The sequence below is a fragment of the Ursus arctos genome, unplaced genomic scaffold, assembly GCF_023065955.2.
Source record: "Ursus arctos isolate Adak ecotype North America unplaced genomic scaffold, UrsArc2.0 scaffold_9, whole genome shotgun sequence".
Classification (NCBI taxonomy): Eukaryota; Metazoa; Chordata; class Mammalia; order Carnivora; family Ursidae; genus Ursus; species Ursus arctos.
In genome coordinates this window covers 533,997-650,817 of record NW_026623111.1, presented here as the reverse complement: position 1 = coordinate 650,817, position 116,821 = coordinate 533,997, and the positions used below count along the sequence as shown (strand labels likewise).

Here is a 116,821-nt window from a genome sequence, read left to right as displayed (position 1 = left end):
AGCCCCGCATGCCATGCAGGTGATGAGAGAACCATACTGGGGTGACAATCAGCTTCCTGTCCTGGATCAGGCCAAGTTCCTTGTACCCAGTTGCATCAGCATGAGTGAATTCAACAGGATAATTAGAAGGTGCTTACAGCTCAATACTAACCAAGCCTTCTCCCCGTTGGTGAATAGACGCAACGTGTCCATGCCGATTTCTGAAGTGTGAAAGTGAGGAGGAGGAAGCTAGATTCCTGGGTATGGTGCATGCCTCTCAGGAAACATTGGGAATGAAATTGGTGTAAGGAACTACGGGTGCCTGGCTGGCTCAGTCCGTTAAGTGCGGGACTCTTGGTTTCGGCTCAGGTCCTGATCTCAGGATTGTGGCATTTAGCCCTGCATGGGGCTCTGGGCTCTGCACTCAGCAGGGAGTCTGCTTGGGATTCTTTCTCTCCCTCCGCCCCTTCCCCAACTTGCACAAAAGTGCGCACACTCTCTTTCTCTCTCTCAAACAAATAAATCTTTTTTAAAAAAAGAAATTGGTGTAAGAGTAGAAAAATGCACCATTCTATGGGAGAAGATATTGCAAATGTCTTATCAGATAAAGGGCTAACATCCCAAATCTGTAAAGAACTTATCAAACTCAACACCCAAAGAACAAATAATCCAGTCAAGAAATGGGGAGAAGGGGCACCTGGGTGGCTCAGTCGTTAAGCTTTTGCCTTTAGCTCAGGGCATGATCCTGGGATCCTGGGATGGAGCCCCACATTGGGCTCCTCTGCTGGGAGCCTGCTTCTTCCTCTCCCACTCCCCCTTCTTGTGTTCCCTCTCTCACTGGCTGTCTCTCTGTGTCAAATAAATAAATAAATAAAATCTTAAAAAAAAAATGGGGAGAAGACATGAGCAGACATTTCTCCAAAGAAGATGCACAAACGGCTGACACATGAAAAAATGCTCCATATCACTCGGCATCAGGGAAATACAAATCAGAACCACAGTGAGATCCCACTTTACACTGGACAGAGTGGCTAAAATTAACAAGTCGGGAACCGACAGATGCTGGTAAAGATGTGGAGAAAGGGGAACCCTCTTACACTGCTGGTGGGAATGCAAGCTGGTGCAGCCACTCTGGAAAACAGTGTGGAGCTTCCTCAAAAAGTTAAAAATACAGCTACCCTACGACCCAGCAATTGCACTACTGGGTATTTACCCCAAAGATACAAATGTAGTGATCCGAAGGGGCACTTGCACCCCAATGTTTTAGCAGCAATGACCATAACAGCCCAAATATGGAAAAGCCCTGATGTCCATTGACAGATGAATGGATAAAGATGTGGTGTATATATATACACAATGGACTATTACTCAGCCATCAAAAGATATGAAATCTTGCCATTTGCAATGACATGGATGGAACTAGAGGGTATTAACGCTAAACAAGTCAATCAGAGAAAGACAATTATCATATGATTTCAGTCATGTGGAATTTAAGAATCAAAACAGAGGAATATAGGGGCAGAGAGTGAAAAATAAAACGACGAAATCAGAGAAGGAGACAAACCATAAGAGACTCTTCATCATAGGAAACAAACTGAGGGTTGCTGAAGGGGTGGGGGGTGGGGGTGGGATAACTGGGTGATAGACATTAAAGAGGGCCCGTGATGGAGTGAGCACTGGTGTTATATGCAACTGATGAATCACTGACCTCTACCTCTGAAACTAATACACTATATGTGAATTAATTGAATTAAAATAATCTTTTTTTAAAAAACCTCAGGGAATACTGAACAGTAGGGAGCTTAGTGGGAAATAAAAAGGCAGTAATTTGAAGAAAAAAGAAAGAAAAATGCACCACCCTAGAATTTTTTAAAACCCTTTTTAAACCCTTTAAAGGTTAAAAAGGGTTGTGACCAGCTGTGATTGATCACAGATCTAATCACAGATCACCAGAGTAGTAGTGCTCCTATCTAGTTTCAGGAAGTTGTTTTTGTATTTCAAGGAGAAAAAACTGAGCTTGAAATTAGCATGTGCAATTTTGGAAAACTGTATTATTTAACCTAGGTTGTCTTGTTTTCAATTTTCAGGAATTTAAAAATAAAATCCTGTGGAAAATGAAACCAAAGGTTGTTTAGGACGGAGTCTGGAGGCAGGCAGGCAGAGCTCCCGCCCTACCATACCTGGTTGGCTGCAGACCCAAAAGGAACAAAGTCACCTTGCACCTGGATATTACCTTAGCTGGGACTTCACTATCCCAGAAGCAGGAAGGAAGGAAGGTTTCCTCCTCCCCCAGCAACGGTTCAGCCAATGAGAGACAGGTACAGCCTAGCCAATGAGAAGCCACTACACTTAAACTTGCAGTTGACCACAATGGACTTTCCGGTTACTACAGCCCTCCCAGTCCCCCTTTCCTCTATAAATGGGCCTCCTCTGCCTTATTCTCCGGACTTGTCTATGGTTTTGCTCTAGGGTTTTGGACCTGCCCTGCAGTCCTCTGCTATTCCCGAGTAAACCCAGTTTTGCTGGGAAAATAGCCAGGAAAAATAGTCCTATTTTTAAGGTTAATACTTTGTATTCTAGGTTGTCAATGAAATAGATACTATCTTTATGCTCTTTCCTGAAAGGAAATGCCATTTGATCATTCCAAGAGACATTGTCTTCTCTAGAATAACAGAACCTGCCAAGTTTTTTTTTTTAATGGAGACATATTCTACAAACAACATCTGTGCAAGTCTAAGGTATACAATGTATTGATTTGATCCATTCGTATTACAACATAATTGCTATCGTAGAGTCGGGAATGCCACCGTGGGTCACATAGCTGTCATTTCATCTAGTGTTGAAATCAATTCAGATCTGATCACCCAGCAAGTTTAATGCTCATGATACATTTTGTTGTCTGTAACCACTGTACTGTGTATTAGGTCTCCAGGGCTGACTGACTTACTAGTCCCAGTACCCTTAAACCATATATTCCCCATCCCCCCACCGTGAAACCCGTGGTAACCATCATTTTACTTGCTGGTTATGATTTCAGCTTTTTAAGGCTCCACATAAAAGAGATATGAATCATGAAGTATTTGTCTTTGTCTGACTTACATTACTCAGCATAATGTCCTCAAGGTCCATCAATTGTTGCAAATGGCAGAATTTCCTCTTTTCTCATTGCTGAATAGTCCATTGTATATATATACACATCTTCTTTATCCATTCATCCATTGATGGACACAGGTTAGTTCATACTTTGACTATGGTGAATAATGCTGCCCTAAACACAGGAGTGTATATGTCTCTTTGGTTTCCTGTTTTCATTTCCTTTGAACGTATACCCACAATTGGGATTGCTGAATCATATAGTTTCATTTTTAACTTTTTGAGGAAACTTCATATTGTTCTCGATGGTGGTTGAACCTGTTTACATTCCCACCAATAGTGCAAAGGGCTCCCTAGTCCCACATCCTCACCAACACTTGTTATAACTTGTCTTTTTGATACTAGCCATTCTTACAGGTGTAAGGCAATATTTCATGATGCTTTTGATTTGCATTTCCCTGGTGATTAGTGATATTGAGCACCTGCTCGTGGCCCTGTTGGTTATTTGGGTGTCTTCTGGAAAAATTCAGTTTTGGTCTATTTAGTTTCTCTGCCCATTTTTAAGCTGGATTGTTGGGGGGGGGTTGTTGATTTTGAATTTAAGAGTTCTTCATAGATTTTGGAAATTAACCTCAAATATACTGTTTTCAAAAATTTTCTTCCATTTTGTAGATTGCCTTTTCATTTTGTTGCTGGCTTATTTTGCTGAGCAGAAGCTTTTAAGTTTGGTGTAGTCCCACTTGTTGATTTTTTTCTTTTGTTGTTTGTGTTTTTGGTGTCACAAAAAATCATTGACAAGACCAATATTGAGCAGTTTCTTCCCTCTTTCCTTTTAGGAATTTTAGGGTTTCAGGTCTTAAGTTTAAGACTGATGCATTTTGAGTTAATTTTTGTGAGTGGTGGGAGAAGGGGGTCCAATTTCATTCTTCTGCGTGAGGTTCTCTTGTTTTCCCAGCACCACTTGTTGAAGAGACATCCCTACTGGATGTTCTTGGCTCCTTTACAAAACATTAGTTGACCATATGTGTGAGGTTTATTTCTGGTCTCTTTATTCTGTTCCATTGGACTATGTGTCTATTTTTTATTTCAGTAATACACTGTTTTAATTACTATAGTTTTATAGTATAGCTTCAAATCACAGTCAACTTTTTATAGAAGGATTTCTACTCAACTAGAGAACTCTCTATAAAAGGATATTTAAGCCTCAGTTGTCAAGCATGGCCCCCCAAAATACATTGGCCATAATAGTTGGCAAAAAGCAGGGCAAATAGGGGTGTATAAGAAAACTCTGAAATGCTATTCAAGGTTCCCGCTTTCTAATAGAACTGTACCAAGTTAATGCTCGTGTAGTAACAGGGAATTCTTCTTTGGTTTGTTTTCTAGACAGTTATACACAGAGAAACATCATTGCTCAATAGGAAATTTGAAAAATTTATAATTTTGGTCTGGTTCCTAAAAGGCCCAGAGAAAAAACGAGTGACATTTCTTCTGTTTTGGATTTTCTCTAATCTAAGAGTTCAAATTAGTGTCCGGTTTGGAAAAGAAACAAGGAGTTAAATCAGTTTCATGTCTTAGGATAGTGCTAGAAGCTACAGAATACTGAAACTCAAAGCATTAAAATTCAGATGGACTCCATCTACCTTCTGTCTTAAAGCTATAGATTATCTATGTTTTATGTAAACTGTGTGACTAGAATGTTATTAAAGTTATTGTATGTTTTATTTATTTGAGACAGAGTACTAGTGGGGGGGCAGTGGGAGAAGGAAATGCAGACCCCTTGCTGAGCACAGAGACCAACTTGGGGCTCAATCCCAGGACCCATGAGATCATGACCTGAGCTGAAACCAGAGTCAGATGCTTAACCAACTATGCCAACCAGGCATAAAGTTCTTGTATTTTTAAGAGTATTTCAGTAATCACTTTGAGGTCAAAAGACTGTGAATATTTTTAAGGGACCTCCACACTGTTTTCCAGAGTGGCTGTACCAACTTGCATTCCCACCAACAATGTAGGAAGGATCCCCTTTCTCCACATCCTCTCCAATATTTGTCGTTTCTTGCTTTGTCCATTTTTGCCATTCTAACTGGCGTAAGGTGGTATCTCAATGTGGTTTTGATTTGAATTTCCCTGATGGCTAAGGATTTTGAACATTTTTTTCATGTGTCTGTTAGCCATTTGTATGTCTTCGTTGGAAAAGGGGCGCCTGGGTGGCGCAGTCGTTAAGCGTCTGCCTTTGGCACAGGGCGTGATCCCAGCGTTCGGGGATCGAGCCCCATATCGGGCTCCTCCGCTAGGAGCCTGCTTCTTCCTCTCCCACTCCCCCGGCTTGTGTTCCCTTGCTCGCTGGCTGTCTCTCTCTCTGTCAAATAAATAAATAAAATCTTAAAAAAAAAAGAAAAGGGTCTGTTCATATCTTCTGCCCATTTTTTGATTTGATTATTTGTTTCCCATGTATTGAGAAGTTCTTTGAAGATTTTGGATACTAATCTTTTATCTGTAGTGTTATTTGCAAATATCTTCTCCCATTCCATGGGCTGCCTCTTAGTTTTTTGACTGTTTCCTTGGCTGTGCAGAAGCTTTTTATCTTGATGAAGTCCCACAAGTTCATTTTTTCTTTTGTTTCTCTTGCCTTTGGAGATGTGTCATGAAAGAGTTTGCTTTGGCCGATGTCGTAGAGGTTGCTGCCTATGTTCTCCTCTAGGATTTTGATGGATTCCTGTCTCACATCGAGGTTTTTCATCCATTTGGAGTTTATCTTTGTGTATGGTGTGAGATAGTGGTCAAGTTTCATTCTTTTGCATGTAGCTGTCTGATTTTCCCAGCACCATTTATTGAAGAGACTGTCTTTTTTCCACTGGATGTTTTTTCCTGCTTTGTCAAAGATTAGTTGCCCAAAGAGCCGAGGGTCCATTTCTGGGGTCTCTCTTCTGTTCCATTGGTCTATGTATCGGTTTTTGTGCCAGTACCATGCTGTCTTTGTGATCACAGCTTTGTAGTACAGCTCGAAATCCAGCATTGTGATGCCCCCAGCTTTGTTTTTCCTTTTCGAGCTACCCTATGATCCAGACATTGCACTACTGGGTATTTACCCCAAAGATACAGACGTAGTGAAGAGAAGGGCCATATGCACCTCAATGTTCATAGCAGCATTGTCCACAATAGCTAAATCATGGAAGGAGCCGAGATGTCCTTCAACAGATGACTGGATTAAGAAGATGTGGTCCATATATACAATGGAATATTAGCCATCAGAAAGAACGATTACCCAACATTTGCAGCAACATGGACGGGACTGGAGGAGATTATGCTAAGTGAAATACAAGCAGAGAAAGACAATTATCATATGGTTTCACTCATTTATGGAACATAAGAAGTAGGAAGATCGGTAGGAGAAGAAAGGGAAGAATGAAGGGGGGGTAAAGAGAAGGGGGAATGAAGCATGAGAGACTATGGACTCTGGGAAACAAACTGAGGGCTTCGGGGGGGGCTGGGATAGGATGGTGATGGGTATTAAGGAGGGCACGTATTGCATGGTGCACTGGGTGTTATACGCAAGTAATGAATCATGGAACTTTACATCAAAAACTAGGGATGTACTGTATGGTGACTAACATAATAAAAAAAAAAAGACTGTGAATATTAATAAAGGGAAACAACTAAAACAAATCAGGAGGCCAGAGATGACAAGTCTCACACCTGCCAGTCCGCATCAATCCCAGGAAACACCATCAGTTAAAGGCCCCACAGACGAACCTTCCCCAGGAAAGACTCACCAGCTACAGGCTCTCCTACAAGAAACCCGCCACCCTGCAGCTCAGTCAGCAAAAAGCTTCATCACCCTGAACTCCTGCTTCTCTCCAGCAGACCTTCCTTCGAACAGCCCCTCCCAACAGCCTCCTTCTCCAAGAAATAATGCTGCTTTCCTTTGTTTCTTGGGCATGCCTATGGTTTTGTTGTAGCTTGTTTGTCCTGGATTGCAATTGTCTGCTATTCCCAAATAAACCTATTTTTCTGGTAAAATAACTGCATGTTTTATTATTAATGTTAATATAACCATCAAAATTGTCCAGTCTAAGTGCATGTCAACTGTGAATTAAACATAGCAAAAGATGACATTGCCTATTTATAAATATTAATGTCAAGTTAAATATGTTCCAAGTCCAACCTAGGATAGACAATTGGTGCTTCTCAGTACTTCATGGGGTTCACAGTTTGCTATTTTTGTGGAAGTACCACAGAAAGATCACGATGAGACCACTTTAGACCACATGTGTCACAGGTCGTGATTTACCCTTGTGTATTTTCATGTGTGTGCAGTATCTGTTAGGGGAAGTTATTTTCTGCACTGGAGGGGAAAGCAGTATTACTTCATACGATCTCTCGACCCCCAGCTTCCCATCAACTACTCCTCTTGCTGCATGCATCTGTCCACACAGTTAACTTTTAATATGTGTATTTTTACACTATGTGAATTCTTAATCAGCCTGTCTTGTTTAGATTGTATATGTCATTATAGCTGACATTCTTGGAACTACTGTGTGATCAGTATGGTCCTATAAGAAATACTGCTTTAAAAAAAAGATTTTGTGTATTTATTTATTTAGAGAGCCTGTGCGAGTGGGGGGAGGGCCTGAGGGAGAGGGAGACTCCCAGGCAGACTCCCTGCTGAGCATGGAGCTCAAAACAGGGCCAATCCCACGACCCTGAGATGATGACCTGAGTCAAAATCAAGAGTTGGATGCTCAAGTGACTGAGCCACCCAGGTGCCCCAGAAATACTGCTTTAAACACAAAAATACCACACTGAGAGGGGAAACATATCCCACATTTCAGTGGGTGATCCATTTATTAGGGTCTTTAAAAGGAGTATTATTTTTAGGAGAGCGTTCTGGGAAGATGGCAGAGTAGGAAACACCTGTTGGTGAGAAACAGCCTCCCACCTGGACCACAGTGGCAGGGGCAGAAACCATCGGATGCAATAGCCATTTTGAATGGAGGAGTCTGTTGAAGGCTTGCAACTTCCAGGCTTGGAAGGTAAACTGCAGCTACTTTTGGTCCATTTCAGCTCTTAGCACAGTAGCATTGACCCATCCCCATCTTCCACCCCCAGCCACACAGCAGGCAATCATCCACCTGTTTCTGGAACAGTGTGCAGAAGCCAGGGTGTGCAAAAAACCCCAGTCCTCCAAATAGTGGGGATCTGGGCTCTGACTGCTAATTTTAATAACACAGGTACAGACAAATAGGCAGGCAGTCATTGTTGTTGCCCCTCCTCACATTGTTGTAAGACCCTCTCCCTCCAGCTGAACAGACTTTCAGGGCAATTAAAGGGCCAGCACCCTTCTCACTACTTTACTTTTTTTTTTCTTTCATTTTTTGGGAACCAAAAACAACTGCATATGAGGGGAAAAATAGAAAGTGACCATATATGTCCAGGAAAGGGCTCAAAAAAGACCTGAGAAGACCTTAAGTTACACCTCAGGCTGATCCTCAGCCCAATAATCAAAGCAAAAGAAAAACAACAACAGAAAACAGCAAACCTTAGGGCAGGAGGAGAATTTGATTTCCAGAGAAACCAAGTTATTAAAAACAAACGTTCAGGGTTCAGCGTTCAACAGGAAATCACAAGGCATACAAAGAAATTGGAAAGCATAGCCCATTCAGAGGAAAAACTATATCAACAGAAACTTTATGAAAAAGACCAACAGAGCCTAAGACCTGTGGGACACCATCAAGCAGGTCAGCATACCCATCGTGGGCATCACAGACAAAGACGCAGAGAATCTCAAAAGCTGCAGGAGACAAGCAACACATCACACACAATGGCTCTTGAATAAGGTGATCAGCAGATTTTTCATCAGAAATTTTGAAGGCCAGAAGATAGTGGGTCAACATATTCAAAGTGCTAAGAGAAAAAAACCTGTCAACTAAGAATCATATATCCAACAAAACATTCCCACATAGACCTGCCCTGGAAGAAATGCTCAAGGGAGTCCTGCAGGGTGAAATGAAAAAACACTAGACAGTAACTTGAAGCCATATGGAGAAATAAAGATCTCAATAAAAGTAAATACATGAACAATTATAAAAGTGTTGTAACATCAGTCTGAAACTGCACTTTTTGTTTCCTACATGATTTAAAAGACTAATTCATTTTTTTAAAGTTATTAGTTTAGGGGCGCCTGGGTGGCACAGCAGTTGGGCGTCTGCCTTCGGCTCAGGGCATGATCCCGGAGTTATGGGATCGAGCCCCACATCAGGCTCCTCCGCTGTGAGCCTGCTTCTTCCTCTCCCACTCCCCCTGCTTGTGTTCCCTCTCTCGCTGGCTGTCTCTATCTGTGTCGAATAAATAAAATCTTAAAAAAAAAACTTAAAAAAAAAAGTTATTAGTTTAAAAGCTAGTATTGTAACTTTGGTTTGTAATTCCAAATCTTGTTTTCTGCATAATTTAAGAGAATGATGGATTTAAAAGAATTTTAAAATGCACATAATGTACATAGGTGTAATTTTGTGACATTAACAGTTGAAAGGGGAGGGGACAGAGCTATAAAGGAGCAGAGGTTTTATTGTTCTTCAAGTTAATCTGATATAAATTATATAAATTCAAGCTAGACTATTATACGTTTGGTATTTTAAATACAATCTCCATGGTAACCACAAATAAAACAGCTTTGGAATAGACACAAAAGGAAAAGAGAAAGGAATTTAAATATTTCACTACAAAAAATCAACTAAGCACAAAAGAAGACAGTAATTCAGGAAATGAGGGACAAAAAATTATAACACACATAAAAAACAGCACAATGATGGAACTAAATCCTTCCTTATCACCAAAATCATAAACGTAAATGAACCAAACTCTCCAATCAAAAACAGAGATTGGCAGAATGAGAAAAACACATAATCCAACCATAGGTTGTCTCTAAGAGACTCACTTGAGATCTAAAGACACAAATAGATTGAAAGTGAAAGGACAGAAAAACATACTCCGTGAAAATAGTGACCAGAGGAAGCAGGGGTGGCCACACTAGCATCAGACAAAATCGACTTTAAATTAATAAGGACATTATATATTAATAACAAGTTCAATACAGCAAAAAATAAGTTCAATACAATAAGAAATATAAACATTTGCACACCTGACCATCAAAATATATGAGGCAAAAACTGACAAAATTGAAGGAAGAAGCAGCCAGTCTTACAATAATAGTTGGAGATTTGATGATCCCACCCACAATAATAGGTAGAAGAACCAGAAAAAAGATAAATAAGGAAACAGAGGACTTAACACGATAAACCAACCAGATCGAACAGACACACAGAACACCCAACCACCAACAACCGCGCACACATTTTTCACAAGTGCACACCAGATATTTTCCCGGATGGACCGTATGTGAAGTTATTAGTTAAGTCTCAGTGGATTTTAAAAGGTATTGGGGCGCCCAGGTGGCTCAGTCAGTTGGGTGTCCAACTCTTAATCTTGCCTCAGGTCTTGGTCTCAGGGTCATGAGTTCAGGCCCCACATTGGGCTCCACACTGGGCATGGAGCCTAGTTTAAAAAAAAAAAAGATATACAAAGTATCTTCTCTGATCACAAAGGGATGAGGCTAGAAATTAATAATGGAAGGAAAAGCAGAAAATTCACAAAATTGTGGAGATCAAACAATGCACTTTTTTTATTGTTTTATATATTTAATTTTAATACAAACTCAGATTTTAGAAGTTGTACAAAGAAAGCTCAAACACTTCACATATTCGTGTAGCTTTACTATTTAGTCTTTCTTTTTACTGTACTGACACAAAATGTTTACTTTTAGTGGAGGGCCAAGTGTGACCATTATCGTCTGAGCTTGCAGGGGGTTGTGATTTCTTCCGTGTTCTCTCTCTTAGAAATCAACTGTTTTAAGTCTTGAAGCTGTTCTGCTTCTCACAGGTGTTTCTGGAATAAAAGGAATGCTTACAAAAGAATTCTTCTGTTTATATTTTCAATATTCATTTTATGTTTAGAAGCTGTAAGTTTGTAGAGACTATAGTTATGGTCAACAACTTTGGACCTACTTTGAACATCAGAGGCTCCATACGTTGCCCAAATAGCGCACTTTTAAACAACCCATGAATCAAAGAATAAATTATGGAGAAAATTAGAAAATAATTAGAGATGAATGAAAAAGAAAACACAACTTACCAAAACTAATGAATTCATTGACAGTGGTGCTGAGAGGAAATTTATAGCTGTAAACACATTTAAAAACAAGAGCGATGTCAAGTCAATGACCTAACTTCACAACTTGAGGCACTAGAGGAAGAACAGACTAAACCCAAAGCTAGCAGTAGGAAGAAGATAATAAGATGAGAGCAGAGAAAAACAAAATAGATGATAGAAAAACAGTAGAGAAAATCAATGAAAGATCCACACTGGTTCCAAAAAGAACCAAATTGGTTCTTTGAAAAGATCAACATAAGTGACAAAACTTTAGCTGGACGGACTAAGACAAAAAGACAAGTCACTAAAATCAGAAATGAAAGTGGAAATGTTCAAACAAATGTGACAGAAATAAAAAGGATTATAAGACAGTACTATGAATAAATGTACACCAAAAAAATTGAATAACCTAGATGAAATGGACAGATCCTTAGAAACATAAAACCCACCAAGACGAAATCATGAAGAAACAGGAAATCTGAATAGACCTATAACTAGTAAGTAAATTGAATAAATAATAAAAAATCTCTTGGCAAAGAAAAGTCCCAGAACTGATGCCTTCACCTAGAACTGTAGGAAACAACAAAAATGTTCTACCAAACATCTAAAGAACTACCACTAATTATTTTCAAACTTTTTCAAAAAATTGAAAATGAGTGAACACTTACTAACTCATTCTATGAGGTCAGCATTACCCTGAGCGAAGGCCAGGCAAAGACTACAAGAAAAGAAACTATGAGTAGTTATCACCTATGAACGTTGATGCAAAAATCCTCAACAAAATACAAGCAAAGAGAATTCAGCAGCATATTTAAGGGATTATATACCATGACCAAGTGGGATTTATCTCTGGTGTGCAAAGATGTTTCAACATATGAAAATCAATGTAATACACCACATTAACAGCATGAAGGGGAAAAAAACCCACATGGTCATTTCAATTGATAACAGAAAAAGTATTTAAAAGAATTCAACACTTTCATGATTAAAAAAAAAACACTTAAAAAGAGTAAAAATACCTCAACATAATAAAAGCCATATATGATAAGACCCATGGTGCCCATCAAACTCAATGGTCAAAGACTTAAAGCTTTTCTTCTACAATCAAGAATAAGGTAAGTATGCCCACGTTTACCACTTCTATTAAACATAGTACTGGAAATTCTAGCCAGGACAACTAGACAAGTTGGGGCACCTGGCTGGGTCAGTCAGTAGAGCATGTGACTCTTGATCTCAGGGTCATGAGTTCAAGCCCCATGGAAGCCTATTTAAAAAGAATAATTATTGGGGTGCCTGGATGGCTCAGTCAGTTAAACATCTGCCCTCGGCTCAGGTCAAGGTCCTAGCATCCTGAAGTTGAGCCCTGCATTGGGCTCCTTGCACAGCAGGGAGCCTGCTTTTCCCTCTCTCTCCATCTGCCACTCCCCCTGCTTGCGTGCGCGTGCACTCTCTCTCTGTCAAATAAATAAATAAAATCTTTTTAAAAATAATAATAATAAAAGAAGTAGGCAAGAATAATAAATGGCATCAAAATTAGTTAGAACTAAAACTGTCTGTTTGCAGATGATATAATCTTATATTAGAAAACCCTAAAGGATACACAAAATACCTGTTAGAACTAATATGATTTCGGCAAAGTGGCAGGATACAAAGCCAACAAAACATTAGTTGCATTTCTATACCTGAACAATGTACAATATGAAAAGGAAATTGAAAAAAAAAATTCCACTTACAATAGCATAAAAAAGAATCAAATACTTAGGGATTAACTTAACCAAGGAAGTGAAAGACTTGTACAATGAAAACTACAAAATGTTGCTGAAAAAATTAAAGAAGTCATAAATAAATGGAAAAACATTCCATGTTTGTGGATTTGAAGTCTCAATATTGTGAAAATGCCCATAGTTCCCAAAGCAATCTATAGATTCAATATAATCCCTATAAAAATCCCAATGTCATTTTTGGCAGAAATTGGAAAACCCATTCTAAATTTCATATGGAATCTCAAGGGACCCTGAACAGCCAAAATAATCTTGAAAAAGAAGGCCAAAACTGGAGGAATCACAGTTTCTGATTTCAAAACTTACTACAGGGGTACCTGGGTGGCTCAGTCGTTAAGCATCTGCCTTCTGCTCAGGGCATGATCCCAGGGTCCTGGGATCAAGCCCCACATCAGGTCCCTGCTCAGCAAGAAGCCTGCTTCTCCCTCTCCCACTCCCCCTGCTTGTGTTCCCTCTCTCGCTGTCTCTATCTGTCAAATAAATAAATAAAATCTTTAAAAAAAAACTTACTACAAAGGGAAAACACAGGACAAAAGCTTCACAACATTTGGATAGGACAGCAAAGGCACAGGAAACAAAAGAAAAAATAGACAAATTCTACTTCATGAAAATTTTAAAATTTTGTGCATCAAAAGACACTCTCAACAGAATAAAAAGGCAGCCCTCAGGATGGGAGAAAATAGTTGCAAAGCACATGTCTCACAAGGGATTGTTATGCAGGATATGTAGAGAACCTCTAAAACTCAAGAACAAAAAACCAAACAACCCAACTCAAAAATGGGCAAAGAACTTGAATAGGCATTCTTCCACAGACGTTATGTATATGGCCAAGAAGCCATGAAAAGGTGCTTAACATCACGAAGCCTCGGGAAAACACAAGTCAAAACCACAGTGAGATCCCCCCTCTCACCCAGTGGGATGGCCATGAGACGACAAGGGCAAGTAACAGTTGTTGACAGCGATGTGGGGAACCTGGAGAGCTGCATGCTATTGCCGGGAACACAGGACGGAGGTCACTCAAAGAATTAAAACAGAATAGTCGCATGATGCAGCAATTCCACTCCCAGGTATGTTCCAGAAGCATCGAGGGCAGGGTCTTGCAGAGATATTTGCATGACCATGTTCACCGCAACACTACTCACAATAGCTGAAGAAGTTGGAGCAACCCAAGTGTCCGTGGACAGAGGGGGATTACCAAAATGTGGTCCGTCCACACGATGCCACATTATTCAGCCTTAAAAATGAAGAAAGTTCTGACGCCTGCCACAGCACGGATGGACCTCGAGGACACGACGCTCAGCGAAACAAGCCAGACGCACGGACAAACCTTGTCTGAGGGGCCCTTCGCGGAGTCCGAGCACAGACACAGAGAGCAGAATGGTGGGAGAGCGTGCGATGGGGACAGTTCCGGAGATGGAGGGTGGAGACGGTTTCAGAACATTATGAATGTATTACATACCACTGAACCGTATAAAAATGGTTCAGATGGGGGTGCCTGGGTGGCTTAGTTCATAAAGCGTCTGCCTTTGGCTCAGGTCATGGTCCCAGGGTCCTGGGATCGAGTCCCACATCGGGCTCCCTGATCAATGGGGAGCCTGCTTCTCCCTCTCCCTCTGCCACTCCCCCTGCTTGTGCTCTCTCTCTGTCAAATAAAATCTTTTTTAAAAAGGTTAAGATGGTTAGGTTTCATGTGGTTTGTAATATACATTAAAATTTAAAAATTGGGGGAGGAGAAGAGGCGGGCAAAATGGGTGAAGGGGCGTGGGAGGTCCAGGCTTCCAGCTTTGGAATGAGTAAGTCAGGGGGATGAAAGGTGGACGGTACAGCGTACGGAATATGGTAGCGTTGTACAGACAGTCGCTACCCTCTGAGCACAGGGCCCGACCACCGTGCTGTGCCCCGGAAACCAGCGTCACGTTGTGTGTCACCGACGCCTCAATTTTACATAAACGAGGGATGGAAAGGAGCCTCTGACTTCCTGGGATCTGCGCTCTGGCGAGACTTTGCAGGTCTCTGGGCTTTACAGCTGACCAACAGTTTTCTGACCGCTGGGATCTTTCTCTGCCTGACAGCCCAGCTGCCCCCTGTTTGGACAGCACGCCTATCCCGCCCCACTCTCCATGTCAGGAGGTGTCTCTCTGCCCTTTGTGCTGTCTCCAACTTCACAAGCTGCTGCCGGCACACAGGAAAGGTCCATGTCTGGGAGGGCATCCCCTGGGCCTCTGCTCTGCTCTGCGTGTTCCACAAGCCCTGAGGGTGAGCAGGGAGGGGCGCAGACCCCACTTGGGGGACAGGCTCCCTCCACGAGAATCACCACACCAGCCACACACCGTCCTGACCGGTCCACTGGAGGCTCGGCCAGTGTCTTCCTGCCCCTGACCCCGCGTGGCGTTGTCCTCACCTACCACACTGCAGGAGGGAAAGCCAGGGTGGCTCTCCTCTCCCAGGACAGGCCTGCTACCCTGGAATGGACCTTATCCTGACATTCTCAGCTTTCTCGTGAAGTTCAAAACGAACAATCCGCGAGCTCCCAATGGCAGGGGCGGAGTGGGGGCCTGGTGTCCATGCACACCTTACGTGGAGATGGCCGTCCTCTCTGAAGGTCGGTGTCAGTGCCCAGGGAGAGACGGGGTAACGTGGTCAAAGCTGTGATCTCATCCGCCGGTGCTGTGATGTCATATCTGGTCCCTGCCCAACAGATCGATGAAGAAGAATATTGTGCGGATTCTTTCAGCTCATTGGGATTTACTGACTTTACTACAATAAGAGTACACTTGTCATCATCACCAGCTGAGAGCCCCTTCTGCTTTCTAAGGGTAACGACTCATTCTAGATTTTCCACATTTTACGTGGTCGCTCTCTGAATTCTTTTTTTCTCTTTCCTTTAGAGAAGGAGGAGGTGAAGGGGCGGGGGAGAGGGAGAGAGAAAATCCTAAGCAGACTCCATGCCCAGGGCAGAACCCGACACGGGGCTCGATCCCACGACCCTGAGACCATGACCTGAGCCAAAATCAAGATCGGATGCTTCACGGACTGAGCCCCCAGGCGCCCCCGCACTTTGAATTCTGAGTTTATCTTCGTGCTAACTCACCGAGGTACCTTGGCAGGCTTACTTTATTCACTTAAGCTCAGAGGCAGAAATTTAATTAGGTAACCCTTTTAGAGCACTAATAGTAACTTTAGATTCCTTTGTAGAAAACACATCGAAACAAAGAAGGAAGAGTCAGGTTGACAAGATAGCCTCCCAGGATCCTCTCCCCTGGGGGGGTGTGAACACTCATACATCCGTGGTTAACATTTTCGTGTGTGGAGCCCTTTTCCTGAGGGGGATTAGAGCTGTGGGCGCTGCTTTCCAACGTGGCATCCGTCTGCAGTGCCAAAAGGAGGGGCATCCGAGGCAGGGCCTCCCTGGGTGCCCATCTCAGGTTACGCTCGTCCCCATGGACAGGAATCTTTAGGGCCAGGGGCCCTGCCCATCCATGCACCCTCTCCCCTTCCAGAACCTTCTCCACGTGCTTGCAGCCTCAGAGGGCCCCCACCCGTCTGGAGCCTGCTGCCGGGGCCGTGAGGGCCGGCCCTGACCAGCTCCCCTGGCTTGGACAGCACCGTGAGCGTGCAGACTCCCGTTCGAGAGGGGGCTAAGGGTCAGGCATGGGAGAAGTGCAGGGGTGGCCAAGGTAAGCAGAACTGAGGGAAAAGGTGCACAGGTCCTGGACATCGGGGTGGACGCGGCCACATGGGCGGAGCGCGTAGAGACCAAGGCGCAGCGTCAGACCAGTGACAGGTGAGGCCAGAGAGGCCGGTCCAAACTGCACTCCAGGGATCGAAGCCTCAGTCCGGTAACAGCTTCCTAGATGTGACACCAAAATCACTAGTAACAAAATAAAAAACAGAAGGATTGAATTTCATCAAAATTCAAAACTTTTGTGCATCGAAGGACATTATCGAGAAAGTGAAAAGACAACGAACAGAAGGGGAAAGAATATTTGCAAACCATGTATCTGGTACGGTGACGGAACGAACTCTTACAACTCAGTGACAAAAGGACAGACAACCCCGTTTAGAAGCAGACAAAGCCCTTGCACAGACATTTCTCCGAAGCGGATACGCAGATGGCGGTAAGTACGTGGAAGGACGCACGACCTCGTCAGCGGAGAAGCTCGGAACTGCCGCTCGAAAACACGGCCTGCCGGCATATCGGCTGTTGGCTTGAAAACAGCAGGTGCGAGAAGGGCTCTGACCTCCCAACACCAGCTTTCTTCCTGAAAGCAAAGGCTGGCGCTCCCACGTGGAAGACACCCCCTCTTTACTAAAAGGGAAGAAAGATTCTTGTCACCAGAGACCAGGGGTCGGGCTGAGGGGATTCGGTGCAGACAGACCTCGTTTCAACAGCTTTCCTCCGCCTTCGCCCTCCCTCCCCGTGCACTTTAGTGACGGCTCCTGGTCTCCCCTCCTTGTTCACCTGCCTTATAAACACCTAGGCCCCATCACTCCTTTGGGTCCCACACACAGGTAAAATCTAATTAAATAAAGCTTACATGCTTTCCTCCTGCTGCTCTGGCTTATGCCAGTCGTAGCCTGAAACCCTGAGAGGGTCACGGATAAGTTTTACCTCCCAAACCTTAGTCACGGGGGAAGCGCAAATCAAAACCACAGTAAGATAGCGCTGCGCATGCCCCGGGACAGCCCTGATCTCCAAAAGGCAAGTAAAATAATTCAAAGCCAGAGAACAGCAAGCGTTAGTGCGGGAGTGGAAAGTGGGCCTCTCCTACTTTGCTGGCAGGAATGAGAAATGGTGCAGCTGTTGTGGAAAACAGTCTGCAGGTCCCTCAAAACTTCAGACGTAGAATTACCACATGATCCAGCAGTCCCGCACTTCAGTATAAACCCAAAGGAATTGAAAAAGAGATGTTCACGCAGAAAAATGCACCCACGTGTTCAAAACAGCACTCCTGACAATAGCCAAAAATGGAAGCTATCCAAATGTCATCAGCCGATGGGGAAACAAGATGTGGTCCATTCCTACAACAGGAAATTTTCCAGCCACGAGGAGCTAAGGACCGACACGCCGGGGGTGAAGCTCGAACGCATGCTGAGTGGAAGAGCCCGACACAAAAGGTCCCACACTGTGTGGTTCCACTCCTGGGAAACGTGCAGAATAGGCAATGCCACAGAGACGGACAGTAAGGTACCGGAAAGCACAAGTTTAGGGTTACCGACGTGGACGTTCCCAGAACGCTCCACCAACAACAGCAACGTGCCAGCTGTTTGCCCGCACCCACAGAGCACAGAACAAGATGGGCCATAAATTGGGCCACAAAACAAACCTCAACAAATTTAAAATAATTGAAACCAGACAGAGTATGTTCTCCAGGCACAATGGAATCAAACTACGAGATAATAGAAAGATTACAGGAAAATCTCCAAGCACTCGGAAACTGGACAACACGCTGCTGATAACCCACGGGTCAAAAAGCACGTCTCCGGGGAAATTAAAATTAATGAATTAAATTATAATAAAAGACACGATATTAAGATTTGTGGCACGGAGTTAAAGCGGTGCCGTGAGGACGCTTACAGCATTGAATGCTCGCGCTGAAAAGGAGGGAACGTCGTAAACCAATCATCCACACTTGCACCTTAAGAAACTAGGAAAAAGAAGAGCAAAATAAACCCAGGACAAGCAGAAGGAAACAATAAAAATACATGGAAGTCAATAAAATTGAAAAAAGAAACAGAGAAAATCAATTAGACAGCAGGCCATAAAATTAACAAACCTCCAGCAAAATTGATAAAGAAAAAGAGAAGACACAAATGATCAATTTCGGGGATGAACCCACGGCCATCAGGTCAGACTCTGCAGACAGAGAAGAATGAGGAGGAAACAGTCTTCCTCACAAATCTGACACCTCAGGTGAAATGGACCAAGTTCTCAAAAGCGCACACACTAACACAGGTCCTCCGTTGGAGATCAGTATTCCGAATACCGCTATAAGTACCAAAGAAACTCAATATACAACCTTTACGCTCCAAAAAAAGATATCTCCAGCCTAGGCTGTTTCACTGGAGAATTTTTCCAAACATTGAAAGAAGAATTAACATCAACGTTACATAATATTTTCCAGGAAATAGAGAACAAGGGAGCACTTCCCAATTTCCTTGATGAAGCCAGTATTACCTTGACACTCAACTTGAGAAAGATAGGATAGAAAGAAAACTGCAGACTAACACCCCTCGTTAACAGAGGAGCCAAAATCCACATCAGAACATCGTCAAATAGAACCCATCACTGCGTAAAAACCACCGTACGCCATGACCACACGGGGGTTATTCCAGAGACCGGACACAGGTTTGATACTTGAAAATCAATCCGTACTAATCCATTCTACCAACAGGCTAAAAAAGAAAAGTCCCACAAGCACAACAGTTGTTGCAGAAAGAGTATTTCTTTTGAATCAAAATTCAACACCCACTTATGATAAAAGCTCAGAAAATATCACAATAGAGGGAATTCTCTGTCTTGACGAAGAACCTCTGTAGAAAACCTCCAGCTACAGGAGAGAGAGTAGTGAGGCTGACGCTTTTCTCCTGAGATCAGGAGCGAGGCACGGGCGTCTTCCGTCACCAGCCGCATCCAACGTAGCGCTCCCAGTGCCAGCCAGTGCAGGGGGCAGGCAAGGGGTCGGGGAGGCACGGTTTGGAAAGGGAAAAGAAAACTGTCTCTATTTGTAGATAGCATGACTGTCCATGCAGAAAATTCCAATGACTCTAACAGACAAACAAACAAACAAATCCCAAACCAAAAACCACTTTAGAACTAATCGGTGAGGGGCGCCTGGGTGGCTCAGTCCGTGAAGCGTCTGCCTTCGGCTCAGGTCATGACCCCAGGGTCCTGGGATCGAGTCCCACATCGGGCTCCCTGCTCGGCGGGAAGCCTGCTTCTCCCTCTACCCCTCCCCCCTGCTCGTGCTTTCTCTCTCTGTCAAATAAATAAATAAAATCTTAAAAAAAAAAGAACTAATATGTGGGTTCACCAAGGTTTCAGGATACAAGATAATCATATAAACATCAACTTTATTTCTATACATTAGCAATGAACACACGGAAACCACAATTTAAAAAACACATAATCACAATTTGTAAAATGTTACGATCATTAAAACACCTAGGTATGAATCTAAAAAACGTGCTCCAGACTTGTTTGCTGACGTTGACGCAGCTCTGGTGGAAGAGATCAAACACCCAAATGAACGAGAGACACACGGGCAGGGACTAGAAGATGCAAGAGAGTAATGACGTCGCGTCTCCCCAGATTGATGCACGGGCGTCACAGTTTCCTGGAGAAATTCCAGCAGTATTTGTTCCATAGATATAGACGTGATTATTCTAAAGTTTGCGTGGAAATACAAAGGAACTCGGAGAGCCAAAGAGCTTTCAAAAAGGGATAAAATGGGGGAATCGGGGTGCTCCGTCTCGAGGCAGTACGGTGTTGGCGGAGGAAAAGAGAGGTTCAGTGGAAGAGCTGACCTCGCCAGTGTGACCCACTGAGTGTCTTTTTAAGAGAGAGAGAGCGAGCGCACGTGCAAGCGAGCAGGGGGAGGGGGCAGAGCGAGAGACAGAATCTCAAGCAGACTCTACGCCCAGCGTGGAGCCCGACACGGGGCTCGATCTCACAGCCTGAGATTGTGACCCGAGCTGAAATCAAGAGTTGGACGTTCAACCGACGGAGCCACCGGAACCCCCGACTCACTGATCTTTGACAAAAGTGAAGAGTCTACTTCATGAGAAGGGCCATTGGACATCCACTGGCAAGAAACAAAACCCAAATAAAAACAGCCCGACCTCAGCCTCACTCCTTCTACAGATGCGAGCTCAGACTGAGCACGGCACTGTACAGAGCGAACTGTACCACTTCCAGAAGGAGACGCGGGAGAAAATCCCGGGACCTGCGGATTGGTGGGGCCCACACATGGCCCCAGAAGCAGAATCCGTCACAGAAAACATGTGATACTGGACTGTACCAAAATGAAAACGTTTGCTCTAGTAAAGCTCCGGTTAGGAGGATGGAAGGACAAGCTACAGTCCAGGAGGACATGATTTACAAGCCACGCAGCTGACCAAGGACTTGTATCTACAATGTATACAGAACACTCAGAGTCGACAGGAAAAAGTCCCCAAACCAGGCTAATAGGAAATGGGCAAAGGACACGGATGTTTCACCCAGAGAACACAGAGATGGCAAATAAGCACACAGAAAACGTCCGATGTCACCAGCCAGCAGGGAGATGCAAACGAAACCTGAATGCGGGATCACCACGCACCTGGTCACAGGCGGTCAAACAAGCGAAAGCCTCACACGTCGGGAAGACGTGGCTCTCTCCCACGTTGCTGGCGGGGGCGTAAATGCACGGCCGCTCTGGGAAGACGGCTCGGGAGGCTCTTCAAAGCTCGACAGAAACCCTACACCCAGCAGTCGGGCTCACGGACCTTCATCCCAGGGAATGAGAATTTAAGATCGCACAAAGGGCTGTGCACAGGTGTTCACGGAGGGCTTATCTGTAGCAGTGAGACAGGAAACTCGAAAGCTGACGCAATGCACAAACTGTGGTCCATCCACACGACGGAGCCCCGCTCGCTGATGAAGCAGCCGTAAAGTTGGGAAGGTGCAACCTGGATGGATCTCAGCGGCATTGTGCCGAGTGGAAGTAAAAACCACCAGCCAATCTCAGAAGGTCCCAGCTGTAGGGCCCCTCACGTAACACCCTCCAAGGGGCAAAGCTCCCCAGATGGAGAACGCAGCGGTGATCGCCATGGGCAGCGATACTGGGAGCAGGCGTGAGGGGATGAGGGAGATCTTTGGGCTGAGGGAGCAGGTCCACACCTGGATTGTGCTGGTGGTTCCCTGACAGTACACGATAAGCCAGCGGGACCAGCCGTGCCCATCGTGCCGGTGTTGGTTTTCTGGCTTTCGTACTGATCTGCGGTGATGTAGGATGTTACGCTGGGGCAAAATGGAGGAAGGGAACTTTCTGTGCCACCTGCAGCTTCCCGTGACTTCACAAATACACCAAAATACATACATGCGTGCCATACCTGTGCACACATCCCGGAACAGTTCCCTGAAGCTAGCAGCCCCGTGCCTGCCCCTGGAGCCCCGGACATCCCTGTGGGTCCCGGGCCCAGACCTGTGGGTGCCCAGCAACAAAGAGGAAGCGGGAGAGGTCTGGAGCGGGCTCATGGCCTGAGACTGAGAGGGCAGAGAAGCTGGGTGGAGGGTGCAGGCAGCACCCAGGGTGCTCTCCTCCCAGAGCCGACGCTCTGCCTTCAGGAAGGAAGGGCCAGGACACTCCCTCCGTCCCTCCTTCCTTGGGTCTCCACCTGTGCCCTGGCCCTGCCCGTCCCCTCCCCAGCCCTGCCGTCTCCTGCCTTCCACTCACCCCATCCTGAGTCGTCTGCATTTACAGATGAAGGAATGGGTACTCCAGGGGCGAATGGTCCGGATCACACCCCAAAGTGAGGTGCCGGCCCCTCCAGGAGTCTGCTGTGTCCAGCACCTGGGGTACGGCAAGTGGGGTCTGAGCAGTTGAGCAGAGGCGGTCCCCAGCCGTGGGATCACACAAAGGATCCCTCCCAGGCCCGAGTGACCTGGACCCTGCCAGCCTCCCCACTGGCTCCTGAAACCAGCAGCCCTCAAATAAGCTCAGACGCCGGCCATCTTAGAGATGAACGCTCTCTCCCATGTCCCCCTGAAGTTCGCCTTACGCCAAAGAGCCGGCCTCCTCATGGCCCCCATCAGTTTGCCCCCGGTGTCAGAGCACCCTGCCCTGAGCTCCGTCCAGGGGTCACAGGGCTCGGCTCTCCTCCTCCACCTTGGCTGGAGGCCCAGGCAGGCCCCAGCTCACTGGGACCTGCACCACACTGAGTTCCCACCCCACCTCCCTGGAGCTAAGAGGGACCATCTCCCAGGAGGGGCCGAGCCTGCGACACTACCTCCCCCCCTTCTGTCCAGTTCATCCCAGATCCTTAGCTCTGGATTTGGAAAGGACCACCCATCTCCCACATCCAGATGCCCTCTAGTCTCCACAGCGTGCCTATTCGCGCCTGTCACCTGCTTCGCCTGCTCTGTGCACCCAGCCCTGCACCTGAAGCAGCCAGTGCGAGTCCCAGGGCGTCCCCCAAACCCTGGTCAGAGCAGAGACCAGTCTGGCACTCACTGCAGTCCCTGCCTGCTGCCCGATCCCACAGCACCCCACCCAGAGACAGGAACGGTCCCAAGTCTTCCCATCCCATTTGCTCCTCAAAGGCCCACATCAGGCACGATCCTGCAGTTGAGACCACCTGCTGCTGTGCCCAGGTTGGAGCCGTAAAGTCTGCGTCCAACCCCAAGCTTTGCCACGGTCCGGCTGGGAGGACTTGGGCCAGAAACGGTTCATGCAGAAATACCTGCTTTGCTTTGCTTTTCTATCAGAATGGTGCCGACCTCAGCGGCTGGCCTCGTGTTCTGCAGAGGTCAACGTGGGAGCTGTGGCTGGGACAGAGCGGTGTGCTCAGCATCAGCTCCCGCACACTTTCTCGGGGCCGCAGAGGCCCCTGTCCACCACCTGGAGAGGGACGCACGAGGGGCAGTGCTGACTGCTCCCCGGGGCCGTGCACCACATTCACCCTGGGATTGTTGATCTTAAATTATTTTGAAATGATTATTTATTTAAAACATATAAATCCTGAAACTGTCGCCACCCCCACTCCCAGAGGTGACCCCCACTCGGCCCAGCCCCCACTCGACGCCCTCCCGGGTGGGTGTGTGCAGGGGCAGCACCCCTTTGGAAGGCAGAAGCTTGCAGGAAGCCCCTCGAGTTGCCGAAGCTGCTCTCCAGCTCACGGGCCGGGGCCTGCGTCTGACCCCATGGTCTGGCCTGTTCTTCTAAGGCCCCCGCCTCCCCCTCCAGGAGGGAGCGCCTCTCTCAGCTGAGGAGCTCAGCCAGGACCCCCCTCCGGGCTCAGGGCCTGGGTCTCCCCCACAGCTTGCTCCCAGCACCCTGCTCTCATGCCGTGCCGTGGAGGCTGGAGCTCTGACAAGGCCCTTACACTGTGCCCTCCTCGTGACACCAAGAGACCAAGGAGGCTTCTCAATCTGATTTTCTTCTTCACGCAAGGAGAGCGAAACCTCTAGCTTAGATACTTTCTTAAAGAGATATTTATTCATGGGGCACCTGGGTGGCTCAGTCATTAACTGTCTGCCTTTGGCTCAGGGCGTGATCCCACGGTCCTGGGATCGAGCCCCACATCGGGCTCCCTGCTCTGCTGGGAGCCTGCTTCTTCCTCTCCCACTCCCCCTGCTTGTGTTCCCTCTCTCACCGGCTGTCTCTCTCTCTGTCAAATAAATAAATAGAATCTTAAAAAAAGAGAGAGAGAGAGAGATTTATTCGTTTCCCTGCTTGTATTAAAAGCTGCTTTCATAAATTCAAGCTTTCTGCCAGACTCGGTCAAAGATGAGTTCATTCCCATGGACAGCTTTCCAGCTCCCAGTCTAGCACTTAGCTCAAGGCACGGCGCCCTTCGCTCCCTCTGAAGACAACTCCCCAAGAGACAAAGGCTCCCCAAACGGCATGGCACTGGGACGCCAGGCTGAAGTTGGTCCCAGGCCAGAGGACTGCCAGCCATGTACCCACCAGCATGTCCACACTGGGGCCCAACATGGGGACTGCACTGTGCATGGCTCCAAGCCCTGCCAGCCTTGGTATCCAGCCCCAGCCAGCCTGGGTTTGGGAGCCGCCTCCAGCAGAGGGAGGAATGTCCGCCTTCATGGACAGCCCCTCACTTGGCCCCCGCACTGGAAGACAGATGTGCAGGGACCCCTACGCTGCACTAAGCCGTGTTGAAGGGCTCCTGGCTGGCCCTGGAAATCTCTGGCCCTGTGCTGGGCTGGATGTGCCCCGCAGGCTGGGCTTCCAGGCACTTGCCTGCCCCGTGCTGGCTTGGTTGGACTCGCGGTCAGCCTTGCTGCCACGGCACTCCTTCGAGTCAGCTGAGCTGGGGCAGAAAGCTCCTGGTCAGCTGGAGACCCGTCCGCCTTGGGCTGGAGGGCTCTTGATTGGCTGCATGTCTGCAGGACTCTTTCATTGTGCTGATCTGGGCAGGAAGGCTCCCGCTCCCGGTCAGCAGGGTGTCTGGGGGAGTCACTTCCCTGCGCTGAGCCAGGCTGTGGCCATGCAAGTCTAGGAGGGGCTCTCCCCTGGCTGGGTGAGGGTCCCTCACACTCTGATTCTCAGTGCCCTCCTCCCACCTGCCGGATACAGGCAGCTGAGCAATCTGGCCAGCCCCACGTTGGGCTCACGTCCAAGAGGCGCCAGGTGTAGGCAGGGGGACAGCAAGCAGACGTGAAGGTGGGTGACAACCTTGAGGTGGAGTGCAGAGCATTGGAGAGAGGCCCGGGGGCAGGAGGACAGGATGCAGGCCTTGTCATCTGCAGGGACAGGGCTGGAGAACGTAAGGGGGAATGAGAGGGGCTGCTGCTAAGGCGCCATCTCTCTAGTCAGTGTGGCCTTGCCTCCAGTCCCCAGGGCTCTCTCACCCAGGCCCCCTGACCTCATTACCTGGACACACCCCGGACGCCCTCCCAGCTGGACCAGCGCCCGTGCTGGCCCTTTCTTCCAGGAACCCCACCCCCACCTCCCCAGGGCAGTGCCTTCATTCCACAGGTGAGCAACTGGGGGGTGGGGCAGGGACTTGTCCATGTAAAAATTAATAAGAGGTTTCATTTGGAATGGAGTCTGGAGGCAGGCAGGGGGGCTCCCACCCTACCCTCCCGGTCAGCGGTCAGCGGCAGACCCAACCGGAACAGATGCACCTTGCACCTGGACGCTGCCAGAGCGACCACTTTCCTATCCCAGCAGGAGGAAGGAAGGTTTCCTCCTCCCCCAGCAACAGTCCAGCCAATGAGAGACTGCCACAGCCCAGCCAATGAGAGACCGCCCCAGCCCAGCCAATGAGAGACTGCCACAGCCCAGCCAATGAGAGACTGCCACAGCCCAGCCAATGAGAGACCGCCCCAGCCCAGCCAATGAGAGACTGCCACAGCCCAGCCAATGAGAAGCTACTGCACTCCCCACTGCCAGGTGACCCCAATGGGCTTCGTGTTTAGAGCTGCTTCCCAGCCCCATTCCTGTGTGAGATTCTCGTCCGCTTGGCTCTCCCGACGCACCTGCGCTCGTGTCCGCTGCAGTTACCGGCTCCTGAGTAAACCCGGTTTCGCCGGGAAAACCGCTGGCAGGTCAGTGTTTCCGTCACTGGCACTTGGGGCCGCGAGGCGGGTGCCCGGCGGCGGCCAGGCTGTGGGCGCCCCCGGCGCTGTGGGCCGTGGTCGCTGTGCGCCTGCGCCCTGGCAGGGGGCTTGCAGGATGAAGCCCTGGGAGCTGGTGCAGAGCCTGCCCTTTCCGGCTGGAGGAGTCCATCGCCTGGGCCTTGTCGGCGAGACCGCAGACACCTGCGAGCGGGGGCTCTGTTACCTGGAGTCACCTGGTGGATGCTTTCCGTCCTCGGAACAGCCTACGAATCTAACGTCAGCGTTTCCTGGGCCTCCCTCCTCCTCCTCGAGCCGTGCACGCCTCCCACTAGGAGAGTTTCCCGGCTCCTCGGCCCCGCCGTGTTCCTACGACTGCTCCGAGAACAGGGCTGTGTGTGTCCCCTTGGTCCTCTTCCTACTGACAGCCCCGGAGGTCATCTGTCCTTTCCATCCATGAGCTCCGAGGGGCAGCCAGCTGTCGTCCCAGCGGCACACCCACCTGGTCCAGCCCGCCGGCCCCACGAGGGACGGGCATCCCGTGAGCGCACCTGCATTCCAGCCACTTCTTCCGCCCAAGCGCTCTCATGAAGGCATCCGGGATCTCAAAGTCCTGGGAGCCTGCTTCACACTCCCACCCCCTCCCCCGTCAATCTGCCTCGCTCTGCCGCTCTGCCGGTAATTTGGGGGGAAGAGGTTGTCATAATCCCCACTTCCCATCTACTGATTTCAGCCCCCCAGTCACCCGTGGGAAAGGCACTTCCATACTGTCCCTCCTCTCGGACGCTTGGGGGACACAGAGCACAGTCCACACTTCACATCAACTCTCTCAGGCTCCAGCGACTGGAGCGGGAGGTGCTCCGCCCTCCAGGCTCCATCCCCAGGTGAGGAGGAACAGGTGCAGAGACAGCCCCTGGCCCCCGGCGCACGCTTGAGGGCGCCCCCTGCCCTCGCACTGGGCTCTGGGGCCTGGGCTCTGCCTCCCGGGAGCTCTGCACTCAGGAGAGTGGGTACACCTGTGCTTCCAGACACGCCTAAGGATCATCTGGACAAGAAAGTGGGACGTTGTCTGAGCAAATCTGGGAGCTGGGGTAGGAGCAGAAACGGGAGGTGACTGTTTTAAGGACCTCCCGGTGGCACGAGGACACGCGGAGGACAGAGCGCTCTGAGGATGTCGTCCAGACAGGACACAAGGACATGGGCTCCACTGTGGCCCCCAGGGCTGGCTGCACCCCTCCCCCCCATTGTCACGGTGAAGAAAAGAACCCCCCTGACTGTGCAGGACAAAAGGAAACAGAGTAGAGGGAGCAGGGACAGGTCCCCCCGACACAGGGGTGCCGTGAGCCCTCCCCTGGGCTCCATCCACTTGTGCATGGCCCCGTGCTCACGCCATTTGGGGCTCTCCTCAGAGGACCCTTCCTGTGTCTCCTTCTAGCCCTCCCCTGCGTCTTTCTCCATGGCAGCTGTCGCCGCCCGGCTTTGCCTGGTGGCTGGTTTGGCTCCTTTGCGCCCGTGGCGTGTCAGGCCCGTGAGCAGGGCTTTGCCTGTCCTGTTCACAGCTACATGTGCACCAGCTGGAGACATCCATATGGCGGATGTCAAAAATATACACATTTTTAAAGTAGGTGCTGGAGCCCAACGCGGGACTTGAATGCATGACCCTGAGATCATGACCTGAGCTGAGACCAAGAGTCGGATGCTTGACTGAACCACCCGGGCACCCCACAAAATATTTTGATTCAACCTAAAAAGCTGGACATCGAAGTTCCATGGGCCACAAGTGAACAGTCATCGCACTGACGGTGGACCCCTCCCTCGCAGCGCTGAGCACGGGGGAGCAGTGTTTCTGCACACGGAGGGAAGACCGTCCCTGGGACTCTGCCCAGCCGAAGGGTCCTTCGGACCGGAGGCAAGCAGTTCCCCACATGCACGGATTCCGGGAGCTTGTACTCACGCTCCGAGAGGACCGTGAAAGCGCGCACACAGGAAGAAGAAACCAAATCCGCACAAAACAGTGGCGAGCAAAGAAATCACTCAAGTTTAAGGCCACAGTAGCGACTAGGAAGGTTTTAAAAATAAGGTTTTTTAAAACCATCTGTAACTTTAATGGTAATGATTTTGATTTTAATAATAATGATTTTACGTGATATCAACACAGAAGGGGCCTTGTGAGCAAAGGTCGTTGGTGGCACCCTCTCCTTTGCATGCCTCACAGTGGCCGCGTGTCCCCTCCCGCGACGCCTGCTGTGGCGAGGGGCCAGAGGGGCCTGGTCAGTGCCCATCTACCAGGGGCCTCCTGCCCTCTCCACCAGCTCTGCCGGCGAGCGCTGGAGGGAGGCTGGCGGGCTGTGGAAGTAGGCGGGGTATCTGGGGTATCTGACCCCAAAGCCGGTGTTGGGGACTGGATTGTGTCCCCACAGTAAGACATGTCAGCATTATAACTCCCAGGATCTCAGACTGTGACCTTAATCAGAGATAAGGTGATGACAGGTGTAATTAGTTAAGATGGGGCCATGCTGGTAGCGGGCGGGCCCTTAGTCCAACATGACTCATGTCCTTGTAAGAGGATGGGCCACAGGGGAGAGAGGCCACGTGAGGACAGATGCTGAGGCTGGAGGCCGACTGGCCCGGGAACACCTGGTCCGCAGAGGGAGCACCACCCTGCCGGCAGCTCAGTCTCAGGCTCCTGTCCCCGTAACTGTGAGACAATCCGTTTCCGATGTCTGAAGCCACCTGGCTTGTTACAGAAACCCTAGGAAACCAACACACCAGGTAAAGGTGGTTTTCTCTCCAGATTCTTGACTCGAAGAAATGTTATGAAATAACACCTACCACAGGGAGAGGGGCTCCCACTGGAGCTCGGCCACGGATGCCGACCCCCCTCTGCTGGGCTGTGCTGCACACCGGCGGCCCCCCACGGTCCCGCTCAACATCTTCAAATCTGCTAAAACAGCACTGTTTTTATAAAAATGTGCAATCTCATGGTAACAACCCAAGAAGTACAGAGAAGTGCAAACAACTGTAAAAGCAGGAAAGCATTCACATTCCCGCATCTGTCCCAGGCCAAGCTGGTGACCATCCTGTGGGACGCGCTCCAGGCACACACTCAGGGAGAGACCGGTGTTGAGGGAGGCAGAGGAGTGAGGAGATACGCGGTGGGCATGTTGAATGAATTTTCCATAATTTTAACAGAAGAGAGATGAGTGACCTGGGAAGGACAGAAGGCAGGCATTTGCAGGGGTGCTTGCTCCCGAGAAGTCCCTCCACGTGAAAGTTATGATGGCCAGTAGGACATCATGGTCCATATTCACTCCCGTGGCCGCCGGAGCTGAGCACCAGCCCCGGGCTGGCTTCAAACCGCAGAAACCTTCCCTCTCCATCCCGGACGCCAGAAGTCCGAGGTCCAGGTGTCCAGGGCTCTGCTCCCGCCAAGACTCCCGGGGACGGTCCTCCCAGCCTCTTCCAGCTGCTGGAGTCGCGGAAGGTGCCTGGCGGTCCTGGGCTTGGGCGCGTCACTCCTCTCTCTGCCTCCCTGGTCGCGCGGCCTCCGCCCTGTGTCTGTGCCAGAAGGTCCCTCCTCCGTGTGGGGTTCGGGCTCACCCTAACAACCTGAACAAGGTCGTGTTCACAGGCTCTGGAGTTAGGACCTGACCGAGTGTCCCGGGGACACGGTTGAATCCAGCGCAGCGTCATTCTGGGGTTCTCTGAGTTTCTGTGATGGACAGCTGTGAGTGAGCGCCTTCCACGCCCTCATGGGGTTTGCTCCTTCTCCTGCGTCAGCTCTCGTGGCATCTGCGCTCCACGCCGCAGCCACGACTTTGTGGCTCTTTGGCTTGGGTTCTGATCTGGAGACGTGGTTGTGCCGCTGTCTGTTCTCCATGACTCCGGGACCCTGGAGACCCTGACCCGGCTGGGGCCTCGGATCCAGGCCTGGGGGTTTTCTGTGTTCTGCGGGTCTGAGGGGATTCTGGGGTGCGTGCAGTGGGGAGAGGACTTCTGGGGGGTGCGCTGTGAAAGGCTGAGCACCTGAGCACCCAGACTCTGCTGGCTGTGAGAAGGGGAGCCTTCCCATCTCAGGCGGCCACAGCCGATTTCCTGCAAATGCAGGTTTCCTTTCATAGTTTGCCCAAAATATCTTTGCAGAGCTGTTTTGATTTGTCCACTGGCGAAGGCAGTGAATTGTTGCCGTGGTGATGGTTCTCTTTCCCCGTTCACGGTTTGTCCGCCCCCCCCCCCGGGTTTGCTGCACTTTGACCTCTACCCTGCAGGCAGAGCCCGTTGAGGAGTTTGCTGGATTGTGTTTCCAGAGACAGGTGCTGGGGAGGTCTTACACCCCAAACTCCTGCCGCAGGGGGAGTGGAGGGGAGGCAGGGGAGGGGGAGCAAGGGGCTGTTAGGGTTTTCAGCCCTGGGGGCTTGGCTCCAGCTTCCATCCGTTTTCTTTTCGGTGCTGGGCTGTTTGTCCTGGACTCGAGTGGCTTCGTGGGTCAAGATTTGGCATCGAATGACTGAGGAGGTGCACCAGATGTCCCCCTTCCTCCCCTTCCCCACCTGTCCGTGGCCCCAGAGGACCTCTGACTGAGCTGGACCCACAGGACCCTCACAGGCCCGAGCTGAGGTGGTCCTGCCAGGTCCCCTTGGGCTGGCTGGTCCTCGTCCTCCAACAAGGGCCCGAGCCTCTGCTCTGTCCAGGCAGCTCCCCCTCCAGCTGCGGGAACTGCTCCCTGCTTCCCCCAATCCCTCACCGGCCCCGTACATGGCTCATGGGTTGAAGGTCATTTTCCAGGTTAAATGATCATCATGAGGCCAGGTTCTATGGTGGTCACCAAAGCCCCAAACAGCAGCGGCTCCAAACCCCAGCACGACCTTGCTGCTGCTCTTGCAGGCGTAGCGCACACCACGGGGCACCGCGGCCAGCATCCGTCGGCCACCAGGGCCTGTGGCTGCGGCTGTGGGACAACGTTGCTGCACACTCAGTGACTTAAAACAGCATGTGTTTTGGCACATGATTCTTTTTTTTTTTTTAAGATTTTATTTATTTATCTGACAGAGAGAGACAGCCAGCGAGAGAGGGAACACAGGCAGGGGGAGTGGGAGAGGAAGAAGCAGGCTCACAGCGGAGGAGCCCGATATGGGGCTCGATCCCCGAATGCTGGGATCACTCCCTGAGCCGAAGGCAGATGCTTAACGGCTGTGCCACCCAGGCACCCCTTGGCACATGATTCTGACTGTTCCGTGGGTCAGGAATCGACCTGGCTGCGTTCTCTTCCGAGGCCAGCCCAGAAAGGATCCATTTCCAAGCCTAGGGGCAGTGGCAGTGCTCTGCTCCTTGCAGGGGGCGGGACTGAGGGCCTCACTTTCTTGCTGGTTGTCGGCTGGAAGCCACCCTGGGCAACTCGCCACACGGATCTTCCCCACGCCAGCAAGGGGAGAGTCGCTTGGCCAGATGGGCATTAAAATCTCATCAACATGATGATTGTGGAAGTGACATCCCGTCACGTTTGCATCTTCTACTGGTTAAAACATATTGCAAGGTCCCAATTGTGCTCAGAGGGGACCCCACAGGGCGTGAGCACGGGGACAGGAGGTGGGGACATGGAGTTGGCGGCCACAAGACAGTGGCCCCATGACTAACTCGGTGGAAGAGAGTACTGGAGGGTTTTGCCCCAGCAGTTCCATGTTTTGCCTCAGGAGTGATGTGATCCTCCCGTCCAGTTGTCTGGCCTGGCCTCATCTCTTGGGCTGACCCCAGTGCATGCGGTCTGTGGAAGTGAACTCCGTGTGGTAGAAAGGGGGGCAGAACCAGACACAGGTCCTTATAGAAGTCTGCCTGCTGTATCTCTTGTCAAAAGATTACTTTTTCTAATTGTTCTATTGTCTTACATTTTGATTTTTAAAGATGTTTTATTGGGGGCGCCTGGGTAGCGCAGTCGTTAACGTCTGCCTTCAGCTCAGGGCGTGATCCCGGCGTTATGGGATCGAGCCCCACATCAGGCTCCTCCACTGGGAGCCTGCTTCTTGCTCTCCCACTCCCCCTGCTTGTGTTCCCTCTCTCGCTGGCTGTCTCTATCTCTGTCAAATAAATAAATAAAATATTTAAAACAATATATAAAGATGTTTTATTGGTGTGATGTTTAGTCCGCAGACTCCTGATTTTCCATTAGGTTTTCCTGCAGCCCGCGGTCAGTTACAAGGGGCCCTCGGCCGCGCTCACAAACCCAGCACGATGTTGCGGTGAAGGCAGGTACACGGTCATTGTTCCTGACAGCAAGTGCTTATGATGCTTTAGTTTTTTTTTTTTTTTAATGGCTACTGGATTCAGATTGTTATATGTGTAGTAAAATACACAAGGTTATCATCTTAACCATTGTCAGTGTACAGCATCGTGTGACCATCACCACCCCATTATTTACGATGCTTACTGCCCACATTTGGCTGATATTCTTTATCAACTTAAGGAATTTTCCTTCTACTTATAGTTTTCTGATAGGGTTTCATCAAAAATGTTTTTTAGACAGTGATGTCAATGAAAATGGTGGAGTAAGGAACTTCAAAAACCAGCAAGTAAACTGGCAAAAAAAAAAAAAAAGTCAGAATCGACCTTATTAAAACTCTGGAAATTGGTCAAAGACTTATAGTAACAGGTTTGTGCTTGATCGAGAAAAGGCAGCTCAATCATGGTCTGAAGGCTCTGGGCATTTATTTGCGCTTGCCCTTGGCCTGCTCCCCACGCCTTGCTTGGTTGGCAGTCATGAAAACCAGGTGTGGGTGCCTGGGGCCAGAGGGGGCAGAGTGGACCCTGTGTCCAAAGAACTGTCATTCTTAGTTCTGACCTTCTGGGGGCTCCCTGAAGGACTGTTGCAAACAAGGTTTGCCTCTGTTTCACCCAACTAGGAACTCTCCAGGATGGAGAATAGCTACCTGGGGCGGGGAGATGATTCCTGTCAAAACATTTAAAGGCAAATCTTTATGTGCATTCCCTGGGCTGGGCACATCCTCAGAAGAGTGCAAGCGGCCTCATCTCTCATCCCAGGGTGACCTTCAGGCTCCATGCAAATGGCAGTGAGGGCGAAGGCAGAGTATTAAACTGCTTGGATGAGTGTTGAAAATGTGCCCCAATCCACGCACATGGCCCATCTGCAAAGACTGGGAGCTTTTATAGTTTGGGAGGGTATTGCTGTTCTAGACTTTAAAGAAGTCTTTGTCAAATCACTAACTGACCAGTAAGCTAGCTCAACAAAGACGTCAATGGCCACATGATGAACAATACAGACTTTGCAAAATTAGTTCAGAAAAGTCACTAAACAACAGCAACCATGAGAAGGTATAACAAATCCTGGGGAAGGAGGAGATCTGATTTCCAAAGATGCCGCACTATAATCTTCAAAATGTTCAGTTTTCAACAACAATAGAGGTTATGGGGCATAGAAGTAAATGAGAGCATGTGGTCCACACATAGAACAGAAAGAACTTTACAGAAACTGCCCCTGAAAATGCCTAGACACTGGATTAATCATACAAGGGTCTTAGATAAACAAATTGAACATGCTCAAAGAGCCAAAGAAATCATGTACAGATAACCAGAGGAAACCATGGAAACATTGTCTAACAAAATGGAGGATAGCAATAAAAATATAGAAATTATTAAAAGGAACCAAATAGGAATTCTGGAGTTGAGAAGTACAATTGAAATGAAAAAATTCAGTAGAGGTGTTTCAACAGAAGATTTGAGCAGACATAAGAAAGACTCGGTGAACTTGAATATAGGTCAATAGGCATTAGACAATCTGAGAAGGAAAAAAGAAGAAAGAAAAATGAACAGAGCCTAAGAGACTTGTGGAATACCACCAAGTGAACCAACACATGCACATTAGGAGGAGGGAACAGGTAGAATATTTGAAGAAATAATGACCAAAAACTTTCCAAATTCAATGAAAATCATGAATGTACCCATCCAAGAAGCTTAACAAACTCCAAGTACAAAAACTCCTCAAAGGGATCCACACCAAGACATGTGATAATCAAACTGCTGAAAACCAAATACAAGGCAAGAATCTGTAAGGGGTCTTGTCTAAGAATGAGAGCTGATTTCTCATCAGAGCTCATGGGCACCAGAGAGCACTGGGGTGATACATGGAAAATGCAGAACAAAGACTGACCAACCAAGAATTCAACATCCAGCAGAACTATCGTTCCAAATTTAAGTAGAAAGTAAGACATCCTCAGATAAACAAAAATTGAGAGAATCTACCACTAGGAGACCTGCCATGCAAGAATGCTAAAGAGAATCCACTAGATGGTAACTCAAATCTGTACAAAGAAATAAAGAACAACGGTAAACATAAAAGCCTGTATTATTGTGCTTTGGTTTCTAAATCCTCTTTCATTTCCTGTTGCTTTAAAAGACAGTTACATAAAACTATAATTATAAACCGTGTTAATGGGCATGCAGTGTACAAAAACGTGATTTGTAACAAAAGCAACATGGGGGAGCAAAGTTTGTATACTTTTGAAACTAAGTTTGTATTTATTCAGACTAGATTATCATAAATTAAGATGTTACTTGTAAGCCACATGGCAGGCACTAATAACAACAGAAATGAGAAGGAAATCAAAATTTTACACCAGAAGATATCTACCTAAGCAAAAGGGGCCGAAATGGAGGAATCTAGGGGAAAAAAAGATCTAAGACAATAGAAAACAAGTATCAAAATGGCAGAAGTAAGTCCTTCCTTATCAATAATTACATGAAATATAAGTAGATTGGACTCTCCAATCAACAGGCAACCCAAACAGTGTCTACGTGTCTATCAGCTGATGAATGGATGGACAAAATGTGTATCTATGTAACGGCATTTCATTCAGCCATAAAAAGGAATGATGCACGGATACATGCTATAACACGGATGAACCTTGAAAACACTGTATCAAGGGAAAGAAATCAGACACACAAACTACACATTATATGATTCAATTTATCTGAAATGTCCAGCATAGGCAAGTTCACAGAGACAGAAAGCAAATGAATGGTTGTCAGGGTCTGAGGGGAGGGGAAACGGGGAGTGGCAGCTATCTGGGTACGGGGGTTCTTTTTGGGGTGATGAAAATGATCTAGAATTATCTAGTGGTGATGGTTGCACAACACTGTGAGTGTATACTGGAAGCCACTGAATTGTACACTTTAAAATGCTTAAATTTTATGTTATGTCAGTTTTACCTCAATGAAAAAAATAGTGTACACCGGATTTTATCAAATAGTTTTTCTTCTATGTGTTGTGATGATTCAGTGGGAAAGTTCCATCGATTTGCTAATGTGTTAAATGTTCATATATTTCCTAATGATAAGTCATTCTCACATACCTGGAATAAACCTGATTTGGCATAATTATTATTTTTGTGCATGTTGAAAGATTCAATTTGCTCGTATTTTATTTTATAATTTTGTATTTCTATTTCTTTTCTTTTTAAAGATTTTATTTATTTATTCGACAGAGATACAGACAGCCAGCGAGAGAGGGAACACAAGCAGGGGGAATAGGAGAGGAAGAAGCAGGCTCATAGCGGAGGAGCCTGATGTGGGGCTCGATCCCACAAGGCGGGGATAATGCCCTGAGCCAAAGGCAGACGCTTAACCGCTATGCCACCCAGGCGCCCCTATTATTGTATTTCTATTTCTAATATGATTAGCCTACACATTTTAAAATTTTCATTTTAACACCATCTGGGTTTGATCCCTCAAGATTACTTGGGTAGCTTTCCTACTTCTTAATCATCTAAAACACTTTTTATAAGATTTGGATGACCTATTCTTGATATACTTGATAGAATTTTTCTTTAAACCATCTGTTTCTTTGGGTGGGGTACTTCTATAAACTACCGACTCATTTCCTTTGTGGTTATCGAGCTGTGTGGGTATTGTATTTTTTCCTTGAGTGATTTTGTTAAGTTTAATTTTTAATAGAATATTGTTTATCTTATTTAAGCTTTGAATTTATTGAAAAAAAATTGTTTATAATCTTTTCTTTTGATTTGAAGATGTCTGTTGTGTCTGTGGTTGTGTGTCCTTGTTGGTTCCTGGTCTGGTTAGGAATGTGCTCTTTCCTCCTTTCTTCTTCAGTCTTGCCACATTACAATCCTAGTTTATGTTGACTACCTACTGTGACACAACACATGACAGCAGAGTTTAGTGGCTGAAAATAGCAAACACGGATTCTCTCACGGTTTCTGTGTGTTAGGAACCAGGTGCAGCCTAATTTGGTGGCTCTTTCTAAGAGTCTTACAGTCTGCAAAGCGCTGGGGCTGCAGCTGTCCCAGGGCTCAGTTGGGGGAGGATCCACTTCCAAGCTCACTCACATGGCCGTTGACTGGAGACATCAGTTTTTCCATGGCTGCCACTTTCCCCAGAGTGGGGACCAGGGGGGCACAGAAGCCACAACCTTCTTGTAGCCTAGTCTTGGAGGGCTTGTCCCATCACTTCTGTATCCTGCTCACTGGAATGGTCGGCCAGCCTCGCCCTGGCTCGGGAAGGGACATCATTGCAAGTGCGTGCCAGGACGTGGGGTCACAAGGGCCATCTTAGAGGTTTTCTACCACTCAGTCTTTTCAAAGGGCCAGTTTGGAGTTTTGTTCATCCTGCCTGATGTTTGCTCTTCTCTCCAGTTTTTGATCCCACAAGTCACTTCTTTAGTCTTCATTGTTTTCTTTGCGTCTCTAACGAGACAGCTCTTTTCCACTTTTGCTACTGGCTTGTGCATGAACTTCCAGGACAGAAATTCCCTCCCAAGGTCCAGGTGGCTGCACTCTAAACAGTTCTGCACGTGGTGTTTGTTTGTGGTTGGGTCTGCCTTTTTACAGGTCCCATTCCGATTCATTCCTTGAACCATGAGTCAAATACTATCTTACAGTTCTACATTTCCAAATGTTTGGTGATTGTTTCTTTGTCCTGTTTTCAGTGCATGTGGTCAGAGAACATGATCAATGTAATATAGATTCTCGGATATCCCACTGAGATTTGGTTTGGTGGCTTTGCAGTGTGTCCCTTGCTGGTAAACATCCCACGTGTGCTTGAAAATTAGGAATTCTTCACTTTGGGTGTGCAGGGTTTTATGTCTACTGAATCTCGCTTGTAATTGTGTTGAGTTTTTGTGACCTTCATAATTCTAGGCCTGGCTTGTCTGTCATGAGAGATGTGCATCTCGGCCTCCTTCCGACTGCGGGGCTGATCGTTTGTTCTTGGACTTCTGCCAGTAGAGTCTGCGTTATAGACTTCCAGGCTGTGTGTTTGGTACGTGTAAGGGCAGTGTTATTAAAGCTCCCTGGCAAATGGTCTCCCGATCTGCGGGGGCCCCTCTCCTCCCACCCATGCCGTTGGTCTTACAGTGTCTTTCATCTGTGTCAAGGACGTCATCACAGCCCCCTGCTGGGGACCAGTTACTTCACACATCTCTTTCCTTACTGCTTCACTGAGGACACAGCTACAGTTCGTGTTCTCCATCCAATTTGATAAGGGATTTTTAAAAAAACTGGCTGGTTTAATCTGTTGAACTTTATTATGATTGGGGTCCTGTTTGAGTTCTCCCCCATTTTATGTTTTCCCTTTACCAGACTTCGCTTTGCCTTTTTATCCCCTTTCTTGACTCCTGCGAGATCCACTTCGGACTCGGAAGCTCTCTGTGTCGTCTCAGTGGCTGACTTCCCTTTGTAAACCCAGTACTTGACTTAAGAGCAAAGGTGGAGGCCGCAGCGCCGGCCTCCTCTCAAACAACAAGGGTCTGGTGCTGCTTGGCTTTCCTGCACCTTACCCTCAGTACCTCAGCTCCACTGCTTCGTGCCTCACACGGCTAGGGCACTGTTCATAGTCTCAGTTGCTTCTTGCCACACACCCTCCCCCTCCGTCGCACTCACCTCCCCCTGAAGCTCTAGGAGAGCCTTCGCACAGACGCGGGCTGGTGAACTCTGAGTCGCGTGCATTTGAAGGTGGCGTTGTTTCAGGCCTCACTGGATGGTGGTCTGACTGTGGGCTTGGGCACGCTGCCCGGCCCGCCTCCTTGTGTGAGCCCCCGGCACCCGCAGGGGAGCTGGACCGATGCCTGCCCCATAGCCAGTAGGACACGCAAAGCCGTTTCACATCCATGATCGGGTTAGAGATGATTGCGCCTTCCGTCTTGCTAGCAGACTCCCTGTTGCCTTCCTGGCCATCGGCCATCTGGGGGAGGCGCACAAGGCCAGGAGGTGAGGCGCCTCCACCTGACAACCAGGGGGATGGAGACCACTGGGTGAGCCTGGAAGCGGGTGTCCCCAGCCGTGCCCTCGGATGAGGCCACAGCCCCCGCCAGCGCCGGGACCGCAGCCATGGGAGAACCTGTCAGGCAGAGGACCCAGCTAAGCCACGGCGGGTTCTGACCCGCAGAAGCTGTGAGGTGCTGGACAGGTTTTGTTCTGAACTGGGCAGTTTTGCGGTAAATTTTTACACCACAATGGATGATGATGGTGTGTGTAATGTCTTACGTGAACAGTTCTTTCATCTTGAGACTTTGGAAGAACAGGGATACAATTATTGTTAGACTTGTATCATCATCACTGATCAGTCTGCTGTCATCACTACTTCTGAGGTAATCAGAGGGTCTTTTTCCTCTTAAATATCATGTGTCTTGTATTCTGTGGTTTCATTCTCAAACATAGGAGGTAGATTCGGGTTTTTTTCTGGCTCAAGACTCATAGTATTCCTGAATGTAAGTGTTCAAATCTTGCACGTGTGGGAAGTCCTCCGTCATTATATCTCACGATCTTTCTGAACGGAGCCCCTATGCTCTGCGCCTTCCATTCTGTCCCCTCATCCACACGCTGCACTGTGTCCTGGGCGTTGCGAGCATGTCGGGCAAGTGCAGCAATCGGCTGCATCCACACCACATTCGAACCCACGTATTGAGTCATTTTGGCCACTGCCACTCCCTTCTCCAAACACCCCAAATCCGCCCATTCTTCCCTTCCCTTGGAATCCCACCCTGTTCATTCGCCTCTCCTCTCGTTCCTCCAGTCCTCTCACCATGTTAACCATGTGAACCGTGTTGACCACGGGGATTCACGGTCTCTTATCCCATGTTCTTTGCTGGGGGTCCTGCTGTTTGCATGTCTGCCGCTCCCCGTGGTGGCTCTTTCTTGGTGAGTTTTTACTTTCTGGTTGTGAGCTCATCTCTTCCTGGCAGGGATCATATGGGGCTGGACCAAGAGCTTCTCCCCACGGCAACTATATGTTTCTTCTGTCCTGGGCCCCATGGGCATCACTGGCTGGGGCCCAGGTTTGTATGCTAATTTGTCTGCTGCAGGGGTGAAAGGGCCTGGACCGTGGCAGCTCTAGAATTCAGGACCTACACTCTGTGAGGCTGCAGGCCCTGGTTACGGGTTCTCCACTGAGACATGTCCCAGCAGGCCGGGCACACAAGCAACCCTGTTGCCCCCATTCCGGCGGTCAAGGTCTCCTGCTCGTCCAGCCCTTGCCTGGTGTGGGCCCCAGAGGCCTCTCTCCTCCCTCATGAGGGTGCTGGAAGTCTCTGGGGCCTCTGCCCTCTGCGGTCCTCATGATAGTCCTGACTTCCTTGGGAGCTCAGCTGTAGCAGAAAAGGTTGCTGTTTCCATCCTGTACTTGCAAGTTCTGCAGGGACAGGGTCCGGACTTCTACCATCACAGGGGACAGCATCATGGAAGGCTGCGTCTGCTTTCCTTCTGGGATCATGTTCTGGTCCTGTTCCCAGAGTGTGTACCGTTCCCCTCACTGTCAGTCTTCTGTGGCTACCATAACAAGCTGGGGGCACATTAGAGCAGAAGCTCCTGTCTCTCGGTTCTTGATGCCAGAAGTCCAAGATCGAGCTGTTGGCAAGGTGCTTCCATCTGAGGGCACCGTGAAGAATCTGTTCCCTGCCTCTCCCCTCACATCTGGGGCTTTGCTGGTGATCTTTGGTTCCTTTGGCTTGTTGATACGTCGATCTACACGTGACATTGTCTGTGTCTCTGTCCCAGTCTTTGAAGTAGGGCCCACCCAAATGACCTCATTTTAACCTGATCGTGTACAAAGACCCTCTTTCTAAATCAGGTCACATTCTAAGATACTGGGGCTCCAACATGTGAGTTTCAGGGGGACACAATTCAACCCATAACATCCTCTCTTACCCGAAGCTCCGGGAACAGCTCGTAAGCACCACGTCTTTGCTAACTCAGCAGTGTGACCCCTCTCGGGAGCAGATCTGGAGTGGCTGGGACCCTTTTCCCCTGAATATCTGAGGTCAGTATCATGCTTGCCAGGGGTGGGCCTGGGTCGGAGGAGCTTGTTGTGGGCAGGACCTCCATGCCTTCCTCAGCCCAACACGCTGGGGAAACAAGCAGCCCCCGTTGCTGTGACTTGTCCCATTGAGACGTAGCAAGCCTTCCAGACAGGTGACTTTGCGTTCTCGCTTGATGAAGGAGGAAGCCCGGGCTTGGAGTGGTAAAGCAGCAAGGCCTCGGGCACCTGCAGCCCTCCCTAACGCTGGGCAGGGGGGCTCGTGTCCTCTCCGTGTCCGGGCAGAAAACCCGTGCCTTGCAGGACTTAGGTCTGTGTGGAGCAGTTTCCGTCTCTGTGGGCCAGATGCTGCAGGGATCTGTCCGCTGTTTCCAGAGCAGCCGGTGGCGGTTCTCTTACCCCACGGTTCCCTCCCGCGCACTGCATTGTCACATCAGCAGACTTTCCAGGCGGCTTTGCGGTGTGTTTGTACACGGGAGATAACGCTCAGGCTTTGGCAGTGGATGAGCACAAAGCCTTGGGTTGCACACCAGGGCCTGGGTGAGACGTGGCTGCCCCCCAGGCTCCTTGCCACCATGAGAAGTGCTGGCGAGAGGAGTAGATGCCCCCCTCTTCCCAGTTACAACTGGTGTGAATGCCTTGAATGGGCTTCTGCCTCCACACATGGCCACAGAGACACACAGATACTTACATGGAATTCAAGGCCATGAACACGGAGTACCATGAAGAATCATCCACATGTTAGTGGCTCTTTGTGGACGTGGTTTCCCCTAATACCAGACTGTCCCACGAGTCTGAGGCTGGTGCTACCAGATCAGAGCCCTGGGCCCTGGCTTCCCACCAAAGGGCTCCTCAACAGCTCCGGGGACAAACGTGTCCTTTGCAGGACGACAGGCACTGGGTACCTGCCATGTGCAGGCCCAGGACAGTCCTGGGCACAGCAGCAGGCAAGAAGGCCCAGACGCTTGTGCCCAGAAGAGGCGGGTGCAGAGGTGGAGGGAAGAGAGTCAGGCAGGGCCTGCACAAAGCTGGGCTACCTCTCTTCTGGGTGGGAATCATTGCAGATCTAGTAACAGTAACAGAAGGTAGCATGTGGGGACAGTGGGTTGGGGGCTGAGGCCACATAGAAGCCATGATAAGACTCTGATAAGGCCTGCACAGGGAGGCTGCGGAGAGTGGTGCTAGGGGAGGTACCAGAACTCTGGGCCACCTTCCTCTCTTTCACTTTCAGATGCACCTATGAACCCCCTGGCATTCTGCTTCAGCTACAAAAAGAAATTATGGGTGACCTGGACCAGAAAAACCTTTAATTCTGGCCCGGGATTGCCTGCTTCTAGGAATCCCCACCTGCAGGAGTCCAAAGTCCCACTCAAAGTTTGCTGGACAGCCCGATCCCGCTCAGCAAGTCCAAGCTGGAGCTGCGGAGGTCTCCCTGGCCGACCCATTTGCCCTCACGGTCCCTGTCGAGACTGCAGCCCCGCCCCAGCTGTGGAGGGTGCTGGGATCAGGACCACCAGTGCCCCAGACCCACATCACCCCTTCCACAGTCAGCAATAGAACCCCAGCCTCCGACCCTCTACCCACGGCAGGACTTTGAGTGTGCTGCTCCTTTTCTCAAATGTTCTTCTCCCAGACCTCTGCAGGGCTGCCCTTTCTGCCGTCAGGGCTCCACCCCTGCCCCCTGCACGACTCCACTCACCTGACACTCCCAGGTCTCCTCTCTTGCAGCCCCAAGACACAGAGCAGCCAGAGACCCTCAGGTGCACCGCGGCCATGGCCTCGTTGGTGGTGGAAGTGGAAAGCCAGCTTGCGTGCCTTCATGTCTGGAGAATCGTCAGAATCACCAGAAGCTGGGTCCCGAGGCCTCCTCCTCTCAATGCCTGTAAGAGAAACAGGGCTCCGGGGGGCCCCCAACGTGCCCTCATGAACCGCTAGTGACCCCCGAGTGAGTTTCCCGCTGCAGCTGATGGGATTTGGAGGCTTTGCTTCATGTCCACACGGACCATTGTTGTATAAATCATGCAGCTATCTGTGCAATGTTTCAGAGTACTTGGAATAACTCAAAGACAAAGGATCTTTTATTGTTTGTGGAGAGAAAAGTAAAATATTAAGTTCTGGCATTAGAGATATTCTGAAACTCCTTAAGAAAAGCAGCACGACTGCAAGGCAACCTGTCCGGTGGCCTGGCGGGGCGGGCCTGGCCTCTTTGCCGAAGGAGAAGCACATGCTGGTGGTCTCGGCTCGGGGCTATCTCCTGCAGTTAGCAAAGTTGGTTTGCTTCAACAGAAGGCGGAACTGAGTTACGAGGGCGTGGTTTGGATGCAAGCCCAGGTCTTGCTGGGGAGCAAAGGGGTGGGGTCCTTCCAGGTGGTGAGTTTTCCGGGGAGAGGGCAGCTTCACTTGGCAGGGACAGTTTCCTGGTCCAGGCAGGGTGGGCAGCATACTGTCCTAAATGTCAGGGTCCACCTGTGGGCTGTGGTGGAGACGGCCAGGGCAGAAATGAGCTTCCCTTGGGGCTTCTCATCTGCCCACCTCAGGCCCTTGTGTGCACGCCAGTCCTCTGATGGTAATTCAGGGTCTTCAGGGTCATGTGCAAAGGTGGGGAGGGAGTGGTGACAGGGAGTGGAGGACATCAGGGTGGCAGGCTCCCAGAGGCAGAAGCCTTTGGCCTTGGTGCCTTGGGCCAGTCCTGAGGAGTACACCAATTCTTCTCACATCTCCATTGAGCAAGTTCCCATCTCAAATACATGGTGGTAGGGGAGCAGAAACCCCTGCCTCCAGGGAGCTGGCAGTATGGCAGGGAGAAGAAAAGGTAACTTCTATACCAGGCATGAGAGTAAGGAGGGAAGAGCAGGGGAAGGCAGCAGAAATAGCATATGCAAAGTTCCTGTGGCCAGTGGGAAGAAGGGCCATGTGGTTAGAACCTGGTAGGCAGGGAGGGACTCCTGGCTGGAGGACGGAAGGGAGGTTAGAGGAAGGTTAGGTGGCCCAGACCTGGGGCTCTCTGTAATAAGAAGTTGGATTTCCTCTTTGGTTCATGAGAAGCCACAGAGGGATTTGAGCAGGGGATGACAGCATCTGGTTTACATTCTAGGGCCCCTTTCAGGGAAGAAGCCATGCCCGGTGGCCCTGGTCTGGGTGAGAGTGAGGCGGACGGGGTAGGCATCAAGGGGCACCACGGGTCTAAGCGCTGGAGGCGCCGTGACAGGAAGGGGGCGCCAGAGGAGCTGGTCCAGACCACGTCGGGGGCTCTGGTCCCCGACACTGTCAAATGAGGAACTGCTGCCTGAGAAATTGAGGGGGGTGTGGGTGAGACATGAGCCCAGGTCTGGGGTTTCGATCTTTTCGTTGTGACTCATGTTGTGCCTCTGTTTATAAACGTTCTCTGAAGCATTTGCTAAACGTGCACTTACACCTTGTTTTCTCATCCCCCCCCCCACGTTCTAATTAATCCAGTTTGGGAGGCATTGTCTTGGGTGAGTATAAGTAAGAGTTTAAAAGCATTTGTTTTGCAAATAGATACCCAGCTCCCTGTCACCCTTGATTGAATCCACCCACACTTCCTCATTGATTATGAACTTTAAAAACGATAGCAGGATTGATAACAGGATTTCAGGGTTGTCCACTGTGTCCAGTGAGTTGTACCGATAGTTCAGTCCTAGCTACGCGGCTGTTGTGCGTGACTGATGTTTTTTCACCTAAAAGGACAGTTATGTTGCCTATCCTCACTGCCACCTGAGAACATTCCAGCTCCCAGGAACAGGGTCTCCCAGGGCTGGCCTCAGTCCCTTTTCCATCACCCCATCATGTCACCCTTGGGGCCTGGCTAGCCCCCACCCTAGGGGAACCCTCATGACCCTCCTGCGGGTGACTCTGGGACTAAACATAGGTTGCTTACGGGGAGGGGGGGGTGGCGCTGGGAATCCCGCTTTAGCCACATCCGACCACCTCTGAGGGACCACCGGGCTCAGGGAAGTCCCTGCCAAGGCTTCTTGATGCTGACTTCTGGCCCCTGTGCTCTCTGCAGGATCAGGGGCCTTCCATCCAGGGCTGCACCTCCTCCTGGTCCCAGGAACCCAAGCATAAGGCCAGGTTTGCACAGAGAAACCCTCTGGGATCCCGGCCGCGGCCTCCTGAGACCCTGTGTGGGCCCAGAGCCCAAAGGCCGGCAGTTGTGCACCTGTAGTGCCTCCCCTTGCAGTGGCCCAGAAACATTTAAATGACCCCTGCCTGGGAGCTCTTGGAGGTGTGGGGTAGGTGTAAGTCACACACCGCTCCAGGGATGTGGGTGTGGGGCAGGTGCGGCCTCGCAGTTATGCCCCAGTGGGTGTGGAGCAGATGGGGCCTGGTGAATGCATGTGCATGGAAAGTGTGTAGATGGGTGCTTGTGTGGGTGTGCTGGTGTGAGGCAGGCACATGTGTAGAACAGGTGTGTGTGTGTATATGTCTGAGCGCGGGCGGGGGGGGGCAGGTCAGGTGGGGCCTGGTAGTTGTAGGGCAGGTGCGTGGCAGGTGCGGGGGCAGGGCAGGTGAGTGTGCGTGGCAGGTGCATGTGCGGGTGCAGGGCAGGTGCGTGTGTGTCTCTCTGTGTGTGCAGGGCAGGTGCGTGTGTGTGTATGTGCACGCGGGTGCGGGCCAGGGGGGCCTGGTGTGTGCGGGGCACGATCGTGTGCGGACTCAGGCAGGTGTGGGCAGGCGCGGCAGGCGGGAGAGCCTCGCTGCCCGGGCGGGGCGGGCGGGCGCGGCCTGCAGCCGCCCGCGTCGTGCTGCGCGGCGCTCGCGCCTGGAAACAGGAGACTGCTGGGCCGGAAGCCCCGCCCGCGCGCGCGCCGCCTGTCCCCGCCCGGTGGAGCGGCTGCTGGCGCGGCGCGGCGCGGCTCGGCACGGCGGCGCCCGGGCGCAGGCGAGCGGGCGGAGCAGCGGACGGCGCCCAGGCCGCCCCACGCGCCGGGCTCGCGGCGGAGCGCGCCGGACTCGTCGGGGCCCGCAGCCGCCCGCGCCTTTCAATGGGCAGCTCGCACTTGCTCAACAAGGGCCTGCCGCTCGGTAAGGCCGCGCGCGCGCATTTCCGGCCGCGGGGGCGGGGCGGCGGGCGGAGCGGGCGGGCGCGCGCGGGCCCCCGGCTTTGTGTGCGAGTGCGCGTGCGCGCCGGCATCCGCGCGCCGCCGGGGGCGGGGCCGGGGCGGGGCCGCGGGGCGCCGTGCGCGTGCGCGAGCCGCAGCGTGCAAGTGCGCGTGCGCCGGCGCCGCCGTCACGCCCGCCCCGCCCGCCCCGCCCGCCCGCCGCCGCCGCCGCCGCCCGCGCAGGTGACACAAAGGGGCGCCGCACTCGGCCCCCTGACCCCCAGTCCAGGCCCCGCCACACCCGCGGCGCGCCCCGGCGTCCAGACCCGGCGGACCCGCGGCTCCCTCCCGGGCCCAGCGCCCTGCCTCCCGGCCCGCGTGCACCCTGCGGGGGCCGGGCCGGCCTCCCGGCGGTCGCGTGGGCTCGCCCCGCCTGGGCCTCGGGGCCCTTTGCCGGCGTCCCCGCTCCCCCGGGCCTCGGCGCGCCGGCGTGCGGAGCCGCCGTGGGGGCCCAGCGTGGGCCGGGAGGACGCGGGCTGCGTGCGGGCCCGAGCCCCGCGTGCACGCCGGGCGCCTCCCGCACCGCTGCGCGTCGGACGGCCCCGCACCGCCGCCTGCATCGCCCGTGTCTCCAGCATGTGTTCACTTAGCACGGCCGGCCGGTGGGGGGGGCCGCCGCGGCCGGCAGCCTGGGGCACACGCATCCGCAGCTTGGCCACCTGCGCGCTCCCTGAGCTCGCCCGTGGCCCCCGGTCTGCTGCTCACAGGGCCGCTGTCCCCCCGTGTTCTGAAGGTTGTCGGAAAGCAGGACCCTGGCTGCCAGGACCACACGGGAGCCTGCGGCCGTGGGGCAGCAGGCCAGCGGGGGACACTTCAGGGTGGGTGCTGGCCTGCTGGCCGGCTCCGAGCTCCGGTGTCCGGGGCCATCTTGCAGTTCCTGGTCCACGTCCAGCCGCCCGGGGTGCGGCAGGGGAGGGGCCAGCCTGGGTGGGCCCCGGGGCCGCTGCCCCTCCCCCCCCCCCCCCCGTGCCATCCTAGCCTGGGGGCCCGGGCTCCCTGAGGCCCGTGCCAGCGAGAAGCTTGCAGCCACACCTGAGCCTACGAGTTGGAGGCTAGATCTTTCTCTGGCTGGGTGCCCTGCCCAGCCCTCTGCCCGCTGATGAGAAATGAGGGCACCACCTCTGGGCATGCCTGGGAGGACAGCCTTTAGGCTGGCAGCATCTTGGAGAAGCCCGGAACCTGGCCAGCAGCCAGACCCCGTTGTAGTGATCATTTTCCCCATGATCGTTTAGGACAGATTAACCTTCTGGTTGGGGGAGAGGGAAACAGTTTGCCATCCAGAGTGGGACGGGATCGGCTTGCTTCCGGTTGGTCTGAATCAAGTACTCAGCCCTGAAACCCTCACCAGCTCCCACCTCTTGAGGTGGCTGGAGAGTCAGGGTTTAAATGGGGAGGTGTTCACATCCCCTGTCCCACCTTTATTCCCTTTTCCAGGCCCCCCCCCTTCAAGAGCAGCGACTTCATTTGTGTAAAAACATACACAGCAGTCAGAGTGCTCAACAGCGGCTGGTCTCCAGCAGTGTGGGCACCTGGAGCCGTGCACACCCACCTGGGGGTCATCGCAGGCCATCCGTCTTGAGTGGGGCGGCACCCCCAAGGTTCTTGGAGGACTGATCAAAGAGGGCCAAAACACAGACCCAAGCCCATCCCTGGGGTATCCCAGCCAAGCCCCTGACCAGGGTCTGTCAGGTGCAGATGGTAGTGTGAGGCCATGTGGGATCATGAGTGAGCATCTGACAAGTGTTGGGGACAAGACTAGGAGATGGGACTGGGGACAGGGCCGGGCGGGGACAGGACTGGGGACAGGGCAGGGATGGGACTGGGGACAGGGGCGGGAACGGGACTGGGGACAGGGCCAGGGTAAGGGGCCAGTGCTTTCTGGCTGTGTGCGTGCTCACCATCATTGTCCTGCTCTCCCTGGACGTCAGTCTGGCCATGCCTGCTCTCTGGGGTTTGCCTTCTCTCTGCCCTCCAGGGCTTTGCCAAATTTGGCCATGGGGGTCATCTCTGGACCCAGGCTTTAGTCTCTTGCCCCTCCTTGCAGCCCCCAGTGGTGCCTGCCTTTCTTCTCACTTGGGTTTTGTCACTATCTTTGAGCACGTGGTTCAGTTTGGGCATCTCTACGGGGTCTTGTGAGGGACACGCACTTGGGGCTTCATCTGTGTGCCCTGTGCAAGCGGGTCCTGTCCAGCCTCCTTGGGGGTGTTTGGGCAGTTCCAGCCTCTTCTGGCTGGACGGGTTGCTGTCCCTGCTTCATCTGAGAAACGGACTCGTGGCTGGAGTGACCTGTCTAGCTCTGGTCCCTCCTCTCCTGGCTGCGTTTCGGGTTTCCCTTCTAGCCTCTTTGCTTCAGCTTGAGGACACATGGGGTGGGGGCCTGGGGGCACAGAGCTGCTGAGGTCCTGCTAAGTGTTCTGTGACGGCCCCTTTCTTGGGGCTCAGCCCTGAGAGCCCCATGCATTGGGAGGCTGGAGCCACCCCTGTCTGTACATCTGTATATGGGGTTTGGCTGTGGGGTGAGCTGTCAGATGTTTACCGGGGGAACCCCAGGGCAGAGATGAACACCTCTCTGTAGGAGAAGGGCCCATGGGGTTCAGAGGTGGGTCTGGCATTGGTGCCCCACCAGCCCGGTGCAAGCTGAGATTGGTGGGGGCTTCCTTTGGGCCAGCAGGCCACGAGCAGATGGCTGGGCCCATGACATGGCCTTTCTCTGCCACCAGCCTCTCACCTGCCCCCAGAGCATCCTGTGCCCTTGGTGTGGCCCAGTCTAAGTGGCTGGAGCGCAGCTTGCTGCCGGCCGCCCACGGCTCCTGGGCGTGGGGGACCCAGTCAGAGGCTTTTTATTCTGTGCCAACTGCCCTTCTAGAAGACTCCTGGTTTCCCTGCACTGGTGGCAGGAAGGAGGACCCATGGCAAGCTCTGGGGGAGGGGGTTGTGTCTGGCCTTGGCACCACCACCTGATGGGTACAGGGCAGTCCACGACACACTTGCCTCCAGTTCCCAAACGGGACTTCACATCCCACGTCACTACTGTGTCCAGAAGCTTAGCTGTGGATTGGCCCCCGGGCCTTGCATGGGCATGGGGCCCTCGCTTGTCGAGCCCCAGGATGTCCTGAGGGGGTGCGCCTCTGTTCTCCCGAGCCAGAGATCTCATGGACGTCTCGTCACGTGCCAGTGCCAGGGGGATGCTCTTCACGCTGAGTTGTTTCTGCCTGTGTCACCCGCAGGGTGGGGGGAGGGTCCTTTCTGTCCCTGCAGCCTGGCTGTAGACCGGGGCTGGGAGGATGGTGACGCCCTGAGAGGACTGGAACTAGAAGAAATCCCAGTGGGTCTGGCGGGCGGGGATGCTTTCTGGACCCTCCCGCGGCGTGGGCTCTGGCCTGTCAGGAGGCCTGCTCGGTGCCCCCAGTGCCCTGGCCAGGCCGCCTGTCTTAGGCTGTGGTGCTGTGCGCTGGTCTTCCTGAGTCTGTGGCGTCTGTGTAGTGTAGTGAGGCCTGGCCTCAGAGGACGCGTCCCCACGTGGGGTCTGCCCACGGCAGCTGTTGAATGTCACACGCAGAAGGGCAGGAAGGTGACTTTCCTTCAGCCACAGGTTCTCGTGCGTGGGATTCTGATGCATCGCAGAGCTAGCGGGACACGTGTGCACCCATGTAACAGCACGAGAGGAGCGTGGGGGAGTCTCGGTGACAGCAGTCTTATTCACGTGTGGGGGAGCGAGCGCCTTTCTGGTTCACAATGAGTTCAGGGGACAGCACGGTGCGTGCTGCTGACAGGATCAGTCCTGCTGGAGTCGATGTGGCCACGGTGCCCACAGCTGTGTACCACCCGATGGAGCACCGGGCCTTCTCTGTGCAGCCTCAGCTCCTGCCAGGCCCAGGCCCTCAGCCAGCAGACCGTGCCCTGGGCGGCGTGGCCAGCCCCGTCTGGCACCTCCGGACCAGGGCAGACCGATGCCTTCCTGCCCCCCAGCTGACCGTGCTGGGGGCCGGGCCAGAGGAGGACACGGGGTGGGGCGGTGAGGTGCTCTCCAGGTGGTCAGCAGCCCCTTCTTGGGAGGAGGTGTTCGGGAGGGTGTGACCGAAGGTGGTAAGCCGAAGCACCGCAAGGGGCCGGGTGTGCCCCGCCTGTGGGAAGCCTGTTGTGGCTGAGGGCCTGGCTTCACGGAGGTCAAGGGAAAGGCTGGCAGGGGACAGCCAGCCATGCTGAGGGTCTCAAGGGGGTGACAGGCCCTGGGTCTTGTTTCTGAAGCCCCTGGCTGTGGTGGGGAGGGGCGCGCTGTCCTGCTGGGAGCACATAGGACTGTGGGGGCTGCTCTGATGTTTGGGAGGCTCCGGGCCATGGCTACTGAGTCTGGGGCACGAGCAGGTGGGAGATGGCCTAGTTTCTGAGTCTGGAGAAGCAGCACGGAGCACTTTGGGAACGAATTCTGGGTGTTGAGTGTGGGATGCTTGTCAGAGTTGCAAGGGGAGGCGTGACCAGCCAGGGACGCGGAATCCCGAGGTCAGGCATGGCTGGGTTCTCGGGCACCCCCTCCACCGGGGTTCCCGCTGGCCTAGGTGCCAGGGAGCTGCTATGATTGGTCTGGGGAGGGCTGAGTGCCTCGGGTGTCCCTGGAGTGTGCCAGCTGCACCCCCAATCCCTCCCAGGACTGGGGCGGGGGGTAGAACAGGAGGGACGGCCTCCTGGTTAGCTGGGTGGGGCTGGACCCAGGAGAGCTCTGCCCAGACCCCCGTAGGTGGGGCCCTGGGGGCTGCGGTCCTTTCCCTTGCTGCACTGTCTTTAAGATGAACTTTCAGACCAGCTTTAGACTCACGGAAAGTGGTGAAGGCAGCACAGAGGTGTCTGCGTGCGCGCGTCCCCTGCAGGCAGCTCCGCCGTGGTGGACAGCGCAGCTTAAGTCCTGCTGCCTCCTCCAGCTGCCACCTGACCGGCACCCGTCCGTCCGACCTGGAGCTGTGCACACACGTTTGGGACAGCAGCCCGTGCTGGCGTTCGTCCACGCCTTTGCGAGGGGCTCATGTGTGTGGCGGCCAGCAGAGGTGTCTCCTGCAGCCCAGTGGGTCCTGCTTCTGCCCCGCACCCCCAGCTCCTGGCGAGGGCCTCCGGTGTCAGTAGCCGTGCTGACCACTGGGTCCCCTCCACCTTGCTGAGCTGCAGGGATGCAGGTGTGTGTGCTTGGTCACCACCCACGGCGGGCACCCAGCCCCCCCAGGGCCACCGCCTCCTGGCGCACAGCTCCTCATATAGGGAATGACGCGGATGTGTGTGTCGAGGTGGTCGTCAGAATCCACTCCCTCCCTCCATGCTTGCGGGGTCCCAAAGCCACGTGCCCCACACCTGCGAGGTGTGGACGTGGCTGCCCACAAGCCTCTCGTCTGGTGACGCTGTTAACAGCTCACATGTCCGTCCAGAGTGGGACATCAGAGTAGGGCGGGAAGTGCCAGGGAGGAACCCAAGGGAGCCTGGGAGTGTTGAGTACCGGGGAGGGCGGGCAGCAGCAGCCTGCAGCCAGTGTGGGGTGTCCACCCCGTGTCCCACCCTCCCAGACCCCCGGCCAGTTTCTGAGCCCCTGCCCTGACGCTCAGCCCCGTCCCTGCCTGAGGGGCTCTCGTACCTGCTGTCTGAGAGCAGGTGGCTCCCAGGAGCCTCGTGTTGGTCATCGTGGGCGGGCACCAGGGGGATGTGGGGTGGAGCAGAGGGACAGGCGCCCCCGGGATGTGTTGGACAGGATCCTGCACGCCTCCCTGGGGTCCGCCCTTCAGCTGTGCCCCTGTAAATGTGGGGCCATGCCCCTGAGGGCAGAGGGCGAGCAGAAGCCCTGGCCTCGCGTAGGTGCCCAGCAGGCATGTTTGGGGAGCTTAGGGCAGTGCTGGTGGTTTCGCCAGAAGCATCTGTACCATGTCACTAACTGTCTGTGAGGCGTTTTGCTGGAAAAGAGTAGGAATAACTGGAGACAGGTTTCCTTGACTGGGTGACAGTTGGATTTCGTTTCTCTGGGGGCAGAGCGCCCCTCCTGATGGTCTCGCCGCGGTGGGCCTCTGAGCTGCCACGGCCGTGGTTCCGGCGGCCTGTGACAGTGCCTGCAGCACAGCGCGGCTTGGGGGCTCGTGAGCCCGCAGCCCGGTGCCCTGTGCAGCACCTGCCGCTCCCCGGCGGGAGGAGGGGCCGCACACAGCCGGCGCTTTGCTGGGACCACCCAGACCTCCTTCTACAGTTGAGACGTGGTCAGATACTGTGCGTTTTGCAGGAACGTCTTTTTAGTTTTGCTTTTTTCAGTTTTTATTACGTTCTTTGTAATGAACGTCTTACTTTTTGTGATTTTATCTTTTATGGCAAAATTGTCTTACAGATAATTAGGTATGCGGTGCAAACGCTTGAGAAAAGATGCTTGCGGTGACAGAGGGCATGCGGCAGCTTACAGGTGGCCTGGTGGCCCTGGGACCCCCGACCCGCAGCCCTGTCCTCACCGCCCACCCTGCCTGCAGGAGCCGCCGTGTCTGCGTAGTGGCCGCCCCGTGTGTTCCCATCGTCCTTCGCCTGTGTCCGTGGGGCTCTCTGTGGTCATTCTGCGCCGTGAGGTCAGCTGAGGGGGCTTCTGTTTGGCATTTTCCAGGAACAAGGTGGAGTTTGGTGTTTGCACACTGTGGACGTCCCCCAGCACTAGCCCAGAAGCTGCTTGCAGTCACACGGTCTCATTCTGTCAAGCACAGTCGGGTGGGCGGTGGACTCCGTGTGTCACACCCTGCTCCTGGGCCTGGCTCAGCCTCCCCGGCCCTGGTAGATGCCGTCATGCTGTCTGTGGGGCCCCGGGCCAGGACGGACAAGAGACGGGTTCGTCTTTGTGTGTGTACAGCCTGGGCCTGAAGCCGCCATGTGTTTGCATGCTGGGTCCTGGGACCCTTGGCCTGACCCAGTCTGGTCTTTGACCCCCACGCCTGCTGGTGCTCCCCTGGGGGGCACACATCACTGCCCTGGTAAGGGAGCCTGGGACGCACCCCGGCCCTTTAGGCTGCTCGCGGGCTTCTGAACCTCGGTCAGCTGTTGGCAAAGCAAAGCTTCCTTTTGAAATCATTTCACAGAAAAGGTGAGCCGGGGGCACAGTGGAGCGCAGGGTGAGAGGCTCCGTGTGCCCGAGGGGTCTGGTTCTCCTTACTTCGGCTGCGCAGAGCCCCGGGCCCTTGGCGTGGAGCGAGTGTGCAGAGAAAAAGAAGGCTGCCATCTGCACACCCACCACTAGCCTGTGCCTTCTGCCGAGGGCCACGCCAGCCACGGAGGGCCCAGCTGGGCACTCTGGCTGCTTTCAGGCACGCCTGGTGCTTCCTTCTCTGGGTTGTAGAAGAAAAGAAAGCCTCGTGACCGCGTGGTTGGCGTGACCCCTTCCTAACTCCCCGCCACCTGCACACACTGAGTATGATTCCGTGGGGCCCTCCAGGCGGGAGGGCAGATGGGCTCACTGCCCTCGGCTCCGTGGAGGTGACCACCGTGGTCTTGCCCAGCATGCTGCCGCTGCCGTTTGTGGCTGTGCTCGGAGTAAGTGTGGGGCCAGCGGTGGGAAGTAGAGGAGCCTGGAGACGCGGCGGGGTAATTGGATTTGGGTTGCAGGTCTTGGGGTTCTGTGGCGCTCCCTCCCGCCTCCGCCTCATCACAGCCACGGGGTACGAGTCCGCCTGCAGCTGGAGCCCCCTCCCTCCCTCGCCGTCTGCAGGTGCCCGGCACCATGGGTTCCTCTGGGTGCTCGCCGCTCGGCGGGTGCAGGAAGCCTGAGGAGGCCGGGCCAGCCGGACCCAAGGGCTTTATCCAGCTGCCGTTGGTAGACACCTGACCTGAGGCCTGCGTCCTTGGGGTGGCCTGCGTCCTTGGCGGCCAGCTTGCTGCCCCTGGCCCAGACGCCTCACGCCCGGTGCTGGCTCCATGCTCATTTGTGAAGGTCAAGGTCGAGGGTGAGGCTTGTCTCCTGGCGGGGAGAGTGTCGGGCCAGCACAGCTGCGCCTCTGGCCTTCCGGGCCTTACCTGCCACCACCCCCTGCACCTGTAGAGGCCGGCGGATAGTCACTGAGGGTCCCTGAAGGTTCTCTGGGGCGTCACCCTGTCACAGAGCAGCCCCTCCCTCTTTATGAGGTGTGAGCGACTTCTCGTTTCCTAATTCATCCGGTATGTTCTTTATGGAACAAAGTTAAATCAAAGGTGGGTCTGTGATCTGCAGTTTCCCACGTTTTGTATTTTCTTGAGCTGTGTGTTGTGAAGCTACACGTTTGTGATGAAGAGAAGTTCACGTGTGTCAGGAGAGTTCAGGCCCTGGGCCTCGAGCCCCTTCCTGGCGCCCGTGCTTGACCTCAGAGCAGCACTGGGGTGGACCTGGCGGGGGGGGGGTGGACCTGGCGGGGGGGGGGGGGTCTGACCTGGGTGGAGATGTCACACTGCCGGGGGCCCACCAACCACCGCCCGTCTGCCCGTGAAGGACTCTTAGCTATGACTGGAGGGACAGGGAGAGAAGGGGCTCTGGTGCCCTCCACTGAGGGAGGGTCCACCCCCCATGGAAGGGGCAGCTCAGCCCCCAGTGGCACAGGACGGTGCCAGTTTGGCCAGGCCCGAGCTGGCCGGCAGTCACTGGCCAGCAACCGGCTATGGTGAGCTGCGGCGGGGGGTGGGGAGCCGGACCCTGTCATGGGCCGTTTGGCCCAGCCCGGGCAAGGGCCTCAGGGCACAGGGTCTCACGGAACTAAGGAGGAGCCACGGCTCTGTGCGGACCCCAGGCCATCTGCCAGGCTCTGGTCCTTGGGACCCCTTCCTCCCACGGTGTGGCTTCAGCGCCCTCTGACCAGGGGCCCGGTGTGGAACCCACCATGGGGACGGGAGCCTGTGAGCCATCCACTTCCTGGCAGAGAGCCAGTCATGAGGGCCCAGTGTGGGTGCTTGAAACCCGCAGAGGGAATCGGGAGAAGCAGTCAGACTGTTCCCGGCATGGGCCTGAGACTCCCAGCATGCACAGCTGCCCTCCTGCGCCCCTTTCACTGCACGTCCTGTCACGGGCCAGTCTGGGTCCTGCGTGGTTGAGCCCAGTCAGCAAAGGACTCAGCTGCCCGCGGGCTGGGTTCTAAAGCACATCCACACTCGGGTGGGGACAGAGGAGATCAGAAATCACGCCTGCAGAAACTGAAGTTGAGCACGGCCGTCTGACCTGGCCCAGGCTCACAGGTCAGGACAGCGGGACGCCTGCCCTTGGTGTGGACGTGGTGGTTGCAGCAGGGGTCTGCCCAGGTTCTGTGGGATGCGGGCCCGTCCTTGCTGGGACTCGTCTGCCCGGTTTCCCTGTGGCGGCAGTGGGGGTGGGGGGAGCGGGTGCATCCAGCCCCTACAGCCGTGCAGCTGCCCACCCATGTGGCTCTCCTGCTCAGTGCGGGGCCTCCCGAGGTGCACGCCACTGGCATTGTGGGTCAAGGTCAGTGTGATGCCTAGCCACGCCTCGGGGGCCAGCCCCAGTGTGGTGTCCTCATGCTGAGAGCAGGGTCAGGTGCTCAGGGTGGGCTCCTGAAATGCCCTCATCCTGTCGCTGACAGGTGTGTGTGACCCGTGCGCGTGCGTGTCCTCCGTGTCTCGTCAGGGGAGCTGTGCCTGAGTCGAGTGCCTCCCTGGGGTGTAGCCTGCAGGGACTGGCGGGGGCCTGTGTGTGGGTGTGGGAAAGTGGCATCTGTGTCCCATTCTGAATCTCCCCCCCCCCCCGGTGGCTTCATCAGAAGTCCACTCAGCCTGTGCTGTTGGCAGCGTGAGATACAAGTTTGCAGAACTGGCCACGGACCAGCACCCGGGGACCCGGCCTCACACTTTGTGGACACTGGAGGCACCCGGGTGGGGTTCCCGAGTACCTGGAGGGACGTTGGGGCCGGACCTTCAGAGGAAGCATCCCACTGCATCTGCATCCCGGCCATGCCCCGCCATCCGCTGCTCTGCTGGGGTTGGCCCCTGCTGGCCGGCAGCTCCCAGCCTGGCCGCTGCAGGCGTGGGGTCAGGGATGCAGGGAGAAGCTTCGCCTTTGTGCCCCTTCTGGCGTCTGTGAGTTCTAGTTGGCCCTGGATGGTATTTTAACGTGTCTCTTGTGTTTAATTTTTAGTCAGACTTTGACCCCGGCGCAGGCTTCAGTGGTCGCCCAGGATCAGGAACCTAGGAGCTTTGGTTCAAGACAATTAAAGACGTGGGATGAGGATCCAGTGACAGGACGCGGTTCTGCCTGGAGATTCTGAAGATAAAACGCTTTGAAAAATCGAATTCATGGTCGTGGAAGCCGAGCCCATATTAAGAAATGTCAGGTTGGTAGGGGCTCTTGGAGTGTGAAGCAGCTCGAAGCCGGGCCCTCCGCGACTGCCCAGAAGAGCCGCGCCTGCTCCCACGCGGCGGTCCTTCCGTTCAGTCCAGGCAGCTGTGCACCGGGAAGGGGCCGGCAGACTGCCGGGTCTTCCCACGGCATGTGCGGTGGGTCAGGACGGGGACGCTCCCCGCGGTGCGCCGGCCTCGGTGAGGCCCGCCAGGCAGCGGAGCACGGGGCCTCCTTGGGGGTCCCGCGTGGAGACCTGAGGTTGCAGGTGGGCCAGGCCACAGGTCGATGCTGGGTCTGCTCTGGTCGTCCTCCCATGAACTCTGTGCTGGGCTAGGGTGTTGCCACGGAAACCCCAGGCCTGATCCGGCGCCGGCTGTGTGGTCGGGAGGCCAGTGCATCCCTGGGGCAAGGGGGTCCTGGCGCCGCATCTCCCCGTGCGCTGCTCACCGGCTCACGGTGCGCTCTAGCGGGAGGTGCCCTCGCGCCTGGCGGGAGCTCCGGGCTACGTGCTGCAACCTGCCTCACGGCCTTGGAAGCTGCGGAGGGCGGAGAGCTCCGCTCACGGGCGTCACATCAGTCTGTGGTTGTTGGGAACTAAAGCTGCGGGATGCCGAGAGTAGGCGTTTTCCAGTTCACTTGAACGTAACGACATTAGCGCATTCCGTGCAAGCAAATAACACTTTTGCATGAAATATCGCCATTCTCCAAGTAAAGTTGGAGACAGGAGGCGCTGTCCACACGCGTGCGCAGGAGACAGCGCGTGTCTGCCTGGCAGCGGATCACCCGTCACCCCGCAGGGGCGGGAAACACGCTGCTCGCCAAGGGACTGAGGGAAGCGACGGAGAAGGGGCTTTGGCCTCGCAGACCCCGCACCGAGCCGCCGGCTGGGGCTGCCGGGTCTTTGCCGCTCACGTGGCAGTGGGTGAGCTGTGCGCCCGTGGGGTGGCTACTAGTAGGCTCTGGGCCACAGGCAGCCAGTTGTCCCCACCCCGGTTCTCACCCTGTGCCAGAGTGCTGCCCACACGCTGGTCGGGTGGGTCTTTGTGAGGCTGTGGGTCTGGGTGGCGTGGACGCGGCCATGGGCGGCTCAGCAGCTGCCACTCTTGTCACCTGGGAGGCCGTCGTGTGTCCTCTTGGCCCAGGATGAGGCATAGTTAACCTTCCGTGTGGAAGGAGCTTTCAGTAATTCTTCATCTTCTCGTCCCGGGAAGGTCAGGGGTTCTGGCTCTGTCTGGTGTTTGAACCCTTCCCTGCCTCTGCACTGTTTCTTCCCTGCAAACCTTCGAATGAGAGGGTGCTGGGCACTGGAGGACGGTCCCGTCAGGGTTTCTGGGTGGCCACGCTGCAGCCATGGGCAGAAAAGGAATAGCGGGTGTTGTGGGTGTGTCGTGAAGCCAGTGACCACGGCCCCTCCGCGCGTGTCTGCAGCCCTGAGTCCTGTGGGGGTGATGCCGGTCGCCTGGGGTCCCGGTTCGCTCGGGGGTCGGTGAGCTGTAGCAAACACCACTTTGCTTTTCGCAGAGGTTTTTTTGCTCAGGTTTGACAAAATCCAGACGCGTGGACACTGAGGGTTCTCAGGGCCTGCCTGCATCAGGCCGGAGGTGGTGGGGGGTCAGGTGTAATGAGGTCTCCGCTGGGACCACCGCCGGAGTTGAGCATGTGCTCCTGTCTCTGCAGGCGTCCGACCCCCGATCATGAACGGGCCCATGCATCCCAGGCCCCTGGTGGCGCTGCTTGACGGCCGGGACTGTACGGTGGAGATGCCCATCCTGAAGGACGTGGCTACCGTGGCCTTCTGTGACGCGCAGTCCACACAGGAGATCCACGAGAAGGTAACTGGGGGGTGCTCGAGGGAGTGAGGAGGGCAGGCAGGTCTCTCAGGTGTGTGCCTCCGTGGCTCCCACGCCACCAAGACCTGCGGTATTGTCACCCCCCCCCGCCGGACGTGGACACAGGGCTATTCCGTGGCTGCTTGAGCCACTGCCATTGTAACCCAGTGTTCCCAGAACCTGGAGCCAGGGGCCATGGATGTGGCTGACAGCAGTGGGGGCCGATGAGCTACACGATCCTGGTCCCACGTCGGTCACCCAGGTCGTCCCGGGCTGGTGGTCAAGCACTTAGGCCTGGGGCGTCTGCTGTTCTGGAACGGTGCTGACCGGCCCTGGGTCTGGGTCTGGGTCCTGGCGACAGGATGCAGCTGTGCCCTCACTCTGCCCACCGTCCATCCTGTTAACTACCGCGTCAGGCCTTGAACGGGGATGCCTGTGACCCTGTGCCACTGTAGCCATGGGTGCCTGGCAGGAGCAACGGACGGTCCTACGGAGGGGAAGGTCCTGTCGGCCGAGCCTCAGGTCATCCCCAGCACTCGTTTCCTGCTGCGTGTCCATCACAGGACCGAGTCCATGGGCAGAGAGAGAAGACTGAGCTCGCGGCCTCACGAAGAGCTGAACTACGGGAGCGGCTTCGGGGAAAGTCTAGAAGACCCAGAGGGTCCCGACGCCGCGGGACAGGACGGGTCAGGAGGGTGGGGGTCCGGGGCTGCAACCGAGGGCCGGGTGCTGCTCACAGAAACCTCAGGACCCGGTGGGGTGGGGTGGGGGGGGGCGCGGGAACACCGTGACGAGGTGTCGCAAGCCAGCAGGCGCCCCTCCTGGAGGAGGCACGTGCCATGACACACCCGCCAGTGGCACTCCTGGTGTTGTGCCAGAGAGGCGAAGCCCACGTGTCCGCCGAATCCTGCTGTTGAGCGTGGAGCAGCCGCGCTCCTGCTATGGGAAGCGGGAAGAACCTGGCGGCCTTTGGCGGTGGTGCGGGGGTGCCCAGGGTCTCCTGGGCCGTGGAAAGGGGCGACGGCCGCGTTGACGTGTGCAGCACGTGGCTAGCGCTCAGGGGCACAGTGCTGGGTGCGCTGGCTCATCTCTGCAGCGCGCTGTGCGCTTGGGCTCCTCTCGGTCACGAGGTCACGGGACGGAGACCGAGTTGCCGGGGTTCCACGGGAAGCGCGAGGCAAGGGGCTGCTCGAGGTGGCTCGGCTAGAGCCACCGCTGTGTGCACGGCACACGTGCAGGAATGGTGGACAGACTGGCTGCAGAGCTGGGGAGGGCAGCTCTTGCAACTTTCTGTGAATTTTAAAATTTTAGTTTCAAACTAAAAAGATATTTGAAAAAACCAACATGGGGCATGAAAGAGACGTACAGGTAGAAATGTCAAAAAATCATGAACGATATTGAAACAAGTTCTGTCAATAAATTTGAAAACTAAGATAAAACGGATGTTTTCCTTTAAGATTGTAACTTATCAAAACGTTCTCAAGTTAGCATGCAACCCAGATAAGCGAGTCAGACCCGTGGGGAGGGGCCGGGACAGCCCCAGCGCGCGGGCGACTCTGCCCCACGCCAGTGCCCGGACGGCGCCCTCGGGCCTCTACGGGAAGCCGCGGCCTCGCCTGTAGGGAGAATGGGTGAGTGCGTGGAAAAGCTGCTCTGAGTGTTGCTCTGGAGGGAGAGACAGCGTGAGGATGCGGCCAGTTAGAGCTCTCGCGAAACCTGATGGAGCATCGCGTCGTGAGCCGGCGGCACGGAAAGGTGCCGTTCGAGAACTTGAAGGCGCTCCTGGAAATTAAACATGCGGGTGGAACATTTAAATTTTAATAGAAAACGTGGAAGACACAGTCAAGGGGAACCTGGGAGAAAGATGGAAGTGAGGAGAGCCTTGTGCACCCAGCAGCTCCACGCCTGGCGCGTCTGTGCAGCCGCGGGCCTCAGGGAGCACCCATGTCCTGGGCAAACGCACTTCCTTTCCCAGGCCTTGCTGCCGGTGTGGCCAAGTGACTGAGTCCGACCAGGAAGAGCCAACAGGCTTTGTGCGCAGAGCCACCTTCTGTCTTTCTGCGGGAAACCAAACGTGATGGTTGGAGCCTGTGCAGCCACCTGGAATGTAAGGGGAACTGTTTGGGAATGGCCGAGCAACAAGACTCTGGAGCCTGCTGGAGCTGACACAGGGCCCCGGGCCACCTATCTGCAGACTTCGGCGTGGAGGGAAACGACACATCAGCGTGGATCAGGGATTTCTGCCCCTTCGTAACTAGCGGTGCCGCAGGTGCTCAGTGTTAAAGAGGACAGACCGAGCCGTTCTCAGCACAGCGTGATGATGAAACCTTCCAGAGCTCCGCGGAGACTCTCGCTCTCCCAGCGTGAAGCCAGGACAAGTGTCAGGGCCACAGGACGCTCTGCTGTGGAAGGAGCACATTCCCCCAGTGCGGGGGTGGGGGTTGTTACCTACAGAGACAAGGATCAGACCAGTCCCTTGCCAGCTGCTTGAAAGCTTCTGGGGAAAACAGCTTCCAACCAGCGCTGCGTGTCCGACCAAACGCAGGGGAAGGCGTGTGCTCTCTACTCTCCTAGAAGGCTCCCGGAAGACCGACAGCCACAAAGGAAGGGGCACTCATGAGAAGGGGCCCATGGGGCGGGAGGGTGCTGTCTGCTGGCCTGGAGCAGGGGGTCCCCTGGGGGCCCGTCTGGGAAAGCGGGACACCTGTAGCCGTGGGACAGTAAGGCAGCACTCTGGGGACACGCCAGGGAAGACCACAAGGAAACAGGAAAAGCATCCGTGAGGTGCCCAGTCCTGGGAGGGAGGTGCTCAAGCTGTGAGAAGTGAGGGGAGCGTCCAGGCAAGTGCAGAAACAGGCTTGGAAGCGAGCGAAGGGTGGTGGAGGGCAGCAAGAGGGCCACAGCGACTCTGGGCAGAGAGTCAGGCTGTTCCAGTGCCCATGAGTGGATGGGACAGACGCCCCGGGGAAGGGGAGAGGATGTGGAAGTGAGCCCTGGCCCGGCCGCACGAGCACACGCGTCGCAGCAGAAGCATTGGGGGAGTTTGTGGAGGGGACGTGCTTCCTGCCTGAGGTCAGGACAGAAGTGAGGCACGTGGGCAGAAAACGGTGGTCTGATGAGGAGGCAATCAGAAACAAGTGGCAAAAGAAAGCACACGTGAGAGGTGGGTGGACGTTGGCGGTACCTGCAGCAGTCGGAGGCTTGATGGCGGATACTCAGACTTCCATTAACGGGAGACAGATCTCAGCAGAAGGTGGGTGACGTGCTTGGGCAAAATCAGAGTGACCACTGGGAAGCATAACACTGTCCCCCCCGAGGGGCTCCCGCACCCCAGGCCGCAGCCTGGCCCCTGCCGCACCGGGGGCTTGAGACGCCGCTCCTGCGCCACGGTGGACATGGCCACGCTGCTTCGTTGGTGCTTTGGCATCCTCCGGCCTACACGGGTTGTTTGTCATGGGAAACGTCTGGGACCACAGAGAAGCGTGTTGGAGGCACCATGCCACACTTTCTGAGCTGAAGCCAACAAAATGACCCAGGAAGCAAGTAAAGTCTGCAGAAGTCACACAAAGCTTGTGAATCGTGCCTCTGTGTGTGAGGGATGCGAGCACGGCCCCCACCTCTGGCACGGGGTGGTGGGCCTGGCTAGGGCCCACCAGCAGGCGCTCTTCTGGCTTTCCTCTGCGTGCTGCCCGATGAGTTCCCCTCAGGCCTGCTGCCATGGGGAGCACCCAGGGGCCTGCGCTCTGAGTTCATTCTGCAAGGTGGGCCCCACGGGACCCTGTGCCGGGGTTAAGGACACAGGTCACAAGCCTGGTCACACAGCTGGTGGAGGGCGATGTGAGTGGGCTCTGCTGGTTTCCAGCTCTCAGAGACAGACTGGGCCCTGGGGATTCCTGCTGACTTCCTCCCTGGGAGGGCCGTGTGATACCTGGGGGTATTCCAGCCACTTGGCCGTCATGACCGGGAACGTGAGGAACCTGCAGGGAGAGTGGGCCTAGGGCCTGGATGGAGCAGTGCAGTGGGGTTTCCCCCTGCAGCTGAGCGGGGCCCCCCCCGGCCCAGGGTCAGCGGTGGGCGGCCTCGGAGCGGGCTGCGGTCCCTCTCTGAGAAGTCTTCTCTAGGTACCACATAATTAAAAATAGCTCAGCAGAAAAAGGACTAGGACATGGAAAAGTAATTTATCAAGAAATGTGTGTGGTGGGCAAGTCACCCTCAGAAACTCAAATTAAGGTGAAAATCACAGATGCCAGTTTGTGTCCATCACAGGTAGCGTTCTAAACTCTGGACTGCCCGGCCTTGTGCAGCTGGTGCTGGCGAGTAGTCCTACCGCCAGGGTGCAGTGGCGGTGGTTCCCAGAGCCTTACGGAGGGTTCTCCAACTGACCCGCTAGTTTCCACCCTAAGGACTCATCTCAAGGAGAGCATGGATTTTTACCGCGGCACAGCCAACAGCGGAAGCAGCCCAGACGCCCCAGCGGTAGGGAATGTCCAGACAAGTCGTGGATGGTCCGTGTTGGGGTGTGGCAGGGGACAGTGAAAGTCAGGGTTCGGACTTGTTTCCTGCTGTGGTTCAGCGCTCAAGATGTAAAGAAGGCTGCCGCCTGCTCACGTACCACCAGCCTGCGCTGGGAGGCTCCCCCTCCCTGCCTGGCCACAGCTGAGCCGCCTCTGCACCGTCATCTCAGGAAGAGGCCCGCACGTGTCCAGCTGTCCAGGCCAGAGACGCAGGCTCCCCTCCGGAGCTCTCCCCTCCACAGTCCCCCTATCCTTGAGTCCAGGGCTGCTGCTCCCAACGCTGCTTGGATGCGCCTTTCTGTTCCCAGTGCATGGCTATGTCTGCCCACTCTCCCCACACTGCTGTGGCCACCCGCCTCTCCAGTCCATGCAGCTCGGCACAGGGTGGCCAGAGGGCTCCTCCTGGGGTCTTGTCAGCCAAGGTCTGCGCTCTCCCCTCCATCCCAGGACCTGCCCTCCCCCCCATGCACTCTGGGTCCTCACCCCACCCACACCAGGTCCAGTCCAGTACCAGGAGTCCAGGGACTGAGATTCCTAGGATTTTCAGTGCAGGAACTGGAGCAGGGGCCAACAGCACCCGGCCATTCCCTTAATGTCCAGGCCCACCAGCACTCCCAGGACGAGGGACCCAGGCCCCCTCTGCCCTGCTATTCAGCTGTCTCTCCCTTGGCCCATTTTGTGTGGTCCCCTAAGGGTACATGCTCCTGGCCACATTGGCCATTGGAAGGGGAACGGAGGTCACGCCACCTCAGGGGGAGCTGTCCGTATTTTGGGTTGCCATCTGTCCGTAGAGGCTCGGCTCTCGTAGAGAAGGGGATGAGAGGGGCAGCGAGCAGCCTCACTGTAGGCCCTGCGCCCCCCACGAGACACCTGTTCCAGGCCACCCACCACATCAGCCGGGGGGAGGGGGTAGTCCCCGTCAGCTCACGCAGGGTGCCTGTGGGCCAGCACCCTGCACGCAGCCCGTCGGAGGCCTCCCTCGCCATCCAGCGACCCGGAGTCCGCACAGGAAGCTCAGTATGGAAGAGGTGGCAGACCCCGCCTTACAGGCTCCCCATGGCCAGAGTACGTCACCGAAGGGGGCGTGTGCTTGACTGTAAGGCCCGCTGTTGTGTCCTGCTAGGAAAGAATGAGGCCGGTCCCTGAACTAGGACAAGTCACGCATGACATCCTGGGCCCCCTGCCCTTGGACGGGGAGACTGAACACTGCAGGACCTCGGCCAGTGCCTGGCTGTTGTCAGAGGTGTCCTGGGAGGATCATGGCAGCCCTTTAAGGCAGTGCTCTCGGCCCTGGGGTGCGGGCCTGCTTGACCTCCTGGACCTGGGACAAGACCCCCAGAAGCCAGGCGCACCCCCTTGCAGAACCAGGCATTCCCCCCCCCCCAGCCTGGCTGTGAGACATACCTGGGGGCTTCGGTGGTCAGGAGACGCCAAGGTGGGGGTGCCGTGCATGCTAGGACCAATGCTGCTGCAGCAGCGTGGGGCGGGGTCTGCACGGGCCTCGCCCTGCGTGGGGTTTGGCGTGGTCTGCAACCCCCCCCCCCCCCCCCCCCCCCGCTCCCGCCTGCGTGGGGCGTGGTTTACACCCGCCTGGCCCGGTGTTGGGCGTGGGGCATGGTCTGCGCGCGCACACACACACACACACACACACACACACACACACACACACACTCCTCCCCCAGCCCTGCGTGGGGCTTGGCGTGGTCAGCACGCAGCTGACCCGGCGTGGGGCGTGGTCTGCGTGGGTCCCGCCCGTGCCATCCTCTAAAGGGCTTGTCCTCAGCATGTACCCGCCCCACTGGTGGAGAGCTCCCGCTCCGGGTCCTGTGGGGCGGGGCCGTGGGTGGAGCCCCAACTTTGGGGAGGGTCGTTCCCGTGGGCGGTTTTGCAAACAGAGTAGCGCCTCAGCGCGTTCATCCAAACCCTGGGGGGGACAGGACACCGATCTGCTCATGGGGCTTCACGCACGACGACCCAGGCCACACAGAGACGCGTGGACACCGTCAGGGCAGGCGTCCAGGGCTGTCGTGGAGGGCGCGCCCGCGTGTGGGAGCCGCAGGGGAGCACGTGGGGAGGGGACCCGAGGCCGGCCCTTTCCGCGGCGGGTCGCCCTCGCGGGACGCCGTGTGCGCTTGAACTGGGGCTGTCACTGTCGGCAGCGTGTGTCCGCGTGGCCCTCGCGGGGTTGCGGGTCTGGGATGCCCTGCGTCTGTTTTACTGTCTGGTGCTCACAGGGAAGATGAGCCCACGACCTACCCCCCTGGGCGTTCCCTCCGGGGCGGGACCCCTCGGCTGCTGGGGGAGTCGGAGCCCAGAGCCGGCAGGGTCCCCCTGCAGTCAGGCCCGATGTCACAGCAGGCGCCCCGCCCTGGGAAGGCCACGGTGCCGCGCACGCGGGGGAGGAGTTCCGTCACCCCCGCCCCGGCTTGGGCGTCTGGGCCGGTTTGGGGCAGCAGGCGGCGGGCAGGCAGCCAGGCTCAGGGCCCCGCGGGGCTGGCCTCTGACCGGGTGTGCCCTCTCCCCGGGCAGGTGCTGAACGAGGCGGTGGGGGCGCTGATGTACCACACCATCACGCTGACCAGGGAGGACCTGGAGAAGTTCAAAGCCCTCCGCATCATCGTGAGGATCGGCAGCGGTTTCGACAACATCGACATCAAGTCGGCTGGGGACTTAGGTAGGGCACGCGGTTCTTCCCTTGGCGCCTCTGTCTTTGCTGGGCCCTGTCTCATCGCGTTGGGTCTCGGAGGTGGGTTTTGCTTTCACCAGGAGTTCCCTCGCAGCCCTTGCTCGGTGGGAGGTGACTTGTAAGCCCACTTCCGGGTGCGGGGCCCCCGCCAGTTCCCTGGTCAACGTGGCTCCCCCAGAAAGCCTTGCAGGGGCCGAGGCCTGGTGAGGCGAGCGCGTGGCCAGCGGGGCCCACAGCTGCGGGTGGTGCCCGCGGTGCCTGGTTTTGCCCGTCCTTTGCCCCAGGATGCAGCTGAAGGACCCGAGTCAGAACGGCCTGGCGTTTGTGCCTACCGGACACTCAGTCTGGTCTGCTGTGTGTGCGCCCACCTGCCCACCACCAGCTCACGTGGCGGAGCCCTCGGTCCTGCTCTCAGCCGTCCCTGGGCGGCATCCCCAGTAAGGCGCCTGCCCCAGTGTGGGACCACGGCCTGCGTGCTTTCTGCCCCCGGGGCTCCTGGGGGCCTTTGTCCCCGTGCACCGAGTCTGCCCTGTTTTGTGATGTCACAGGCTGGGGTTCTTTTCCTCCACCAGGGACAGACCTGGGCAGGTGGGGACTCAGAAGTCCCAGGACCTGGTCTGCCCTCTCCGCCAGCAGTTTTGTCCGAAAATCCAGGGGACGGTGTAGCCTTGTCCTCCTGCTTCCCGCCTGCTCTTGTGGTGGGCTGAGTTTTTCTGGAGGGGAGTAGAGGATCCGCCCTGGGCCCTCTCATGGAGCCCTGTTGGTGTGTTGGGCATTGTCCTGGCATTTGGAATAGCTCAAGGAGCCACACGGCCGCGTCTGGCCAGCAGGTGCCCCCCACTTCAGCAGGGAGGTGACCAGTCCCCAGGCAGAGCAAAGAGATGGCAGGGCAGGACAGGACAGAACGAGGGTGGAAGGGCCAGGCTTGGGAGAGGCGCGCAGAAATGCAGAAGGGCTGTGTCCGCCTCTGGGCCACGAGGCCCTGGAGAGGCGTTGGCTCCCAGTGCTAACCAGCCCGTGTGTGCACAGGACTGGCCACCAAAGCTCAGCATAGAGGAGAAGCCTGGACCAGCTCATTCTCCAGGGCTGCTAAGGGGTTGTTGGGGCCATGGGAGCTGGGAGGACAGGGGGCCACCCTGTCCAAAGCCAGGTCCCAACTGGCCTGGGAGCCAAGGAAGGCAGGAGTGGGGGGGGCCTGTGTGGGTGTGAGTGGCTGTGGAGCGGCTCCGAATGCTGACCTGCACGTGTTCCTGGGGCAGACAGGGGTCAGCCCAGCCTGTGCAGAGCCTCTCAGCCCCACGCAGGCCCTGGGTGGGGGGGACCCGTCCAGTAGCACAGCCAAGCCCCGGCCTCACGGTCAGTGACCCCTTCCTGGAAGATCAGGTGGCCAGCGGTCCAGGAAGGGCAGACCAGGTATTAGCATTTGCCCAGGTAACCTCTCCTGCGTCCTGTCATGTCTACTTGCTGGACCTACAGGCTTCTCCTCCACGTGGCCTGGGGCGTTAGCTGCGTGTGTGTCGTGGGTCCAGCCTTTCACGGGGGTCACGCCGGGACTGGCCTTGGTGACCACCCCTTGTGTCTTGCGTTTCCCAGGCATTGCTGTCTGCAACGTGCCGGCGGCGTCTGTCGAGGAGACCGCCGACTCCACCATGTGCCACATCCTCAACCTGTACCGCAGGACCACGTGGCTGCACCAGGCGCTGCGGGAGGGCACGCGGGTCCAGAGCGTCGAGCAGATCCGGGAAGTAGCATCCGGAGCCGCCAGGATCCGTGGGGAGACCTTGGGCATCATAGGGCTGGGTGAGTTCAGCTCTGTCCTCCCCCTCTCAGGGGCTCAGCAGACCATGAGGCCGGGGCTGGGCCGTGCTGCCGGACGGGTCCCCCCACCCAGGGCTGCATGGGGCTGAGGGCTCCGCACAGGCTGGGCTGACCCCTGTCTGCCCAGGAATGCTGGGTGTGCGTCACACACAGACATGAGACCGGTGCCCCCGGTCCCGTGCCTCTGCGCACAGCCGTCCACGCTCACGGCACTCAGACACGCTCACCCTGCCTCCCCCCGCCCCCACCCCATGGCTGAGGGGACATGGCCTTCGGGTGAGGGCCCGGTGGCCCTTAGCCCTCACCGGCTATGTGGGCAGCTGTCCTGGGTCGGTCACATCCCCCTTCTCTGCCTTGTTTGTGGCCCATCTCTGTCTCTGAACCTGGGCTCCATCCACCTGCTTGGCCCGGGCTGGCCGGGGCGGGAGCTCCCTGCCGGCCCCCGTGTCATGCTGCTTCCCAAACTTCCCCTCGGTTAGGCCCTGTGCCCGCCCCTCCCCTAGGGGCTCCGCCGCAGAGGCAGCGCTTGGGCCGCGTGAGGGAGACCTGACGGGCACGCCTGCGTTAGTGTGAGACCCCTCTGGCCTCCACCCTCCGAGGTGCAGGGGCCTCTGCTCTGACGTGGCAGCCCACACCCCTGCACTCCCTGGGGAGCGCCTCCAGCCCCCGCTCTCCTCTCTGAGTCCCTGTCCACCGCACAGCCGGGCGGGCGTCCTCGGGCCGACGGGGCTTCATGCCCCACGGTGTCATCCCTGGGCACACGAGGACGCCGGCCGTGCGGGGGCCGCTCAGTCCGTGGCCATGGTGACGCCGAGTCTCGCCCCGCCAGGTCGCGTGGGGCAGGCGGTGGCGCTCCGGGCCAAGGCCTTCGGTTTCAACGTGCTCTTCTATGACCCGTACCTGTCAGACGGCACCGAGCGGGCGCTGGGGCTGCAGCGGGTCAGCACTCTGCAGGACCTGCTGTTCCACAGCGACTGCGTGACGCTGCACTGCGGCCTCAACGAGCACAACCACCACCTCATCAACGACTTCACCGTCAAGCAGGTGTGCCCCTGGGCGGGGCCTGGGCCGGGGCGATGGGCGGGGCCTGGGGGTCCGGGGGGCCCGACTGGCCTGCCCCCACCTCCCGGGCTCAGCGGCTGGGGAGCCGTCCGCACGGACGGGCCCATGTTCTGAGTCGTGCGGAGGGTCCTGGCATCCCCACGACCACGGCAGACGCCGTGCCCCGGGTCTCAGGTTTCGCCATGTCGCCCCGGCTTCCGGGGGAGTGCTGACCGCTGCCGGGAGCATGGCACAGCCGCTGTGGGGCACCGCCCTGGGTCAGGCGCCAGGCCTTCGGATGGGTGTGTGTGGGCGTGCCCGGGTGCACACGCGCGGGCGTGGGTACGTGTGTGTGCATGGACTTACGGGTTGGGGTGTGCTTGCATGCTGTCCGCCCCAGGGCCCTGCCGTCCCGTGGCGGACGAGGCACCCGGGGCTCCTCTCTGTCTGCCGTCTGGGTTTGGGCTGGGTTTGGGCTGGGTTTGGGGTGGGCACAGGTGTGGCCCCGGGGTGCTGGCCCCAAGACCAGGTGTGGACGGGAGAGCTGACCAAGGAGGAGCTGCCCTGAGCACAGCCGGCCGCCTGAGCCCCGCGGCGGGGCGACTGAGTTGGTCTCCAGGCATCTGTCACCTCAGTGCAGGCGGGAGCCCCTGTGACCACGAAGCCTGGAGGGGGGCGCCTTCAGGGCAGCTCTGAGGGCATTTAGCAAAAGGAAACGAAGCTCACGGGGCTCTCTGGCAGGGCCGCGGCACCAAAGACCCTGTCTCAGGGGCTTGTGTCTGTCACTGTGGGCCACACCATGCCCTAGACGCGCCGTATCCGTTCCAGGCACCCCCATGCGTTCTGGGGGCCGGCCAGGAGACCCCACGACCCAGCCTGCACCTCACTGCCAGGAGCGGGAGGAGGCAGGCTGTGTGTTGGCGCGTTCGCTCCGGCCAGGGGTCCTCAGGGTGGGGTGGGGTCGGAGCACACACACCCCCGAGCCCTTGTCCCACCTGGGTGCGGAGAGGCCAAGGACAGCGTCCCGCCGCCGCAGGCCCCTGTCTCCTCCGCGTCCCTGCTGGGCTTGGCCCCTGGGTGTCGGGGGCGGCAGATGAAGAGGTCACTATGTTGACGCCCTCTCGGCACTGTGTTTGTGTCCCCCCAGATGCGACAAGGCGCCTTCCTGGTGAACACGGCCCGGGGCGGCTTGGTGGACGAGAAGGCCCTGGCCCAGGCCCTGAAGGAGGGGCGGATCCGGGGCGCTGCCCTCGACGTGCACGAGTCGGAGCCCTTCAGGTGCCTCCTGGCAGCGCCCTGGGTGATTCCTGGGCGCCGCCTCTCCCACACCGGGCCGTGCCCCCAGCTCACACCCCACATTGACCCCTAGCAGGCATGGGGCCGGGCCCGATGCCCACTGGCAGTCTCCAGGCCCCATCCCTGGGCTTCGTGTCCAGCCTGAGATCCTGCTCAGGCAGGCCTGCCCCCAGGGCCCAGCCAGGTCTCCGTGGGCAGGGGGTAGGGGGCTCGGACCTGCGCTTCATGTGGAGTGCCTATGTGGTCACATCTGTAGAGACCCTACATCCGAGAAGCCCATCTGGGGCAGCAGCCAGCCCCTGACGGTGCGTCAGCCCTGTTGTCTGTGAGCCTGTCGCTGTGGGGACTAGCGCCCTCACCTGCAGGGAGGGCTGGGGCCGCGTACCGCCAGCTGAGACTCCTCCCTGCTGCTGTCAGGAGCCCAGGGCCAGGTTTGACCAGCCTAGGGTCTCCTGGTCTGGCGCGGGGGTGGGGTGTGGTTCCAGGCAGGGTCAGACACCCTCCACCCTACCCTGACCTGCTCTGTGCCATCTGTAGCTTTAGCCAGGGCCCGCTGAAGGACGCACCCAACCTGATCTGCACCCCCCACGCGGCCTGGTACAGCGAGCAGGCGTCCATCGAGATGCGGGAGGAGGCAGCCCGGGAAATCCGGAGAGCCATCACAGGTGAGGGTGGCTGGCGGGACCTGAGCCTCCTCCCGAGGCCGCACTGCTGGGCGGCCAAGCTGGCGGGGGCCACACCGTGCCATCCCCCTGATGTGGAGGTCAGCCCCCGGCTCCTGCAGTGCTACTCCCCACTTGGCCCTTGGTCCCGCTCGTGCGTCGCGCTCAGGATGCCTGCTGATGGTCACCTGTGGGGATTCACATGTGTGCTTCCTCACCCCACGTTTAAAAGCCTGGCTGTGCTTGTACACTGGGCTGGGCCTTTGCTGCTCCCCGAAATCCATCGGCCTGGCAGATGTGGGGGCCACTAGGGAGCTGAGGGCACTGCTCGGGCCTGGGGGGGGGGGTCTCTGAGCTGCAAGGTGACCACGTCCACACATAAGGGGAGGAGAGCAAGAGGGAGGGAGGCCCAGCTGTGGGGACCCTGCAGCTCGTGCCCGCCGCTGCTGTGCCCCACTGGGTTCCTGGGCGCAGCCGCGTGACATGGCACTGCCTTTCCTCTCTCTGCTGCACCTGCCAGGCCGCATCCCCGACAGCCTGAAGAACTGTGTCAACAAGGACCACCTGACCGCCGCCACCCACTGGGCTAGCATGGACCCAGCCGTCGTGCACCCTGAGCTCAACGGGGCCGCCTACAGGTGAGCGGGTAGGGGCGGGTGCACTTCGTGATGACTGCAGGCAGGGCAGGGTCCCGGGCGGGGGGCGGGGGGCGGCCAGGCCTGGAGGTGCATGCCGCGTGTGGGCCACATCAGACCTGAGGGTGAAGGGGGCCAAGCGAGGAGTTGGGGCCGGGTTGGGGTCCCGCCAGGCAGGGCCTCTGGGAGCAGCTCCCAGCTGTCCTGGGCCTGAGCTGTGGCCACGGGAGGGACCCTGCCAGCCTCACAAGCCGTCTCCTCCCAGCAGGTACCCACCGGGCGTGGTGGGCGTGGCCCCCAGCGGCATCCCGACTGCCGTCGAAGGCATTGTCCCCAGCGCCATGTCCCTGTCCCACGGCCTGCCCCCCGTGTCCCACCCACCCCACGCCCCTTCTCCCGGCCAAACCGTCAAGCCCGAGGCAGATAGAGACCACGCGAGTGACCAGTTGTAGCCCGGGCGGAGCTCGACGGCCTCGGCGGGCGGGCGGCCGGCGCCCCCGGACAGGCGTGTGCAGAGGCGGCGCCTGTGGGTGGCCACGGCGCTCCAGAGACTGTCCAGGCGCCGGGCAGGCGGGAGGTGGCGCCGGCCTCCCCACGTCAGCTGTAGTTGCCCTGTCCCGAGGGCCAGCCGCTGTCCTGTGTCCTTTGCGTCCTCGTTAAGCAGAGTTAGTAGTTAATTCTATCATGAATGTTCTTGTCCGTGTGCCGTCTGTAGACCACCAAGGATTTGTTTGCTTAGCTGTCGGCAGAGAGGGCCCCGAGGGAGCGCGCGGCAGGTCGGCCTCAGACTGCATCCCTCGAGTGTCGGAGCGCGCCCCAAACGAGGCAGTTGGCAAACTTCTCAGGACAACGAATCCTTCCCGTTTTTCTTTCTACGCCACACAGTGCATTGTTTTTTCTACCTGCTTGTCTTATTTTTAGAATAATTTAGAAAAACAAAACAAAGGCTGTTTTTCCTAATTTTGGCATGAATCCCCTTGTTCCAAACGAAGACGGCATCGCAAAGTGGCTCCAAGAGAAGAGGAGTGCGCCTGGCCCACCGCGCGCTCTGGCCGCCGGCGTCTGTCCTGGGGACGTGAGGGCGCAGCGTCCCGGCCTGCGCGGGTGCCGTCCTGCTGATGTGGTAGGCTAGCAATATTTTGGTTAAAATCATGTTTGTGACTGTAACCATTTGTATGAATTATTTTAAAGAAATAAAAATCCCAGAAAGAGCCGGAAGGCCCAGTGTCTATTTTAGTGGCTTTGCCTGGTGGGGACTGTGGCGGGTCTCAGTCCTGGCTGCAGCGGGCAGCCCTGGGGAACCCCGGCGGGCAGTGGTCCTTGGAGGGGGCAGGGTCCAGGCTCAGAAGCTGCTGCTGAGGGGCAGTGGGCAGTGAGGGTGCAGGTGTGAGCGATGGCATTTGCCAGGACGAGGCCCCCCCCTCCCGAGTGCGCCTCCCTTGGGCCAGCCTGGGGCCTGACGAGAGCAGACGCTGCCCGCCCTGCAGATGGAAGGTCCGGAAGGTCCGGAAGGCTGCAGGGACCTGTGGCTCCACAGCTCACAGAAACACGCGAAGCAGGGTGGTCCTTTCCTCACAGTAGCTGGGGGTAAACAGGGCCATCGTCATCGCAGCCGGCAGTTTTCATGGGTTCCCCGGAAGGCTCATCGGCGCCCTCGGGCCCCGCACCCACAGTCCGAGGTGCACCGGCGAGGCCTGGGCTTGCTCCTTAGCCTCCTGCTGGACAGGGCCCTGGAGGCAGGGACAGGGCGTCCCCGAGCAGGGTGTCCCCCTCCTGGCCTGAGCCACCGCTTGCTCCCAGAGCTCACCCTTCAGCCGTCTTTCCCACACGGTGGTTCCAGGGGAAACACGGTCGACAGGAGCCCGTTCGCGGGGGGCTTCTGGGGAAATGCCTTGGTTTTGGCCACACTTGATCAGGCGTTTGGTGGGACGGGATTCTGGGTTGGGAGCCGCCTTCTGCCCGCACACAACGCCCTTCCGTCGTCTTCGGGCCTCCGTCATCCAGAGCGGGTGTCCCGGTCGGGGCCCCGGACCCTCTGCTCCCCCGGCAGCGCGGGCACCTGCCGCGGGTGTCCTCCCAGAACTCAGCATACTTCCCGAGCCGGGGGCTCTGTGTCTCCACTCCATTCTCGGACGTTCTCAGCCTTTCTGTCTTCAGTTATTTGCCTTTACTCTGTTTCTCCCTGAGGGGCCCTGCGTGGCAGGGATGTGGTGGGGCGACCAACCGAGGGGAAATGCAGACTGAGCCCGCGCGAGCAGCACTAGCGAGCGTGTCCTCAGCAGCCGGACGAAGAACGACGGATAAAATCTGTGGTCGTCGACGGGAGGAGGTAACAAGACGGGAACTCATCAAGTGGGAAAGGACCACAAATTCAACAGTTGGTTCTTCGAAAAAATAATAGAGTTGATCCAAGTCTGCCAGACAGACGAAGACAGGGAGGCCGCCCCCAAGGTCACTGACACCGGCCACCTCGGAGGAATGAAAAGCCCTTGCCAAACCGACAGGAAACGTGTGGGTCTGCGTAGCTCTACGACCTTAAAGAGATCGAACTTAGAAACACTTCCTCAACGGAATTACCGATCGAGACGGCTTCCATCATTCGTCTCCAAGAGTTGGAGATGAAGAAGTCTCCATCTTCCAGCAACGGAAGGGCGTTGTGTGCGGGCAGAAGGCGGCCCCCAACCCAGAATCCCATCCCACCGAACGCCTGATCAAGTGTGGCCAAAACCAAGAAACAACTCGTTTCACACAGACTTCAGAGGACAGGAAGGAGGACACCCTCCCAACGCAGCTCATGAAATTGACTCGGACTCCGAATTCCTGAAAGAAAAAGCACTGTCTAGAATCGTCTCGAAGAGTGTTCCCAAATGGGGTGAACTTGCCCTGCAAAACGAACCCAGTTGGTGCAAGGGGCCGGCCGCCCGGGGCACCTCAGTGGGGTCGCGTCCCCCTGGGGGCAGGGCGGGCCGCCCGGGGCACCTTGGTGCTCTGCCGCGTCTGCTCTGGGACCCAGGTGTCATTCCCCAGCTGCGAGGAGTGTTGTCTGCTGGGTCCATCTGGATGTGGTCCTCAGCTGGGGAGAGCCGCCTCTCCCCTGGGAAGCCCACCTGCTGACATTGTGGTACGGAGATTGGCCATTTTGGCTCAGCTGCAGACAGTTCTGAAGGTCCGCCGGCTCTGATGGCCGGTGGACCCAGCTTCTCCCTCTGCAGCAATGCTCCCGGTGCCGGTAGGGTGCTGCCGAGACAGTCCGGGCACCCACTGTGTGCACATGCCTGTCTGATGTGCCTTTCCTGGGCAGGCGGACTCAGGCACGGCCACAGTCCCCCCGGGGCAAAGCAGATGCAGACCCACGGTGAAGGATGGAGCAGGCGTGTTGGCAGCGGCTTTCCCAAAGACGGTCAGAGACTGGAAACACCGTCTTGTGTTGCTCACGCGGAGGGGCCCGTTACAATGACACGCCCCACAGCATCGGAAACGAAGAGGCAAACCCACCAGCGGCAGGGAGGAAGGGAGTCTAGTCACCGGTCTCCAAAGTGAACTTCCCACCCCGTCCCCTTGCCGCTACCCCTGCCCGTGCTGACCTGGTGCCCTGGTCACAGGAAGGGGCTGCTCCCAGCCCAGGTGCCAGCCCCCAGAGTCCCCCACCTGGCTCCTGGCTCCCAAGTCCTGCGCAGGTCACCGGAGGAGTGGCCAGTGGCCTGTGGCCTTGGGGGCAACCCCATGGGTGGCCCCTGCCTCACTGTGCTTGAGATGGCTGCCCTTGGCCCCACCCAGAAGGTGGGTCCCGCTTCCCTGCTGGATGCCGACTGGTCCGCCTCTGTCCCAGGGGCCATCCGTGAGGCCAGCTGCCTCCTGGAGCCCCCTTGGAAGGCTCCAGGGCCCAAACTAGGAGCCTGAGGTCCCCAGACCCCACGTTCCCCACTCCCCCCACCAAGTCCTGTGGATCCCTTCCACGGGCCCACCCAGTGTCTGCTCAGGGCTCCCACCCTCCCGACGGCCAGAGGAGCCTCTGCCCACCGGCCCCGGGAGCACACAGGCAGCCTAGACCACAGCGGGCAGCCAGTGGAGACTTTGGGAGAAAACAGCTGCCGGCTTTGCTGATGCCGGTGTGTGGGTGTGGCCGGAGGAGCTGGGAAGGTGACTCCCAGGGTCTGGGGGCTGCGGGGGACAGCTGTGGGAGATGCCACGCTCTGCTCTAGTCTTGGGCCCACCCAGCGGCCCTCAGAGCAGGGCCCAGCATGGGGCCGGGAGGCAGAGTGCGCAGGTCCCCACACTTTGTGGGCCTGTGCCTTGGTTTCCCCGTCTGTGCAACGGAGACGGCAGCCACAGCACAAGACAAGAGCATGAGGGAAAGGTTGGAAGGGAAGAGGCAAGCTGCCTACACTCGCCAGCAGGCGTCGGTGTAGAAAACCCCACATCAACCAACCACTGGACCAAACAGACTGGCAGCGCACGCACATCCCACGGGCCCACCCGGGGAGCAAACGGCTGACGCAGCAGGTGCCCCGAGGCGGTTCGCTCCTCGCTCAGTCCCGGTTCCCTGAGTGCAGGCTGTGACCGCCGGCCCCAGGCTCCAGGAGCAGCCCAGGAACTCACGCAGAGGCTCCGGCCTCCACGGCGGACTCGGAGCCATCGGAGCCCCCACAAGGCTATGCTGTGGGTGGGGAAGCCTAACGGTAAAACACGCCTTCTCTCCACCAGCACAGAAGTTCCTTACAAGCCCAGCCAAGTTTCCACCTGTTTATTCTAACAACTTCCACCATCTCATCCCCAAATGTATCTGGAATCTCAGGGGTCTGGGAATTTGGGATTATAAGACTTGAGGGCACAGGTATCCCGGCTTTCCAGAAGTTCGAGTCCGCCCTTTTCTCTTATGAAAGACCCACATTAGTCTGGGGAAGGCTTCCTCACGGACGTGGAGAGTCCTCCAGATGGTTTTGGTTAGCAAGGCCAGGGGCTGATGCAGGACTTTTGTCAGCTGCGCGGTGGAACGCGAACCTTCGGCAAGTGGGCGGTACTTTGCGCCCACCCGAGTTTTCGCGGGATCGCTGTGCCTGCAGAGCCGCGGAGCCGAGACAGACGCGGGGTCCGCAGGGAAGAAAGAACGCGGCGCTGGTGTGCATGTGTGCACGTGCATGTGTGTGTAAACTTGGGACGTCATCCGGAACAGGGACGGACCCTTTCATGGGTGAAACTGTGCAGCTCCTCGTGGCCGGCACAGGGAGGTCAGCTGCTCCCGCGAGAGGACTGCAAAAGACAAGCCGTGCTGCAGAGAATTGGCTCATTTCCGGATCCCGGGACAGGGCCACCCCTCTGGTGGTGAGCGGGGCTGGCCGAGGGTGGACGGGGCTCCGGGGTGGGGAAGGCAGGGGTCCCAGCAGGGATGCCAGCAGGGAGGGGTCAGCTGCCCTCAGCCCCCTGCTCTCTCTGACGGGGCTGGAAGGGGAGGTCTGGGTGCCGCTCCGGGGGCTCAGACAGTGGGTGGGTGCCCGGCAAGGGGTCTGTGAATGCCAGGTGGGCCTTAGGCAGGACATGGGGGGACACTGTCCTGGGGTGGCCTGAGCAGGGACCGGGCAGGGAGGCAGCCTCCCTCCCTGTGACCTCCGCTGTCAGCCCGGCTGGCCCCCTTCTGCTCCTGCCTCCCCCGCCCTGCTCAGGCCTAGAGAGGCTCAGAGAGGGCAGGAAGGGGGCTGTCGGGCCCACATCTGCCGAAGCATCCGCTGCACCACCCCCAGCTGCTCTCAGCCAGCGCCAGCTGGGTTTGCAGAATTGATTTTTCAGCAAAAAGCGTCAGGGAGAAAAACTGAGACAAGGGCCAGCTGTACAGTTCTTCCAGGCTGCTGCCCTGGCGGCCAGCGCGCTCTGCGTAAAGAAAAGCGTCTGGTCCACTGGGCCAGGGGCTGGTGCCAAGCACTTGGAGGGGGGCCTCGGGTTCCCGTGACTAGCACCTCCCTTCATGCTACCCTGCAGACCTCTCCCCTTGGCACAGGGCATTCAGAGAAGCCGGGGTCACGAGCGTCGACTCCTTGCCACCACACCGGGCAGCCGTGGCCCAGCCAGTGGCCACCACCCTGGCCTAACTCTGAGCGCTCGCCGGACAGTGTGACCACCTGCTGCCCCTACGGTCCACCCCCCAGGAGCAGCCAGAGGGGTGCCACGGGCACAAACGACTCGGACTGATATTCAAGAGGCACAGGAAGATGGGGTGACATTACGAGACCCCCAGTGGCTGCTGTCGGCGGCCAGTGGATCCTCGTCTTACGCTTGGGAGCAGTGAGCTTCCGGGGTCCTCCTCTCCCCACGGGCAGCACTGGGTGTCTGTGCAGGATTCCACTGTGGGGATGAGTCACTGCTCACTCCCCCAGGCCCTCCTCATGCCTTCCCATTTTTGGTATTACAAACCGCAGTCCAGCCCATGGCCCGTCCTCGGGTGGTTGTCACGGATGAGCACATTTATCCTCGAGTGGAAGCGCTAATCCAAGACGTGGACATGTGCAGTCTGGGAAGATAGTCCCAAATCGTGTGCTGGATGGATTACCAGTGTACACGCCCACAGCCACCCAGGCACCGCGAGATCAACCACACAAGTCGCGTCGTGTGGCAGGCGAGAAGTGGTGCCTCTATGTGATTTTATTTGCTTTTCTCCTAGTACTAGCGAGATTGCACACTGCCCATGTCTCCGTGTCCTACAAATTACCAGTTTCAAACTCTATTTTCTATTTGGAAAATTATGACTGGCCTTTTTCTTATTGATTTGCAAGCACTCTTTATTTGTTAAGGAAAGTCAGCTTTTATCTATAACATGAGTTGTAAATACAGTTTCCTCATTTGCTGTTTATTTAACTGTTTACACATTTATTATCTCTCTCTGCCACTGGATGGCCAGCCCCAGAAGGGCAAGGAGTGTCTGAGTGCCCAAGCATATTGTCCCCTTCACCCAGGAGCCTGCCCTGGGCTCTCAGCTAATTTTGTGCTTCCCAGGGCCTGAACAGCTCCATGGCAGCAAGGCCAACTCTGGGCTCAGGTCCAGCCCGCATGCCCTCCCCCCATTTTGTACCACCTGGTGGTTGCAGTGTGTCCTCCCAAAACCCACATACACACAGCTCGCCCTGACCCCCCGCCCCATGTGAAAGGGGAAGTTTCCTCCTCCCTCGTGGCTCTGCTCCAAGAGGTGGCTCCTCCCTCCCAGCTCCCCCTCCTCACCGGCCTCGGGCCCAGGGTCGACCATGCATCCAGTGCCCCAGCTCAATGGGAGCCAGACTGGAGCAGGTCCTGCCCCCTCCCACCCTCTTGCCCAGGCACAGGAAGGCCTCCATTATCTCGGGCTCCCCTGACAAGGACCCTGAGGCCTCAGGCCCCAGCTCTGGCAGGGCGGGGGGCCGGGGACCGAATCTTCCAGAAACAGAGTCCTGCTCCCAAGAAAGCCAGTGTCCACAAAGTGGCCTCAGCTGGGGACCTGGCCACCTCTGTCCTGCCAAGGCCATCTGGGGAGTCCGGGGAGCTGAGGGCTACTGCTCCCCTCCTGGGTCTTCCCAGCCAAGCCTGGCTCAGCACACGGACTGTTTTTTTCCTTAGCCATTTCCAGGATCCTCCATTTGCTGAAACACTCACCACTGTTATTGGAAGGCTGCCCCCAGCCCCGTGCATGGCTGCTGCTAATGGGCCTCCCCCTACCCAGCTGCCAGGCCCCCAGGGCAGCTACAGGGGTTGGTGCACTGAGCAGATGGCAATGGCCCTGGGGGCAGTGACTGCCCCCCTGCTCAATGGGGACATTGAGGCTGGAAGCCAGGAAACTTGTAGGGAGCAGGGGCAGAACCCTTGATCCCACCAACAGGAGGGAGGGCATCTCTCCCTCCTCAAGGGCTCCGGCGGGCCGCCACACGGGACCCCCTCTGCTTGCCCCCAGCCCCCACTCAGGCCAGGGCGGCTGCTGCAGCCTTCCTCCCCTGCCCCAGCAGCGGTTCCACACACCCACCCTCACCCCCTTACACACACCCGCGGTCGGGCTTGGGTGGGTTTGTGCGCCTGGAGTGGGGGGGCTGGCTCTTCCACCCCCTGACTGATACTCCCCCAGGCAAGGCTTGTTCCCCCTCGGGGAACCCCTCCCTTTAGTTCCCCCAGAGCTGGGCCAAGCCCTGGGTCGGGGGGTTCTTTTCCGAGGGCACCGTGAACTCTTGCTGGCCTTGTTGATGCTACTGGGGGTCCATCTCAAGGGAGACCCCTCTTGCTTGGGGATTCTGTTATCCCCAGGGCACCTTCTCCACGAGGAGGCTTGCTGGGTCCCCGTGTCCTGGCTGAGCCCACTGCCCTGTGTCGGGCAGACCCGTAGAGAGCGGCGTGGGGGCTTGCCTGGGGCTGGGGGTGTCTGCTGTGAGTCAGCCCCCGTGCTCTGCCCCCCACCCCCTTCCCTTCACAGCAGCTGTCACCTCCAGCCCTCTTGGGCGTATCTCTGTCCCTGAGGGTTCCCACGGCAGGGCCAGGGCCGGGGGCAGGTGGGGGCAGCTCTGTGTGGTCGCAGCTGCAGTCACTCTTGGTGGCAAAAGTGGATGGGCGAGTGGGGCCAGCAGTCAGTGGGGGTGGGGATGGCCACGTGACCCGTGGCCAGGGTGGCACACAAGCCAGGTGACCTTGCCTGCTGGCCTCCCCCTGCCGTGGCAGAGCCGTGGCAGCCCTGTGTGGACCCAGTAGTCAGACCAGGGATGCGGGAGCCTAGGTGGCATGGACACCCTGGGGGTCTGTAGCGGGGGCCCTCCGCGGGAGAGTGGGAGGGCAGTGCTGGTCCACCCTGTGCTAGGCTCTTTCTAGCTCCAGAGGCAGGGCTGGGCCGAACCCCAGCCCAAGACACCCTGCGAGGTGGCCCAAGCTGGGCTGCTGCCCATGGCTCATGTGGTGAGGCTCGGGGACACGGACTGAGGCATCCTCCTGCTCGGGGCCCTGTGCCAGCCCCAGGCAGGGCAGGGTCACCCTGGTGAGCCCTGGCCCGGGGGATGGAGGAGGAAGAATCCAGCGGGAGGAGCCATCACACCCAAAATGAGAACCGCATGCTGAGGCCTGGCCACTCCCCAGGCCTGGGCTAGTCCTCAGGGCAGGGCCTGGCCCCAGCTCCCTCTCTCTGCTCTTGCTCCCAGCCCTTCCCCGGCTGGGCTGTCCCTGGGAGAGCTCAAGGTAGGAGGTCAGGGACCAGGTCGCTTTCCACTGCCCTGCCCCACCACGGCCCAGAACCTCGGGGACCGCAAAACCGGCTGGTCACTGACCCCTGAGCCTCCCCACCCCCACCCCATCAAAGCCTGCGCAGCGTCAGAGCCAGGGGCCTGCTGGGTGGGGGGAGCCTGGGGGGTGTAGCGGTGGGGTGTCCGGTGAGTGAGGACAGGCGTGCCTAGGGTGGGGGCCTGGACAACACTGGCTAGTGTTCAGACCCTCTGTGGCCACCGCCCCCCTGGACACCATAGCGGCAGGGGCCGCTGGTAAATGTGTCAGGACACTCTCCGGGCAGGGCGAACCCACAGGCACCCAGTGCGGGCTGTCAGGGACAGGCGGTGCTGGACTGTGGCCTGGCAGCCCTGAGGGCACAGTAGGGGCCGGCCACGTCTCCTGCCTCAGCTGCTTCCCAGAAGAGATGGTGGAAGTCGTGTTCACAGCAGCAATCATGGGCCGTCCAGGCGCCATCCGTGCCTGCGTCCTGTCTTCACGGGACGGTCCTGCCTGAGCCTCACGTGGTGTCGCCGCAGCCTGAGCGAGTCTGAACGTGACGCGGGCCTGGGAGCGTCTCAGCTGGGTACGCTGACTGTACGGGTAACATTCGGCAGCAAACACGGACCAGTAACTAAGGAAATTCTGGAGGAAAAAGCAATAAGGAAAGTACGCTGAAGCTACGAACATCCTCGGGCTGCAAACAGTAGGCGCCACATGGCGCGGGTGTGTGCGTGTACCGGCCGCGGTCATCAGAGGGCGCGATGCGGATCTCCGCGCACCAGGGACGGACGTCACGGGGTCCCCGTCCTACAGACTCGCACCTGCCAGGAGCGTCGAAGCCAGCTGTTGGCACAAACGCTCACGGCAGCCTTGTCCACATCAGCGCAAACATCGTCGACGGATGACCCATGAACACACGCGGTCTGCTCGAACGACGGAATAATGTGCAGCTGTGGGCGGGAACCAAGCTCCTGCATGTGCGTGAACATGGATGAAGCTTGAAAACATCACGTGAAGGAAAGAAGCAAACACACGGGCCACCTATTGCGTGACTCTGCTTACAGACACGTCTGGGGTGGGGAAATCCCCGGGCACAGAAGGCAGCCGAGTGGTGGCCAGGGGCTGGGAGGGGCCGCTAAGGGGACAGGACCTCTTTGGGAGTGATGGAATGTTCTGGAATTAGACATGATGGTTGCACAGCCTCGTGAATAAACTAAAAACCACTGAATTAAACACTTTAAAATGTGTTAATGAGATACATGTGAGTTGTATCTCAATAAAGATTTTTCTTTTTAAGCCAATGCTCTTCCTCCATCTGTTCTTCCTCCAACCATGGCAGCTATGGTGAGACGGCGGCATGAGCCAAGGCCCTGCCCCAGTGACAGCTGCGGTGGAGAGCAATTTCCCCGGGAGTATAAGTTTCTCTCTGACCTCCCTCCCATAGGGGACTCCGACCTCCCATGCAGCTTTGCAGGGCTGCCCCCAAAAACATTCTGTCCACGCACACCCCTGGACTGCTGGGCACAGGCCCAGTCCAGTGGAGGACCCCACACCCCTGTCCAGGGGGTGAGCTCCGGGAGCTGCCCAGGCCTTTGCCGGGGCCCATGGAGGGGAAGCTTTGGGCTGGAAAGGGCCAACCCAGGGTGTCCAGTGGGGTAGTCGCAGACCCCTGGCTCATCCCAGCTAGAGTCGGCACAGCCCCTTGCCTGGCGGAGCCCCACCATCCGTGCATACAGCACATCCCAAGTGCAGTGGGGCTCGGGGAGCAGGGACTGGGTGGGGCCCAGCCAGATGGGGAAGGGAGGGGTGCCTTGGGCAGGTGCACCCACCAGCCCTCTGGGGGCAGATCTCACAGGGTGGGAGGGGGAGGGGGTGCAGGCTCAAACACAAAGGCTCAGTCCTGGGCTTGTGCAGAAGAAAATGAAGGACCAGGGAGGGACCAGGCCACACAGGGGCCTCTGAACCATCCAGAACCTTCCAGCCTGTAGATGTGACTATGGAACCAGCAGGAAGCTGAGATGCTTGGGCTGGGGAGGAAGCAGCACCCGGAGGCTCCGATCAGTGGACTGGGGTGGGGGTGGGGGTCCATCCACCAGCAAGGGCTCAAGGTGCATCCTGCCCTGGGGGTCTGAGGGTCCCCAGCGCAGTGTCCTCCACAGCAGGGGCCCGAAGGGGACACAGAGCCCCACGTCCTTGCTCCCTTCACCCCCACCCTTCCCCCGGCTCAAGCCCGAGGATGTGATGTCCATGAGGATGGAAGGGCCTGCGTGTCTAGCCTTGCCCTCTGCCTGCCCAGGCCCTAACCGCCTTCCCCACGGTCCGCAGCTGGAGCCGGTCTCGAGCAGGGGTGGCGATGGGAGGGGTGTCCGCACCTGGCCTGCAGTTGTGCGGCCTTGGGCTTCCTGCTGGGAAACAAGGGGCGGCTAGAGCCTGGCGGCCGGCACTGCCCTGATGGGGAACAGCTGTGAGCTGCGGGGCAGCCAGCGGAAACCACATTCCCCGAGCCATTAGGTCATGGTTTACATTTTCGGCAGACGGAGGACATGCCGTGGGAGCTGGAAGATCCTGGCGCCGAGCCAGCCGGCCCACCCAGAAACTCGTCTTTAGGCGTTGGGGTCCCAGCCTCTGTGCCCTGGCTGCTGGTTCCGAGGCCCAGCCACCTCCTCACGGCGACGGCGGCCCCTCGTCCTCGCAGGGTCCTGCAACTCGTGGCCCCGGCCCCCCTGGCACCCCCTCTCCATGCACCCCAGCTCCCGGAGGCTGCTCCTTGCTCGCCACTCCACGGCATCGCTCGCTTATGACTCGAGCCGCCGTTTTCCCCCACGATGTTGACCTTCGGCTTTGTCCCTCAGGACCCTCACGCGCTCCCGAATCCAAGTGTGGACTCGGTTCCGGGGCGCTGCTGCCTACTGCCTGTGTCGACGGCACAGACCGGACTGGGGTGGGCTCTGCGATGTTCTGGTACCCGCAAACACCACTCCGCTGAGCATGTGTTTAGAGCAGGCACTTCTCACGGGTTCACTCCCTCCCCAGCACAACTCCCATCCAGCAGGTGAGGAAACTGAGGCACGGGGCGGCTAAGTCACCGCGCCCCAGCCACGCAGCTGGCAACTGGCGGGGCCAGGATCAGAACCAGGGTCCACCGGTCCTTTTTTCCTCGCAGGCCAGGCTCAAACCTTCCAGAGCAATTTTAAAGTGGCTTCATCCCATTTGAAAAGCTGGGATCCAACAGGGAGAGCCCGCGCCCACTGACTCGCGGCCCCAAACCTTCCCAGAGTTCGCTGTGTCTCTCCGTGCGCCCAGGGCCCGGCTGCTCCGCGCTGAGCTGCACGGTTCTGCTCCCGTCCATTCCCATCTTCCTTGCCTTTCTGTCGTCCTGACAACACCGCTGCTCCCCAGGCTCGTCCTGTCCGCGAGGGGGGCTCCCCTCCGCCATGCGCCACCGGGCAACAGCCCGCCACGTGGGGACCACGAGAACGCAAACGGGAAAGTGGGCCTTGGAAAAGGCGGCAGCCGAGTCCCCACGCTCCGCCCCACCGGGGGCAGCCCAGCCTGGAGGCGTAGGCAGCGAGCGAGCGGCTCGCCGCCCTCCGAGGGGTCCAGCACCTTCAGCTCAGCCCCCAGGTTCCTCCTGGGACCCAACAGTTCTTGCTCTCACGCTTAGGTGCTCACAGCTGAGAAGTGACAAGTTACTCATTTTCATTTATTTTTCTTCCTGGGTTTTAAGTTTTTAAACCAGGGCATAGTTTCTTACAGTCTTATACTACTGCACACGCAAATAGGGTTATCCATGTTTTCTAACGTTTACATCATTTCTTTGATTTTCATATCACATTTGCTAGGACCTCCAAGAAAATGTGGCATTGCAACGTCATGCAAAGGGAACGGCAGTGGCAAGAATCACCACTCACACCACGCTGGTTGGAGGTTTTGTGTTTTCTAGGCACAATGGTCTTGGCCAGTGTGGTCTGTAAAGATCTTTATTCCTTTTTCTGTTTTATTCTATTATGAATCATGATTACTATTACCATTACTAGAGTAGCCTACACAGATTAATAATATTGTAATAGATTAATTATGGGTTGATAATCTGTATTAATAGTGATTGCTGAACTTCGTCACTTTCAGTATTTATCGCTTTGGTTCTTTGAATTTTCTGTGCCATTTTGTCAATGAATTTATTGAACTCGATCTCGGACACCCTTGGAAGCCTGGCCCAGACCCACCACATCACAGCGTATCATCCTGAAGACTCTCTGTTGGATTCTTTTGCTATTCCCCTATTTAGATTTTTTTCTCATCCTCAATTATGAGTGATATTTGTCTGTAGTCTCCTTTTTTTTACTACATCAGGTTTTTATATTAAATTATACTGTTTTTATGAGATGAATTACGGAGTTTTCCATCTTTTTATGTGTTTTGGAAAAGTCAGAATAACACGGGAATGACTTTTCCTCTGACTTAAGGTTAGAGCATACCCATCTGTGGACGTCTCTTCCCGATGCTTTCCTTCATTACTTCATTTTTAATCACCTTTCCACTGTCCTATATTTGTCTATCCATGTCTTCTCCTATATTTTAAGTTATTTTAATAATTGGTATTCACTAGAAAATTACCTGTTTGCTGTGAGTTTCCAGGCACCTGCCCCAGATTTGCAAGTCGTGCTGTTTCATCTCCCGGCCGTCCGCCCCGTCTCTCCTTCCAGCTCCTGCCTGCATGTGGGTTTCTAAATTTCAATATACACGAGTTCTAACTAGAGAGCACCTCTCCTTAGCCAGGCTGTTAGAAGGGCTAGGGTTCTATTCTATATTCTATTAGAAAAACCACTTCATCTTCTTTCCTTTTTACTTGTTTTCTACTTAATTAATTTCTGGCTTTCCCTTCATAATCCCCTCTTTCTGCTTTTTAAGATGTATTTTATTGTTCTGATTCTAATTTCCTAAAATGGGCACAAAATCCCTCACTTTCATTCCTTCGAGCGCTGTGTTGAGCCTCTGGGCTGGGCTAAGTTGTGTTTACATTCTCACGGCTTTCCAAGACCTTGTGTGCTCAGATTCGATTTCCTGTTTTATCTGAGGGGTACCTAGGAATGTGTTTCTTAATTTCCCAGTGGTTAAAGTTGGGAGTATGTATGTGACTTTTGTTATTTATTTCAAATTTTGTTAGATTATAATAAGATCATTTTCACTGATCTACTTTTTCATTCAAAGGTTTTCTTCGCCTGCAAGTATGTAACGTCACGGCCGTGTGGAAAGTCCTGTGTCTTCCCTGGAGGAAAGCGAAGATCACTGTCTCCATCCACGTCTGTTGTAACATCACTAGACTCAATAATGGAGAGATCCAGTGAGAGTGCCCGGTCTGCATTCCTCAGTCCCTGTGGGGCCTTTCAGTTTGGCTTTACGTGTTTAGTTCCTTTGTTGGGTGGTACATAGAGGTTGATGCCTCACGTCTCCGTCGTTCCCAACATGCGCTCACTTACTCAGTGCGGAGATCAGCGTGCGCCAGGGTTCGCGCTCAGGCTCCTGTCCTCTTAGTGCTGTCTTGACATCGATCTTGCATCCTCTGTTCTGATTCACGGTCAGTTTTCCGGTATTCCCCTCGAATGGGGTACACGACGACATGTGGACTAACACTTCCCTGCTCACAGTAACGACTTCTGAGCTAGTATAAGATGCCTGGGGTGGAGTCCTTCTCCCTCCATGACCCATGGATGACATTTCAACGTCCTCTGCTTCCAACACTGCAGATGAGAACTCCAGGCCTGGCTAAGATTTTCTCTCTTGAAGGACCATGTTCTTTCTGTCAACAAGCGTGTTCGTTTCCCCACCCTGGCTGCCCCATCCACCCACAAGATTTCAGGGCATCATGGGTTTGTGAGGGTGAGGGAAAGGACAGGCAGAGGCTCCAGTGGGGTGCGTGGGTGACAGCGATGGGGATCGTGCACCTCTGTTGTGCTCTCAAGCCCCCCTCGGGTCTTGGTCGCTAATATTTTATTGGAGCACAGCCAGGCACACTCGTGCTCATTTGCTCATGGCTGCTTCCACAGTCTAGCAGCAGAGAACGAGCTAGACAGAGGCCTCACAGTGCTTTAGAGACTGGCAGACCCTGAGCTACCGGGCCCCAAGAGGTGACCTCCCTGAGGTGGAATCCCCTGGCCTCTCTGACCCCAGGGCACTGGCCTCCCTCCCTTGCTGGGTACCAGAGAAGAGAAGGTGGAGGGCCTAGTCTGGGTGGAGGCTGGTGGGTTAGCTGGAGGGTGAGCAGCCTCCAGCCTCCATGAGCCTCCCAAGGGGCAAGGGCACCAAGAGCTCCCTTTAAGTTGTCTCTTCCACAGGACCCCATTCAGATCACCGCCACAAACGTGAGTTACCGCCTTCCACAATGGGAATGGAAGGCAGGCCGCCCCCGCCCCCCCCTTCCGGGCCCTGCTAAATCCAGGTGCTGCTTTCCCAAGATGGGCTGCCCCTTGGAGAGCGGACCCGGCCACTGAGCCAGAGCACTGACCACTTGTCTCCCTCCCAGAGCCACGGGGCCTGACCAGTGGCTGTGGCCACAACGTGTACAGCATCAGATGCTCTGATTGCCAACACCTCCCCTACGGAGGCAGGACCCTCCAGAGAAGGGAGAAGGGAGAGACGACGGGGTTGCCTTCGGAGAACCCACAGAAGCATGGCCTTGCTCATTTAGACGGCGATCTGGCCGTTGGAATAGCTACAACTCCAATTTGCATCCGCGGGGCCGGTGCCTGGCTGCGCATCTCCCCCAGGGTGGGAGCAGGGGGCTGACCTTGGGGACTCTTCACCAGGCCTTAGGTAGTGTCAACAGTAGGCACAAACCCTGACCTGGCCCCTGAGGACAGACACTCTCCTCCCATGGGATTCCTGCCCAAACCAGCTCCAGAAAGAGGATCAGCAGACACACAAAATATGGGATATGGCGTGACACTGGACCAGTGCCTGCAGACCCCACCAGCCCTGCTCCTTCTCTCGCTCTCAGAGGTTGGGGAGGGAAGGGAGGGCTGATCCGTTCTTTAAATCATTGAGAACAAGGCTTTCTATGCTTTTGACATCTTTGGGAATCCCTAGGAGGCAGGGAATCAGACACCTCAGGAAGTACAGTTTGGCAGTGCCCAGCACCCGCAGGGCGTCCTGGCCTCTGCCCTGCCCAGCTCCCAGCTTATCCCAGCACCCGCAGGGTGTCCTGGCCTCTGCCCTGCCCAGCTCCCAGCCCACCCCAGCACCCGCAGGGCAGCCTGGCCTCGCCCCTCCTCAGCTCCCAGCTCACCCAGCACCCGCAGGGCATCCTGGCTTCGCCCCTGTCCAGCTCCCAGCTCACCTCCAGGTGGGCCTTCTGAACAGGAGGGTCCTGAAGCAGGGGCTGCAGCACGCACAAATCCAGGGTGCCTTCCCGAATTTGGGGTCCATGACCCCTCGTGAGCAGAGCCGCTGGAGGATTGTGGAGGTTCAGGACTCCCATGGGCAGCTCAGGGGTGCTGTGTACTCTAGGGGAGGGTGCAGATACCTGGGAGGGGTGAAGGCGCTGGGCTCCGGGTGCTGGTGAGAAGGAGCCCACCAGGTCGACCTGGCTGGGTGTGGTCTCTAGGGCACCCACCAGGGGGCATGGGCCCAGTCCAGCTGCCTCTGGGGGAGAAGCGGACCTGGGACAGTGTGGGGTCTTCCCTTACTGACAGGCCAGCCCAACCCCCAACATGACAGCCAGACCTAGGAATGAATGAAGAAGGATGAAGTGGTGGACAGCCCGGGGGCCCCCCACCTGCCGAGCAGAGTGGCGGTGGTGGTGAGCGTGGGGTGCCACTGGAATGGGACAGGCTGCTGTGGGGGCTGGCCCCGCCAGGCGGCCCCCAGGCTGTGCTTTTCCTTCCATTGGTTCTGGCCCCAGGCCAGGCAAGCCAGCTCTGACCCACATTTCCACTGGGCCCAGGCGGAAAGTAGGCCGCCAGCGGGGCTGGAGCCAGGGCGTCCAGCCGCAAGGCTACGGGGCCTCCAGTGCCTGCTCAGAATTTCCAGGCTGGGAAATAGTTCCCTGAAGTGGGGAGGAAGGCCTTCCCCTGGCCCTTGGGGGCTGCTGGCCTCCCTGGGCTGGGGGGCAGGCAGAGCCCTGCTGGGAGGAAGCTCCGTGTGTGTGTGTGTGTGTGTGTGTGTGTGTGTGTTCTGGTTCACTCGGCTCTGTTGGGAAGTCTGACCCTCGGCCTGCACCTCCAGGGCTCCCAGGGCGGGAGACAGCGTGGGTAGGGGACAGGGACAAAACCACTGGGCTGGGCGACACAGCCCCTCCCAACTGGGGCTGACTCCTTCGGCCCCTACGCCCCTGAAAGGGGCCCCTCCCTGGGACCCCTTCAATCCCCCCCCCAACAGGGGCAAAGCTGGACCACCTTCCTCACCAGACGGATGTGCCTGGCCATGATGCCATGGCCCCCAGCAGGGGCCAGTCCCCCTTGCTGTGCACGCCTCTGCTCACCACCAAGGCACCCCTGAACCCTAGGGGCATCCTTGGAAAGTGCTTCTCCTGTGGAAATAGCCCCTGGCACCCTGAAGCCTGTCAGAGCGCGGCCTCCAGCCCTGTGAGGAGAGAGGGAAAACCCGCTGGGATGTGAACGCAGAAGTCCCCACGTCTGAACCCACTCCCGGGATGCACAGCCAGCCTGGCCGCCAGCGAGGCCTGACTCAGAGCTTGGACGGAACTCCTTGCGAAGCACAGCAGCTTGGCAGGCCTGCGGGGTCATGAGGCAAGGGGTGATCTCAGTGCTCAGGCGTGTGGGGGCCGGAGGGCCATCTGGTGAGCCTGGTCCCATCCCACACCCTGCAGAGGGAGAAACTGAGGCCCTGAGGGGGTGTGGCCTGCACAGGGTCAGGACTCGGGGAGCCAGGGAAGGGCCGGCTCTGGGCTTCCCGGCCCAGCCTCACTCACAGCTCCGTGCGTCCCCCCAGAGCTGGGCATCTACTGTCCCATCGGAGCCCAGGAATGGGGACGCCCGTGGAGTGAGGCACACAGGCCCGGGGGAGGAGGCTAGCTGTCCTGGGGCCCCTGCACCCTCCATGCACTCTGACCCAAATCCCCACCGGGAACGTGTGCTGGGGAGGCTGGCCCACCGGACCTGGCACCCCCGCGGGCAGCACACGGAGCACACACTGTCTCACCCTGCGCGGCCCTGGTGGGGGGAGGTTCCTGCTGCCCGCCCCCCCATTTCAGAGCCGGTCCCTACGCCCAGCTCTGTTGGGTAGGGTCACCCCTGAGAAGAGCTTCTCCAGAGGGGTGTCGGGTGAGAGCAGCGATGACCCGCCTGCCCCCACTGCACGGTCGCCGGGGGGAGGGGACCCCTCGGCGCTGTGTGTCTGCTCTCCCCGCCAGGCCAGGGAGGCAGGCCCCACCCACCCCACGCCCCACCGGAGGTGCTGGGAGCACACACCCACAGGGACCGCACCGGCTCCCTTGGCACGGGGTCCAGGCATGGGCTGTAGACAAATGGGGCATTTGAAGGGGACACGACGCCTCGGCCCCTGGGACTGGCGTGTGCGACTGGGACCTGGAGGCTCGCACAGCCCTGGACATGAGCGCCACCCCGTGCCCGCCCCTCGAGCTGCCGCAAAGACCGAGGGCAGCTCCCACATTCCCCAAATGTCCACACACCCTCCAGCCCCACGTCTTCCAGAGCCACACCGCTCCCCTAGAGGGATGGGGTCTGTTCCCCTCCCCACGGACCTGGGTGGCCCCTGTGACTCACAACAGTCATGCCTCCCCCTCGGGGCTCTCGCGCTGGTCGCCGGCCCCGGAACCAGCCACCGTGCTGGGAGGAGTGCAGGCCACGCACAGGCCACGTGCCGCCGAGGTCCCAGCCCAGCGTGAACCCCTGGCACTGTGCCAAGGGGCCTCCAGCAACTGTGGCCACAGCCCTTCGGCCACCCAGGGGCACCAAGAGGAGCCGGGACGGCTGCCGACTGGGCCCCGCCAATGGTGCGGGTTCTCGGGCGGAACAGACGCTGTTGTGGTTCTGACGCTTGGGGTTTTGGGTGGTGGGTTATGTGACAAAAGGTAACTGGAGCCAACCCCACCGAGGGCCTGGCAGCAGATGCTCCTTCCGGGTCCTCTGGTGCTGAGCAGTCCTTGCAGCGCTGGGGTCCAAGTGCATACTCCAACCCAAGAAGGCTTCCTGCCCCGAGCCCAACTCCACGGGGCTGCATGTCTTCCGGAACATTCTGAGCGGAGGTGTGAGAGCAGTCTGCCTTTCCCTGGGATTCTCACCCATGGGTCCACCGGTTCTTCACCCTCAGATTTGCCCGAGACGTTGTGGCCCTCGGTCACCGCTCCGCCAGTCCCCGGGTGCCGAGCGTCCTCGTACTCTGCAGACTCAGAACTTCAAGGAGCATTTTCTTCTACTGTGTCTCTGAAAACATTCCCGTGTGTTTTACCGTCCTCCTCGGGAAACACCGGCTCTGTAGGTTGTGAATTTCATTCCTTCTTTCCCATCCTCCTTCGGTGGGAGACCCCTCGCCCTGCCCCCGCGTCTCTGGGCACCCCAGCACAGTGCCCGGCCTGCAGCCTGCAGCTCGGGGGCTCGCAGGGCTTCTGTGGGCGAGCGAGTCCTGTGTCCCCTGCTGGTGCCTCTGAGGACCGTCTTCCTCCAGGCGCCTTCCCGAGAGGGCAGCCATGGGCTGGGGCCGCCAACCCTTCCCCCCAGGAGGGGCTGGGTCCCACCCTTCGGTCTTCTCATCATGAGACAGGCTAAAGCTGTCCACGGGGCAGCTGTGATCATCAAAATGGCCAATGCCGGGGACGTCGCTTAGGGGGGCAAGGCAAGCAGGAGGCCCAGCTGCATTGGCTGGACAGGACGGGCTGGACAGGGCGTGCGGAGGACCAGGCAGCGACAGAGGCTTCCTCCTCACTCCCTCCCCACCTGCACTGTGCAGCCAGGGGCTTCCACTGCCCTCTGCCCCACGGGCCCCCGCACTGGGCCTGCTCCCTGCAGAGGCGTGGTGTGGGGCAGCCGAGCGCTCCCCGCCGCAGGGGGCCCTCAAAGGGACTGGCTTCTGTGTGCCGTGGTCACACGGATGGCAGGGCCCACACTGCACACAGCCCCCTCGGCACGGGAAGCCGGGGTCCTCATGAGTCCCACCTGGAGAGCTGAGCTGTGGCTCCTGGGTCTGCTTGCTGCACTTGCTGGAGAGGTTAGGTTTCCCTGTTCCCTGGTCATCCCTCTTCCCCGCTCTCCCCAGGGGCAGCACATCCATGAAATTCCCGTTGGGCCCCTCCAGCGTTTGGGCACTGCCCAGCCTTTGGGACGGCCTGCCCTCCGTGGGGCTCCCTTCCCGCCATCTGGCGGGTCCTACCAGGGGCCTCTGGCAGGTGGCACTGTACGTGGTACCTCTGCCCCACTTCTCAGTCCTGCTGTTGCTCTGAGCTCATGCTGGAGAAGCCGTGCCCTACCCCATTTTCAGCAGGTGGGGGCTCGGGGGGCCTTGCCCCAGCCTGAGGGAGGCAGGTCAGACAGAGGGTGTGCCTGGGTGGGTGCAGGTGGAGGGGACCCAACTCTGGCCGGAGTCCCTGGGTCTTAAGCGGAGGTTCAGTCCGCGAGAACAGGTGCCACCGAGGCTAAGGTGGTCTGGAGAGGTACGGAACATTCTGGGGAGAGATGGGAGGCCTGCCTCTCCAGGGGTCCTGCTCCTCTCCTCCCCAGGGCTGGGGTCCTGCTGGCAGCCCTGCGGGACCACCCAGTGACAGACACAGCACAGAGCAGCTCCCTGTAACGTCCACCACTGCTCTTTAGAGACCCGCACAACCTCAGGCCCTGGAGCCCGGATAAGGAAAGAGAGAGATCAGGTTGCCAGCCAGTGAACAGCAGGGCTGGGCTTTCAGGTGGGACCCCTGTCTCAGGTGGGACCTGTGTCTCCCAGAAGCTCCAGGACAGAGGCTGGAGCCAAATTTCTTCTTGTTGTTTCTAGTTCATTCCACCGTGGTGTGAGAACTGACACGCATTATTTCCCTCACTTTAAATTTATTGAGACTTGTCATTTGGTCAGTTGTGGAGAAGGTCAGAACAGGTGGAGTCTACATAGACAGAGGTGTAGTTTTGATGGGAGTTGAAGAGTTAAAATAACACAATGCGCAGCCGTCCTGGAAGTCAGGTCCTACCGGCATCCTTGCTTGGTTGCTTTGCTGCCTGTTAAGGGACTGCCCTGGATTGATTCTGTAAACTCTGTATTTTTGCCACATGTGGCCACTAAGTCTCTGCTTCATTAGCTAGTGGCCAGGTAATGGCTGGACGGAGACCTCCTGAAAGACCTGCTGTCACGCGCGCCCCCTGTCGCAGGGCGCCGGGCCGTGGGCTCGCCGGAGGGAAGCTCGGATCTTTCCTGAACACGAGCTGCCCTCGGAATTCGTGTGGCTTTCTAGATCCCCGCGAACACGTCGGTGTTTCCCATAGCTCCCTCGGACACCCCATCTCTCAGAATTTTCTTCTAAGATTTCGATTCGTCCCTTCGTCCCCACTGTCACCCACCACGTCAGGCAACTGCAAAGCTCGTCAACTGCCTGTAATTGTTTCCAGCCATCACCCCCGGGGAAAAGGCTTCTGTGTGGGGTCAGCTCTGAATCAGGTCAAATGCAGACAACTTTGCTTGGGGTCCTCCAGGAAACCAGAGTCGGTGACACTGGACGCTTCTCCAGGAGCGCTGTTCGAAAGGGCTCCATCGGGCTGTCGGGCTGTTGGTGTGCAGCATGAGTGGGGGTGCCCATTTTTAGGCTACTGGAAGCTGAAGAGTGGGGGACAGACCAAGTGAAAACACCTCATGGTCTTGGCGAAGACATGGGGAAAGTGGAACCCGGTGCCCCATTGGTGCGAATGGGAGATGGTGCAGCCGCCGTGGGAAACTGTGGGGGGTCCTCAGAATAGTAAACGTGGAACCGTCGCACAGCCCAGCCATTCCCTTTCTGGGTATACTATACCCAAAAGAGCTGAAAGCGGGGTCTCAAAGGGATGTTCGCACACCCGTGTTCCCGTAGCGTCACGCACAGCGGCTGAAGCACGGGAGCCACCCGAGCATCCGTCGACTGCCCGTGTGGGTGCACACATCACGGGCTCGGCCTGAAGCAGGAAGGACGGTCTGACACCTGCCACCCCACAGCGAGCCTGGGGGACACTGTACTCAGCGAAAGGAGCCAGACGCAGAAGGACAAGGCCTGAAAGATGCCACTTGTATGAGCTACTTAGAGTAGCCCAAATCACAGAGACAGACGGGGCTGCCAGGGGCTGGGAGGAGCAGGAGCGGGGACTTACTACTGAATGGTCACCGAGGTTCAGATCCACAAGAGGAGTGAAGACCTGGGATGCGTGGTGGTGGCGGCCATTCAGCAATGTGAACGTGTTTAATCCCACTGAGCTGTGCACTTAAAAATGGTCAAGATGGTACAAAACAGAACACCTTATGGCTTGCTGTTCTTACCAAAGTTCAGCCAATTTTCGGGATTACAACAAAAAATAAGAAACACTCCAAAGTCTGCTAGAGCCTGCTTCATGTCCAGGTGCTCAGAAGGTCTGTGCTGGCCGTTTTTGCCTGTTTTTCACCGCTTTTAAGAGGAAGAGCCTACCCAGGGGGGCTCACTCTGCCGTTTCTGCTGGGGTCCTGCCCTCTTCATGTGGGTGAGGACGCCAGGGCAAACCCTGGGAGCAGAGGCCCGTGTTCACGGGCGGCAGACCCTTGCCCAGAGCAGGGAAATCTATGTCCACACCAGATGGAAGCTGGTCTCCTCCCACACCTGCAGCTCAGCTGCCGTGGCCCTGCCCCCTCAACCCAGGTGTCGCTGGGACGCTGGCCCAGAGTCCTGGACTCACAGGCCCCCCTGCAAGTCAGGCCTGGTCACGGGTGTCTGCCTGCAGAGGGGAGCCCACTGGGCAAGGCCCCCACTGGGCGCGGGCTCCACAAGAGAGCAGGGCAGGCGCGGTGCTGTGGGTGTGGGGCTCGGCGGGCTAGCACCTGCCCCTTCTGGTGCCTTCCTGGGCCGCAGAGGCCGCAATGCTAACCCAGGACCCAGGATTCCCAGACCAGGTCGGGCTCCACATACCAGAAGTCCTCAGAGAAACCTGGATGCAGAACAGAGTTCAGTGGGTGCGAGGGGTGCAGGTGGGGCCGGGCAGGTGGGGCCGGCAGCTGGTCAGCGGCCGTCCTGCACACAGTCCTGGAAGTCGTTCTTGGAAGCTCAGCTCTGGAAGCCACACCCTGCTTACATTAGTCAGACTTGCTCTGCAGGAGCCCTGACTGAAAACAAAGCCATGACAAGACAGGGCGAGACGGGGCTCCTCTGGGCCAAGCGGTCAGGGGGTGTTCCCTGAGACTTACACACAGGGAGGTACAGGGAGCTGCCAGTGCAAAGGCCCTGGGGCGGAGCAGGCAGGAGCGTCTGCGCACAGGGAGGGGGTGCTGGGACAGCAGGGCGGGGAGAGCCCCTGAACTGCCGGGGTGTTGCTGGAATATTCAGCCCTGTGGGACAGGGTGTGTGTGCAGAGTCTGTGGTGTCTGGCAGGCCCGAGGCCCTTGGTAAATGTCTGGTGAGTGGGCAAATGAGCAGACAAACGTGTGCCTGTGTGACTGGAGGGATCCCCCTGGGGAGCCAGACAGCAGCGCCTGAGACAGCCTGTGCCCGGGTGGGGCTCCAGGCAGGCCCGCGCCACACCTGGAGAGGGCTCTGAAAGGACCCTTGTTACACCAGACCTCAAGAGCCCCTGGCACCCCGCGGGGGCATCCTGGGCTCTGGGACCTGGGGGCAGGGACACAGCCCGGGGGGCAGAGGACTTGGACTCGGAGCTGACCCAGCACTCCCCGCCTGCCAGGCCTATTCTCAGCAACCCACAAACCAGACTTCTGGAAATCCCACACAGCCCTCAAGGGCCAGTGTGAGCCCACAAGCCCCACCCCTCACAGCGGAGGGAAAGGGCTCCACAGCTGCCGGCCTCAGCAAGGAGGTGGGCCCATCGGTGGCCCATCCTGTGCTCTGTGCTCTGTACGGACTGGAGCTGCAACAGGCACAGGAGCTGGGGGGTGGGGGTGTGTGTGCTGCGGCCATTTAGAGGGGAGGCGGAGAGGACTGCTCTGCCCCGGGGCACTGGGGGTCTACAGAGAACACAGGGGGTGCAGACAAGGAGCGTAGGGGTGCAGAGAGCATGGGGGTGTGGACAGGGAGGGTGGGGTGCAGACATGATGGGGTGCAGACAGGATGGGGGTGCAGACTGGATAGGGGTGCAGACAGCATGGGGGTGCAGACAGGGAGGGCGGGGTGCAGACAGGGAGGGCGGGGTGCAGACAGGGAGGTGGGCGGTCCAGACAGGGATGGTGGGGGTATGGAGGCCTGACCAGCACCCACAGTCCTGAGCCCCGTTGCCCTGAAACCAGCTGAGGAGTGACTGAGCAGGAAGTGTCTCCCAGGAAGGGGCCCTGGAATTAGAGTCAACCAGTTAACAAAGGAAGCACTTACCAAATAATAGAATCCAATCTACAGACCGTATCCTGTCTGCCCAGCCCCTCCCCCACATCAGGGGTAGGGCTTGGTGGTCAGGCTCACTTCGCCGGCCCCCCCCCCCCAGCCCCACACTGAGACCCCGGAGGTTCTCATCCAGGGTTAATGAATGGATGGATGGCTTTCCCTCGGCGGGGTGGGTGGTGGGGGAGCTGTCTAAGTCGGCCAGGACCTCGGGTCTGGTCTCCTCAGAGCCACCTCACGGGATTCTGTGATGCCCGAACGGAGGCAGGACCTGGCCGAGCTGAGCGGACTCCCTACTGCCCGGGCTCCCCACCTGAGGCCCCACCGGGACCAGGGGCCACAGGTCGCCTATCCTGGCCTCCTCCTGTGCCCCTTCCCAGGTCCCATTGTGTCCTGAGAATCCCCTCAGGCATGACCTTGGGGGGCAGTCCGCCATCCAAGGAAGTGGGGCCCCTCCCAGGGGAGCCCAAGCAAGGAAGCGTGGACCCTGCCTGTGGGCTCCACGCCTGTGGCTCCACTGGTGGCACCCCCCCACCCAAGGGATCTTGCAGAGGATTTCCACATGGGTGTGGGGGTGCTGGGAACAGAGCCGCCTGTGAAGTGGGGCAAGTGGAGGCCGCAGCCAGCACTGGACAGCGCGTGAGCTAACGACAGCGGGAGAGCCTCTGCGACGCGGCCCGGGGCCGGGCTCCTGCTTTCTCTCCCCGGAAAAGGCCACTGCTTCTCAAGGAGAACAAGACACAGGTGCGCAGATGGCACCTGCCCTTCCTGCCGACATTCTCTCCCACAGGTGCAGGGCTTTTCCGGAGCCTGCAAGGCCAGTCCTCACCGGGCTGGGCTCCACACAGACGCCGACCCGCAGGGCGCCTCCCGTCAGCCGCACGGGGTCACGTCTGGGGGCCGGCTGCCTGCCCACAAAGCCGGGCAGAGACAGATCTGAACAAATGGACCCAGGCCACTCTTTTTGAAAAACACAGTTGTTTTTCACGGAACACTATATATCTACGTGAACATATTTTCATTTGTGAGCGAGTTAATATGTTTCCGCTATGGTTTCGAATATGGTAAGTATTGACAGCTATAACCCACACACGAAAGCTCTTGGGGTTCTCAATGGTTTCTAAGAGTGTTGAGGGTCCTGAGACCAAAAGGTTTGAAAACCCCGAGCGAGGACGTGTGTTCAGCCTGAGGCCCCGCAGCAAGAGGCTGCAGGGCGCTCTCTGCCCCGTGAAGCAGCTGTTTGTTTTCTATCCTGTTGATTCCATTTATTCTGTCCCTCCCCCCCACCCCCCACCGCCTCTGGAATGTTAACAGTTCCAAAAATCGGAATGCTTTCTGTTTAAGCTTAAAAGCTCCCTGGGCAGTTCTGATAAGTAAGAGCTTGTCTTCAGTTCCCAGACCCCACGATTAGGGTGCTGGAAGTAATTCTCCCGACAGTGAGCAGCGACCAGCTCTGGTCCGTTAGCCCTGTCCCCCGCAGCCAGGCGTCCCTGGAGCTCTACCCCATGGGGAGCTCTGGGCCGCCTCCCTGCCCCAGGGAGCTTTTCCGGAGCTGGAGCTGGGACAACTCCACCGGCGTGGTTCTGGCTCCTCTCTGGAGCGGCGGCCTCAGGATGCCCTGGCCAGCCCTGTGGACGGCGGCTCTGTGCACGCTGACATGCTGTGTGTGCCAAAACTCAGAGCCCCGAGGCCAGGGATGCCTGAACTGGGAGCCCCCACTTCTCAGCTCATCTCCAACACTTGGACTAACTTCAGGCCAGGACTGTGGCCCCTCGGGTCCCACCCTGCTCGGAGGGTGTAACGCACTGGCGGCCGGCGTTCCCCAGCCCAGCTCTCCTCCCAGCCGCGACTGTGGCCGCACCTCCTGGGAGACACTAAGACAGGCTTGTTGGGAAGGGGGAGCGGGAGGGAGAGGAGCCGGGGCGGGGAGGCGGGAGGAAAGACAAAGAAAGGGGTGCGGCAAGTGGCAGGCGCCCGAGGGAGGAGAGTGACCTCAGCGCCAGAGAAGCATCTGCTCGTCGTCAGAGCGAGGGCGGACGGCGCTGGAGGAGCCCCTTCTCTCCCTCTCCCTGTCCTAGCTTCGGCTCTCTGTACGGCGGTGGCCAGCCAGGGGGGCTGTCCTGGGCGTAAATTGGAGCTCTGGGCTCCTGGGGGGGGACCATCCGCTGTCCACAGCCCAGCCACCAGCCCTCCCGCCGCTCCTGCTGGGTGAGTACGAGTGTGCACCCCTGTCCCCATCCGGAGGCGCTGGGCCTCCTGGCACTTTCCTGGGCCCGGCAGCCCACAGCACCCCAACAGGGAGGCCTGCGTTTGCTGGTGTCATCCTGGGCACAGCGAGCCCAAAGTGTACCCTCCAGGTTCCCGGGACTCAGGGATGCTGCCCCGCGCATGGCTGAGACCCAGCCAGAGCTCCGAATCTGCCGGGCTTGGGATCCAAGTGTAACCTGACGCGGCTTTGCTTTCAGGGACAGGACGGGAGTGCCCCTGAGCCTGATTGGGACTGAGAAGGGATGCGTGTGGGGGGCTGCCCTCAGGGAGGTCCCTGCCCCTCCCCTCCCCAGGGGCCAGCGGTGCCAGCTGGTGGAGCTCTCCCTCTGCTCCTAGGTCATGGGAGCCCCAAGTCACGCCACCACCTGGGGCAGGGCCCTGTGGGCCCTCCTCCTGACCGCACTTGGCTGCGAGGCCAGCCAGCCGCTGGGGGGAGAATCTGTCTGCACGGCCCGGCCCCTGGCCAAGTACAGCATCACCTTCACGGGCAAGTGGAGCCAGACAGCCTTCCCCAAGCAGTACCCCCTGTTCCGGCCCCCCGCACAGTGGTCGTCCCTGCTGGGTAAGTGCAGCCCTGCGGCCCCAAGCCCTCCACCATACTTCCAGTGTGCAGGGTGGGCACGCTCAGGCGTCTGCGGAGCACGTCGGGCTGTGCTTGGGCGCTGCCCCGGGCGCGAGGGATGTGCGCTCCCCCGGGCGGCGGCTCACACGCCCGCCTCGCGCACAGGGGCCGCGCACAGCTCCGACTACAGCCTGTGGCGGAAGAACCAGTACGTCAGCGACGGGCTCCGGGACTTTGCCGAGCGGGGCGAGGCCTGGGCCCTGATGCGGGAGATGGAGGCGGCCGGCGAGAAGCTGCAGAGCGTGCACGAGGTGTTCTCGGCGCCCGCCGTGCCCAGCGGCACCGGGCAGACGTCCGCGGAGCTGGAGGCCCACTCGCGCCACTCGCTGGTGAGCCGAGGCAGCGGTGGGGGGAGGCGCTGGGCCGCCGGCTGCCCCGCTGAGCGCCGTCCTCCGCGCAGGTGTCCTTTGTGGTCCGCATCGTCCCCAGCCCAGACTGGTTTGTGGGCGTGGACAGTCTGGACCTGTGCGACGGGGACCGCTGGAGGGAGCAGGTGGCGGTGGACCTTTACCCCTACGACGCCGGCACCGACAGCGGCTTTACCTTCTCCTCCCCCAACTTCGCGACCATCCCGCAGGACACGGTGACGGAGGTGAGCGGTGTCGGAGGCGAGGGGCCACAGCGGCCTCGTCCCTGCCCGCAACACGCGGGTCTGCAGGCGGCTGCTCTTCAGGGAGGAGGGCCTAGGCCGCCCGCCACACCCTTCCTGCTGTTTCCCACTCGCGGGCCCCCGACAGCCTGCGCGGCCTGGGGGGGTTCTACACTGCCGGGCCCAGGCCGCGGTCCCCCCGCCCCCGGCTCCACCCCGCGACCCCACCCCACGCAATCGCACGCACGCGGCTCGGAGTCGTCCACACCGCTGCTCTCTCCGCAGATAACCTCCTCCTCTCCCAGCCACCCCGCGAACTCCTTCTACTACCCACGGCTGAAGTCCCTGCCCCCCATCGCCAGAGTGACCCTGGTGCGACTCCGGCAGAACCCCAGGACCTTCCTTCTGCCCGCCCCAAGCCCTGCGGGCGCTGGCGGGGGCAATGAGATCGCGGACAGCCTCTCAGGTGAGCGCGTGCCGGCCGCGACCACGACCACGACCACGACCAGGGCAGGCTCCCTGCCCGCAGCCCCCGCTCCTGGGGGGCCCTGACGGGCTGCTGGCTGCAGGGGTGGGAAGCGCGCTCAGGTCTGCCGGCCTCACAGGGACCCCTGACAGGGCAGCTGCCAGTACTGACCCCCACGATGAGGCCTTCTGTCTCACCCTTAGAATTACCCTAGATGGTGAGGGGCCGCCACATTCGAACACGAAATGACACTGGGGCCAGAAACTGACCCAAAGGGCTGGTCTTTGAAGTGTCAGTGATACCTCAACACCTGCCACTTCCCAAGTGCACGCGGGTCACCTGCTCCCCTGAGGGCCAGTGTCCAGGGAGCAGGCCCCAGCGTGTCCGTCCACCCCACCGATGCCCCCCAGGGACGCCTCACGTTGAGCCGAGGTGGCAGAGCTGGGAAAGGTGCTCCATTCAAAGCCCGGCTCCTGGGGATGATGCGCCCTCGCCGCGGCCTGCCGGGGCGGGCTCGGGGGGCAGGGGGTGCAAGGGGGGAGTCAAGCCCGTGAGAGTCGTGTGAAAACAAGGGCTCGAGCGTTCAGCGGAGGGCGAGGTGGACTCTAGGTTCCGTGCTCAGCACCAGATGCCGAGGCTCCGGGGCTTCAGAACGCGCCGTACAAGACGCTGGGGCGCTGGGGGTTCAGGGCACTTGGGGCAGGTCGCTGGGGCTCGGGGAGATTTGGGATTCGGCTGACCGATGAGGTAACTCTTGCACGTTTGCACTTCACCAGAAGTGAGTGGCGAACCAGACCCCTGTCAGTGGCGTCCCTGCGCGTGGCCCGTGTCACAGCTGACAGGCAGGACACCACTGAGCGGATCCCTCTGTGCCCCCATCCACCCCGGCAGAGGGGACGGTGGGGGACCGGCCGCGAGCGGGTGCGGGGGCGCTCCCACCACGGTCTGAAGCCCAGAGCCCCCTGCCAGCCCGGCTGCATCTCAGCAGCCAGACCCTCCCTCTGCCTCCAGGGCCCGCGGTCTCCCCACTCCCCGCTGCCAGAGCTCCCTCCCGGAGTCCCCACTCAGGAGATGGGGAGATGCGTGGGCTCAAAGGTGGAAATGTTCCCTCAAGGCGTCTCAGTGGGATGTGGCAGGCCTGTGATTGGTGGTCTTGGGGGCTCTAACCCAGCCCTCCCTCCTGACGCCGACGTGTGGGGCTGGTCTTGGACAAGGACACGCACCTGTTCACAGGCCTCTCTTGTGCCTGGTCCAGTTCCAGAAACGCCGCTGGACTGCGAGGTCTCCCTGTGGTCGTCCTGGGGGCTGTGTGGAGGTCCGTGCGGGCAGCTGGGAGCCAAGAGCAGGACTCGCTACATCCGCGTGCAGCCGGCCAACCAGGGGGCACCCTGCCCCGAGCTTGAAGAGGAGGCTGAGTGCGTCCCCGACAACTGTGTCTGAGACCAGAGCCCCGCAGGCCCTCCACCCCGCGTGGGGGCCAAGCCCGGTGGTTCAGCTGGCCAAGCGGGGCTTTGTCCGCCACCTCTCTGAGCGCCAACGCTGACCCACCCCTCCGCACAGACACGCCTCCGGCTGCTGGAAGGAGCAGGAGATGGGGAGAGGCCACTCTTCCAGCAGGCTTTTCTCTCGGGCACCCAGTCCTGGGACCCACTCCCGTGGGTGACTTCAGCCCTGAGCTTACAAGTCTCTGCGATACATCGTGCTCCACCCCACTTCCTGCCGGTCGGAGGTTGTCTTCACGTGCAGATGGCGTGCCCACAGCGCCCACCCCACGGGGCCACTGCAGGAGAGCCGCACAGCCCCAGGCCCAGGAGCCCCAGGCCACAGCGGATAGGAAATACCTCGGACCTGCTGTCCCCAGGGGAACTGGCGCCCACGCCCCTGCCTGCCCCGCAGGCCGAGGCTGCCCCAGGCAGGTCACACAGGTCAGGTGGATAAAGGAGAGCAGGCTCGGACACCTCACCTTGGCATTGTCACGTGACCCATCTCCCTGCACTTGAATAAAGACTGTTTCCTGATATTAGGGGCCCTCGTCTTGCATTTCCTGGCAGGGCGCTGGGAGAGCCAGCCTCCCACCCCTGGAGTAGGGTCTCCCCTGCGTGGAGGGCATGCCCGAGAGTCCCAGAAGGGCACCCTGTGAATGGCGCGAAGGAGGTCTTCACAGCCACCGCACACACCCAGTGCGCAGGGCGGCTGTTGGCGGGATGAGCGGGCAGTCCCGAGGAGCGTGCGGCTGCCTGCGGCCGGTCCCTGCCCCCACCACTGACCGCCAAGCCTCATGGAGATGCCCTGGGGGCTCACTGTTCATCTGCCCAGGCCCTTGTCTGAGGTCAGGGGTCCCAACCTCGTCCACCAGCACGGATCCCATGTGGGGCCCTGAGCCCTGGGGCTGGGCTGGTCCCTCAGGGAACCACCAGGAGATGGGGAAAGGCTGCTCTCTGTTTTTTGGGACCTTTCCAGAGCATTCTTGCTCCTGCTTGGACACATGCAGAATCAGATCCAACAACTACCCCCTCCCCCGTCCTGTCCACTGTCCTCCCCCATCCATTGCCCTCCCCCCTCCACTGCCCTCCCTCTCCCTCCCACCACCCTCCCCCCAGCCATTGCCCTCCCCCCTCCTGTCCAATGCCCTCCCTCCTTCACTGCCCTCCACCCCCCCCCCCCCGTCTATCGCCCTCCCCCCTCCTGTCCGCCACCCCATCAATGCTCCTGCTGTTCTTGGTCACTTCTGTAGAGACCCCTGTCACCTCTGCCTCTGTGTTTTCTCAAGGTCACATCTTCCCCCTGACAGGTGTCCCATCCACCCTCTGAGAGGCAGTGTTGGACCCCGCACGCTCAGACCCCCCGCTGATGAGCCATCCGCACCCCGTAGAAGCACTTGTGCGGGACGCTGCCCGGCCTTGCACACATCCAGGGCCACGCTGCACATTGTCTCCCCTCTCTTGTCCCCTACTTGGTCATTCTCAGCAGCCATTGTCTCCCCCTCCTATCTTGGGGGACGTTTCTCTTGGCCTCCCCTTCCCCATCAAGTCCTCCTGCTCCTGTGCCCACTTCCAGCCACGGGCCGAGGAAGGATTCTCCGCATCTCCTGTTCCCAGTGTCTCCCTCCTCACGGGATCCCCACTCTGCTGCCGTGGGCAGCTCCATGTGCAGTGCACCGCCATCCATGCCCCTTGCTCTTGGTCCTGTCCCTCCAGCGGCAGGAGGTTTGACACCCATCCCCCTCCCCCACGGCCCCACGGAGTCCTTTGGGACAGCCCCTCCCACACTGGATGGGCAATGCTTCTTCCTCATCTCTCTTTTTTTTAACGATTTTATTTATTTATTTGACAGAGAGAGAGACAGCCAGTGAGAGAGGGAACACAAGCAGGGGGAGTGGGAGAGGGAGAAGCAGGTTCCCCCCTGATCAGGGAGCCCAACGCGGGGCTCGAACCCAGGACCCTGGGATCGGGCCCTGGGCTGAAGGCAGACGCCCAACGGCTGAGCCACCCAGGTGCCCCTCCTTCCTCATCTCTTCTAATGGCTCTCCTCTACCCCCTGACCCCTCCCCGTGGCCCTCGTCTACACCCCAACCCGTGAGCTTGATCTCAGCCCCCTCCGCCCTCTACTGTTGCTCACCTCCTTGGACCCATTCCTCACTCCAGAAAAGATGCACATCCCATGTGGTTGCCTTGACCCTTGACCTAGGGGAGGAAGCAGTGAAAACAGCTGCTTGTGACCCCTTTTTCCCCCACGGGGAATAGATGCTTAGCCAATTGCTTGGGTGTGTCCGCTGAACAGACTGGGGGCATTCACTAAGGGGAGAGGCTCGCCAGAGAGATGTTCCCAGCAGATGCTCCCTGCGGGTCTCTGGACGCGTCATCTCGGGGCACAACTGACGTACTTCATGATACCTCACTTTCCAGCCTGCAGGCCTCACCGAGAGCCCGGACGGACCTGGAGCACGCGAGGAGGTCCAGCCCCCTCTAGGCCACGCCTGAGCCTCCCACGTGCTTGCCTCCCTGCATCTCCCTGCAGTGGGCAACGCGCTGGGTAGACTTCTCGGAAGTCTTGCAAGCAGACTTTCTGGTCTGTCTGATCACGGACACAATCCGCCCGCGGGCAGTCGCGGGCACAGTAGGCCCCCCACGAAGAGCCTGGGGTGAGGGGTGTGCACATGGTGACGGACGGCACATACCTGCTGAATGACTGATTGAAGAACTCAACCCGCTTTGACTTACGGGAGTCCGGGTCCTGAGCCCCCGCCAACACAGACCAAACGAGGCTCCTCCGGACACACGTCCTCTGTGTGTAACGGACTGACGAGGTGGTAGGACGCAGGCGGTTCCTCGGAGGCCGAGACAAGAAGCAGCGGGAGCCAGGCTCCTCCTGGGATGGCTCTGCTGGCCTTGGCACCTTTAGCCTGGGGTGTCTGAGGCCCGGAGCGGGGCAAGCAAACAGCAGCCCTTCAAGGGCACAGCCTCCTGCGTTTGGATCTGCAGAGAGAAGAAAACTACTCTCCCTGACAATTCCTAAACAGAAGCGCGTACTCACAGGCACGAGATCTGATGACAGCGGGGATCTGAAAACCTCTCATTGGAAGTTTTGCCTGAAGAGTCCTGAGCTGGTGGCACCCTGAGCACAAATCTTCCCCGGAGACCTCACTGTGCACCCGGGACTCAGAAACTGCCACGGTAGCGTGAACTTACAATCGAAGCTCACCGATCACACGAGGAAAACCAGCCTGACCCCTGAATCAGAGGAGACAACAAACTACAAAATCAGAACCAGAAAGCCATGGATGCAGTGGTCACGAGTAAGACGTGATGAACCGGTTGGCTGTGTTATCCAGACCTGCACTCAAAACTCCGAAGTACGGGCGCCTCAGGGCTCCGTCGGTGAAGCGTCGGCCTTCGGCTCAAGCTGTGATCCCAGAGTCCTGGGATCGAGTCTCGAGTCGGGCTCCTTGCTCAGTGGGGAGCCTGCTTCTCCCTCTGCCTCTGCCTCCCGCTCCCCCTGCTGGTGCTTTCTCTGTCTCTCTCAAATAAATAGGTGAAATCTTTAAAAAAGAAAACCTCCAACGTGTACCACAGAACTGAGCACATAGCATGACTACAGGTTCAACCTGAAAAGCTGGATAAGCACCCCAGTTAGTGCCGTTTACAGGGGATGGAGGGTCCTGTTAGAACACTAGACGGTGGGGTGGGATGGGGCAGGGCGGGGAGGCTGTGCCAGAGTCCCCCTGCAGCGCCCAGCCCGCTTCCCTCCTTCTGGAGCATGGCATTGAGTGGGGCCGCAGGGGTGACGAGCGTCACTCTTCGGGGCCAGAACATTTACGGCCCCGAGATGCTCCAGACTCCAGAGCACAGGCCAACATGGAGGCGCATCTGCAGAAGCCACTCCAGGGGGCAACACACTGAGGACAGCCCCCTAGGGGGTGCACAGGACCCCCAGCCAACTTGGGAACAACCTTGGTTGTATTAAGGCACTGAGATTTGAGAGGGGCAGGTGATGAAAATAAACCAGTAAACAAAGCCTACATTAGATGTGCATGAGGCAATGGGACACCGCCCCTGGGGCTGCTGCTGGGCTGCTGCTGGGGCTGCTGCTGGGCTGCTGCTGGGGCTGCTGCTGGGGCTGCTGCTGGGCTGCTGCTGGGCTGCTGCTGGGGCTGCTGCTGGGCTGCTGCTGGGGCTGCTGCTGGGGCTGCTGCTGGGCTGCTGCTGGGGCTGCTGCTGGGGCTGCTGCTGGGGCTGCTGGGGCTGCTGCTGGGCTGCTGCTGGGGCTGCTGGGGCTGCTGCTGGGGCTGCTGCTGGGGCTGCTGGGGCTGCTGCTGGGCTGCTGCTGGGCTGCTGCGGCTGCTGCTGGGGCTGCTGCTGGGGCTGCTGCTGGGCTGCTGCTGGGGCTGCTGGTGCTGGTGCGTGAGGGGCTCTTTCAGGAAGGTGGCTAGAGACACTCTCATTGACAAGCCCACCTCTGAGCAGACCTTGAAGGAGGAGGGAAGCCTGTGGTTACTGGTGATGAGTGTCCCCAGCGGGGGAGCAGCTGGAGGCCGAGGCCCTGCGGTGTTGGGGAACAGCTAGGAGGCCTGTGTGGCCGGCACGGAGAGGGGGCGTCCTGCAGGAGGCCCGTCAGGCGAGTCGTGAGAGAGCTTCTGCTCTGGTGAGGTGAGGAGTGGATCGAGCGTCTTGGGAAGGCTTTGAGGGGGAAATAACTCATCGGCATACGTTGTACAGGGTTATCTGGTTGTTTTGAGAGCAGCACGGAGGAGCAAAGGCAGGACAAGGAAGAGAGTGAGGGGTTACTGCACTAACCCAAAAAGGAGAGGGCTGGGGCCACGGAGATATGGTCAAAATGCTAAGAAAGGGGTAAAATGGATGAACGGATAAAAGCCAGAGATCATTTTGCTGTAAAAGCAAGAGAGAGATGCTCGTAGGGCAGCATCTAAGGGTTTGCCCGGGGATGTTACGGCAACCCCTTTCTCGTTCACAGCATTAAGTTCGGGTAGGTCGTGGTCCTACTGGGTCAGCCCAGGGAGGGGCAGGGGCCGAGGGAGGGCAGGTTTACTCCGGAGGCTCCGGTGGCTTCTTTCCTGCTGTTCCACTGAAAGATGAGGGACCCGGGCCAAACGAGGGGGCCCAGCATCTGTGCTGGTAACTGTAGGCCTCTCACATAGGCTAGAAATGTGTGTGCTGGCCCCCAGGGGATGGCTGAGGGGCCCCGTGCGGGTCAGGACCCAGAGCCTGCCTGTCAAGGAAGGGGGGAGGACCACGAGAATTGGTCCGCTGCCCCCAGCAACCACAGGCAGGCGATTGGGCTTGGGCTGAGCGGTCAGGGGGTAAGGCATTGAGAGGTGACAAGAGGGGTCTCCCCAATAGAAAGGGCAGACTGAAAGCTCAAATCTAACCACTCCCGCCCAAACTGCATCAAAGCTACAGAAAAGGGATGTTAGGTCCATACCCCGGGTGCTCGCATTGGGCACTCTGGGCGCACTTCCTCCCACACATACACCTGCAGCCTGGACTCTAGGTGAGAACGCCATCTGCACTCTGCTCTTTTCACAGGAGGCGGGGAGAACTCCCACGCCCTCCTCCCACTTCCAGAAATAAGCAAACAAAACGATTGACTGGTCCTGGAGCAAAGAAGAGCTGGTGTGGAAGTCAGTGAGCGAGCGTGGGAGCAGCTGGGGCCACGGCAGGGTCAGGAGGACGGCCCTGGGGTGCTCCCCTGCTGAGCCGGCCTCAAGGTCAGCAGCGCTGTCCCTGATCTCTCTGCGGGGAGCTTCCCAGCTCCTTGTGTGGGTCTCAGGCCTCCCACCCATCAAATCCAGCGATGAGGGCAACACAAAACCACCAATTAAATAAGAAAACAATTCGCTATTGAAAGTCAGCTGACAAAAGGCCCCAAGAGGCTCATTCATCTGAGATCGCAGATAATGAAAGTGTCAGACATGGAATATAAACCAGGTACAAGAGAAGTGGGCCCCGATGGAAACAAACAGCTCAATCTGGAAAGGAGGGACTGTGGGGGATAAAGCACCAGGCCCAGGGTGAAGAGCTAACAGAGCACAGCTGGGGAAAGATTTCGTGACCTGGGGGCGCAGCCAAAGATGTCGAAGAGACCGAAAACGGCAAAAAAACACGGGAGGTAAAATGAGGGTTCCAGAATGTTCTCAGCAGGTGCTCTAAAGGGTGTGATGGCGATAATGGAGAAGAGGTCAGCCTCAAAGAGAAAACCACACAGAAGTTTCAGAACCTGCTAGAACAGGGGCGCCTGGGTGGTTCAGTTGGTTGAGTGTCTGCCTTCGGCTCAGGTCATGATCCGGGAGTCCCGGGATCAAGCCCCACATCAGACTCCCTGCTCAGCATGGAGTCTGCTTCTCCCTCTGACCCTTCCCCCCTCACGCTCTCTCTCTCTCAAATAAATAAATAAAATGTTAAAGAAAAAAAGAAGAACTTGCTAGAATAAAAAGTTATCTCCAGAACCAGCAAGCCCACCGTATCCCCAGCAGGACAGCAGAAAGCCGTCCATGTCCATGTGTATCCCGTGGACGTGCTGAGCGCCCACGCGAGAGAAGACCTTCAAGGGACGCGGCAGAGGAGGATAGCATCCGTCAGAGTGACAGGAACTTCTCGACAGCAGCCAAGGGGGTCAGAAGGCAGCCAAGGAATACTTCTAACACGTTGAGAGAGTCGTGAACGCAACACCCCTTAAAGAATGGAAGCTCTGATACGTCTTCAGACTGACAAAAACAAAGAGAGTTTCATACCGTGAGAACAGCCCTGAAGGAGCTTCTAAGGAACGTGTATCTCCTAGCTCGGCCCTCTGAACCAGCTCAGGGACAGCGCCGTCCAGCGAAACAAACACCCTTTACATCACACGCTGGGGACCAAAGCACACGGGCGCCAAGAGACAAGGAGACGATGGCAGGGGGAAGTGTGCCCCCCACGCTGGGGCAGAATGTGTCTGAGGTGACTGTGTTGGACCCTGCGTCTACTGAAGGCTTGCAGCTTCCAGGGAAGGCTTGGATGGAAGATCGAGGCTCATGGGGTCATCTCCAGCTCTTAGCAGAGTAGGTGCTGCCCACCCCCAGCCCCACCCCAGCCCTCTGCCCCAGCCCCACCCCAGCCCCACCCCAGCCCCACCCCCAGCCCCAGCCGCAGCCCCACCCGCACACGTTTCCGGGGCAGCTGCACATAGCTTGCAGGAACCAAGGGGGCAAAAAGACCCTGTCCTCGAAATACTGGGAATTTGTTCTCTGACAGCTGATGGCTGTTTCTAATAACGGAGGGGCAGACACAGAGGCGGGCACCATTGTTGTTGCCCCCTGCTCCCCCATTGCAAAACCATCCCCCTCCAGCTGAAGTAACTTCAGGGAATTTAAAAGGAGAGCACACTTTTCTCCTCACTCCCCCTTTATTTTCCACTTTTTTCCTCTCTGGGAGCTAAATATTAAAGACAAGGTCATTCAAAAGCAACTGCACATATAAGGGAAATTAGAAAGTGAACGTGCGTGTCCAGGGAAAGTCTCAAAAACCCCTAGGAAGACCTCAAGTTACCCTCAGCCCAATCCTCAGCACAGAGACAGCCTATGGCCATCAGAAAGAACCTAGGGGCACCTGGGTGGCTCAGTCAGTTAAGTATCTGACTCTTGATCTCAGCTCAGGTCTTAATCTCAGGGTTGTGAGTTCAAGCCCTGTGTTCGGCTCCATACTGGGTGTAGAGCCTATTTAATGAAAGAAAGAAGGAGAGAAGACAAGGAAGAAAGAAGGAAAGAAGGAAAGAAGAAAAAAAACCATAAACCTCGGGGAAGGGGGAGAATCTGATTTTCAGAGTTACCACATTATTACATTCAAATGTCCGGTGTTCAACAAAAAATTGCAAGTCTTACAAAGACACAGCAAAGTGTGGCCCATTCAAAGGAAAAAGGAAAATCAACAGAAACCACTTCTTGAAAAAAGTCTAATGGCAAACATACTAGACAAAGACTTTAAAACAACTGCTTTAAAGATGCTCAAAGAACTAGATAAGACTCCCTCCTTATCAGTAATTACTTACATGTAAATGGATTAAACTCTCCAATCAAAAGACAGAGATTGGCAGAATGGATAAAAACACGAGATCCGACCATAGGTTGTCTACAGGAGACTCACTTGAGATCCAAAGACACAAATAGATTGAAAGTGAAAGGATAGAAAAACATACTCCATGCAAATAGTGACCAGAGGAAGCAGGGCCAGCCACACTAGCATCCAAGAAAATAGACTTAAATTCAAAAATGGTTACAAGAGACAAAGGGCAGTATATTTTAATAACATTTCAGTACAAGAAAATGTAACAATTATAAACATTTACACACCCAATGACAGAGCATCAAACTATATAAAGCAAAAACTAACGGAATTGAAAGAATTAGTAGGCGGTACAGTAATGGTTGGAGATGTCAGTCTCCCTCTCTCAAGAGTGGATGAACAACCAGACTGAAGATAAGTAAGGGAACAGAGGACTCACCCCAAACAACCAGCCAGATGCAGCAGACACAGAGAGCACGTGCCCAGCGACAACCCCACATGCGTGCTCCTCACGCGCACTCGGGACAGTTTCCGGGATGGACCGTATGTTGAGACCACATGGTAAGTCTCCGTAGTTTTTAAAAGGTAGAAATCATACAGTGTCTTCTCTGGCCACAACAGGATGAAGGCAGAAATCAGGAGCAGAGGAAAACTGCAACATTCACAAATCTGTGGAAATTAAGTAACACACTCTTGAATCAATTGATCAAAGAAGAAATCACAAGAAAATTAGAAAATACTTAGAAACAAATGAAGTTGAAAAATCTGCAACACAACAAAACTCTGGAATGCAGTGAAAGCCATGCTAAGAGTCAGGGGAAATGTATAGCTATAAACACATTTAAAAACAGAAAAGATTTCAAATCAGCAATCTGAGCTTACTACTTAATGAACTAGGAAGAAAAGAACAGACTACACCCAAAGCTAGCAGAAGGAAGGAAATAATAAAGATGAGAATGTAGATAAACAAAATAGAGAATGGGAAAACAAGAGAGAAAAATCCATGAAACAAAAAGCTGCTTCTTTGAAAAGATCATCCAAGTTGAGAAACCTTTAACTATATGGGCTAAGAAAAAAAGAGTCCGATTATTAAAATCAGAAATGAAGTGGGAACATATTACTGATTCTACCGAAGTTAAAAGGATTGCCAGAGAGTACTGTGAACAGTTGTACAACACAAATCGGATAACTTAGATAAGCGGACAAATTCCTGCAAACAGAACCTACCAAGACTATATCACGGAGACATAGAAAGTCTGAATAGACCTACGACTGGTAAGGACACTGAAGCAGTAATCAAAAATCTCCCCACAGAGCAAAGCCCAGGACCTGACGGCTTCACAGGTGAATTCTCCCAAACATTTAAAGAAGAATTAACACCAATCCTTCCCAGACTTTTCCCAAAAATTGAAGGGGAGAGAAGCTTCCCAGCTCATTCTGTGAGGCCAGCGTTACCCTGATACCAAAGCCAGACAAGAGATACTGTAAGACCAGCATCCATGATGAACACGGATGCAAAAATCCTCAGCGCAGTACTAGCAAACAGAATTCAGCAGCACATTACGAGGACTATATACACCATGACCAAGTGGGATTTATACCTGGAACGCAGGTATGGGTCAGTACCCGAAAACTGATCAGTGTCATATGCCGCACCAGCAGAACAGAGGGGGTAAAAAAAACACAGGATCATGTCCATCGATACACGAAAATCATTTGACAGTATTTAACACCCTTTCATGATAAAAACACTCAACAAACGAGGAACAGAAGGGAACTGCCTCCACATGGTAAGAGCCATATTAAAGAACCCACAGGAAAATCATACTCAGTGGTGAAAGACTGAGAGCCTTTCCTCTAAGATGAGGAACAAGGCAGGGTGGCTTGCCTTCACCACTTCTATTCCACGTGGTACTGGAAGTTCTGGTCAGAGCAGTGAGGCAAGAAAAATAAAAGCCGTTCCATACTGGGAAGGACGAAGTAAAATTGCTCTGCATGTATAAATCCCAGAGATGACACGCACGCACAGCCTGCCCAGGACTAACGTAAGATTGCAGCCAAGTGTCAGGACACAGTCGACACACCAAAATCAGCTGCGTTTCTGCGCATGAGCAGTGAACGATCTGAAAGGAAATCGCAAAGCAGTTCCCGTACAATCGCGCCGACGAGAAGAAATGCACAGGAATCACCTCAGCCAGGGAAGTGAAACCCTCGTCAGTGAGCCGCACAAGCCGGGCACAGAGATGCGAGTGAACGGACGCACAGCCCGTGCCCACGGTGCGGGAGACGCGGTGCTGCGGTGTCGGCGTGGCCCCCGGGGGGTGCAGCTTCCACGCGACTCTTGCTGAAATCCTAAGGACGTGTTTTCAGAAACAGGAAAACCCACCCTAAGTTTCATCGGAACCTCAAGGGACCCTGAAAAGTCAAAACGATCTCGAAAAAGACACACTTATTACCCCACTGAAGAGTCTGACCGAGTGGGGAGAAGCCTCCGGCCGCACGCACGGGTCTCCGGGAAAGCGGCAGGACAGCCAGCCCACCCCCGCCCAGCGCCCGTCCACGCAGCAGCAGCGCCCAGGACCGAGGGGTGCGCACCACCCGGGACCCCAGAGACGCGTGTGCCCCTGAGTGTGGGCTGGACACGCCTGCTCCTGGCGTGCACCCTTGTCCCAGGGAATTCTCGGGAGAAAAAGGCCGGTTGAGGGGCAGGCGGGCCCAACAGAGTACACGACGTAAGGGGCATCATCAAGTGCAACGTGTGGACCCTGTGTGGACACGTGACGCACACGCACCGACGGCAACACACCTTCCCGGTCAGTGAGGACGGACTGCGAACTGGCTCCTGGACGACAGCGAGGGTTCTTACTCATTTGTGGGGCACTCACGCGGCACGTGGCTAAGTTGCTTTTTTTTAAGTCCTTGGGAGCGACAGGTGCATATTGAAGCACTGATGGGCGAAAATGACCTCCGACCCGGAACGTGCTTTAAAATGCACTTGCAGAAAAAAGCGCGTGTGTGGCCCAACCCAGCACCCCACCACGCCGGCACCCGATCGCCGACTTCTGACCTCCTGCACCGCGAAATAAATTTCTGTTGTTCCGATATTTTGTCACCGCAGCCCAGACAAAGACGATGGTCAGGGAGGGAGACCGAGACAACCCAGTAGGAAGGAAATGGCTGAAGAGGCAGCCCACGGCCTTGGACAAGGGAGGCTCCAGCGTGGCTCCCCCCAGCGCCAGAAAAGCCAACAGCCGCTGCCCCCTTGGATGCCTTCAGGGTACCAGCAGACAGCTAAGGGCCTCTGTCGCGGTCCCCTCTAACCCTACCACAGTGCTGCGAGGTAGCCAATACCGCCGTTTTCCTGTGCAGGGACGAGAACCTGGGGTCTGCCAACCTGTCCGTGCGCGCACAGCTCAAACACAATTCAGTGCATAGCAACTGCTTTCTAGACACGTCTCCTGAGGCAAGGGAAACAAAAGCAAAAATAATCAAAATAAAAATCTGCACAGCAAAGGAAAAAAATCAACGAAACTAAAAGGCAACCTACAGCATGGGAGAAGGTATTTGCAAATGACATACACAATAAAGGGTCAGTATCCAAAATGTATAAAGAACGTACACAACTCAACATCTAAAACAAGTAACCTAATCTACAGACGGGCAGAAGACGTGAGCAGACGTTTCTCCAAAGAAGACATGCAGACGGCCAACAGACACGCGAATAGGTGCTCCGCATTGTCCATCACCAGGGACAGTCAGACACCACCTCACACCGGTCACAATAGCTGAGATCAACACGAGAAGTGGGTGTTGGCGAGGACGTGGAGAGAAAGGGACCCTCTCGCACTGTTGGCGGGAAAGCAAACTGGTGCGGTCACTGTGGAAAACAGTGTGGAGGTTCCCCAAAAAGTTAAAAATAGAGCTGCCCTATGAAAATACGAACTCCAAGGGACACATGCCTCCCGCTGTTTACAGCAGCAGTATTTACAACAGCCGGATACGGAAGCAGCCCAGACGTCCATCGACAGAGGAATGGGTACAGACGGTGGGGTGTATGTGCGATGGCAAACTACTCAGCATCAAAAAGAATGAAATCTTGACATGTGCAATGACGTGGATGGAACTGGAGGGTATCATACGAACCGAAATAAGTCGGTCAGAGCGAGACAAAGACCATATGATTTCACTCGTATGCGGAACGTAAGAAACAGAACAAATAAGCAGAAGGAAAAAAGAGTGACCAACGAAGAATCAGACTCAGCTATACAGAGCACTCTGACAGCGGCCAGAGGGAGGTGGGGGGAGGGGGAAATAGGTGATGGGGCATAGGGAGGGCCCTTGTCGTGATGAAAAATAGAAATGAAATGAAATAAAATGAAAAAAGAAGATGTTAGGGGAGGAAAAAATGGAACGCTATCTCTGAGGCTGAACATAGACTTTTAATGAAAATTCTGGTTTTTCAATGAAATCCAAAAATTTGCTAAACACATTCAGAATCAGGGTGCTAACACATTAGAACCCAAAGGTGACTAAAAATAAAAAGGAGAAGTATTTCAAGAAATGACCCATCCATATGCCAAGGTCACTCCTACCCACAATAGAATAAGAAAGTCTTTCCTATCCCAAAATACCCTCCCCACCCGTTCAGCCACCCACTGCCTTCCGTTTTCACATCACATTTCTTTAATTTTTTGAAATTTATTTTTGTTTTTTAATTTTTTTGCCTTTTTTTAAAGTAGGCTCCACACCCAGCATGGAGCCCAAGGTGGGGCTTGAACTCACGACCCTGAGATCAAGACCTGAGCTGAGATGGAGAGTCAGACGCTTAACCAACTGAGTCACCCAGGTGCCCTCCCCCACTTTCTTAATTTAATATGCTTCGGGCTCCTGTAAAAAATAAAAATGAAAGTAAATAAAATAAAACACAATTCAGTGAAACCTCCAGGCCACAGAATGCCAGTCTTTCATCTGAAGCATGACTTGTCTCAAGGGTGCTCATAATTACTTGCCAGAACATTCTCTTGGCAGTGCACCCATATTTTTAAACAAAGCGTGTGAAATCCATGTCAGCTCTGTGGTCCAGTTCATTGTACTCCTCACATGTCAAATTCCCAGTTTCCAGGATGCAGTTACTACCCCCTGAGCTCCGTAAGGTGTCACCACTGGAGGGAGCGGGGGATGGGCACAGGGGGCCTCTCTGTACTATTTTTGCCACTTTTGTGAGTCTATAAATGTTTCACACTAAAGGGTTTAAAAAGAAATCGTTGTATGCCAGAGCCGGAAGGACCTACAGGACCACACTTGGGGATTTCAGCTTCCTCCTTTTTGTAAGAACACAGAGTCTCATCGCGGTGAGGCCTCAGTTAAATTGGGGCTCCCACCTCTTCCTAGTCCACACCCACCGCCCCTCCCCTACACCCCTGCCCTCAGTTCTCACCCCCTGGCCCAACGCTCACTTCCTCTCCCTCAACTCCTGCCAAACAGTGGGAACACTACAGAATGGCCATCTTGGTTTGGTCGGGATGGCACAGCGTGGGCCGGGGCTGGGCACTTCAGGGTTTCTCCAGTGCTTGGCCCTTGGCCCTGCACTGTCTTTCATTTCATTATAACACTTCAAAATCCTTAGAAAATAAGAGATCAGAAGGGACTTGGACGTCACCCTGCCGGGAAAGGCCCCAAGGTTCAGACACCTTTTTACCTTGTTCCCTGGGATTTGCTGCAGTCACCTGCCCACGTGTGGCCACCATATGTCCCTTCTCACAAAAATCAATTTACAGAATTATCCAATGAACTACAAGCCCTCAGTGGGCAGTATCACTTGTAACTGATCCATTTCAAGGAAAGTGCTGCTAGGAGTGGCTAAAGCAGCAGAAATGCAAACGTTAACATTTGTGTTAAGTTTTTATTTTTCACTTTCAACTGCTTTTTATTTCCACGTTGGGGAACGAGAGGAGAAATGCATAATAGAAGACATTCCAAGCGACACACTGATAACAGGTACGTCCGGTGTGCTCCGTTGAACGTGGAGCCCAATACGTCATTTTACGGTACGATGATGATTTCTTGGTGCGTCTGTTACTTGGTGGTGAGTTTCAGGCTGTTGGTTTCCTCTCGAGAGAGTTTGTCAAGTCATGCAAACCTAACATGAAAATAGCCTTTGGAGTGCATTGCATTAATTCATAACCTGGGAAACAAGGATACAACACCCCAGAATCCAAGCCTGATTTGTTCTTCTGGTTGTCGGGTTTCCTTAAGTAAAAGAATTTCTGATACCATTAATCATGCTAATTATGGTAGAATTCTCAAAAGACAAGTGATGTCTCCGGCCTGGTCCAGTGCAACAGCGAGAAACAGCAGACGTTAGAGTGTCTCCGAGCCTCAGCTCTCGCAGCCCCACAGCCCGCCCGACGGTGAGTGGCGCTGGGGGTGCGCCTGTGTGCGTATCTGACACTCCTTTCCAAGCAAAGTGCCCGTGAACCCCGCTATCTGCGCGTTTCCCACACTGCCGCCAAGCACGTCTCCATATGGCTGAACTTAACTGGCCTCCTGAGAAAGAACCAAGCGCCCACGGGTTTCAGAATTGTATGGCAAATACAGTACATTTAACATTCAAGTCCCATTAACACCAGATTCCTTGATTTAATGCAAAAGAGGAAAAAACAGAATCTAAATCTAGTATTGTTCCCCATAGAAGCCAATCGCGTATTTTTACGTCCAATTCTATCTTACGTTGACCAGTGCCAAATTCCCCTCTCCCTTTGTCTTGGCCATTACATTTGGGTGTTTTATGGCAAAGGTTATTAACCCACCCTGCAGAATGTCAGACACATACAGAGAATTGTGGCGCCAAAGACAGAGCCGGCAGTGTGAGACCCGGCTGGGGAGCAGCAGAATGGGCCGAAGGCCCTGGCGGAGGAGAGCCGGGTGGTGTGGGGCCCCCATGGCTGCTGTGGCTGCCGCGGGAAGAAGCAGCATTTGGGGCTGTGTGGCGTGAGCAGGGTCGCCTGAGAACTGTGTGCCCTGGGGCAAGCTACTGAACCTCTCTGCTTCATTTGTCAAATGGGATAAAAAGAATCATGACACCTGTTTCTTCTTGTAGTGATGATGATGGAATTAATATCTGCAAAGCTCTTCGAATGCAGCCAGACACACAGAACATTCTCCAAGTGTTTGCTCACGCCCCCTGACCCCAGCTCTCTCATCCCAGGCGACGTGCGACTCTTGGGGGAATAGCTCCGTGGCCGCCGGCCATTTTCCAGTGGCCTGTGAATCTCAGCCTTAAGGGACGGGAGTCGCCCGCCCACCCTTCCTGCTGCCTCGGGGCCCACCAGCTGGATGGACATGTCCCGGGACACACCCGTGGCAGTGAGCCTGGCAATCACCTGACCCACCCGAGGGGCCTGAGGCAGGACGGCCTGTGCAGCCGGTGGTGTTCTGCAGCGCCGTGGGGGACAGGTCTCGCTGGCCGGCCCCGTGGCCTGAGGCAGGAGCCTCTTCTCGCCTCGTCAGACTCTTGACCGAATGAGCCCCCGGACACGCCCCAGATGAAGCCCTTCCCACATGAGGAAAGGTCGGAAGGAAAGGGAAGGAGAAAGACAGACATGTAGATATGAACCCAAAGAAAGTGCAGTGAGAGCAGACTTGACGACACGACACCAAGTACCGCTGGAGTAAACGCCACACCAGTGCTGGCGTCGGGCTAATGACGGGAAGGTGGTCTGCAGCTGCTTCCTGCTTGACTCTTGAGTTTCTTCTAAAAGAATTTTGAGCGTTTGCGCGTGACAAACCATCAATTAAGTCTCTATTCTTGTCGTTATTTTTCCTTTGACTATGACTGTCTGTAGTCGTCAGCCGCCCCTCGGATGCGCCAGTGGACTAGCGTGCCGCAGAACACGGTTCTTAAACGTTCCCTTTGAAAATCCCTCTTAGGAAGAGAGTTCATCGCACACGTGCCCTGTGCTTTCTCGCTCACCAGCTCCTGCCCCTACAGGACCTCGGCTGTTTGCCTGCGGCAGCGGGACGACCCCTGGCGGCTGTGGGCCGGCTTCTGCGCGGCTCTGAGCGCCCGTGCTGCCTGAGCCGGAAACACTCTGGTTTCCACGCGCTGCCTCCC

At 56.5% G+C, this 116,821-nt stretch overlaps 2 protein-coding genes across 7 annotated transcripts; both read left to right on the top strand.

Annotated features, from left to right (window-relative positions):
- Positions 1-45,455: 45,455 nt before the first annotated feature.
- CTBP1 (C-terminal binding protein 1) lies at positions 45,456-71,736 on the top strand. 5 transcript variants are annotated; one of them, XM_048211857.2, is made up of 10 exons: positions 45,537-45,657; positions 55,843-56,038; positions 57,724-57,878; positions 64,919-65,063; positions 66,669-66,875; positions 67,723-67,937; positions 69,082-69,212; positions 69,768-69,895; positions 70,413-70,530; positions 70,793-71,736. In XM_048211857.2, exons 2-10 carry the CDS (start codon positions 56,032-56,034, stop codon positions 70,977-70,979), a joined length of 1,293 nt encoding a protein of 430 aa, XP_048067814.1. In that variant the 5' UTR covers positions 45,537-45,657; positions 55,843-56,031; the 3' UTR covers positions 70,980-71,736. The 5 variants fall into 5 exon arrangements, with proteins under 5 accessions (XP_048067812.1, XP_048067811.1, XP_048067814.1 ...); XM_048211856.2 differs by lacking the exon at positions 45,537-45,657 and adding an exon at positions 45,897-45,917; XM_048211855.2 differs by lacking the exon at positions 55,843-56,038 and having other exon boundaries at positions 45,456-45,657; positions 70,796-71,736.
- A 25,442-nt stretch (positions 71,737-97,178) lies between these two features.
- On the top strand, positions 97,179-101,177 carry LOC113245676 (spondin-2). 2 transcript variants are annotated; one of them, XM_057309542.1, is made up of 6 exons: positions 97,179-97,420; positions 97,817-98,042; positions 98,208-98,431; positions 98,503-98,694; positions 98,977-99,157; positions 99,934-100,384. In XM_057309542.1, exons 2-6 carry the CDS (start codon positions 97,820-97,822, stop codon positions 100,104-100,106), a joined length of 993 nt encoding a protein of 330 aa, XP_057165525.1. In that variant the 5' UTR covers positions 97,179-97,420; positions 97,817-97,819; the 3' UTR covers positions 100,107-100,384. The 2 variants fall into 2 exon arrangements, with proteins under 2 accessions (XP_057165525.1, XP_026341629.2); XM_026485844.4 differs by lacking the exon at positions 99,934-100,384 and adding an exon at positions 100,413-101,177 and having other exon boundaries at positions 97,183-97,420.
- Positions 101,178-116,821: the final 15,644 nt, after the last annotated feature.

Excerpts from the sequence above, each read along its gene's own strand:
- CTBP1 (XM_048211854.2), top strand. The coding sequence starts at position 45,618 with ATGGGCAGCTCGCACTTGCTCAACAAGGGCCTGCCGCTCG. Across the intron at positions 66,876-67,722 it reads CTTGGGCATCATAGGGCTGG|GTCGCGTGGGGCAGGCGGTG; the intron begins GTGAGTTCAGCT and ends TCGCCCCGCCAG. Across the intron at positions 70,531-70,792 it reads CTCAACGGGGCCGCCTACAG|CAGGTACCCACCGGGCGTGG; the intron begins GTGAGCGGGTAG and ends GTCTCCTCCCAG.
- LOC113245676 (XM_026485844.4), top strand. The coding sequence starts at position 97,820 with ATGGGAGCCCCAAGTCACGCCACCACCTGGGGCAGGGCCCTGTGGGCC. Across the intron at positions 98,695-98,976 it reads CGCAGGACACGGTGACGGAG|ATAACCTCCTCCTCTCCCAG; the intron begins GTGAGCGGTGTC and ends CTCTCTCCGCAG. Across the intron at positions 99,158-100,412 it reads GATCGCGGACAGCCTCTCAG|TTCCAGAAACGCCGCTGGAC; the intron begins GTGAGCGCGTGC and ends TGCCTGGTCCAG.